The sequence below is a fragment of the Crassostrea angulata genome, chromosome 4, assembly GCF_025612915.1.
Source record: "Crassostrea angulata isolate pt1a10 chromosome 4, ASM2561291v2, whole genome shotgun sequence".
In the NCBI taxonomy this organism is placed as follows: domain Eukaryota; kingdom Metazoa; phylum Mollusca; class Bivalvia; order Ostreida; family Ostreidae; genus Magallana; species Magallana angulata.
The window spans coordinates 38,908,574-39,052,752 of record NC_069114.1 but is presented as its reverse complement, the minus strand read 5'-3'; the positions used below and the strand labels follow the sequence as shown (position 1 = coordinate 39,052,752).

At 33.9% G+C, this 144,179-nt stretch overlaps 6 protein-coding genes, 1 long non-coding RNA gene and 1 pseudogene across 12 annotated transcripts; 3 read left to right on the top strand and 5 right to left on the bottom strand.

Moving 5' to 3' along the window:
• Window positions 1-19,751: 19,751 nt before the first annotated feature.
• Window positions 19,752-24,520, bottom strand: LOC128181950 (uncharacterized; annotated as a pseudogene).
• A 6,755-nt stretch (window positions 24,521-31,275) lies between these two features.
• Window positions 31,276-32,885, bottom strand: LOC128179575 (uncharacterized). The gene is made up of 3 exons (XR_008243100.1): window positions 32,475-32,885; window positions 32,204-32,360; window positions 31,276-31,750 (listed from the first exon to the last, which is right to left on the bottom strand). It is a non-coding gene; the product is annotated as an uncharacterized LOC128179575 (long non-coding RNA).
• A 27,728-nt stretch (window positions 32,886-60,613) lies between these two features.
• On the top strand, window positions 60,614-62,021 carry LOC128180672 (uncharacterized). Its single transcript, XM_052848807.1, has one exon. The coding sequence runs from the start codon at window positions 61,203-61,205 to the stop codon at window positions 61,728-61,730; it is 528 nt and encodes a 175-aa protein (XP_052704767.1). The 5' UTR covers window positions 60,614-61,202; the 3' UTR covers window positions 61,731-62,021.
• A 16,806-nt stretch (window positions 62,022-78,827) lies between these two features.
• LOC128180401 (angiomotin-like) lies at window positions 78,828-99,176 on the top strand. 5 transcript variants are annotated; one of them, XM_052848497.1, is made up of 10 exons: window positions 78,828-78,996; window positions 94,918-95,055; window positions 95,244-95,871; window positions 96,019-96,308; window positions 97,179-97,274; window positions 97,447-97,592; window positions 97,745-98,196; window positions 98,346-98,548; window positions 98,764-98,846; window positions 99,049-99,161. In XM_052848497.1, exons 2-10 carry the CDS (start codon window positions 94,923-94,925, stop codon window positions 99,103-99,105), a joined length of 2,088 nt encoding a protein of 695 aa, XP_052704457.1. In that variant the 5' UTR covers window positions 78,828-78,996; window positions 94,918-94,922; the 3' UTR covers window positions 99,106-99,161. The 5 variants fall into 5 exon arrangements, with proteins under 5 accessions (XP_052704457.1, XP_052704458.1, XP_052704454.1 ...); XM_052848494.1 differs by lacking the exon at window positions 78,828-78,996 and adding an exon at window positions 91,620-92,803 and having other exon boundaries at window positions 99,049-99,176; XM_052848495.1 differs by lacking the exon at window positions 78,828-78,996 and adding an exon at window positions 93,966-94,492.
• Window positions 99,177-105,394: 6,218 nt separating this feature from the next.
• LOC128180601 (ribonuclease H2 subunit B-like) lies at window positions 105,395-122,659 on the bottom strand. Its single transcript, XM_052848729.1, has 11 exons — window positions 122,498-122,659; window positions 109,434-109,505; window positions 108,945-109,052; window positions 108,618-108,691; window positions 107,915-108,029; window positions 107,588-107,652; window positions 107,014-107,116; window positions 106,660-106,741; window positions 106,515-106,560; window positions 106,121-106,192; window positions 105,395-105,798 (listed from the first exon to the last, which is right to left on the bottom strand). The coding sequence occupies exons 1-11, from the start codon at window positions 122,607-122,609 to the stop codon at window positions 105,700-105,702; spliced, it is 948 nt and encodes a 315-aa protein (XP_052704689.1). The 5' UTR covers window positions 122,610-122,659; the 3' UTR covers window positions 105,395-105,699.
• Window positions 122,660-125,879: 3,220 nt separating this feature from the next.
• Window positions 125,880-127,695, bottom strand: LOC128181544 (alpha-2A adrenergic receptor-like). Its single transcript, XM_052849982.1, has 2 exons — window positions 127,285-127,695; window positions 125,880-126,862 (listed from the first exon to the last, which is right to left on the bottom strand). The coding sequence occupies exons 1-2, from the start codon at window positions 127,677-127,679 to the stop codon at window positions 126,199-126,201; spliced, it is 1,059 nt and encodes a 352-aa protein (XP_052705942.1). The 5' UTR covers window positions 127,680-127,695; the 3' UTR covers window positions 125,880-126,198.
• A 3,130-nt stretch (window positions 127,696-130,825) lies between these two features.
• Window positions 130,826-135,001, top strand: LOC128181757 (uncharacterized). The gene is made up of 9 exons (XM_052850272.1): window positions 130,826-130,949; window positions 131,145-131,244; window positions 131,352-131,507; window positions 132,429-132,582; window positions 132,977-133,025; window positions 133,344-133,570; window positions 134,121-134,308; window positions 134,544-134,620; window positions 134,709-135,001. Exons 1-9 carry the CDS (start codon window positions 130,875-130,877, stop codon window positions 134,832-134,834), a joined length of 1,152 nt encoding a protein of 383 aa, XP_052706232.1. The 5' UTR covers window positions 130,826-130,874; the 3' UTR covers window positions 134,835-135,001.
• A 2,655-nt stretch (window positions 135,002-137,656) lies between these two features.
• Window positions 137,657-143,802, bottom strand: LOC128181712 (programmed cell death protein 10-like). 2 transcript variants are annotated; one of them, XM_052850211.1, is made up of 8 exons: window positions 143,712-143,802; window positions 142,446-142,586; window positions 142,066-142,119; window positions 141,839-141,965; window positions 141,327-141,453; window positions 140,839-140,926; window positions 139,330-139,415; window positions 137,657-138,994 (listed from the first exon to the last, which is right to left on the bottom strand). In XM_052850211.1, exons 2-8 carry the CDS (start codon window positions 142,521-142,523, stop codon window positions 138,910-138,912), a joined length of 645 nt encoding a protein of 214 aa, XP_052706171.1. In that variant the 5' UTR covers window positions 142,524-142,586; window positions 143,712-143,802; the 3' UTR covers window positions 137,657-138,909. The 2 variants fall into 2 exon arrangements, with proteins under 2 accessions (XP_052706171.1, XP_052706172.1); XM_052850212.1 differs by having other exon boundaries at window positions 143,574-143,713.
• Between the last annotated feature and the right edge of the window lie 377 nt (window positions 143,803-144,179).

The window sequence follows — 144,179 nt, the reverse complement described above, 5'->3', positions numbered from 1 at the left end:
ATCCTTTTTGCAATTGTATAACTTCCATACATAGACTCAACCGGTATCGACACAATCTTAGAGACTCGGAAGTAATAACAGTTTGAGTTATGTATGATGACTCTCCGCTCAGGTGGAAACTATCTTATTCTCATATTTTTAACTCTAAAATGGATCGATAGAAATTAGTGTCTTCGATAGGGATACGAATTCCAGGACATTGCAAAACATCTTTTCAGAGCTGGTTATCAAGAAAATAGTCACATCTTTAATATTTAAAATTTGAGGTTTTATTCAACACACACCATATTTCCGTTGAAACATCTGTGCTTATGATTGACTTGATTTGTAAGTGACTTACAAAGGACACCTGAATCTGATCTTATCTAGATGAAAAGTATATGATGAGGATGAGATTGGCCATTGGATAAGAGTCTTATTTGAAAGTATGACTCTATGAAATGCGTCTTATTAGTATTTCTGCTCTTGCGCATTTTTTGCCCGTTATTGCTATGGAATCTGTAAAAAAAAAAAACACATTAAAACTTCTGTATCTGGATTCAGCTTGATAACAACGATTGTTACGAAAGCACTGCGCTTCGAGTGTACACTTTTATTTCATGGAAGTTTCATTCTAGAGTAGGCCTAACTGAAAGTTGTCATCCATAACATCCAAGGTTGGCGGTTGTTTATAGAAGCAACTAAAAAGTATATCATTAAGGCGCTACTTAACTGTTATTACTTCCGAGTCTCTAAGATTGTGTCGATACCGGTTGAGTCTATGTATGGAAGTTATATATACAATTGAAAAAGGATTATGAATGCATTTGAAAGAACATGTCAGCTCGTTGAAACATCTGTGCTTATGATTGACTTGATTTGTAAGTGACTTACAAAGGACACCTGAATCTGATTTTATCTAGATGAAAAGTATATGATGAGGATGAGCTTGGCCATTGGATAAGAGTCTTATTTGAAAGTATGGCTCTATGAAATGCGTCTTATTAGTATTTCTGCTCTTGCGCATTTTTTGCCCGTTATTGCTATGGAATCCGTAAAAAAAAACACATTAAAACTTCTGTATCTGGTTTCAGCTTGATAACAACGATTGTTTCGAAAGCACTGCGCTTCGAGTGTACACTTTTATTTCATGGAAGTTTCATTCTAGAGTAGGCCTAACTGAAAGTTGTCATGCATAGCATCCAAGGCGCTACTGTGTGGGAAATTTGTTTGCCTGTGGCATTTACATAGCGATATGGCCTCAACAAGTAAAACAGCCTGCAAGTCCTGGATTCTTCCTACTTCAGACGCCTGCAAAACAGTGAAAAAACACACTTTACAACATGGTATAAAATATTGTTAAAAACGTGTCGCATTAATTTTATCCTACTGTCAGCTGACATGTTCTTTCAAATGCATTCATAATCCTTTTTGCAATTGTATAACTTCCATACATAGACTCAACCGGTATCGACACAATCTTAGAGACTCGGAAGTAATAACAGTTTGAGTTATGTATGATGACTCTCCGCTCAGGTGGAAACTATCTTATTCTCATATTTTTAACTCTAAAATGGATCGATAGAAATTAGTGTCTTCGATAGGGATACGAATTCCAGGACATTGCAAAACATCTTTTCAGAGCTGGTTATCAAGAAAATAGTCACATCTTTAATATTTAAAATTTGAGGTTTTATTCAACACACACCATATTTCCGTTGAAACATCTGTGCTTATGATTGACTTGATTTGTAAGTGACTTACAAAGGACACCTGAATCTGATCTTATCTAGATGAAAAGTATATGATGAGGATGAGATTGGCCATTGGATAAGAGTCTTATTTGAAAGTATGACTCTATGAAATGCGTCTTATTAGTATTTCTGCTCTTTCGCATTTTTTGCCCGTTATTGCTATGGAATCTGTAAAAAAAAAACACATTAAAACTTCTGTATCTGGATTCAGCTTGATAACAACGATTGTTACGAAAGCACTGCGCTTCGAGTGTACACTTTTATTTCATGGAAGTTTCATTCTAGAGTAGGCCTAACTGAAAGTTGTCATCCATAACATCCAAGGTTGGCGGTTGTTTATAGAAGCAACTAAAAAGTATATCATTAAGGCGCTACTTAACTGTTATTACTTCCGAGTCTCTAAGATTGTGTCGATACCGGTTGAGTCTATGTATGGAAGTTATATATACAATTGCAAAAAGGATTATGAATGCATTTGAAAGAACATGTCAGCTCGTTGAAACATCTGTGCTTATGATTGACTTGATTTGTAAGTGACTTACAAAGGACACCTGAATCTGATTTTATCTAGATGAAAAGTATATGATGAGGATGAGCTTGGCCATTGGATAACAGTCTTATTTGAAAGTATGGCTCTATGAAATGCGTCTTATTAGTATTTCTGCTCTTGCGCATTTTTTGCCCGTTATTGCTATGGAATCTGTAAAAAAAACACATTAAAACTTCTGTATCTGGTTTCAGCTTGATAACAACGATTGTTTCGAAAGCACTGCGCTTCGAGTGTACACTTTTATTTCATGGAAGTTTCATTCTAGAGTAGGCCTAACTGAAAGTTGTCATGCATAGCATCCAAGGCGCTACTGTGTGGGAAATTTGTTTGCCTGTGGCATTTACATAGCGATATGGCCTCAACAAGTAAAACAGCCTGCAAGTCCTGGATTCTTCCTACTTCAGACGCCTGCAAAACAGTGAAAAAACACACTTTACAACATGGTATAAAATATTGTTAAAAACGTGTCGCATTAATTTTATCCTACTGTCAGCTGACATGTTCTTTCAAATGCATTCATAATCCTTTTTGCAATTGTATAACTTCCATACATAGACTCAACCGGTATCGACACAATCTTAGAGACTCGGAAGTAATAACAGTTTGAGTTATGTATGATGACTCTCCGCTCAGGTGGAAACTATCTTATTCTCATATTTTTAACTCTAAAATGGATCGATAGAAATTAGTGTCTTCGATAGGGATACGAATTCCAGGACATTGCAAAACATCTTTTCAGAGCTGGCTATCAAGAAAATAGTCACATCTTTAATATTTAAAATTTGAGGTTTTATTCAACACACACCATATTTCCGTTGAAACATCTGTGCTTATGATTGACTTGATTTGTAAGTGACTTACAAAGGACACCTGAATCTGATCTTATCTAGATGAAAAGTATATGATGAGGATGAGATTGGCCATTGGATAAGAGTCTTATTTGAAAGTATGACTCTATGAAATGCGTCTTATTAGTATTTCTGCTCTTTCGCATTTTTTGCCCGTTATTGCTATGGAATCTGTAAAAAAAAAACCACATTAAAACTTCTGTATCTGGTATTCAGCTTGATAACATTTACGATTGTTACGAAAGCACTGCGCTTCGAGTGTACACTTTTATTTCATGGAAGTTTCATTCTAGAGTAGGCCTAACTGAAAGTTGTCATCCATAACATCCAAGGTTGGCGGTTGTTTATAGAAGCAACTAAAAAGTATATCATTAAGGCGCTACTTAACTGTTATTACTTCCGAGTCTCTAAGATTGTGTCGATACCGGTTGAGTCTATGTATGGAAGTTATATATACAATTGCAAAAAGGATTATGAATGCATTTGAAAGAACATGTCAGCTCGTTGAAACATCTGTGCTTATGATTGACTTGATTTGTAAGTGACTTACAAAGGACACCTGAATCTGATTTTATCTAGATGAAAAGTATATGATGAGGATGAGCTTGGCCATTGGATAAGAGTCTTATTTGAAAGTATGGCTCTATGAAATGCGTCTTATTAGTATTTCTGCTCTTGCGCATTTTTTGCCCGTTATTGCTATGGAATCCGTAAAAAAAAACACATTAAAACTTCTGTATCTGGTTTCAGCTTGATAACAACGATTGTTTCGAAAGCACTGCGCTTCGAGTGTACACTTTTATTTCATGGAAGTTTCATTCTAGAGTAGGCCTAACTGAAAGTTGTCATGCATAGCATCCAAGGCGCTACTGTGTGGGAAATTTGTTTGCCTGTGGCATTTACATAGCGATATGGCCTCAACAAGTAAAACAGCCTGCAAGTCCTGGATTCTTCCTACTTCAGACGCCTGCAAAACAGTGAAAAAACACACTTTACAACATGGTATAAAATATTGTTAAAAACGTGTCGCATTAATTTTATCCTACTGTCAGCTGACATGTTCTTTCAAATGCATTCATAATCCTTTTTGCAATTGTATAACTTCCATACATAGACTCAACCGGTATCGACACAATCTTAGAGACTCGGAAGTAATAACAGTTTGAGTTATGTATGATGACTCTCCGCTCAGGTGGAAACTATCTTATTCTCATATTTTTAACTCTAAAATGGATCGATAGAAATTAGTGTCTTCGATAGGGATACGAATTCCAGGACATTGCAAAACATCTTTTCAGAGCTGGTTATCAAGAAAATAGTCACATCTTTAATATTTAAAATTTGAGGTTTTATTCAACACACACCATATTTCGGTTGAAACATCTGTGCTTATGATTGACTTGTAAGTGACTTACAAAGGACACCTGAATCTGATCTTATCTAGATGAAAAGTATATGATGAGGATGAGATTGGCCATTGGATAAGAGTCTTATTTGAAAGTATGACTCTATGAAATGCGTCTTATTAGTATTTCTGCTCTTGCGCATTTTTTGCCCGTTATTGCTATGGAATCTGTAAAAAAAAAAACACATTAAAACTTCTGTATCTGGATTCAGCTTGATAACATTTACGATTGTTACGAAAGCACTGCGCTTCGAGTGTACACTTTTATTTCATGGAAGTTTCATTCTAGAGTAGGCCTAACTGAAAGTTGTCATCCATAACATCCAAGGTTGGCGGTTGTTTATAGAAGCAACTAAAAAGTATATCATTAAGGCGCTACTTAACTGTTATTACTTCCGAGTCTCTAAGATTGTGTCGATACCGGTTGAGTCTATGTATGGAAGTTATATATACAATTGCAAAAAGGATTATGAATGCATTTGAAAGAACATGTCAGCTCGTTGAAACATCTGTGCTTATGATTGACTTGATTTGTAAGTGACTTACAAAGGACACCTGAATCTGATTTTATCTAGATGAAAAGTATATGATGAGGATGAGCTTGGCCATTGGATAAGAGTCTTATTTGAAAGTATGGCTCTATGAAATGCGTCTTATTAGTATTTCTGCTCTTGCGCATTTTTTGCCCGTTATTGCTATGGAATCCGTAAAAAAAAACACATTAAAACTTCTGTATCTGGTTTCAGCTTGATAACAACGATTGTTTCGAAAGCACTGCGCTTCGAGTGTACACTTTTATTTCATGGAAGTTTCATTCTAGAGTAGGCCTAACTGAAAGTTGTCATGCATAGCATCCAAGGCGCTACTGTGTGGGAAATTTGTTTGCCTGTGGCATTTACATAGCGATATGGCCTCAACAAGTAAAACAGCCTGCAAGTCCTGGATTCTTCCTACTTCAGACGCCTGCAAAACAGTGAAAAAACACACTTTACAACATGGTATAAAATATTGTTAAAAACGTGTCGCATTAATTTTATCCTACTGTCAGCTGACATGTTCTTTCAAATGCATTCATAATCCTTTTTGCAATTGTATAACTTCCATACATAGACTCAACCGGTATCGACACAATCTTAGAGACTCGGAAGTAATAACAGTTTGAGTTATGTATGATGACTCTCCGCTCAGGTGGAAACTATCTTATTCTCATATTTTTAACTCTAAAATGGATCGATAGAAATTAGTGTCTTCGATAGGGATACGAATTCCAGGACATTGCAAAACATCTTTTCAGAGCTGGTTATCAAGAAAATAGTCACATCTTTAATATTTAAAATTTGAGGTTTTATTCAACACACACCATATTTCCGTTGAAACATCTGTGCTTATGATTGACTTGATTTGTAAGTGACTTACAAAGGACACCTGAATCTGATCTTATCTAGATGAAAAGTATATGATGAGGATGAGATTGGCCATTGGATAAGAGTCTTATTTGAAAGTATGACTCTATGAAATGCGTCTTATTAGTATTTTTGCTCTTGCGCATTTTTTGCCCGTTATTGCTATGGAATCTGTAAAAAAAAACACATTAAAACTTCTGTATCTGGATTCAGCTTGATAACAACGATTGTTACGAAAGCACTGCGCTTCGAGTGTACACTTTTATTTCATGGAAGTTTCATTCTAGAGTAGGCCTAACTGAAAGTTGTCATCCATAACATCCAAGGTTGGCGGTTGTTTATAGAAGCAACTAAAAAGTATATCATTAAGGCGCTACTTAACTGTTATTACTTCCGAGTCTCTAAGATTGTGTCGATACCGGTTGAGTCTATGTATGGAAGTTATATATACAATTGCAAAAAGGATTATGAATGCATTTGAAAGAACATGTCAGCTCGTTGAAACATCTGTGCTTATGATTGACTTGATTTGTAAGTGACTTACAAAGGACACCTGAATCTGATTTTATCTAGATGAAAAGTATATGATGAGGATGAGCTTGGCCATTGGATAAGAGTCTTATTTGAAAGTATGGCTCTATGAAATGCGTCTTATTAGTATTTCTGCTCTTGCGCATTTTTTGCCCGTTATTGCTATGGAATCTGTAAAAAAAACACATTAAAACTTCTGTATCTGGTTTCAGCTTGATAACAACGATTGTTACGAAAGCACTGCGCTTCGAGTGTACACTTTTATTTCATGGAAGTTTCATTCTAGAGTAGGCCTAACTGAAAGTTGTCATCCATAACATCCAAGGTTGGCGGTTGTTTATAGAAGCAACTAAAAAGTATATCATTAAGGCGCTACTTAACTGTTATTACTTCCGAGTCTCTAAGATTGTGTCGATACCGGTTGAGTCTATGTATGGAAGTTATATATACAATTGCAAAAAGGATTATGAATGCATTTGAAAGAACATGTCAGCTCGTTGAAACATCTGTGCTTATGATTGACTTGATTTGTAAGTGACTTACAAAGGACACCTGAATCTGATTTTATCTAGATGAAAAGTATATGATGAGGATGAGCTTGGCCATTGGATAAGAGTCTTATTTGAAAGTATGGCTCTATGAAATGCGTCTTATTAGTATTTCTGCTCTTGCGCATTTTTTGCCCGTTATTGCTATGGAATCCGTAAAAAAAAACACATTAAAACTTCTGTATCTGGTTTCAGCTTGATAACAACGATTGTTTCGAAAGCACTGCGCTTCGAGTGTACACTTTTATTTCATGGAAGTTTCATTCTAGAGTAGGCCTAACTGAAAGTTGTCATGCATAGCATCCAAGGCGCTACTGTGTGGGAAATTTGTTTGCCTGTGGCATTTACATAGCGATATGGCCTCAACAAGTAAAACAGCCTGCAAGTCCTGGATTCTTCCTACTTCAGACGCCTGCAAAACAGTGAAAAAACACACTTTACAACATGGTATAAAATATTGTTAAAAACGTGTCGCATTAATTTTATCCTACTGTCAGCTGACATGTTCTTTCAAATGCATTCATAATCCTTTTTGCAATTGTATAACTTCCATACATAGACTCAACCGGTATCGACACAATCTTAGAGACTCGGAAGTAATAACAGTTTGAGTTATGTATGATGACTCTCCGCTCAGGTGGAAACTATCTTATTCTCATATTTTTAACTCTAAAATGGATCGATAGAAATTAGTGTCTTCGATAGGGATACGAATTCCAGGACATTGCAAAACATCTTTTCAGAGCTGGTTATCAAGAAAATAGTCACATCTTTAATATTTAAAATTTGAGGTTTTATTCAACACACACCATATTTCGGTTGAAACATCTGTGCTTATGATTGACTTGATTTGTAAGTGACTTACAAAGGACACCTGAATCTGATCTTATCTAGATGAAAAGTATATGATGAGGATGAGATTGGCCATTGGATAAGAGTCTTATTTGAAAGTATGACTCTATGAAATGCGTCTTATTAGTATTTCTGCTCTTTCGCATTTTTTGCCCGTTATTGCTATGGAATCTGTAAAAAAAAACACATTAAAACTTCTGTATCTGGATTCAGCTTGATAACAACGATTGTTACGAAAGCACTGCGCTTCGAGTGTACACTTTTATTTCATGGAAGTTTCATTCTAGAGTAGGCCTAACTGAAAGTTGTCATCCATAACATCCAAGGTTGGCGGTTGTTTATAGAAGCAACTAAAAAGTATATCATTAAGGCGCTACTTAACTGTTATTACTTCCGAGTCTCTAAGATTGTGTCGATACCGGTTGAGTCTATGTATGGAAGTTATATATACAATTGCAAAAAGGATTATGAATGCATTTGAAAGAACATGTCAGCTCGTTGAAACATCTGTGCTTATGATTGACTTGATTTGTAAGTGACTTACAAAGGACACCTGAATCTGATTTTATCTAGATGAAAAGTATATGATGAGGATGAGCTTGGCCATTGGATAAGAGTCTTATTTGAAAGTATGGCTCTATGAAATGCGTCTTATTAGTATTTCTGCTCTTGCGCATTTTTTGCCCGTTATTGCTATGGAATCTGTAAAAAAAACACATTAAAACTTCTGTATCTGGTTTCAGCTTGATAACAACGATTGTTACGAAAGCACTGCGCTTCGAGTGTACACTTTTATTTCATGGAAGTTTCATTCTAGAGTAGGCCTAACTGAAAGTTGTCATGCATAGCATCCAAGGCGCTACTGTGTGGGAAATTTGTTTGCCTGTGGCATTTACATAGCGATATGGCCTCAACAAGTAAAACAGCCTGCAAGTCCTGGATTCTTCCTACTTCAGACGCCTGCAAAACAGTGAAAAAACACACTTTACAACATGGTATAAAATATTGTTAAAAACGTGTCGCATTAATTTTATCCTACTGTCAGCTGACATGTTCTTTCAAATGCATTCATAATCCTTTTTGCAATTGTATAACTTCCATACATAGACTCAACCGGTATCGACACAATCTTAGAGACTCGGAAGTAATAACAGTTTGAGTTATGTATGATGACTCTCCGCTCAGGTGGAAACTATCTTATTCTCATATTTTTAACTCTAAAATGGATCGATAGAAATTAGTGTCTTCGATAGGGATACGAATTCCAGGACATTGCAAAACATCTTTTCAGAGCTGGCTATCAAGAAAATAGTCACATCTTTAATATTTAAAATTTGAGGTTTTATTCAACACACACCATATTTCCGTTGAAACATCTGTGCTTATGATTGACTTGATTTGTAAGTGACTTACAAAGGACACCTGAATCTGATCTTATCTAGATGAAAAGTATATGATGAGGATGAGATTGGCCATTGGATAAGAGTCTTATTTGAAAGTATGACTCTATGAAATGCGTCTTATTAGTATTTCTGCTCTTTCGCATTTTTTGCCCGTTATTGCTATGGAATCTGTAAAAAAAAAACCACATTAAAACTTCTGTATCTGGTATTCAGCTTGATAACATTTACGATTGTTACGAAAGCACTGCGCTTCGAGTGTACACTTTTATTTCATGGAAGTTTCATTCTAGAGTAGGCCTAACTGAAAGTTGTCATCCATAACATCCAAGGTTGGCGGTTGTTTATAGAAGCAACTAAAAAGTATATCATTAAGGCGCTACTTAACTGTTATTACTTCCGAGTCTCTAAGATTGTGTCGATACCGGTTGAGTCTATGTATGGAAGTTATATATACAATTGCAAAAAGGATTATGAATGCATTTGAAAGAACATGTCAGCTCGTTGAAACATCTGTGCTTATGATTGACTTGATTTGTAAGTGACTTACAAAGGACACCTGAATCTGATTTTATCTAGATGAAAAGTATATGATGAGGATGAGCTTGGCCATTGGATAACAGTCTTATTTGAAAGTATGGCTCTATGAAATGCGTCTTATTAGTATTTCTGCTCTTGCGCATTTTTTGCCCGTTATTGCTATGGAATCTGTAAAAAAAAAAACACATTAAAACTTCTGTATCTGGTTTCAGCTTGATAACAACGATTGTTTCGAAAGCACTGCGCTTCGAGTGTACACTTTTATTTCATGGAAGTTTCATTCTAGAGTAGGCCTAACTGAAAGTTGTCATGCATAGCATCCAAGGCGCTACTGTGTGGGAAATTTGTTTGCCTGTGGCATTTACATAGCGATATGGCCTCAACAAGTAAAACAGTCTGCAAGTCTTGGATTCTTCCTACTTCAGACGCCTGCAAAACAGTGAAAAAACACACTTTACAACATGGTATAAAATATTGTTAAAAACGTGTCGCATTAATTTTATCCTACTGTCAGCTGACATGTTCTTTCAAATGCATTCATAATCCTTTTTGCAATTGTATAACTTCCATACATAGACTCAACCGGTATCGACACAATCTTAGAGACTCGGAAGTAATAACAGTTTGAGTTATGTATGATGACTCTCCGCTCAGGTGGAAACTATCTTATTCTCATATTTTTAACTCTAAAATGGATCGATAGAAATTAGTGTCTTCGATAGGGATACGAATTCCAGGACATTGCAAAACATCTTTTCAGAGCTGGTTATCAAGAAAATAGTCACATCTTTAATATTTAAAATTTGAGGTTTTATTCAACACACACCATATTTCCGTTGAAACATCTGTGCTTATGATTGACTTGATTTGTAAGTGACTTACAAAGGACACCTGAATCTGATCTTATCTAGATGAAAAGTATATGATGAGGATGAGATTGGCCATTGGATAAGAGTCTTATTTGAAAGTATGACTCTATGAAATGCGTCTTATTAGTATTTCTGCTCTTGCGCATTTTTTGCCCGTTATTGCTATGGAATCTGTAAAAAAAAAACCACATTAAAACTTCTGTATCTGGTATTCAGCTTGATAACATTTACGATTGTTACGAAAGCACTGCGCTTCGAGTGTACACTTTTATTTCATGGAAGTTTCATTCTAGAGTAGGCCTAACTGAAAGTTGTCATCCATAACATCCAAGGTTGGCGGTTGTTTATAGAAGCAACTAAAAAGTATATCATTAAGGCGCTACTTAACTGTTATTACTTCCGAGTCTCTAAGATTGTGTCGATACCGGTTGAGTCTATGTATGGAAGTTATATATACAATTGCAAAAAGGATTATGAATGCATTTGAAAGAACATGTCAGCTCGTTGAAACATCTGTGCTTATGATTGACTTGATTTGTAAGTGACTTACAAAGGACACCTGAATCTGATTTTATCTAGATGAAAAGTATATGATGAGGATGAGCTTGGCCATTGGATAACAGTCTTATTTGAAAGTATGGCTCTATGAAATGCGTCTTATTAGTATTTCTGCTCTTGCGCATTTTTTGCCCGTTATTGCTATGGAATCTGTTAAAAAAACACATTAAAACTTATGTATCTGGGTTCAGCTTGATAACAACGATTGTTTCGAAAGCACTGCGCTTCGAGTGTACACTTTTATTTCATGGAAGTTTCATTCTAGAGTAGGCCTAACTGAAAGTTGTCATGCATAACATCCAAGGTTGTCGGTTGTTTATAGAAGCAACTAAAAAGTATATCATTAAGGCGCTAATGTGTGGGAAATTTGTTTGCCTGGGCCACTTTCATAGCAATATGGCCTCAATAAGTAGAACAGCCTGCAAGTCCTGGATTCTTCCTACTTCAGACGCCTGCAAAACAGTGAAAAAACACACTTTACAACATGGTATAAAATATTGTTAAAAACGTGTCGCATTAATTTTACCCTACTGTCAGTTGACATGTTCTTTCAAATACGTTCATAATCCTTGGTGCAATTGTTTAATTTCCAAACACAGACTTAAACAGTATCGACACAATCTTAGAGACTCGGAAGTAATAAGAGTTTGAGTTATGTATGATGACTCTCCGCTCAGGTGGAAACTATCTTATTCTCATATTTTTAACTCTAAAATGGATCGATAGAAATTAGTGTCTTCGATAGTGATACGAAGACCAAGACATTGCAAGACATCTTTGTAGAGCTAGTTACGAAGTAAATAGTCACATCTTTAAATATTTAAAATCTGAGGTTTTATTGAACACACGCCATATTTCGGTTGAAACATCTGTGCTTATGATTGACTTGATTTGTAAGTGACTTACAAAGGGCACCTGAATCTGATTTTTTCTAGATGAAAAATATATGACGGGGATGCGCTTCGCCATTGGATAAGAGTCTTATTTGAAAGTATGGCTCTATGAAATGCGTCTAATTAGTGTTTCTGCTCTTGCGCATTTTTTGCCCGTTAATGCTATGGAATCTGTAAAAAAATAAAACACATTAAAACTTCTGTATCTGGATTCAGCTTGATAACAACGATTGTGACGAAAGCACTGCGCTTCGAGTGTACACTTTTATTTCATGGAAGTTTCATTCTAGAGTAGGCCTAACTGAAAGTTGTCATGCATAGTATCCAAGGTTGGCGGTTGTTTATAGAAGCAACTAAAAAGTATATCATTAAGGCGCTACTGTGTGGGAAATTTGTTTGCCTGTAGCATTTTCAAAGCGATATGGCCTCAACAAGTAAAACAGCCTGCAAGTCCTGGATTCTTCCTACTTCAGACGCCTATGTAACGACGAAAAATGACCCCCGTAGAATATTGACTGGGGGTCATTTTTCCAAGTAGAAAAATGACCCACTCAGTTGTAGAATAATTGGATTACATCGTAGAAATTATGGCCTTTGGGTCAGTTTTCTCCGGGTAAGTTGTAGAAAAATGACCACGTAGAATATTGACTAAATTTTATTACATATTCTATGTTTACTTGTTTTAATTCCATTCTTTTACCTTAAGGTGGATACAGGGATGGTGATGATGGGCGGGGGGGGGGGGGGGGGGGTCGGGAATTGCATTGCCTGCTTGGTTCTTAGATTTTTTTATCGTATAACCTTGTACGAATTACCAGCTTGAGTTTGCTTTTCTAATCACCTGTCATTGCCTATCATCATCATTTCAGTCTGTTTTTAACCCCCCCCCCAAAAAAAAAATGATATATATTTCTTTAATTAAAGTACATTGTCCAACCATGACTGAATAGGAATGATATCAATCTTAATAAAAAAAAAAACTTGTACAAATTGTAAACAGGAACTGATACCAGTAAATTTACAGGGGAAGAGAAAATTATTCATCATGGTCTCTATCACAATGAGATATTTATTAATAACCATGGGTCTGAAATAGGCAGATCTCATCACATGCATGAATTCAGAAAATTTTATCCGCGGGGGGGGGGGGGTCCCGATGGATATTTATGGGAAGGGGGGTTGAGGCCTGTTATAGGTAAATTTAAAAAGTGACCTTAATAAGTTTGAATTCCCATCCCTTAGATCCGCGATCGATTGCATACGTCATCTCATTTATATATTTTTAACAATCAATTCTTTATTGTGCTAGTCACCATAACAACAGATTTAAAAAGAATGTATTTTAAACAAATACAATGCTTGATTTTAAACCATATGAACATCACAAATTCCAAAACTTCGAATTTAAAATTGAACACAAGAAACAGAATACCTTTCAAATGGTTCTGCATGAATTTAAAATCGATATCTGTTGTAATCAAATTGACATTAAAAATGTGTTTGCAAACTTCGGTATATAATAGTGAAAGCAACTTGCAAAGAAACAATGACACTAAAAAGGGCTTTGGCACTGACTTTGACTCCATTTGAATATAACTCAGGTATTTAAAAACGACATTTGAATCTAGTAATTAATGCGAGCATATTTTTACATAACTTTAAACTTTACTTGGATTTCCCATATAAGTGTCTCGGGCAATCATACTCATTTTTAGCAGTTTCTAAAAGTAGAAACAACAGCTGTTTTATATTACCATTCTCGAAAAAGTGATCTCTTAACTAAGTGTTAATAAAGTATACCATCTATTGAGATATATTTGTGGATAAGTAAAAAACAAAGTACTGGTATAATAACTGCTGTAAGGACCAGATTGCATACACAAGATTTATAAATACCAGACTTACAAATTATAAAAGAATATGGACCTGTTATCCCTAATCATATCCTACTGTTTACTAATAATTGTAAAGGTTGCAAACTTATGTAAACTTATTACTAGATAAAAAAACCCATGTAAATCTATATCAAAATGGAGAGAAAAGGGTCATAAAAGAGAAAAAGAGAGTATTGGACACATATTTTTTATGAATGTAATGTAGAAAAAGAATTATGGACTGATGTTGAAGAATGGATTTTGAGACAGTTTGATTTGTTAATAACAATTGATAAGCAATCAGTTCTTTTTGGAAAATATAAAAATAGAGAAATTTATAAATTTTTTAACTTGGTAGTTTCTATTGTGAAGCAATATATTTTTTCTTGTAGGCTAACTATAAAAGTAGGGCGAATCCAAATATACATGAATTAAAAAACGTTATAATAGATAGGCTTTTGACTGAAAAAAATATATGCTAATGAAAAATTGTAGATATAAGGAGTATGAAAGCCATTGGCAAAAAATATGTGATAAGCTGTAGTACTGTTGTAAAGATGGTTAAATTGTTTTTTTATTGTGTTCCTTTTCTATTTTGTTTTGAACTCTGATGTTGTTGTTTTTTTCATTTCTTTATCCTCTTTCAAGTATTCCTGTAGAACAGGGACCTATCACGTGAATATGGTTTATATATTATATACATAAACAATGCACCTACCCCTGTCCCCCCCTCTCTCTCTCTCTCATACAGAGCGTCGAGAAGGGGGGGGGGTCCTTTGCAGTATTGCAGTGTACTTGACGGTTAGTTATAGATCTGTATATAGATAATTTATTTTAGACAAAATGTATCTGTCAAGTAAACAGCATTCGGTCTAATATAATGTCATTTGTGAATGACTGCAACATTGCATCCTCCAACAACTTGATTCAGTGATGCCATTAATCATTACCTTTTGATTAGAGTAGAGTTTCATGCATGTATTGTTTGTATATTTAGGAAACAATTTAGGAACTTCAATATCAGAATTTGAACAACGCAAAACGTTGTGTGACCTTTAATGTTGGTTGGAATAAACAAATTAGTCTCTGCAATTATTTTTTTTCTCGAACAATTTTTTGAACGATCCTGAGAGCAGTTTGAGTTTTACAATGTACTTTATTGAGTATATAATGGCGGCGATGAATTTAAAGTTATCAGACATTGAGTGTAACGTTAGCGCAATCGTGATAAATCCAAAATTCCGAATTTACACACGAGTCGCTGTCTTATGTGTACCTGTAACATACATCTGTTGGTGTGACCGTGTTTTTTTTCGGTTTTCAGACATTGAGTGTAGCTATATAGAACAGATAATAAAAAATCCGCTTTATTTGTTGAAATTTCACATCTGTCTTCTGGGGTTTTTCTAGGTTTGTCTACGAAATCATCTACTATAATAATGGGGCCTATTTAGCAAAGCGAGCATAATGCATAAAGGAAGCGCATGCGAGCACATCATAATGCATATAACTCGGGGGGGGGGGGGGCGGCAACCATAAAAAAGTTTAGCGAAAGGGCTCCACAAGGCAAGCTGACAAGTACTTCAAGATAAACACAGACATCGCTTTGTTCAAACTGATGTTATATATGTAAAAGGGTAAAACGGGAGGCGCATACTTAGTTCTGTCTAATCTGTCATATGCTTTCGGTGTCCCACCCCTCCTCCCCTTCCCGGGACACTCGCCAAACATGAATGCGACACGTGTCGCCTTAAATTTCTATAATGTATATGTAGTTTATAAGCGAGGTCAAAATTCTATGGGGGTCAGTTTTCAACGTTTGAGGGGTCGTAGATCTACAGTTCTGGAATGGTTTTCTACTGTAGAAAAATGACCCTAGTTGTCATAGAATACTGACCCTGGGTCAGTTTTCTCCGTAGAAATTTGACCCCCGGGTCAATATTCTACGGGGGTCACTTTTCGTTGTTACACCTGCAAAACAGTGGGAAAAAAACGCTTTACAACATGGTATAAAATATTGTTAAAATATAAGTTTCATTCTAGAGTAGGCCTTAACTGAAAATTGTGATGCATAACATCCAAGGTCCTACTTCAGACGCATGCAAAACAGTGAAAAAACACACTTTACAGTATGGTATAAAATATTGTTAAAAACGTGTCGCATTAATTTTATCCTACTGTCAGCTGACATGTTCATTCAAATACGTTCATAATTCTTGGTGCAATTGTATAACTTCCATACATAGACTCAACCGGTATCGACTCAGAAGTAATAAGAGTTTGAGTTATGTATGATGACTCTCCGCTCAGGTGGACACTATCTTACTCTCATATTTTTAAATTTAAAATGGATTGATAGATATTAGTGTCTTCGATAGGGATACGAATTCCAAGACATTGCAAAACATCTTATTAGAGCTGGTTATCAAGAAAACAGTCACATCTTTAATATTTAAAATTTGAGGTTTTATTCAACACCAACATATTTCCGTTGAAACATCAGTGCTTATGATTGACTTGATTTGTAAGTGACTTACAAAGGGCACATGAATCTGATTTTATCTAGATGAAAAATATATGATGGGGATGCGCTTGGCCATTGGATAAGAGTCGTATTTGAAAGTATAGCTCTCCATGAAACTTATCTAATTAGTGTCTCTGCTCTTGCGCATTTTTTGCCCGTTATTGCTATGGAATCTGTAAAAAAAACACATTAAAACTTCTGTATCTGGATTCAGCTTGATAACAACGATTGTTACGAAAGCACTGCGCTTCGAGTGTACACTTTTATTTCATGGAAGTTTCATTCTAGAGTAGACCTAACTGAAAGTTGTCATCCATAACATCCAAGATTGGCGGTTGTTTATAGAAGCAACTAAAAAGTATATCATTAAGGCGCTACTGTGTGGAAAATATGTTTGCCTGTGGCATTTTCATAGCGATATGGCCTCAACAAGTAAAACAGCCTGCGAGTCCTGGATTCTTCCTACTTCAGACGCCTGCAAATCAGTGAAAAAACACACTTTAAAACATGCTATTAGATATTGTTAACAGCGTGTCGCATTAATTTTATCCTACTGTCAGCTGATATGTTCTTTCAAATGCATTCATAATCCTTGGTGCAATTGTATTATTTCCAAACCCAGACTCAACCAGTATAGGCACAATCTTAGAAACTCAAAAGTTATAACCACATCTTGAATATTTAAAATTTGAGGTTTTATTAAACACACAACATATTTCAGTTGAAACATCTGTGCTAATGAGAGAATTGATTTGTTAGTGACTTACAAAGGACACCATCCTCACAATGTGAGGGATCCTGAGTCCACTCGTGGCCGTGGGACCCCTGACAAACTTAATTGAAATTTTGCGGGCTGACTGCAGCGACATCGTACGTGGATTATTACACATCTCAATATCCTCCGACCAATCACATTAAGCCTTACAACCAACCTTTTGGCGATACAGACAAAATGGCGGATCTAGATGTTGTGAACCGAGTTTGTAGAAAATTCAATGTAAAATCGTTGACGGAACAGCAAATTTCGGCAATAGATGCTCTTAAGAAAGGAAGAGACACATTTTTAGGAACGAAGACGGGGAGTGGGAAATCTCTAGTGTACGAAAGCTCGCCAATTGTTCTCGGAGAGAATGGTGTTACGACTGTGATTGCTCCACTTAACAGCATTATGTCTGGACAAATAGAGAGACTGAACAAGCTGTGCAGATATCAAATGACACCGATAGGGAGGCTGTAACGAACGGCTATTTTCTGTTTGTATCTGAATATCTCGTCGGTGATGACAAATGGAGAGATGTCTTGAGAAGTCCTATCTTCACATCAAAACACCATTTGATAGTGGTCGATGAGGCCCACACCGTCATCCAATGGTAATTGAATATAAATTAAGCAATCCAATTAATATAAAATAAGTATGCGTTTTGAAATTGCTTTGTTTATAAAAAAAAAAATTCTGTTTAACGACACTTTTTAAAAAAGTATGTATGTGTATTCTTCAAATTTAAAGTAAAAGTTGGTGTATACTTTTAGGGGGCTAGAACATGATCAAGAAGGACCATTTAGAGAGTGGTTTGCGCACATAGGAGAGATGCGATCTTTATGCATCGGAGTACCATTACTGGCACTGACTGCTACCGCTAGCCCCACACACAGGCGCCAAATTATGAAGAATCTGTGTTTTTGTGATCCATCTTGTGTAATATTAGACAGCCCCAATAGGCAAAATATAAAATTAAATGTATTGAAAGTTAAAAATAATGTAGATTTAGAAAATGTGTTCCATTGGTTAACAACTGCTTTAGTTGAGAAAAGAGAATATTTGCAGAGACATTTAATATTTTGTAACTCTATTAAGGACTGTGCTTTGATTTATATGATTTTTTTTTAAATATGTGGATTTACATATACATGTAATTTCAATATGTATCACAGTAAAACAACTGATGCCACTAAAGAAAAAATTCGTAAAGACATGCTTGAAGCTAATGGTAAAATAAGAGTGTTAATCTGTACAAATGCAGCAGGAATGGGTGTTAATTTTCAAAACGTCAATAATATTGTTCAATATGGTCCACCAAGAGATTTGGACAATTTGGTTCAACAGATGGGCCGTGCCGGCAGAGATGGAACACAATCAAATGAACTTATTATCTACAAAGCAAATCAACTTAAAAAAGTGGATGACGATGTAATTAAGCTTCTTAAAAGCACTGTTAGCTGTAGACGAAAAATCATAAATGAAGCTTATATTCAGAAACATGCAAGAGCTAGTGATCATTTCTGTTGTGACATTTGTGAATTAGTGTGTGAATGTGAAAGTGACAGTTGTCCATCAACTCATTCTGCAAAAGATGTAATATTGAATTTTAGAGACGAAGAGAATGAACTAGAAATGCAAAGAGAGGTAGGAGAAGAAGAGAAGGCTATTGTTCAACAAAGACTATACTCATTGAAAGACAGTATATTGGAAGGAACCAAATCGTTTATTCAAAGTGATATTGTTTGTGGGTTTTCTGTTGATGAAATTATTGCAAAAGTAGCCTGTTTATTTACTGTAAATGACGTACTTGATAAAACAAGTGTTGATTCTTTTTCTTTAGCCAGCAGCATTGTCCAAATAATTACAGAAATATTCAATGACAATGAAATGTATGCATTGGGAGAGATTGATTCTGATTGATAAATATCCTGACAAGCGTACACCTCTGAATGTTATTATCGTGATTATAGTAACTGATATTTATGTTCAATTACTTTACTGTGCTTTCATGAATTTTCAAGGGCATATTGATTTTCATGGATTTAATGTTACAGCAAATGACAGTTTTACAGGTTTTGTAATATGATGGCCAATGATTTTTTCAATACAACATGTAGTTAGATATTGCACCTTATAAAGGAATATTTAATTTCCTTGATCAATTTAAGATGAAATCCATGAAAATTAATATTCAATGAATATTTTTGAAACCACAGTAGTCCAATTAAGTAAGAACAATAAAAATGTTTGTTTAAGGGTTTCAAGATGATTGGAAAAACCATTTCTAAATAGAAAAAAAAACTTGTATTAAATTTGGCAGTCAATTATTTTTAAAAAATATCTAAAATCCTATCTGGTTTCTTCTTTTCAAACCGTAAACAAACAGTTTATTATTTTTTTTTGGGGGGGGGTTACCATCCACATAACCTGATCAATAAACAAATGATGAATTTAATATATTTCAATAAGTAATATGATAAATGACACATGACAAAACACATCTAAACAAGTGAAATCTATTGTTGCCGTTCAAAACTAGCTCGTTCTTTTTGGCTTGTTATCCATTTATGGAGATTAACCAAATTAATGCGAGAAAAAGTTTCCTTAAAATCTTTAAATGCATTAAATTTTCTCCCAGGAATATAGCTAAATATGTCATTAGCTCTAAGTTCGTTGATAATAAGTTGAAGATCTTTTTTCTTGTCCACACTTGGTTTGGTTTGACCTGAAGTTTTCATGCCAAGTTGCTGCTGAACACTGATCCGTATTTCTTCCTGCATTTGCGCACATGATGCAATCTTCTTAGCACTTTCATAAGTAAGATTAGCACCTTGTTCCCGCATTTTTTCTTGATCACATGTACACATATTTCAACGAGATTGTCATTAGGGATATTTTTCCCCAATCCTCCATGAATATTTGAGGAACAATTCCACTTGTACTCAAATGCCTCACGTGGTGACAGGAGAGCACATTCATATGCTAAGAGTCTCCACAGCCACAGTTTATATTTGGAATGGTTAGCAACATCAGCACACATCATTTCAAACTTAGCATTTCTGAATATACGTGTGCCATCACCCAACTTGTAAGCATCTTCTGTGTCTCTTAGTAATAACGCAAGTTTCATAAATGAAGAGCGCCATAGTGCTATGCGGTCTTGTTTAGATGATGGTGATTCAGACGATTCCTCAGTTGTTGTATGAAACACCCAGTTGTGTTCATTTTGCAAATGTCTCTTAAAGTGACTTTTTGTCTTGTACTTTCGATTACATGTACATGTGTGCTGCTTCGATTCAACTTCATATATTTCACTGATCAACAGCTCCTGGTTGTCCATCTCGGCAGCTTGTGCTGTGACAGTTGGCAAATTATCTGCAAATAAAATTTCAATTCTTTTTCAGCTCACAAACAAAATATATCACACCTTACCAAACAAAAAGATAATGACACCACAGCACATTTGATTGAACTTGATAGAAGAATTATCCTGTATAAAATTATTGTATCTATACTGAGCCCCCCCCCCCCCCCACCAAATTAATAAAAAAAAAAATTGAAATAAAATTATAAAAAATAGGTCACTTAATATGAATTATCCCCTTTAGGTTTTTTTTTTAAATCAAGGTTTCATCTGATGTAAATGACAGAAATATGAATTATAACACAAATCAGTAACCTGGTACATACCTTCTTCAATGTAGATAAAGGAGTCCAAAATCTGGAAACATAGCTCTTTTATCCAATCATGCTGTTCTTCTTCACTTTGAAGATGTAACAAATCAGGAAGAATGGTTCTTTTAGGTTTTTCATCAAGGCTCTTGATGTCTAATACTTCCATACACGCTGTGAGAAGAAATGCATCTAAACAGTCCCTGATGAATGTCATGAGACCTGTAAAATTGCAATTCATGGTATCATACATCCTCATCACTGATCATACAAAGTCAATTATTTTCAGTAATAATCACTTCATATAGAACATAAGTTAATGTTTAGTTATCTAGCATACTGATAGCTTAGAGATCAATGAAAATTAGAATTGGATTTTCCGCAAGTCTTTTTGAAATGCAGGAAATGCACCTCTGAACAAGCTGTTTGTTACTGATAGATTTACCTGAACTTCTCAGTGACGCCATCTGGGCCACTAACGTCTCGTCTCTGCAGGACATTTCGCAACTGAAACAAAGTCCCTTGATCTGCAGCTGATGAGGGCTTGTAGAATTGCTGATAAATGTTCTGAAATTGGATTAATAAAGATTCATTTACATATATATTTTCTTATTAAGCCTTTTTCATCAACAGAAAATTTCGAATTATCTAAAATAAAATGTATATAAGAAAATTTAAACATTTTTAATCTTATCACATTAAACACTGGCCTAAATTTTACATAATCTTTCTACTTATGGTATTTACTGTGATTTAATATTAATGGTTAATAAATGCAATGGAACAAATAAATAACATAAAAAACTGTGCAGAAAGGGGTGGGGGTTGTTAATCTGACTTTAAATTTATACTTATTAAATTCTCATAGTAAAATGACAAACAATAGGATTTGACATCCCCCACCTGATCTGCTCAAGGATAAAGTTAGTAAAAGCAATAGGTTGTGAATTCAATAAAATTAGTATAAATATAATCATTTGCATAATTAGAATAGTATAAATATAATCAATGGCTTAACTAAGTTAGTATTAACTGCATAAAATTACAAGCAAGTAAAAATATAATCAATATTATATGGAAAACCTGGGAAGGTGGGTTTATCCTCACAATGAATGTAAAAAACATTCAAAACCATTCAAGAAACTTGCTAATATAAGCCATCCAATAAGAATAAAAAAACTGCTAGCATCAACAATAACATCTTGAACAGGAAACATATGTTTTTTAGGATACCAAGAGTAAATTCATGATTCGATGGAGACCCTCGGGTCTAAGCACAACTCCTGCAAGGCGGTTTAATTCAATTTCATTGTTCATCATAGCCAGCTGGCTGGAATATGCACGTTCATTGGTTAGGACATCCCTACCAAATACAATTTTTTCCACAACATCTTCACCTGCATGGGGAACATATTTTTTATGCACATGTTCAAGAATTGAAATCATGTCATCGGATTTATTCTCACTCTTGTTGAGTACGTCAACAACGCTGTATTTTGATTTTTCTGATAGTTCTTTCACATAAGGATGGTCAATGTACTTAGGAATGCATTGTTAATATGGCTGCAGACAGTCAATGTACTTGGTAATGACTTGTGCAATATGATGGATCATATTGATGTGGAAACTTTCACACTCTTCCCTACTAGGCAAGAAGTTGCTGTTAGCTACCTTCATAATCTCTGCTTTGGGCTTATCACAAGGTAAATCATCTCCCAACACTCTCCTTTGTACTGCCACATTTAAAAACCAATGAAGAATTTTTCTCTGTTTATCTTTTGTCATATTTGTTGGTGATATGGTGTGGTCTAAATTGTCTCCAATGATTTCAAACCTTGGAATAGTGGGTGAAATCTGATCAGCATTTCTTGTAATAAAGTCTTTCAAAATTATTCTGCTCTTTTCACTATTGGCAACTACATCTACCGATTCGTTTAACTGAAAATGATTCAGGTGCCTTGACGGTAAACTTGGAAATTCTACTCTGCCAAGGTTGGTGTTTAAAGTCAGTGATTTCAACTCTGTAGTTGGATTATATAATACATGTACTGGTTCTGACTTGGGTACATCAGTACAAAATTCTTTTCTTGTTACATAATCATTGCTTGATACTGTCAGGCAAGAATGGTCAGATGGACATGTAAAAGACTTATTTGCCTGTGGAGTTTTAAATGAATTCACCATATCAAAGAAATGAACATCTATTGTACCTGATTCTGTTTTGTCCGCTGATGGTGGTAAATTCTCCATGACTGCCCTCTCTGCTCTCTTGCTGATCAATATGGAATGGTTCAACACAGTTTGGCGAATCTGCTTCTGGAAATTGTCATTCAGCTTTTCTGCATTTTGTAGGACGAGTTTTCCTCGTTTCTTTGACACTGACTGTGGCCCAATGGATAATCCCATTTCAGAGAGAGTTTGAATAGTCTGAAATCATAGCGATATTTAATTTCAGAAGAAAGTTTTATATTTTTAAGTACAGTAAAGAAGAAGGTAGAGTTTCTTTCAAAATTTGCCCTAAATTTCACAAGTTGTTTACATCTCATGAAAATGCACGTATACTATCTTGAACACATGTGCATATAAAGTACCAAGTTATACACTTTTACTCTGTTTTCAAAAAACGAATAATGAGTTCAACATTTTGTCCTTTTTCTAAGATGTAGACGAAAATGATGAAAAATGGCACATTTTCTCATAGTTTTTTGAAGAGGAAAAACGTGCGCGCAGCCGTCGCCTTCAACGAAATTAATGTATTTAATGTGATATCACATGATAAAGTGATAACGTAAGTTTCATCATGGGCGACAGCTGCGGACATAGTTTTCTATTCAAAAAATCACAGAGGAAATGGTGTCTTCTGCTCAGTTTTAAGAAAATTACCGGAAAATGCACTGTTTATGACGTCATAATTACACTTGTGAAAGTCTTATCTGGTAACTATTTATAGATTCTTAAGTTATGGGTATTCTTGTGTAAATAATTGTTACATTTTAATTTTTTGTGATGTTTTTAAAAATCACTCTAAATCAGGGCAAAATATGACTGAAACCTTTCCTAGTTCTTTCTGAACAGCATTATTGTTAAATTAATTTTTTTTTAAATGATAACAAAAATACCTCAACTGTTGCACCTCCATGGTCTAGAATTTGTCCGATGATTTGATGTACTTGTGACATATGTATGTTTCTGTTCTAAAGCAAAACTGATGCAGCTACAGCAAATCTGGAATTGTTTCTCTTTTTGATAACTGTTTGGAGTACATCGTACAACATTTGTGCTTTCTCTTTCAGCTTACCACAGACACTCTCAAACTTAAAGTGAATTTCATCTTTACCACGCAATACTGAAGGTTTTGATATCTTGCATAAAATTTGGCATTGGCCGTTTAGATCAGACAGCATCAACTTAACCAGTTCTGTTTTTAGCACCTCCATTTTGAAATTTTTTTTGGAGATTGTCTCTGCTTTGCAGCCTCTCACCAGGGATTTCAATACAGCCACCCAGGGACTGTCTTTGATGAAACGTGTCCTTACTTTTGAGTCATTTCTACCTCGAAAATGCACCTACAATAAAAATATCTACAGTTGCATTCGTTTTATTCATCTATTTACCTAATTCTATAACTCTATTGAGTAAAGTTAATATTTATAAACTTAAATATCAATTTAATATGTGTAATTTTCAATTGAATACATCCTCACAACAAAAGGGGTCCTGACTCAGGACCCCTGACGTTGTTAGGATGAATTGAATAATGCAAATAAAAGTGAACAGTTTTAAATTCACAAAATAACTGTATATACATGTATTTATGCTCCTTGATCTATAGAGCCTACATATATTTGATGAAAAATTATATAAACAAACAAAATAGAATACACATACCTTGACTTTGCTTGGTGTCAGCTGATCTTCTGAAAGTCTTTTCCTAACTTTTGGTTGAGCAGTGTGTTGTACTAGGACTTTCTTAGTTTTGCGAGGTGTCGGAGTTCTTATTATGATTCGTTTGTTCGACTTGCGTGGAGTGTATGTAGAACTACACGCACCCCCAACATTTTCTGAAGTGACACTAGCAGATGGCAACACATTTCGTCGAGGTCTGAGTTGATTAATGATCTCATCCTTTTCCCTCTTAAGTGCCGATAACTTTCTCTCTAAGTCATAGTCAATTTTGCTTAACCTGTTAAGTTTGTTAAAACATCGGTAACAAGTGTATTGCAGTGATAATTGCTGTTCCGGAACAAAACCGAGGACTTCGTAGAGCTGCTGATTTACATGAAAAGTATCACTGTAAATATTTCTCCGGTTTTTCTTTGGTAGTCTCTCCAAACACAGTATACATTCATCCATGATCCATGCTTCTACGCCATATATTTGTTTACACCTATGAAAGCCGCAATTTGATTGGTGCTTCTCTATGAGAGAATCAAATTTGGCCCGCAAAATTTCAATTAAGTTTGTCAGGGGTCCCACGGCCACGAGTGGACTCAGGATCCCTGACATTGTGAGGATGAAAGGACACCTGAATCTGATTTTATCTAGATAAAAAAATAAGATGGGGATGCGCCTGGCCATTGGATACCAGTCTAATTTGAAAGTATGGATCTATGAAATGCCTCTAATAAGTGTTTCTGCGCGCGTGCATTTTTTGCCCGTTAATGCTATGGAATCTGTAAAAAAAAAAAAAAAAAACATGAAAACTTCTGTATCTGGTTTCAGCTTGATAACAACGATTGTTACGAAAGCACTGCGCTTCGAGTGTACACTTTCATTTCATGTAAGTTTCATTCTAGAGTAGACCTTAACTGAAAATTGTGATGCATAGCATCCAAGGTTGACGGTTGTTTATAGAAGCAACTAAAAAGTATATCATTAAGGCGCTACTATGTGGAAAATTTGTTTGCCTGTGGCATTTTCATAGCGATATGGCCTCAACAAGTAAAACAGCCTGCAAGTCCTGGATTCTTCCTACTTCAGACGCCTGCAAAACAGTAAAAAAAAACACACTTTACAACATGGTATAAAATATTGTTAAAAACGTGTCGCATTAATTTTATCCTACTGTCAGCTGACATGTTCTTTCAAATACGTTCATAATCCTTGGTGCAACTTTTAGTTAGGCCTACTCTAGAATGAAACTTACAAAAAATAAGAAGTTTTTATGTGTTTTTTTTTTTACAGATTCCATAGCATTAACGGTCGAAAAAAGCGCAAGAGCAGAAACACTACTTAAACACATTTCATAGATCCATACTTTCAAATAAGACTGATATCCAATGGCCAAGCGCATCCCCATCATATATTTTTCATCTAGATAAAATCAGATTCAGGTGTCGTTTGTAAGTCACTTACAAATCAAGTCAACCATAAGCACAGATGTTTCAACGGAAATATGTTGTGTTGAATGAAACCTCAACTTTCAAATACATGTATTAAAGATGTTTCCGTTTTCTTGATAACCAGCTCTAAAAAGCTGTTTTGCAATGTCTTGGAATTCGTATCTCTATCGAAGACACTAATTCCTATCGATCCATTTTAGAGTTAAAAATATGAGAATAAGATAGTTTCCACCTGAGCGGAGAGTCATATACATAACTATTATTACTTCTGAGTCTCTAAGATTGTGTCGATACTGGTTGAGTCTATATATGGACATTATACAATTGCAAAAAGGATTATCAACGTATTTGAAAGAACATGCCCAGCAGGCATTTCAACGTTGTTTCAACGTTGAAACAACGTCACCCTTCAACATTGAAATGACGTTGAAAATTGGTTGAATATCAAAGTTGAATGGACGTTGAAATTCCGACGTTGATTCAACGTTGAATTCTGACGTCGTTGATTCAAGGTCTGACGTTTATCCAATGTCTAAATTTGGTTGAAATATGGTTAAAATTTCGTCATTTTACTCTTCGTATAATGATAGAGCTTCTGAACTATATAACCGAAGTAGTTTAAATAATTATACAACATATCAAATTATTTCATACACAACAAGTCACCAAACGTTAGATAATACTCAATTTTTTTATTTAGGGATTTAATTTCCTCACAATAGCTCCTAATTAGTCCAATAAGTAGCAACAAGTTCACCATAACGCAGATGATACACATTTCAAAAGTTGGTTCAACGTTGAATTCTGACGTCGTTTCAACGTTGATTCAAGGTCTGACGTTTATCCAATGTCTAAATTTGGTTGAAATATGGTTAAAATTTCGTCATTTTACTCTTCGTATAATGATTGTTACGAAAGCACTGCGCTTCGAGTGTACACTTTTATTTCTTGTAAGTTTCATTCTAGAGTAGGCCTAACTGAAAGTTGTTTTGCATAGCATTCAAGGTTGGCGGTTGTTTATAGAAGCAACTAAAAAGTATATCATTAAGGCGCTACTGTGTGTGAAATTTGTTTTCCTGTGAAAAAACACATTTTACAACATGGTATAAAATATTGTTAAATATTGTTCGATGCTGCCATGTGGTCTGCCATCAACGAGATGTTGAAATGAATGAAAATAAGGGAATTAACTGTACACAAGGTGAGAAAAAACATTGTCAATGGAGTGTTTAACTATGAAAAAATCCATTGCTGAAACAGAGGACGAATATGAATGAATGAATCGAGTGTCAACATCCACTGCACCATCTGCATGAGCACGTTCTTGAAAAAGTAAATTAGGCATTAAAAATATATTAGTTGAATGGCAGTTTAAACATATTTGTTATTAGAATATAAAAGGAAAGCCTGTGATCTACTTTTATAATGGGTTTAACAGTTTAAGACTGTCCATATGACAATGCCGGGTATTAGATCAATCAAAACGCCCGTTATTATTATCAGATTTGCCGCAAACAGTTTGCCAGAAGCTAATTTACATACGAATTCTGAACTTGCCGGAACTTTGCCGCAAACAGTTTGCCAGAAGCTAATTTGCATACGAATTCTGAACTTGCCGCAACTTTGCGGCAAAGTTCTGTTTGCTACAAATTTGCAGCAAACGTTCCACAAATTTGCGGCAACTGTTTGCCAGAGGTCTTATATTTTGGTAAGGGTAAGTTTCATTCTAGAGTAGGCTTTAACTGAAAATTGTGATGCATAGCATCCAAGGTTGGCGGTCGTTTATAGAAGCAACTAAAAAGTATATCATTAAGGCGCTACTGTGTGGGAAATTTGTTTGCCTGTGGCATTTTCATAGCGATATGGCCTCAACAAGTAAAACAGTCTGCAAGTCCTGTATACTTCCTACTTCAGACGCCTGCAAAACAGTGAAAAAACACACTTTACAACATGGTATAAAATATTGTTAAAAACGTGTCGCATTAATTTTATCCTACTGTCAGCTGACATGTTCTTTCAAATACGTCCATAATGCTTGGTGCAATTGTATAATTTCCATACATAGACTCAACCAGTATCGACACAATCTTAGAAACTCAGAAGCAATAACAGTTTGAGTTATGTATGATGACTCTCCGCTCAGTTGGAAACTATCTTATTCTCATATATTTAACTCTAAAATGGATCGGTACAATTTAGTGTCTTCGATAGGGATACGATGTCTAAATTCAATGCAAAACATCTATTCAGAGCTGGTTATCAAGTCAACAGTAACATGTTTAAAATTTGAAATTGGAGGTTTTATTCAACATACAACATTTTTCCGATGAAACATTTGTGCTAATGAGAGACTTGATTTGTAAGTGACTAACAAAGGACACTTGAATCTGATTATATCTAGATGAAAAAATAACATGGGGATGCGCTTGGACATTGCATAACAGTTTTATTTGAAATATGGATCTATGAAATGCGTCTAATTAGTGTTTCTGCTCTTGCGCATTTTTTTGCCCGTTAATGCTATGGAATCTATAAAAAAACCATTTAAACTTCAGTAACTGGTTTTATCTTGATAACAACGATTGTTACGAAAGCAGAGTGCATCGAGTGTACACTTTTATTTCTTGTAAGTTTCATTCTAGAGTAGGCCTAACTGAAAGTTGTTATGCACAGCATCTAAGGTTGGCGGTTGTTTATAGAAGCAACTAAAAAGTATATCAATAAGGCGCTACTGTGTGGGAAATTTGTTTGCCTGTGGCATTTTCATAGCGATATGGCCTCAACAAGTAAAACAGCCTGCAAGTCCTGGATTCTTCCTACTTCAGACGCCTGCAAAACAGTGAAAAAACACACTTTACAACATGGTATAAAATATTGTTAAAAACGTGTCGCATTAATTTTATCCTACTGTCAGCTGACGTTCTTTCAAATACGTTCATAATGCTTGGTGCAATTGTATAACTTCCATACATAGACTCAACCAGTATCGACACAATCTTAGAGACTCAGAAGTAATAACAGTTTGTGTTATGTATGATGACTCTCCGCTCAGGTGGAAACTATCTTATTCTCATATTTTTAACTCTAAAATGGATCGATAGAAATTTGTGTATTCGATAGGGATACGAATTCTAAGACATCGCAAAACATATATTTTTAGAGCTGGTTATCAAGAAATCAGTCACATCTTTAATATTTAAAATTTGAGGTTTTATTTTGCGCTTGGCCATTGGATAACAGTCTTGTTTCAAAGTATGGCTCTATGAAATGCGTCTTATTAGTGTTTCTGCTCTTGCGCATATTTTGCCCGTTATTGCTATGGAATCTGTAAAAAAAAACACATTAAAATTTCTGTATCTGGTTTCAGCTTAATAACAACGATCGTTACAAAAGCACTGTGCTTCGAGTGTACACTTTTATTTCATGTAAGTTTCATTGTAGAGTAGGCCTTAACTTAAATTTGTGATGCATGGCATATAAGGTTGGCTGTTGTTTATAGAAGCAACTAAAAAGTATATCATTAAGGCTCTACTGTGTGGGTAATTTGTTTGCCTGTGGCATTGTCATAACAATATGGCCTCAACAAGTAAAAGAGCCTGCGGATCCTGTATTCTTCCTACTTCGGACGCCTGCAAAACAGTGAAAAAACACACTTTACAACATGGTATAAAATATTGTTAAAAACGTGTCGCATTAATTTTATCCTACTCTCAGCTGACATGTTCTTTCAATTACGTTCATAATCCTGGGTGCAATTGTATAACTTCCATATAAAGACTCAACCAGTATCGACACAATCATAGAGACTCAGAAGTAATAAGAGTTTGAGTTATGTATGATGACTCTCCGCTCAGGTGGAAACTATCTTATTCTCATAATATTAACTCTAAAATGGATCGAAAGAAATTTGTTTCTCTGATAGGGATACGAAGTCCAAAAAATTGCAAAACATCTTATTAGAGCTGGTTATCAAGAAAACAGTCACATCTTTAAAATTTAAAATTTGAGGTTTTATTCAACACACAACATATTTCCGTTGAAACATATGTGCTTTTGATTGACTTGATTTGTAAGTGACTTACAAAGGACACCTGAATCTAATTATATCTAGATGGAAAAATAACATAGGGATGAGCCTGGCAATTGGATAATATTATGGATCTATGAAATGCGTCTAATTAGTGTTTCTGCTCTCGCGCATTTTTTGCCCATTAATGCTATGGAATCTGGGAAAAAAACAAAACACATTAAAACTTCTGTATCTGGTTTCATCTTGATAACAACGATTGTTACGAAAGCACTGAGCTTCGAGTGTACACCTTTATTTCATGTAAGTTTCATTCTAGCGTGGGCCTTAACTGAAAATTGTGATGCATAGCATCCAAGGTTGGCTGTTGTTTTTAGAAGCAACTAAAAAATATATCAATAAGGCGCTACTGTGTGGGAAATTTGTTTGCCTGTGGCATTTTCATAGCGATATAGCCTCAACTAGTAAAACAGCCTGCAAGTCCTCTATACTTCCAATTTCATACGCCTGCAAAACAGTGAAAAAGCACACTTTACAACATGGTATAAAATATTGTTAAAAACGTGTCGCATTAATTTTATCCTACTGTCAGCTGACATGTTCTTTCAAATACGTCCATAATGCTTGGTGCAATTGTATAACTTCCATATATAGACTCAACCAGTGTCGACACAATCTTAGAAGTTCAGAAACAATAAGAGTTTGAGTTATGTATGATGACTCTCCGCTCAGGTGGAAACTATCTTATTCTCATATTTTTAACTCTAAAATGGATCGATAGAAATTAGTGTCTTTAATAGGGATACGAAGACCGTGTCATTGTAAGACATCTTTCTAGGGCTGGTTATCAAGACAATAGTCACATCTTTAAATATAAAAATTTGAGGTTTTATTCAACAGACAATATATTTCCGTTGAAACATCTGTGCTAATGATTGATTTTATTTGTTAATGACTTACAAAGGACACCTGAATCTGATTTTATCTAGATGGAAAAATAACATGGGGATGCGCCTGGCAATTGAATAACAGTCTTATTTGAAAGTGTGGATCTATGAAATGCGACTAATTAGTGTGTCTGCTCTTGCGCATTTTGTGGCCGTAAATACTATGGAATCTGTAAAAAAAAACCACTTTAATACTTCTGTATGTGGTTTCAGCTTGAGAACAACGATTGTTACGAAAGCACTGCGCTTCGAGTTTACACTTTTATTTCATGTAAGTTTCATTCTAGAATAGGCCTAACTGAAAATTGTGATGCATAGCATCCAAGGTTGGCTGTTGTTTATAGAAGAACCTAAAAAGTATATCATTAAGGCTCTACTGTATGGGAAATTTGTTTGCATGTTGCATTTTCATAGCGATATGGCCTCAACAAGTAAAACAGCCTGCTAATCCTGGATTCTTCCTACTTCAGAGGCCTGCAAAACAGTAAAAAAACACACATTACAACATGGTATAAAATATTGTTAAAAACGTGTCGCATTAATTTTACCCTACTGTCAGCTGACATGTTCTTTCAATTACGTTCATAATCCAGGGTGCAATTGTATAACTTCCATATAAAGACTCAACCAGTATCGACACAATCATAGAGACTCAGAAGTAATAAGACTTTGAGTTATGTATGATGACTCTCCGCTCAGGTGGAAACTATCTTATTCTCATAATTTTAACTCTAAAATGGATCGAAAGAAATTTGTTTTTCTGATAGGGATACGAAGTCCAAAAAATTGGAAAACATCTTTTTAGAGCTGGTTATCAAGAAAACAGTCAAATCTTTAATATTTAAAATTTGAGGTTTTATTCAACAGACAATATATTTCCGTTGAAACATCTATGCTAATGATTGACTTGATTAGTTAATGACTTACAAAGGACACCTGAATCTGATTATATCTAGATGGAAAAATAACATGGGGATGCGCCTGGCCATTGGATAAGGGTCTTATTTGAAAGTATGGCTCTATGAAATGCGTCTTATTAGTGTTTCTGCTCTTGCGCATTTTTTGCCCGTTAATGCTATGGAATCTGTAAAAAAAACCGCATTAAAACATATGTTGATAACAACGATTGTTACAAAAGCACTGCGCTTCGAGTGTACACTTTTATTTCATGTAAGTTTCATTCTAGCGTAGACCTTACTGAAAATTGTGATACATATCATCCAAGGTTGGCTGTTGTTTATAGAAGAACCTAAAAAGTATATCATTAAGGCTCTACTGTGTGGGAAATTTGTTTGCCTGTGGCATTTTCATAGCGATATGGCCTCAACAAGTAAAACAGCCTGCAAGTCCTGGATTCTTCCTATTTCAGACGCCTGCAAAACAGTGAAAAAACACACTTTACAACATGGTATAAAATATTGTTAAAAACGTGTTAGATTAATTTTACCCTACTGTCAGCTGAGATGTTCTTTCAAATACGTCCATAATGCTTGGTGCAATTGTATAACTTCCATATAAAGACTCAACCAGTATCGACACAATCATAGAGACTCAGAAGTAATAAGACTTTGAGTTATGTATGATGACTCTCCGCTCAGGTGGAAACTATCTTATTCTCATAATTTTAACTCTAAAATGGATCGAAAGAAATTTGTTTCTCTGATATTGATACGAAGTCCAAAAAATTGGAAAACATCTTTTTAGAGCTGGTTATCAAGAAAACAGTCAGATCTTTAAAATTTGAGGTTTTATTCAACACACAACATATTTCCGCTGAAACATCTGTGCTCATATTTGATTTGATTAAAGACTCAACCAGTATCGACACAATCATAGAGACTCAGAAGTAATAAGAGTTTGAGTTATGTATGATGACTCTCCGCTCAGGTGGAAACTATCTCATTCTCATATTTTTAACTCTAAAATGGATCGATAGAAATTAGTGTCTGTGATAGGGGTACGAAGACCGTGTCATTGCAAGACATCTTTCTAGAGCTGGTTATCAAGACAATAGTCACATCTTTAAATATAAAAATTTGAGGTTTTATTCAACAGACAATATATTTCCGTTGAAACATCTGTGCTAATGATTGACTTGATTTGTTAATGACTTACAAAGGACACCTGAATCTGATTTTATCTAGATGGAAAAATAACATGGGGATGCGCCTGGTCATTGGATAACAGTCTTATTTGAAAGTATGGCTCTAAGAAATGCGTCTAATTAGTGTTTCTGCTCTCGCGCATTTTGTGCCCGTTAATGCTATGGAATCTCTAAAAAAACACATTAAAACTTCTGTATCTGTTTAAGCTTAGTAACAACGATTGTTACGAAAGCACTGCACTTCGAGTGTACACTTTTATTTCATGTAAGTTTCATTCTAGTGTAGGTCTAACTGAAAATTGTGATGTATAGATCCAAGGTTGGCGGTTGTTTATAGAAGAACCTAAGAAGTATATCATTAAGGCTCTACTGTGTGGGTAATTTGTTTGCCTGTGGCATTTTTATAGCGATATGGCCTCAACAAGCAAAACAGCCTGCAAGTTCTGTATTTTTCATACTTTAGAAGCCTGCAAAACAGTGAAAAAACACACTTTACAACATGGTATACAATATTGTTAAAAACGTATCGCATTAATTTTACCCTACTGCCAGCTGACATGTTCTTTCAAATACGTTCATAATCCTTAGTGCAATTGTATAACTTTCATACATAGACTCAACCAGTATCGACACAATCAAAGAGACTCAGAAGTAATAAGAGTTTGAGTTATGTATGATGACTCTCCGCTCAGGTGGAAACTATCTTATTCTCATAATTTTAACTCTAAAATGGATCGAAAGAAATTTGTTTCTCTGATATTGATACGAAGTCCAAAAAATTGCAAAACATCTTTTTAGAGCTGATTATCATGAAAACAGTCAGATATTCAACACACAATATATTTCCGTTAAAACATCTGTGCTAATGATTGACTTGATTTGTTAATGACTTACAAAGGACACCTGAATCTGATTTTATCTAGATGGAAAAATAACATGGGGATGCGCCTGGCAATTGAATAACCGTCTTATTTGAAAGCATGGATCTATGAAATGCGTCTAATTAGTGTTTCAGCTCTCGCGCATTTTGTGCCCGTTAATGCTATGGAATCTGAAAAAAGAAACACATTAAAACTTCTGTATCTGGTTTCAGCTTGATAACAACGATTGTTACGAAAGCACTGCGCTTGGAGTGTACACTTTTATTTCATATAAGTTTCATTCTAGAGTAGATCTTACCTGAAAATTGTGATGCTAAGCATACAAGGTCCTACTTCAGACGCCTGCAAAACAGTGGAAAAACACACTTTACAACATGGTATAAAATAAACTCAGAAGTAATAAGAGTTTGAGTTATGTATGATGACTGTACGCTCAGGTGGAAACTATCTTATTCTCATATTTTAACTCTAAAATGGATCGATAGAGATTAGTGTTTTCGATAGGGATACGAATTCCAAGACATTGCAAAACATCTTTTTAGAGCTGGTTATAAAGAAAACAGCCACATCTTTAATATTTAAAATTTGAGGTTTTATTCAACACACAGCATATTTCCGTCGAAACATCTGTGCTAATGATTGATTTGAATTGTTTGGCGATTACAAAGGGCAGCTGAATCTGACTTTACCTAGATGAAAAATAACATGGAGATGCGCTTGGCGATGGGATAATTGTCTTATTTGAAAGTATGGCTCTCTATGTATTGCGTCTAATTATTGTTTCTGATCGTCATGCTCTCGCACATTTTTTACCCGTAAATGCTAAGGAGTCTGTAGAAAAAACACATTAAAACTTCTGTATCTGGTTTCAGCTAGATAACATTATGATGGCGCTGCGCTTCGACTGTACACCCTTTTTCCAAGCTAGCTTTATTCTAGATTAGGCCTAAACTGAAAATTGTCAAGTAAAGCATCCAAAGTGTTCCAGTTGTTCATAGAAGCAACAAAAAATATATCATTAAGTCACTACTGTGTGGGAAATTTGTTTGTCTGTGGCATTTTCATAGCAATTTGGCCTCAACAAGTAAAACAGCCTGCAAGTCCTGGATTCTTCCTACTTCAGACGCCTGCAAGACAGTGGAAAAAACCAACTTTACAAAATGGTATACAATATTGTTAAAAACGTGTCGCATTAATTTTACCCTACTCTCAGCTTACATGTTCTTTCAATTTCGTTCATAAGCCTTGGTGCAATGATAAAATGTCCATATATAGACTCAACCAGTATCGATACAATTTTAGAGACTCGGAAGCAATAACAGTTTGAGTTATGATGACTCTCTGCTCAGGTTCAAACTATCTTATTCTCATATTTTTACTCTAAAATGGATCGATAGAAATTAATGTTTTTGATAGGGATACGAAGTCCAAGACATTGCAAAACATCTTTTTATAGCCGGTTATCAAGTCAACAGTCACATCTTTAAATATTTAAAATCTGAGGTTTTATTCAACACACAACATATTTCCATTGAAAGATGTGTGCTTATAATTGACTTGATTTGTGAGTGACTTACAAAGGGCACCTGAATCTGACTTTACCTAGATAGAAATATATCATGGGGATGCGCTTGTCCATTGGATAACAGTCTTATTTCATAGTAAAGGTCTCTCTGAAATGCGTCTAATTAGTGTTTCTGCTCTCGCACATTTTTTGCCCGTCTGTAAAGGTACACATTAAAACTTCTGTATCTGGTTTCAGCTATATAACAACGATTGTTACGAAAGCGACGCGCTTCGAATGTACACCCTTATTTCAAGTTAGCTTTATTCTAGAGTAAGCCTAAACTAGAAATTGTCTTGTAAAGTATCCAAGGTGTGCGGTTGTTCATAGAAGCAACAAAAATATATATCATTAAGGCGCTACTGTGTGGGAAATGTGTTTTCCTAAGGCATTTTCATAACGATATGGCGTAAACATATTTCCGTTCATATATCTCTGCTTCTGATTGACTTGATTTGTGAGTGACTTACAAAGGGCACCTGAATGTGATTTTACCTAGATGAAAAAATATCATGGATATGCGCTTGGCCATTGGATAACTGTCTTATTTGAAAGTAAAGGTTTCTCTGAATTGCGTCTTATTAGTGTTTTTGCTTTTGCACATTTTTTGCCGGTTAATGCTATGGAATCTGTTAAGAGAACACATTAAACTTCTGTATCTGGTTTCAGCTAGATAACAAGAATTGTTACGAAAGCGCCGCGCTTCAAGTGTACAACCTCATTTCAAATAAGGTGCATTCTACAGTAGGCTTAAACTGAGGATTTTCATTTATAGCATTCAAGGTGGTCGGTTGTTCTTAGAACCAACAAAAAAGTATATCATTAAGGCGCTAATCTGTGTGAAATTTGTTTGCCTGTGGCATTTTCATAGTGATATGGCCTCAACAAGTAAAACAGCCTGCAAGTCCGGAATTTTTCGTACTTAGACGCCTGCAAGACAGTGAAAAAACTGCACTTTACAACATGCTATAAAACGTTGTTAAAAAAATGTTGTATTAGTTTTATTCTTCTGGCAGCTGAAATTTTCTTTCTATTATTTCATAATCTTTGGTGCAATGATATAATTTCCATATGTACACTTAACAAGTATCGACACAATCTTAGAGACTCAGAAGCAAAATTTTGAGTTATGATAAGTCTCCGCTCAGGTTCAAACTATCTTAATCTCATATTTGAAACTCTAAAATTGATCGATAGAAATAAGCGTCTTTTATAGGGATGCCAAGTCCGAGACTTTGAAAAAAAAATTTTAGAGCTGGTTATCAAGTCAACAGTCACATCTTTGAATATTTAAAATTTGAGGTTTTATTCAACATACAACAATCTTCTGTTGAAACATCTGTGCTTATGATTGACTTGATTTGTGAGTGAATTACAAAGGGCCCCTGAATCTGACTTTATCTAAGTGGTATAATAGCATATGGATGCTTTTGGTCCTTTGAAAACCATCTGAACGTATGGCTCTCTATGAAATGCGTCTAACTAGAGTTCCGGTTCTCGCGCATTTTTGCCTCTTAATGTAATAGAATCTTTAAAGGTACACATTAAAACTTCTGTATCTGGTTTCAGCTAGATAACAACGATTGTTACGAAACCGATGTTCTTTGAGTATACACCCTTATTTGAAATAAGTTTCATTCTAGAGTAACTGTCATGTATATCATTCAAGCAGGACGGTTCGAAGAAGTGACCAGAAAAGTGTATTATTATAGATCTACTGTGTAACATTTGTTTGCCTGTTGCCTTTTTATAGCGAGATAGCCACAACAAATAAAACAAAACGAAACGAAAGTGCCGCACTTCAAGTGTACATCCTTATTTCAAATAAGTTTCATTCTAGAGTAGGCTAAACTGGAATTTTTGATATAGGAACATTACAATTATATCATAAATGCGCTACTGTGTGGAAAAAATTTATTTGCCTGTGGCCTTTTCATAGCGAGATAGCCTCAACAAATAAAACAGTCTGCAAGGCTGGAATTTTTCCTATTTCAGAAGCCTGCAAGACAGTGAAAAAAACACACTTCACAACGTGGTATAGAATTTTGTTAAAAACATGTCGCATCAACTTTATCCTACTGTCAGCTAACATGTTCTTTCAATTATTTTCATAATCCTTGATACAATGATGAAATTTCCATATACAGACTCAACCAGTATCGACAAAATCTTAGAGACACAGACGTAATAACAGTTTGAGTTATGATGACTCTCCACTCAGGCTCAAACTATCTTATTTCTAAAATTTTTGATAGAAATCAGTGTCTGCTAGAGGGGTCCAAGACATTGCATAACATCTCTCTAGAACCGGTTCAAAAGTCAAAAGTAGCATGTGTAAATACTTAATTTTATAGGAATGCGCTTGGTCCTTGGTTAACAGTCTTTTTTTAAGTTTGAATCTTAAAAATGCGTCTTATTTGTGTTCCGACTCTCGCGTTTTTGACAGGAGTGTTGTTTATACAAGTTGCCGGAAAATTATATAATTTATGGGAACCATGAGTATCAATTGCGGCCCATCGTTGACAGACCTATTTTTGTGTTCATTTGAAGCAGAATTTATTCAAACACTTCTATGTGAAAAAAAATACCGGTCAGCAGAGGATACTCACGCCTCCATGGTACCTAATCCTACCTCTGATTTTGTTTGCTCTGCTCCTGTTTTGTAATTTTCCTTTGGACTTTTGATTTTGAACAGAGTTCGTTATAACCACGTCATTTTTATGCCTCTATTTTGTATGATATTGTGTGCCTATGGCTTGATTATAGCGAAATAGCTTCAACAAATAAAACAATCAGTAAGTCAGGGAATTTTATTACCTCGGATGCCTGCAGAACAGTGAAAAAATCACACGTTACAACTTGGTATAAAACATTGTTAAAAAGGTGTCGCATCAACTTTATCCTTCTGTCAGCTAGCATTTTATTTTCTCCCAATAACCATGTAATTTTCTCAAATGACTGTATCAATTGCGTGAAAAACAATGTTTAACTGTTGTGGTCCTCTCAGTGGACACTATCATTTGTTAAATATACTTATGTTTAACTGTTGTGATCTCCTCAGTAATCTTCAAACATTGCTTCTGGCACCATTGTATACATTGTTATGGGTTGTGTTCTTGCCAATGGACTCTCTCATTATTGTTGGCTAATCTGTAAATTTTGAGGATCATAGTAGACTCAGTAGACTATTTAAATGGACCAGAGTACTAATGTGTCACTGTTGTGATTACTTAAGAAGAATCTATACTCTAATAATATGCAATTCTGTGATCCTTTTAAGAGACCGTATCAGTAGCATACGATACAATTGTTTAACTGTTACAATTCTCTCAATGAAAAGTATATTTGATTTAAGGTACTATTGTTGTTGTTATCTTCTCAGTGGGTTGGATGAATAGCTGGGTACCAATGTATAACTGTTGTAATCCTCTAAGTAGACTATCAAAAGGTCGATGATTCCAATGTTTAAGTGGTGTAATCCTCTATGTTGATTGTAATAATAGCCTGTGGTAGTGTTGTGATCCTTCCCAGTAGACTGTTTTATATCCTAAATTGCTAATAAGTGACTCTCTGAATGTCCTTAGTGGACTGTATCTATAACCTAGTGTACTTACTTGTAACTGTAGTTTTATTTTTAGTGTAGTGTATCAGTAGCTTCGTGTACTAAATTGTAAGTGTTTGATACTCGTAGTAAACTGTGTCAAAAGCCCCGGGTACTAATTTGTTACTGTTGTTATCTTCTCAGTAGACTGTAGTAATAATTATTGCATCAATGCGTGTTTTGATCCTCTCACTGCACTCTATCATTAGATTATGATATGTATGTGTAACAGTTGTGATCTTCTTAGCAATCTGTATTAATAGCATATATGGAACCAATATGTATATTTTGTGATCCTGTCAACGGACTTTATTATTACACTAGGGCACTTACCTCTAACTGTTGTTATCCTCTCAGTACACTGTATTAATAGTATATGATACTATTTAAAACTCTTTAATGATCATCTCAGTGGACTCTAATAATAGCATAACGTCGTAATGTATAATTGTTTTAATCCTCTTAGTGGACTGTTACAATGACCCGGAGTACCACTATGTAAATGCTATCATCCTTTTAGTAGACTCCATCAATAGTCAAAAGTAACAATGTTTACATGTAGCTGTTGTGATCTTCTCAGTAGACTATATCAATAACCTACGTTACTGATGTATAACGGTTGTGATATTCTTAGTAGATTGTTTCAATGGCCTATAGTACTAATATGTAAGGTTTGTGATTCTTTCAGTTAAATCAATGAATAGCCTAAGGAACAAATGTGTAAATATGTTTATCTTCTAAGTATACTGTATTAGTAGCTCACGGTACTAATATAAAACTTAGTGAAAAGTATCAATAGCGTTGGTTTTCCTCTCATTTGATTGGATCAATAGCTAGGATAACAATATGTTATAATTGTGATTCTCTCAATACACACTAACAATATCTAGGGTCTTAATGTGAAAGTGCTGTAATCCTTTCAGTTCACTTTATCAATATATCAATAGCATATAGTACTTACCTAACTGTGATCCTCTCAGTGGACTATATCAGTTGCCTTGGGTCCTGAATTATAAGTGTTTGAACCTCCTTGTGAATTGTATCAAAAGCTTAAGGAAATAGTGTATAACTGTTGTGATCCTCTTCGTGGAAGCTTAAAGTTCAATTTCTAAAGCGTAACTGTTGTTATCTTCTCAGTAGATTTTATCAATAGCTTAGGGTACAATTTTGTTTTGTGAAGCTCTCAGCGAAGAGTATCATAAGTTTCAGATACTAATGTGTTACTGTAGTTATCTTTTCAGTTATATGTATCAAAAGTATAAGGCATTGTGTATGTGTTGTGATCCTGCCAATAGACTGTATCATTATTATTATTCTAAAGTACGAATGTACTAATACAGAAATGACGTGATCTCTCAGTGGGTTGACAGTGTCAATAACACTAATTAAAAACTGATGTGATCCTTTGACTTGGCTGTGCATATATCAATAAATTACAGTACATGAATATCCTCTTAGATGACTCTATTATTAGACTTAGATACTAATGTATTACAACTGTTGTAATCCTCTCAGTAATCTGTTTCAATAGCTTAGGGCACCAATGTATTTATGTTGTAATCCCGTCAATAGACCTTATTATTATTCTGGGGTAGTCATGTGTAACTTATGTGATCCTCTCTTTGGAATGTACTAAATACATAGGGTATTAATTAAAAATGTTGTGATTCTCCCAGTAGACTCGATCAATATCTAAGAGTACTTACTTGATGTGATCCTCTCACTGGACGTGATCATTATCATAAAAAATGGTGTGATATACTAAGTGGATTGTACAAATAGCAAAAGGTATTATGTAAAAACTCTTATGATCCTCTATCAAAAGTTTAGGATACTAATATATTACTGTTGTGATCATCTTTGTAGACTGTTTCAATAAACCAGTGTACAAATGTGCAACTGTTGTGATAATTTTAGTGGACTCTATTTTTAGTTTAGGTAGCAATCTATAGCTGATGTGACCCCTTAGTGGATTGTATCAACAGCTTATTATTAGGGAGCTAGTATTATATGTTATGGTCCTGTCTGTAGACTGCAAAGGGTACTAATATGTAAATGTTGTGATTCTTTCAGAAGACTACATAAATAGCCTATGGTACTAAGTTGAAGCTGTTGTGATTATCTCAATGGAACGGTTCAATAGCCAAGTGAACTTAATGAAAAACTGTTTTGATCTCTAAGTGAATTCAGTCAATAACATAGGTACTTGTCTGCAACTGTTGTGATTCTTTAAATGCATTTTCTATCAATAATATAGAGAACTAATATGTAAGCGTTGTGTTCCTTAAAGTGAAATTTATCAAAAACTTTTGGTACTTACATGTAACTGTTATGATCTTCTTAATGGACTTTATCAGTAGTCTATGACACTTAGGTTATCTGGCCCTTACTGTACAATGTCAGGTTGTGATCCCCTAAGTAGACTGTATAAAAAACCTAGGATACTAAAGTTTAACACTGGTGGTTCTCTCGCAGGACTTAATCAATAGCATAAATTATATGTATATCTTTTTAGGGAAGTAATGAATAACTGTTGTGATCCTCTCAGTTAACTGTATCATAAGACTAAGAAACCAAATGTTTAAATGTTGTGATCTCTGTAGTCTGTATCAATAGCTTAGGTCTTCAATGTGTATATGTTGTGATTTTGTCAATGTAATGTTGTTATTGATTTCCAGAAGGCAGCTAATCATCAATTTGTAACCCTGAAATATGTTCAATGATTGAAATATGATGATTCAAACTGGCGAGTAGGTATCAAAACCTCCAAATAGCGACGTTTTTCAAAACTTTAATGCCTTTTTTTAATAGAGTGGGTCTGTGCTCCATATTTTTCTGATATATGTAGTGTCAATAGGGTCAAATAAACAACAAACCAATTTCAATTAACAAAAATGGGGAGAAATGACCCACTATACAATAAATATATCTGTTTGTATCCCAACAATTGTCAAAAGTCAAAAATAAAAGTTCCTAAATTCGTGGGCAAAGTTAGACATAGCATTTAAATAACTTACTTTGTTGTGGCTGAATGGCTAAGTGGTTAGAACAGGAGACATAAAGTAACATTACATATCTAGGCTTTCTATCTCATGGGTTCGATAACGCCAACATTTACGGCAATATTGTTTTCTTATCGTTTAATAAAATATTAACAACTGCATATAATTAGAAATTTTGCTTTTGCAAACTTGTATGATAATATTATTAAATATATTGAATTGAGAAAAAAAAATAAAATTGTATTTTACGACAATACTAAATGGGCATTTGCGCAATCTTTTCCCCAATTTAATTACTTTGACAATATTAAATTAAAGAGTATGTTTATGGGCTATCTGGGTATTTCCAGACAATTATTGGGTCACAGCTATGATAGATTATTTTTTTTAAATATTTTTTAAAAGGAAAAACTGACCAGGTGTATCATTCTTTCTGTACATATGTCAAATTACGTATGTTATCCATCTAAAGTAAATTTTACAGATTGCATTTCTCCAGATATTTTTTCTTTACCGAAAAAAGCAAATAAATCTTCAACAGAGTGGGTATTTCTTTAAAAAAAGAAGCGAATGATTCCGTACAGTTTCAAAGATGTATACATGCACATGTATATGGTTTACGAAATAGGACGAAATATATCTGGTGAAGTTTTAAAATAAATTATAAAATATAAAAAACATATTAAAAACCATGAATTAGATCAGAGCATTTTTAATTTAAAAATGTTATCTAAAAAAGTTACTACATGGCATTGTATGCACGTGTAAAACAATGCTTTTTAAATTGAAATGACTGAAAACTCCATTTTGTTTTGCTAAAAAAACGTAATTAAAATAAAAACTTTCATGCATTTCTAATTTGAATTCACAATATTTTCACTGAATATTGTAATCCAGGTAAACACGGGTAAATTCTACATGTGTCCCTTAAGAGGATCCCGTAATTGCCTAGTATAATAAGTGTTTGTTTTGGCGAGAATCCGTTCGGGGAATAAAACTAATAAGCGGCTGAGGGTTTACATTTAACATAAAAAATTGTTCAAAAAGTGAAAATATTTTAAATGCATCAATTAACTGCATACGTAACAAACAATCAAAAGCCAAAAATAATTTGTACTTTTTTTTAATCAGCTGCAAGAGTTTAGACTTCTTCTTTTTTTCCACTCCTCTAGACTTTCAGCCAGTTTTACTTTATGATTTTATTTTCTAAGAAACAAATGCATATTAAGAATAATTAAGAAAAAAAAAATGAACACAGTATACGCAACTTAATGTGTACAAAATGTTTTAGGTGTCAGATATTTACAAACCCGTATATTCGGGTATATAAAACAATTTATCGCGAGCGAAAAAAAATTATTCACTTTGAAAAATAAAAGACCCTAAAATTATAAAAAAAAAAAATCTAAATACATTCATTTAAAAACAGATTATTTATTTTTCAGCATTATATCAGCTGCTTTGAAAACTGCAAAATATTGTAAGAATGTTAAACATTTTTGTACTTCTAAACCATTTGTATCTTTTTAAATTGATTTAACAAACAAATAAAATATAATTTATTTTCTAATTTTAAAAATATTGAAGAAATAAAAAAAGACAAGAAATATTTTGCAAAAATGGTAGAAAAAATGATAACTCAATGTTACAATTCTTAAAACAATTATTCGTCAACATTTTTAAATTTTAAATTTTCAATCAATTAATTATCAATCAAAAAATCATTAATTAATGAATTAATTTATTAACCAATTATAGAAGTTGATCACATTACCAAACTAAACTGTTTAAAAAGAATGCCACTTAATAAATGTGCTTAGATATCTTCTATGCATTAAAGCACACTTGATCCGCTCCCGACGCAGCCCTTTAGATCTGACCCACATTCAAGTCGGAAATGACGTGTTTTGTTTTGAAGTAAATTTAGCAAACGATGATGATCACAAATAGATCTATCGATGAGGTCTTGGAGTCGAATAAAAAGATGCATTTTTATAGAAAATAAATGAGAATAATGAGAATACACGACCTGTTAACATAATTATATTTTTCTGTATGTTCACAATAATAAGATTTGTCGATGCTGTTCATCGCAAGACACAATTAAATCGATCACAATTGCAATATTTATGCTTTAGTTCAACGTTCGGCATAGGAATAAAATTAAACACATAGTTAAATAAGGCACACGGTGGTCATTCAACACAGTTTAAATAGGGCCACAATGATTATAATTTGATCAATACAAAGATTTTAGTAAGTATTGACATCTATTGCTGGTAATAGTAATTATTCAATGAATGAATGAATATTTATCGTTTAGAAACTATTTTAATTTATTTTTAACAAGTGAAAATTCCTACTTAAAATAGAATTATCCTATCCCCCCCCCACCTTGTAAATAAAAAAAATATAAATGGTCAGTCAAGAATAAGGCCGGAGTGGTTTTCTCCCTTCGTTTGCCATTATGTGACACTTAAACTTACGGGCAAAAATTCCGTAATAACTTCTTATCACATAGTGGCAAAACAAATTGTATAAGTTAAATCATTTTTTTATTAATTTTCTTTCTTTCCAAAAATTAAATGCTCTTTTCTTAAAATCTTCTTTACTTCCGATGTCATTATGAATTATTTCTTAAAAAATGATTTTCCCCTATAAAAACAACCCTTTGCCTGTATGTGATATTTCAGACGGTTTGCCACTATGTGACGAGATTCGGTTATATATATATATATATATATATGTATATATAAGGTAACCCAAATTAAAAACTATTTAAGAATGGAATTCTTCAACGGGTTCTTCAGAACCCAGCACAACAAGCATACTCAATCAATATGCCGAGTAATTAATATGTTATGAATGCAATGCTAAATAAACATTATTAAAGTACATTCGTTCGACTTGATTTTGAATAGTCCAACCTTATTTGATTTTTGATGATATAATACGCACGCACAATCAGCAAAACTCCGATATAGATAAAAAGAATCTTCCTTAGCGATGAACGACATGGCGATCTGTTATCAAAGTGCTGACTGGAACTACGGCTTAGCGGTTTTTATCTTTAAAAGTCTTATCCATATATAACCAAATTAGAAGATCTGATTCCTCCAGCACTGTCAGAATAATGAGAACAAGTTGATGGCATCCATCAAACGAATTTACCACGTGATCTCCATCAACCAATTAGCAGACATCGTGGACGATCCTGAAAGATTCCGGCTTTTATTTGTGTCTTTAATGTTCCCGTCATTCTCTCCCACGTGTCAATTGCAGGAAGTCTACGCACAGTCGTTATGGAATTAAAACCTACTTTTGATGCTTGATTTTATAATTAGCTAGTTTTATTTTTTCCGCTTCTTCGTTCTATAAAGTTAAAATTTACAAAAGGAAATATTTCATTTTTTGGGGAAAATATTATATAAGAAGGAGGTTGCACCTTTATTCCATATTTAAAATAAACCAAAAAAATATATTGAGTAGGATGAAAACGTTATACAGTTAATCACAGATATTGATTGAGGAGTTCTACTTTGAGCTTATTCCGCCTAAGTGGCAATGAATCTGCACCTGCGTTCCAAGTAAAATATCCTTCTCTTGAGGGAAAAAACAAATTGTATAAAAACGCCAAACGAGATGTTCTAATTTCATCAATTGTTGCTAGTTTATCAATGTGAGATATTTTCCTCACAAATTGAATTCTATCGACTGTGTGTTAAAGGAGTCGATATATTCTGCCGTTACAAAGAAAGCGAGTTTTCGATACTCTATGCAGATGTACAGAAGCGCATGGGGATACTGCGTGCAGTCTATTTTTTAAATCTAAAATTGGTTAATTCTTCGATGACTTGGTTTATTTTATGCCATTGTTTACATTAAGTATCCGTCGATAGTGACATGAAAACACCTTTATAACCCAAATAGTTTACCATTTAAAAAAAACATCACAAAGAAATACATGAGAAGTAATGGCTGAATGCATCATAGATTACTTCTATAAAACATGCAATTTGTAGTATTTGATTTTTCTGTCTGTCTAAGAAAGTGTCTACAATTTCTACTTGAAATATCTGATAACTATCTTATATACTTCCTACATGTAGTCAACTACTGAGCATGTATTATTTAAGTTTTGAATGTACTCAGTTTTTCTATTAGTATTAATTACTGTATACAGGGAAATATTGGCCCCCGTTTTATTTTCGCCCCTTTCGCCCTCGTTGTCAACAGGCGAATTCCAAGGTCTTAAATTACATCTTTTTAAACAAACCTATGTCTGGACAAATTCAAGATGGGCCAAACCGTTTGCAAGTAAAGAAGGGCGAAAAAAAACCGGAACGAAAATAACTCTGTATTCAGTAGTTTCTATTAAGCGCCTTCTCGTTTACGGTTTTGTCTTGACGACTAATTGATTTGCCTGATATGTCTGCATATATCTAAAGACCATACCGGTATTAATTTAATTTGATACCAAAGCTTAATAAATAGTGGCTCTACCTAGTCGTCAATAGGGAAGATTAGATTTTTCTAAAATGCACAACTATTCCTTGATCGATATAAGTACATGTATTTGTTCGCCATACTTATTTGATATACGTAAGTGTTTATCTGCAATGATTCCTTTGCTAACTCAATGATTCTTTAATTTAAGTATTTGTCTACTGTACAGCGATCCTGTAGTGTATCATTTGTCGACAGTAATTATTTATTCGATCATTTTTAGTGACATCTCTTTTGACTTACAATGGCTACAAATTAACAAAATATATTAGTCAACTAATGTTTTATTTACCTGAACACTGATACGTTTGTTCGTTTAATTTACCAGATATATTGTGTCTGTGTTACGTAACCAAGACTATATGGTCCAGAGAGATACATTTTTAATCTTATGTTACTCAATGATTTCAAACAATTTGATAGGGACTACCAATCCATGCTGTGGACAATTTGCCATCCATACAAATTTCATAAAAAATCACTTTAAGGATTTATGGAGCCAGCTTCTAAATGTTACTTTGAATTAGACCTTTCTTTTAAATATTTAAATATTTTGTTATAATGTGTAAAAGAAAATTGTTTAGTATTACACGAGTTTTCATTTACATAAAGAAAAGTGACTGGTCCTTTATCATTTATTTTAAAGTATGCTTCTTGAGGATATTACTTTTCTGAACATAAATTTGAAATCCATTTAAACGCTGCATCATTGGTTCAGAAAAATATGTAAGGTGGCAGGGGACATTTTTTTCTAATTCACTGTAGTCATGATGAATATCTTCGGAACTCTGTAACTAGAATTTTCTTCCATCCCCATTCAGCACAAATTCCTTTCATTCACTCCTTATATAGCAAATCACCAATTTCTGAGGTAAATTTCTCTACATAGTGGTTTTTCTGGGATTTCGACCCTTTGATTTTTCAAATTTTTAGACCCCTCCATCCCCCACCCCCCACTACAGCTGTAAAGGATTGACCTTCCGTACCGTGTACATGTTGCAACATCACATGTCAGAAACTTAATTAAAGGTGTATACTAGTAGTTACAATGTCCCATCCACCTACTTTTTGTGCTATTTTACCTACCGTCTGTAACTTGCAATTTCACTGTTGAAAGTCACACAACAGTCATAGCCGCAAGTTTTGCATTTAACTTCGATTCTGATTCTCATGTACTAAGAAATAGGGGCCTACATGTGACATATCAATTTCAACAAGAGGCAACCCTGTAACTAATGATGATCATTAAAAATCATTTCATGAATAGCAACACTCATACTCATGAGAATTAATGTACAGCAACTCTCAATTTTACAAAAATATAATTATCCCTTGCTACCGAAGGCGTCACGGGACACAGTTATTTTTGGATGCATTTCATTGAAGCCATGGGATGTGTACGGAACTCTATAACTAGAATTTCCTCAGTTCACATTCAGCACAAATACCTTTAATTCACTCTTTATAAGGCCAATCACCAATTTCTGAAGAAAATTACGAGTCAACCTCTGATTTTGACCCTTTCAAATTTTGCTAATTTTTCATGATTTTTCAGCTTTTTAGACCTCCCCCAGCCAATTCCCTGCAAAGGGTTGACCTTCCGTACCGTGTGCATGTTGCACTATCACATGTCAGAAACTTACCGGTGTATAGTTTACAATGTCCCATCCACCTACTTTTTGTGTTATGTACCCTCTCGTCTGTAACTTGCAATTTCGCTGTGTAAAGTCAACACAACAGTCATAGCCGCAGGTTTCGCATTTTACTTCCGATTCTCATGTACCTAACATATGGGGCCTACATATTGCATATTATTTTCAACCAAAGACATTCCTCTAACTAATAATAATCATTAAAAATCATTTAATGAATTTTAGCAACACTCATAAGCCTTTAAGTACAGCAATTCTCAATTTTACAAAAATATGATAATCCGAAATAATAATTTAATAATAATAATGATAATACTTTATCCGAAACTGTCCTTTGCTACATGTACCTTAAATGCATGGTAAAATTATCCCGTACCAGGTCTGATTCGCTTAAATTGCTAAAGATATTTGGAAATATCAGTTGTTTAGTTGGCAGAGGATGGTTTGTTGGGTTTTTTGTCGATGAAATGTTAAGCAGATAGTGCTCATACATGTAGTCAAATTTTAGTGGATTTCTAAATTATCTAAAATTGGTTTGTATCCAGGGGACACATGGTCCTGGCTGCTGAGAATTTTTTAACATTTCAGAATAAAACAAGTACAACTTACATATAGCACTAAATGGAATAGCCATGCAGGGACGATCTCGAGATTTTCTGAAAAGGACTATATATGATAAGGGCCTAAAATGGTCCCCTAAAATGAACATCATCATTTTACTATCATTCTTTGTTTTCTTAGTACAGATATGTATGTGATATGTTAACATAATATTCATTTTGGTTCAAGTGCCTACAATTTAGAAATATGACATTGTAAAGACAACCTTTTCCCGCCATTTTTGCATTTTTTGCGTAAAACAGCTTATTTTCAAGCAGTTTTTCCTTCCGAAAACATAGAGCGCATTCTTGAACAAATAAAATATTTTAATCAGAGATGTATCTAGCCAAGACTAATAAGTGACAAAAAAATTTTCCTTGTTCAAGCACGCGCTCTATATTTCCCATTCGTAAATAGATAAGAAATATGTCAATTTTTTGCTGATTTTGATTGAATTATAGAAATGGCGTCACTTCTGACGTCATATACTGCCAGTGAGTGCAAATAAATCAAATAAATAGATGAAAAATATATTTTATATCAACTCTTCTAAAAAATTAGTTAACATTTTATTGTACCCGAAACACTTAAAAAATGGCGAATTATTGGGGCCAAATTTAAACTCTTATCATATATAGTTCTTTGCATCTCGCCACAGAACCAAGCAACTGTCATACTAGGATTTTTAGGATAATGTCTACCCATGCAAATAATCACCAATTAATGGCCAATCACATTCTTTCGAGTGACATTACGTGTTGTAAACCCACCCTCTTTTTCAAACACAAAACCGAAAGTGAAAATTTTGGCCAAAGCTTCGCATTTCATTTCATATCTAATGGAAAGTTACACCGGTACTGAAGTGTCATATATCAATGAAATGGACATGAGCTCCTCTTCTCACAAAATAGATGCGATAAATATCATAGCAATATATACCCCGTGCAAAACTACTAGTATCCCCTGTCACCTTAAGGTAGCAAGGGACAGTTTCGAATAAAGTACCCGTCAATATTTTTGTAAAATTGAGAGTTGCTGTACTTGAAGGCTTATAAGTGTTGCTAAAATTCATGAAATGATTTTTAATGATTATCATTAGTTAGAGGGGTGTCTCTTGTTGACATTGATATGCAATATGTAGGCCCCTTATGTTAGGTACATGAGAATCAGAAGTAAAATGCGAAACCTGCGGCTATGACTGTTGTGCTGACTTTACACAGTGAAATTGCAAGTTACAGACGGGAGGTAAAATAACACGAAAAGTAGGTGGATGGGACATTGAAAACTATACACCGGTAAGTTTGTGACATGTGATAGTGCAACATGCAAGCGGTACGGAAGGTCAACCCTCTGCAGGGAATTAGCTGGGGGAGGTCTAAAAAGCTGAAAAATCATGAAAAATTAGCAAAATATGAAAAGGTCAAAATCTCATAAAAACCAGTATGTAGAGAATTTTACAGGTTTTGATTAGTGATTTTCTTTAGAAATTGGTGATTAGCCTTATAAAGAGTGAATTAAAGGTATTTGTGCTGAATGGGAACTGAGGAAATTCTAGTTACAAAGTTCCGAAGACATGCATCCCTTGGCTACAATGAATTGTATAAAAAAAACTGTCCCCTGCCACCTAAAGGCGGGCATTTGTATTATTCGTACCTGAAATTATTCGGACTTGTTAAGCCGTACAAAGAATTCGGGTTTTTTTCTCCCTTTTGATGGATTGCCTGTTCAACCATTATATTGATTTCAGAATCCCGGTTTGTTTTTTGGTTTTTTGTCTTCTCTTTTTATGTATGTAGATTGAAACTTTTACTTTCAAGGGGGCATGGTCACGATTTTGGTCCAAAATTATTTTTCGATTTTTATGTTTACAATGCTTCAGTTAGGCATTTTTAATGGACAACCAAAATTTGAGTGTCATTTGTTGAGTTATAAGCGAGTTACAGAGCTTACAATTATTCGCTATGTAAACAAAGCTTTTGTTTACATTTTGAATGTTGAATTGAAAATTCCACTTTTAGATCTCAAATGAATTGGTTGATCGTTAGGAACTGTTTATTTATGCTTAAAATGAATGAGAAGATAGACAAATCAGCTTGAAAAAGATTTTTTATTGGTATATTGAATCTATGTAAACAAAAACAGGGCACGAGCCTTGTTTACATGAAGAAGAATTGTAAGCACTGTATCTTGCTTAAAACTCATCGACTGGCACCCAAGTTTTATTTGATCATTAGAAATGCATTCTCTAAGCATTGTAAATAATGAAAACAGAAAAATAAAATTTGACCAAAATCGTGACCATGCCCCTTTAACGCTAACGGAAGACCTAATCGTTACTTTGTAACGAGCTTTGCTCTAGTTCTTTTTATGTTGTTAAAGAGAAAAGGGTACACGAACCAGAGAACCATACGGTTTCACAAAGTCAGTTAAAGTTATTTTTGACCATGCAGTGGTTTCCTGCAATTTATTTAAATCTGCACATTAAAAAGATGACTTATTTTGTAGGATATAGGCGACAAGACACAATGGCGCTTGTTTGCTTCTTTTCTGACTGTAGGGATTTTTACGTTGGCAGTGAATTCATCAATTTTTGTTAACTCTATTCCATTAACTCTTCCCTGAGGTGACATAATTTCTATTAAACACGCAAATTTTTAAAGATTATGTTTGATAGAGAAATTATTCAATGTCGCCCACATATACCAGATGATTTGTTAAATAAATGCCAGTGATCGAGAATTATCATCTCAAATGATGACAGAATTTTGCATTTACGGCTCAAAAAATGAATACTAGTAATACAAGGAATTGCGAAAAAAATCATTATTTCCCGTTGAACTGGCGAGGGGCTGTTTTAAAATATATTTTGAGTAATGATGTACATTGTAATAGTTTATCTCTATTAATCAAATCTTACAATATACAAAGTGGTTGAAAGCGAAAGTCAACTTCTTAATGATAGATCAAACAGAATAACCAATCTCCCTTTAATCATTATACTCAAAGATTGAATTATAGAATTTTAATTGTTAATTTTAAAACTAATTTGATACATTATAAAAATCAAAGTACTAAAGAACTGACGGGAGTTGATTTTGTCGATGTTTATTTCTTTTAAAATCAATGATATGTTATTTTGTATGACAAGTACATGTATTTTCTAATTTGAATTACGCACATTTTTATAATATGAATTTTTGGACTTTTTCGACAAGAATGTCGAGAAACCCCCATATAAAGCTGTGTTTTATTTATTTCTTTGGTCCACAATATTCACGACAGCGATACCTGGTTTTATGACATTAAAGCTTTCATATAAATCGGCGACTTTTTCACTCCCGGTACAGGCCCTTACAAATTGAAAACACTATGAATAAAACATCCCGTGCTTTCCCTAGGTTATAACATAATTCGTATTTAATAACATCGTTAATTATGTTCCAATAGAGAGGTTGAGATTTAAAATGTGTACGGGTACGCGTACGTGTGTTAAAACTACACGTACGCGTACACGTTTCTGTAATTTATCAGTTGAGATTTCTTAACTTGTAGGATATAAACGTGAACGTAAATCGACGCAGTTTTGTGACATGAATTTATTTAGTTAATTTCAAATACTAGTAAATGATAAATTTCTTATCAATTTTCATGCAAATTAAGTTTAAAAATCTATATAATGTATCACAAGAATACATTCACCCATCAATAAGATTTTATTTGTTGTAAAAAAGCTACACGTTTGTACTTACGTGTAGACGACACTCTACAAGTTTAGAGAACGTGTAGAAACCATGTCGTCACAAAAACTGATGACGTAATACGCGAAGAATTTAGGTAATTCCCCTAGTACACGTACACGTACCCCTACACGTTTGAAATCTCAACCTCTCTAATATTCGGTAGTCAACATGTATTAAAGTTGCTCGCTAGATGGCGCCACCACATCACCGAGTTTTCGTAATGGAATCCGCGAAGGGTTTATGGGGAGCAAAGTGGACCGAAAACCCTTGGCTAGCGAAGATGATTGAAAGTGGGCGTCGGTGAATACCAAGACATGAAATACTCGCAATCTGTACAAAATAGGATATGATGTCCTTCACATTCTTAACTGTAATTTTATATAACAGGAACGAATTCTATGTTGATTAGAGAAAAATACAAAAACATATAAATGCTTAAATTTAGTGTTATATTCATAATGTTTAATACGAAACATTTTTTTAATGAAAGTATGCCCTTTTATTAGGAATACAAATAAAATGTGCTACCCGGTCTAAAATTATTTAACTTATATGAGCTGGTCTTATTTTCACGAACTAGTATTCATAGTTAATATTAAATAATTTTAGCTCTATGGTAAAAATTGTGTTGAGATTCAAATAAACGAATGAATGAAAAACAACATTTTAAGGATATCTGATGGATGTATAAATACTATAGTACCCTTTTGTAAACTTTAATCTTGATAAAAATAAAAATATAGTAGATTTATGGAGGCTTTGTGCATATACCACCACGGCGTACTAAAAATCTGACCTTAAAAATGCAACGTCTGTCTACTAAACTATTCTATAAAATGTCTGTCGTCTGTACTACTGGTATTAAAACTGTATTTTAAACAACATCAAAGAAAGACAACGGGGAGTTTGCAGTGTAATTAGTGGGCCTTTATTGGAATCCTCTGGTGCTTTGTTTTAACACAAGCTGATACTTTCCCGTTCGACGTGGTGAGTCCAAGTCCTTTGAATTCCAAACACGGTCGTTGCAATCAGGTGTTTTTGTTTCATATATAGATGATGTCGAAAAGTTCATTAGGTTTAATCAAGACTTGCAGACATTCGAGCTTTTATCAATCAATATTTGTATCCGTTCTCTGTTCTCTTATTCCCCCGATCGAGTGTATCCCCCCCCCCCCTTTCTATCTCTCCAAACATCCATCTCGGCCATCATTTATTTCAACATACATCTTTATAAACACAGTGTACGTAAATAACGCCATTTTGTTACGTTTTAAAGATTAAAAATATCAATTTCCCCAGACGATTTCAAACTTTAGATTGACTGAACAAATTCGAGTAACTTTGATGTAGTATACACCAAGGAATATTCAATGGTACCAATCTCCATTAGACATAATAAATGAAAAGAACAAAATTGGAGAATTGCTCCCACAGTAACACGTTTTCTTCTCGCGGCATTTCATCAACTGCGGTCTAAAAGGTTTCACTTTTCCCACTCCGTTTGCACTACTGTTTCTTTTTTATCTGTGTGAACTAGAGCTGTAATTTATCTGCAAGCTTTCAGAATAATAGCAAGCTGGTAATGATATATAGATATGCAAACTGTTAGATATTTCAAAAATCCCTCATGTTGATTTTCTGTATGAAGTTTTGTCTGAAAATTTTTAAACTGAAACACCGATGCAATGTATTGCACGAAACTACCTGAAGGGATGAAATGATAATTTTGCATATCTAAATAGAGATTATACCTGATGTTAAAAACGTCCGCTGTTTGGAATTATGTTGACAAAAAACCCATGAATTTCAGGCTAATAAACTAGTACATGTAACTTAATAACAATACAATGGTCTCTTTGATGTGTCTTGTGGGTATGAAGGAAGCGAGTGTTACAGAAACATTCGGTCTCGATAAACCTGACCTAAAGAATGCAACGTCTGTCTACTAAACTATTCAAATGTCTCTTGTCTGTACTATTAAAACTGTATTTTAAACAACATCAGTACGAAGGAAGCGTGTGCTATAGAAACATTCGGTCTCCATAACCCGACGCCTTTCCACTTATCTTGATGTTGCATAAAAACACACAGATTCATTCATCCCAAACAAATCAGTAACAATTTTAAAGTGATCATTGATGAGGATACATCGCCCAATTTGTGTGTGTGTGTGTGGGGGGGGGGGGGGGGGGGTTGTTCCAAGTTTCAAGGGAATTACTGTTTGGGGGTGGTCGAAGTCTATATTTTAGGTAATATTACTATGTGAATTTAAGATGTTCAATATATGTTCGACTGGGACAGGGTCCGTTCTTGTCCCCCATACCCTCTAGATCCGTGCATGATTAATAAACAAATTGATATTGATGAACTAGATACAAGGAGGTCATCATTGAAAGGCGTCAATAAATGAAGCTGAACTTCTACGTAGGAGTTATCTCTCTTAGTCAGAGGTCAGTGAACCTACGTTCGTAAATACTTGAGTGTTTTAAAAAAGTACTAGAACTCCTGAGAGTCTCTTTATCATCATTATTATTTATAATGTTTGATTTTTGTCTTTTTACGTTAACTCTGTCTATACATTTTTAAATACAAGAATCAATTAAAAAAACAATAAGGATAAAATTGAATAATATATTGTTTATCATTGTTGGGATTTTAGAGGTTTGATTATTAAAAGGTCCTTTCGATGAATCCTATGCCAATAAAAAAAATAACTATTTGGGCATATTATAAGTATAAAAAAGTAGATAAGATATGTTTTCTATTCATAAAATCATAAATAATCTGGGGAAAATCGAAAGCGAGAATTTATTACGTCTTCACAATACAATGCGGATTGTCATGTATTTAGATAAAGTGTTATCTACTATCACTGAAAATTCAAAGTTCTGAGGTGTTTTTAAACAGTAGGGCCATAGCTAGAAACTGAAAGTGACGCCATCAAAATTTTTAAAAAATATATCATTTCTACGAAAGACGAATAGGGCCACTTAAAAAATATTTTATCTCGTTATTACGAGAAAAGATCTCGTTATTACGAGTTAATTATCTCGGTATTACGAGAAAAGATCTCGTTATTACGAGAAAAGATATCGTTATTTCGAGTTAATTATTACGAGAAAAAATCTCGTATTTACGAGAAAAGATCTCGTTATTACGAGGTAATTATCTCGTTATTACGAGAAAAGATCTATTTAAAATGGCGCATTTCATTATTCTATTATCTTTATGTAAAGTGTATTAACTACTGCAATGTCAATTTTTATACACATCGTTGAAAAGAGTACACATAATCTGATATAAAATCGGACCAAGCAGTTTTAAAGAAATTTTTGAAGAAGTAGCAAAGAAGATTGATTAATAAATTCATTAAACTATTTATTAATAATTAAGAAGGATACGTGTAATTTGTTTTCAGACTTCAAAATGTTAATATACAAAATCAATTATTTTCAATATACATGTACATGTAGGTTGTGTATGAACATAAAAAAACCAAAATTCTAGTAAATCCTGTAGGCCTCCATCCACGACTGAAACTATATAGTCATTAAAGTTATCTGTAACTAATAAAATCGTGTTTTTACGACTATTAGGGCTACCTGGTATTTACTTCGGAGTATGATTATGATATAAATAAGTTGAAAAGAAAAATAACATGAAGTTCTTTCCACTTATTCATATAAGATTAAATTTCAAATCCGATCATTTTAACATGTAGAAATTAATGAAAAATGACCGTAGTTAATCAATTATTAATCAAAATTGAATCAACGTTTCTGGAATGAAAAAGATAAACTAAAAAGGGTGATTCAGTTGACTTGGAATTCTTTTCAGAAACGCACCATTTTATATATAGATTCTTTTCTCGTGATAACAAGATAATTAACTCGTAATAACGAGATAATCAGCTCGTAATAACGAGATATTTTCTTGTCATAACGAGAAAATTATCTCGTTATAACGAGATCTTTTCTCGTTATTATGAGATCTTTTCTCATAAATACGAGATCTTTTCTCGTAATAACGAGATAATTATCTCGTAATTACAAGATCTTTTCTCGTAATAACGAGATAATTAACTCGTAATTACGAGATCTTTGCTCGTAATTACGAGATAAAAATATTTTTTATGTGGCCCTATTCGTCTTTCGTACATTTTTAGTACACACCCGGTATACTTTTTCTGAATATTAGATAGAATAAAATAATTTCATTTAAATAGCTTCAAAAATTTAAAGGGAAATAAAAATATCTTGGGGCTATTTGGTCCCTTAATATAAATTTATACAAAAGAATTAATTGAATCAAGTTTTATTTATTCAAGAGGTATAAATGTATTCTTTTCATACAATTAAAAGAAAAATAAATCAGAAATAGATAATGGAGTCACATGATGATGAGCTATTGAGACATCATGATCTCATCATCCAAAGCTAATTACTCTGATATTCTAGAAGGGTTTAGGACAATAGCCTGCATAAACGTTTAATAAGTCATTTTAACTTTATCTGGAAACCTATATTGACATCATATTGTGTCTTGCTTCCACAATGTTGAGGAAGATTTTTGAAATAGATTTAGAGCCCCTTCTTGAAGGGTTCTTCCTTTTTAAAGGGGAGCAGATACTTTTTTTTCAAATGGTATTTCAAATGCTATTTTAGTACATGTACAACACATGTTTCCTTTTCATTCAAATCTCTAACATAAATGTTCTCACCCACACTGCTCTATCGTACTGGCGTACATCTCTCTTTTGTAGAACAAATTTTTGTCATACGGATGTATAAAGTACTGCTTATCCTACACGTAGCTGCAAGTTTAATGCTTATACTGTCAAAATATCCGTACAACAAGACTGAGCTATTTAAAAAGTGTTATCCAAAACTGTTTTTTTTTTATTGTTTGTTTGTTTTATTTTTGTTTTTGTCTTGCTGACATCCGCCCAAAATGATTGAGAAAGTTTATTGTACGTGTATTATATTTTCAAAACTTACTAGAAGAACTTTTTTTTTTTTTTTTTTACATATTCTACATTTTTAGAGGCCTGTTAATTCTTTACTGAAAAAGAGACCCATTTTTTACATGAATTTAATTGCCTAGCTCGTGATGTAACCCCCCCCCCTATAATTTACAAACAAGAACAATGAACAAAAAAAAACCCAACGTTCTATTAAAAAATAGGACTGGGTGAAAAATAAGATAACAATGAAAATAAAAAAACAACTGATGAGGGTGAGATAAGGAAACGGTGTAGATCAATATAAGAACAGTGATCTAACTAACAATAGAATTTATCACATGGGTAATATCTACCAGTTAGCTTGGCAAACATTGACTCCGGCGTGATGACGCACATCCGTTATAAGGAGGCGAATGAAAATCTCCCTTAAATATGGTTTAACGACAATATTTCTTAATAATGTGTGTACACTACAAAGTTTTATCAGCAGTATCTGGGTAACAAATGCTCGTAATTCACTGCACATGTGGGAACTTTCAGATTTAGATCAATGCCCGAGTCAACGTCCATCATTAATTATCAAAAACACCATATTTTCTTTTGAAAAAAAAAATATATTTTCCCCGTCTGTTTTCATGTTTTTTAAACCTTTTCATTCAAAGGAAAAATTGCAATTACAAGGAAGACGTACTTTTAAACACCCCCCCCCCACCACCACCAAAATATAGGTAAAAATAGATGTCTACGTACCTTTCTTTAAGGTATCTCACTCCTCATGTTATGATTTCATTGCGCAGATGATCATTATATTTAAAATGAATATGATTTTATTTATTTAATCATCACAGATAGATTATTATTTCATAATTACACAACATTCATAAAGAAAATCCATTTGAATTCCAAGAAACAAACACGTTTTTTGGGGAACTATTTTTTCGTGCGGAAGGCTTTTTAGACGAAAATGACAGAAACAAGCAATTTTATGAATTTTCAATATACTTTTCTTTTTATTATACTTTATTCATTATTCACATTTTTAACATTTGATAGGTTTGTAACATATTTTATAGGTTCTGTGTGACATGTACAAAATCAAATCTTGAGAATATGATAGCCGTTTAGCATAAAATCATGTTTTAAGCCAAATTTTGCGAGAATTTTACCTTTGAAGCCCTATATTTAAAATTTGACATCACTGACCCCCATATTATTTTATGTCAAAATGATACTGAATACATATTTAGGCAAACTGGATTAATCTTATAAAATTCTTGATATTCAAATAGTTTTTAATTCAAATCAAATTGTAACTATTATAGAAATTGTCTATTTTAAGTGCAAAAAGGTCACACAAAAATTTATGCAGCTTTGTACAATTTTTTTTCGTAATCCCTCTATTCAGTGTGACCATTGTGCATAATTAAAAACAATATTTGAAGAAATAAATTTGCTTAATCAAAAATACTGACAACAAATCCTAGTCAGGATGAAATTGCATTTTAGGTGCAAAAAGGTCAAATTAAATGGGCCATAACTCAGAGGGATGAATACTGATCCCCCATTATCTTTGTATTTTTTAAGTTTGTTTTGTCTACAGATTTCAATGATAAACTTCTCAAGAAAATCTTGATACAACAGCATTGAGGGGTGGGATACCTTAAAAAGAATAACCCTTGATAAGTTAACCCCAAAAAAGGCTTCATAAAAGACCTTTCATCAATATTATAGAATGTTTTTTAATCATAAACTGCATGGCTTTTGAAATATGTAGCTAACAACTTGATAGCATGGTATTTTGCGTGTATGTTATGATAAAGCTGAAAAGAATGCATACCCTGACTTCCGCCAATGCTGCTTGATTTTAGGCTCTGTGTGCCTATCATTCTCCGTATTGATACACGTTAATTTTGTCTCTGGACCCAAAACATAGTAGCTCGCCATGTGAAGTGCGTTAATCTCATCAGCGGGCATAAAATACACTAGGGTAATTTGCGATATAGTCTCAAAAGGTTTTGTTTATCTTCTTGTTTCTCTATCTGGATCTCGAGGGGTTGGCGACCTTAAACAGTCGCTGTAAGGTGAGGAGCAGAAAAGCTTTTAAAATGATTGAATATAGTGATTTCAAGTGTTAAGTAAACAAAAACAAAACGAGAACAACAACCCTAAAAAAAGGAACAATAACCGAACAAGAATACGTTAAGGAAATGGAATTACTCTATCTTTATCATTTTCCTGATCATAAGAGTCATATGATATGTGCTAATATCATAAATTAGCGGTATGTATCAAGCATGCAAATAGGAAGACCACCATACATTCACATGCCTTATTTTAATATAACAATGTGTTATTCTATTGCTATTATCTGATGTTATAAAGCCACATAAGGAAGTTATTACAAGTGAATTTATTGTCATTGTAAACGTTTCTCATAAAAAGGCTATTAATGTAAACTAAATGAAAATCGGCGCCATCTCTAAATGCATGGCTGAGATATCTAACGCTTGTCGTTAACGAAGAGAAAATTTTAAGAAACAACCAATGCAAAAAGTCATTTAAATCAAATGAATGCTAAAAGCTGTTAAAAAAATAATATTTGAATACTAGCATACGTGAAAATTGCCTTTAAAAACGTGACGCTTTTAAACATTTCGAGACATCATTGTGAAATTCTTCCGCACAGGAAATAAACCCGGGAAGTTCCTGGACTGTTTTTATTTTACAGCAATACTCATCATACTTCCTTTAACATGTATCAGAACAAAAATATGCTTTTAGGAGGCAGAAGACAGTGACAGAAAGGAGACAAGAGATAAGGGAAGAAAAAACAATACTACTCGCGCAGTTATAAAACAGATGGTTTGAGAGAATTTTTTTATTGTTTTGATTTAGCGGGAAATAAGCTCGCACCTCTTCGTGTATCAAAGATCGATCGCGCGCTGTAATCCCGCGGCTAAACATGAACTAATAGCAGTACGTGGACCCAGTGCGCCGTATAATGCCTGGCTTTGGAGAGCTATTCAAATCACTTAAACAGTATAGACGCTAGAGCCAAAGACCGTCGTCGTCCCGTGTATTTATTTAACTACTTAAGAACCGTGAATCTTGCGACCGTTTTGGTTCTAGTGTATTAAGTTTTCGGAAGAAAATTGGATCTAAATGTATCGGCTGCAAATGGCTGATGGATTTCTCACATAAAAGGATTCTTCCAGTTGATGTTCACTCTGGATGTTAGCTGTGCGTCGTCGGTTGAGATATAGAGGATTCATTTAGTGAAGTTGGCGACAAAGGAAATTCAGAACAACTGAACATGGAGGAGAAACAAAGCATGCCGGTGGTGAAAAATGAGTTACTTCCCTTGTCGGACCTTTCTAGAAGAAGGTCCCTTTCCGATGCTTCTCAGTATAAACAGGCGAGACGAAACTCAAAACCAGTCATTCCAGACATCAAAATAACAAACGATGATTCGTCCGAAATGAGTTTAGACGAAATTGAGGATGAATTTGATTTTGACTTGACCCTACCCATGAGACCAAGGGCGAACACCTGCCCCAACGACCTATTCCAACGACCAAAATCAAACAGGCCCCCCACCCCACCCCCCATCGAGGGCAAGAAACTGACATGGAGAGAACTGTCTCATAGCCCAAGGCATGATAAAGTGACCTTTGCAAAACACAAACTTACAAAAGTATCTGAAGACACAGAGGATAAACCTAAACCGGAAATCGTTTTAACTATAACTGAAATGAGCTCTTGTGCATCAGAAGGTGCAAAATCTAACGGCTCCATTACCCCCCCTGTGTCGAGGACCATTGGATTATCAGAGTTTGGATAAGGAAGTTTTTCTCGGAATTCTATATGATCAAAATCATACGGAACAATTGGACGATATTTCGCAATTTATGGATGGAGCTTTATCGCTCCGATTAATAATTTCCGCCTTAATAGGATATTAAAACTTCACTCTTGATGGATTTATGTATATGTTAAAACCCAGTGACATTCAGACATTATGATGGTGCAGCGAGGTATGAATATTGAATATTACCAAGTATTTTTGTTGAATTCCTTGAGCGTTTATCAAATATCTCTCTATTTTCAAAGAGTAATAAAATGAATAACGATTTTTTGTGTTTGCCACTCGAATTACTTGAATCAGGAAATTTCTTTCAAGGCTGTTTCTTCGAGTTTGAATGACAGGAAGGAAATAAACATATAAGGGTTCAATGTCTCCCTTGACAAGGGAAATAACTCTCACTTGCAATAAGTATCAATTTCTTACATTTGGGAGGTTGGTAAAAAAGCTCTTAAAAATTATATTTGACAACAAATTATAAAATAACCCACCTGTTGTATAGCGAATTATAGTGATGAATCTTATTCCTGAATGATAGCATCGTTATCAAAAGAAACATTTAATCAACATCCTAGTAAAAACAGATCATATCCCGTTTGGTTTTGTAATCTCACTGTTCACTTCCTAGTTCAACATAAAGACCCACAAGGATGTAATCGCTATTGGGTAATGTTTATCAACACAGTAAGTGTTTATTACGAGGGTCTTTAAACTTGAACCAGGTAATTAAGATAAAGAAGAAATCTGCCCTGAAACAGATATAGATCTGGGTTATATTTTGCCCCTTGGTGAGTTTATTGAGGCTGAGGGGTAGGGGAGGATACAGAGATACGGAACACGAATAGACGTGGTTAATCGGGAGGGTTTATACGTGCTTACGATAAATCTTAGAAGTATCGCACAGATTACAGCGGTCTCTATCAGCTATGGCGAAGTATTGCTTTAAGGTAAAAAAAAAAAAAACCTCGAAGATGCAAACAGAAGATAGTTATCTTTTTTATGTGCTGAGAAAATTATGATTATTCCTGGAAGGGTTTGTTTCACATTTTCTACCCAATGTCCTAAAAAAAAATAATCGTAAAAATATTTGACATTCATATAAAACCATCAGCCGAAAACATGAGCCTTATCGCTTCAGGAATTCGTTCAGATTTCTCTCACCCTAAAAGATTTTTATAATGAACTCTACATAAAAAGTTGATTACCCACGCAGACCTTACATGTGTAATACTTTAATCTTGATTAACGTTTAATTAAGTATTATGTCGACTCATTTTGTAAACATGTTGTTTTCAAGCATTTCTGTGACCTTGGTAAAGTTTCTTTTTAATCTTTAGGGACCCTTAACACATACAAGCATAAGCTTCTTCGCTTTAACAATAAACAACTTCTTTCGCTCAGGGGATTTTTTTTTCTTTTCAAACGCTCAGGTCGTTAATTAATACGCAAAAGACATCGGATATTTTTGTTATTCTATATTTGCTTATCGTAATCGTTTGAGGAAAAAACCCACCATCGATTGACTCCTTGTTAAAGTTTTTTCAAAGTTCAGATACTCTCAGCAGAGAGAAAAAAATAGATACGGGAAAAAATATGCGTTTGTTGGAATTAATGGCTTCTGAATTTTTGACAACATTTGGCAAACTGATAGAAAACACCCAAGATAACGATTCATTGCTCCGATCGAAACAGATTTCTGATTTCCAGTCCCAAACAAGATAGCATGTTATCTTTCAAAATAGAGGGTAAAAAATGCTTTGAGGGATACAAAAACACAAACAAAAAACAAGCAAAAACAAAACACCCCCCCCCCCAAAAAAAAAAACAAAAAGGAAAACCGGCAAAACAAAATAATATCCGGTCAGTTAAAAACAGGAGCGAAGGCACTGGTGAGAGGATAATATCTTTTCTCGTAGCTAAACTCTTATGTAATTTTCTACTTAACAAAATATATTCTTGGTTCGTATTAGTTTAGATTGGGGCTTAAAAGCAAATAACTTCAGAACCTGCTGCGAGCTGATTCCGTCTGATTCTAGATTTTCTGGGCAACTTAACGTCGCCCCCCCCCCCCACCCCCCACTTTCCTCTTTCACCACACAACAGCAAAAGACAGTTTATCTGGTGTGATCAATAAAAGTACTGACTTCATATAGGAATAGGTACTAGTGTAAAAGCCTACCGGTTTGATTTGAGAATATGCCCTATTTTTTTTTTAAGTATAAGGTTTTCTAATGCCTAATGTGAGAAAATCGTGCCACCTGTTCGAAAAAAACCCAATGTAATTATGTAATAATAAATTTGTTGTACACGTATGTCCTTGAATTTCACTTGAAAAGGAAAAAGAACATGTACATACATACTAACGGTAACCACCATTATACAGCAGATGTACAATACCCCCACACCCCCTCCCCTCATCTCAACTTGATCCAAAACCCCACATCATTTACTTCTAGCAAACATTCAGACAGTCACAATCAATTATAAACCTGTTGTCGTTATCGTAAGCAAATCATCTTTAAACACAACAAATGCTCTTTAATTGTATTTTTATCGCACGAGTATGTTTGCCCTCGTCGACATCTCGAGAAATCGAAGCAAACGGCAATGTCAGCCATGACAGAAGATGGTACGATGTGGTATGTAATCGGCGGAAATCTCAGATCGAGTCGACATGAACGAAGATTGTTTGCCAAGGCTAACCACTCCAATCAATTTGATTGCAATATAGTTTATCAATGTTTGTAAATTGACGTGTGATGCATTACATTAGCCCATATTTTTTACCCTAATTTTGATCGCAGACGATTTATTTACACTGATTATAGTACGAACTCAAAAACAGGTTATTTTGTTAGATTTTTTGGACGATCCCAGCCAACTATTGAGTATGCCATTCTAAGAACGAAATCGGTATGAACCATCTGAAATTCCTATATTTTCGACCCGTCTGTCTATAATTCTTTCCATGTACATCATTTTGTGGATCCGCGCACCGAACATTTATTGCTTGACTGTTCTCCATTAAGTGACTACTTTTACCACTAGACAACAAAATTGCATTATCTGAACACCGACTAATCTTGCAGCTTACCAGTAAATAAGGTCAGTATAAAACCTGGCGCCAAAAATCAATTTCATTTGATACATCAAGCCATACATCAAGTCATACAACATTTACTTGTTTCTAAGTGCAAATAAATTGATTATAATCGTGGGACAGTCGATCTAGTGTAATAAATCTTGTGGTTCAATTTGTTCAAATCTACAAGCCTCCATCGTAGACAAAAATGGGGATTGGGAGAGAGATGTGTACCTAGAGGCTTGGGATATATTAAATATGTCTCTGAAATAAATCAAACAGGGCATTAATCTAAAATATTTTTTATTTATAAATGTATACTAAAAAACCTATAACTAATATAAAGTGCGTGGGAAAAGGGGTGGGGCAAAGAGGTAATGCTACGGCTGGTGGGTCCAGAATAGGAGAAGGGTGTGTTGGTTGGAAACAACCTTCTCAAGGACATTTTAGTATCTTTTTAAATGTGAAAATGCTAATTTATTTATTGGTAGATATTCTCTCTCAATGAAATATACATTTCAAGTATCTTATGTCACTCGTAAATATGTATTTTATTTAAGAATTTTATTAATAGTAATTTCTTTCGAAATGTTAACGCACTCTAACAAATACATATTAATGCTTCACTTAAAAAAAACACCCAAAAGATTTCAATATTTATTTTTACGAATACAAATGCTTCGTATAAAAAACGAATTAGAAATTAAAGGACTTTTATTCAACACCACCCACCCATCTCCAATGCACTCAGCTAAATTAATTTGATTGATTTGGCTAATCCCGCTCATGTGCATTGATTATTCAGTAATAAAGGTTAATACACCTTTCATACAAGGTGATTGGAATATTGGCATTGAGGAAGGATTACCTTAGTGTGTGTTGGTGCTTTACAGTGGAGGACTAATCTTCAGGACATGAAGGACTGGGTTCACACTGGTCATCTCGTCTCTTCTAGACAAGGGCTCTCACAAAAATTGTTTAAACTTTAATGATTATTTTTCACACAACTATAAATGTAATTCGTCAACCAACAGATGTTTCATGTTGATTGTAAAATGTATCTAAATTACATTTTACTGTTTACTTAGAATTGTTATAAAATTGGCCAGATGGTAAACTGTGTTACCGTAACTTTAACCTATATAAAGGGATATGCTGTAACCGTGAAACACTGTAAACTGTGTAAAGTGAAAGCATACCCTGTAACAAACACTGTAAACTGTGTAAAGTGAAAGCATACCCTGTAACAAACGCTGTAAACTGTGCAAAGTAAAAGCACACCCTGTAACAAACGCTGTAAACTGTGCAAAGTAAAAGCACACCCTGTAACAAACGCTGTAAACTGTGCAAAGTGAAAGCATACCCTGTAACAAACGCTGTAAACTGTGCAAAGTGAAAGCATACCCTGTAACAAACGCTGTAAACTGTGCAAAGTGAAAGCATACCCTGTAACAAACGCTGTAAACTGTGCAAAGTGAAAGCATACCCTGTAACAAACGCTGTAATCTGTATAAAGGGATAGCATAAGCTGTAACAAAAACTGTTGACTGTAAACTTAAATCAATGCAATTGCTATTTGTGTTTTGAACTATACGTGTAAATTATAACCCATGACCATGCAACAATGTCGACACTTTCAAAATCTGCTGTAATAATCGTTTGTAATTTGTGTATATACATGTATTAAGGAGGCTTAATGGTCATCAAATTACCCATCCTGTCTTGAATTTTTGAATATGATATTTTTAGCCATTATCCTTCGCTGGATGTTTATCAGTTATACTGAACAGAGGACAGAGGACCGACAAAGTTCCGTAACCGTTCATTTAATAATGCGTAGTCTCAATTAATCAATCGCAGTCAATTCAGGATTTTTTAAATTATTCAGTTGAAATTGTCACCTGAGAGGTCTCTTCTTTATATGAATTTTGTTTCCAGGACACCGTGCTTTGGTAGGATTGGCAAGGGACGAGTATCTCGTTACATTATCCTGGTTTTCCTATAATTTTCTCCCAGAGATATAAAAATCTGCTTCATTGTCACGGAATCGATTGACAGTGCCCGCATTAGCTCTATTTTGTGTCACCCCTGTGTCACTATTTATTCTGCTTATTAAAGATATTATTATTATTATTGGCTATCTATCTATCTATCTATCTATCTATCTATCTATCTATCTATCTATCTATCTATCTATCTATCCATCTATCCATCTATCTATCTATCTATCCATCCATCCATCCATCCATTTTTTCTACTCAATCCACCTAACCATCAATCTGTTCTTTCTTTCTTTTTTCACACTGCAAATCTTTTCTTTTTCTCTTTTTTTTTTTACTGTAAACCGACATTTTTTTTGCGTGCAGGAAAGTTTTGCGTGGTTTGTTTTATTTCCTCGTGAACGCAAACAAGTCCTCTCGTATTACTTGTACTAATTAAAAAAGCTCAGTCGTGAAAATTTGTCACCGAACTTGTTAACCGCTTACATAGTCCATGTGTATGCGACATAAAAGCAGCACCCGTCTTTTTTAAAATCAAGTGTTTATTATATTTCATATTATCTAGTGTACAATTTGATAAATACAAATTATTTTTTTAATGAAGCATCAATTCAATGTGTTCATCCTCCATTCAAAGGATGTCCAATTATTGACAACTATTTTTCTTTTGGGTCGTAAACAAACACTGACATTTATATAGTCATTTGTTATCATTTCGCTTTCACTGAATGTTTCTGATCTTGATTAATGATGATGGAATTCTGCGATCCCAGAGGTTAAAAAACACTTCAATAAGAAAAAGAGAGAGAAAAGCAATTACTCTTTTTTCTGAGAATCACTTTGAAACATCTCGAAGAAAAAGATATGATGGAATGAAAACCGATGAATTCGGTAGAAAACAACTAAAACGCATGTTTTCGGAAATCGCAACGTATAATCACATTTTCAAGCAAAGTTTCCTCCATTTAAGAATTCGTGTCAAATTTACCCAATTTAATAATATTGTTTATTCCCTCGGTGGGGTAAATTGTATTTTTTATCTTCCCAACTGCTCTTATTTTCCGAACATCGGACATAGAATACAAGGTCGATAAGACGTTATCCTGGAGAACATAATTCCTCTCGTTTTCATGCATCTTGTAAAGGACCTATTATCGCAATAAAAGGAACAATTTACTTTTTTTTCAGACAACAAACGATACCATAACACGAATTGAATATAGAACTGCTAAACAACGAATATGTTGATTTATTATTTAGAGCCAACGTTATTTTTAAAGCTAAATGTAGCATAATCACCCGAATTAAACAATTGCAGCAGGCTTGAACAGTATTTTTGTCATTGTTCGCTTGCACCCGACAATACAAAGTATCTATCAAGTTTCATTAGTGAGTGGAAATCATCGTTTCCCATTGCCAGATGTCATTGTCAATTAGTTGGTATTGATCGGGTGTCCAGTGATTGTAAATGTGTCCAATATGACAATCCTCTGGTATCAAAATTGACCAGATATATTAACACCAAGCTGGGAGATTACGGCTTACGTCTGTTCCAGTTGGCTAGAAAATGAATTACCAGTAACCAAATGTCGAGAGTTTTGATCCCTTCCACACGTGATTACATAGAATTAAACAGTTGCAGGGTCAGCTGATGTCGCTTTAATAGAATAGTGTTTAATAAGGAGGCTGTTTGGTCGAGATATTTTATAGTGTTTTCTATATCTCTAAACACAGAAGAGTTTACTAATATTTCTAAAGTTTTAGTATATGGCAAAATTGCGGGCTATATGTTTTGTTTCGAATCGTAATAAGTGACGTAGAAATCTTTCATATCTGTCGCTATTTTTGAAGATTTGTGAAAAGTATTATGTATCCAGTTTCAACCAATATCAAATGCATGCAGCAGGGAGATAATCATGTCTCTGACTGAGTACAAAGTCCTTGATTTGAACGAAACAATTTGTCAAAAACCACTTACTAGCACACTCAAAGTAAGAGAAAAATTAAATATTCATGGAAAATTCCACAAGTGGTAAAATTACTTTTAAGTCAACAACAATCCAATGCAAATCCGATTGCGATTTCCAATTTGAAAAAAATAAACACGAAAGAATGATGAAAAACTATCATGGAATGGAGTGATCACAACAACTTGCTTATCAAATGATGTATATGTAAATCAAAAGGATGGTCTCAAAATGCAGTCTCTTTGTTCCTTGCAGGCAATCCCAATATATCCATGGCAGGAACTGGGTTTTTATTTTAAACTAAGGGATACACTCAGTAATGCCCAGAAATGCTTTGTTATCTCCTTGCATTGGGCTTTATTAGGACGGTGCAATTTGTGTTATCTAATAGCTGTAAACCTTTGTTTATCCCGAAAATTTTACTTTGTATTGTGACAGCTTCCGTCGTCAGTCATGTAAAATTAAAAAACAGTTTCCGTGTTTTTTATTATCTTTTGATAACACAAAATGACACAGGCACCTGACGTTATATACTTTTTTTATAATAAAAATATATATCTTAATATGAGAAAAATATATAAGGTCAGGTGCATGTGCGTATAGACCCCGTTTGGGATGATAATGCTTTGATATTTATCAACTGACAACTTGGTCAGTCTTTACATAATTCAAATAGATTAATGAAGATTAGCGACTTCACTTTATATGAAAACATGCACGTAAAATAAAGTGTACGACCATCAGGTGTTTTTTTTTTCAAACAGTGTCATTATGACACAGATAACTGCTTGTAGTACTAATGTATGGAACGCCATAGCTGCCTTATGTGGCTATTTTATATGTAGATGGTGCTTTATTATATTATGCTGTGGTTATTTCATGTGAAGATGGTGCTTTATTATATGAAGATGGTACTTTATTATATGAAGATGGTGCTTTATTATATGAAGATGGTGCCTTATTATATGAAGGTGGTGCTTTATTATATGAAGATGGTGCTTTTTTATGTGAAGATGGTGCTTTATTATATGAAGATGGTGCTTTATTATATGAAGGTGGTGCCTTATAATATGAAGATGGTGCTTTTTTATGTGATGATGGTGCTTTGTTATATGAAGATGGTGCTTTATTATATGAAGATGGTGCTTTTTTATGTCATGGTGCTTTTTTATGTGAAGATGGTCACTCGGAACTTTATTTTTGAAGACTGAGTTAAACATTTATTATCTCGAAATTTTGAAACTAGAACAAAATTGATACAGTTAAAATCCATTTAATACACAATTGCTAGTTTCTCTTTTTTAGCATAATAAGTATTTATGTTACGAGATGAACTGTACGACTTAATCTCAACTGAATTGACAAATATGAATAATTGAATAATACAATATTTTGTCAGTATTTCTTGACATTTTACTTTTGCCTTTACCACTTATAAAAGGGCCTTCTTTGAGCTATATTATAGTATAGTAGACCTTTCCCTGGGACTTTCCCTTACTTTATCTTCAAGTCAAATCCTATCACCTAGGGCATCAGTCTGTTTAAAATCAGATCCTCAATCCGTTCCTTTATTTGTTTTTTTTAATAATATTTTGTTTGAAACACTCAGAATGTGAGCTCTTCCTCCAACTCACCACTTAGGTTAAAGAGGAATGGTCATCAATGACGAAGACCGACTATGCGATGACAATAACAAAATCAAAGTACTGAAGAACTGACGAGAGTTGATTTTGTCGATGTTTATTTATTTTAAAATCAATGATATGTTATTTTACATGACAAGTACATGTAGTTTCTAATTTGTATTTGAATTACGCACATTTTTATAATATGAATTTTTGGACTTTTTCGACAAGAATGTCGAGAAACCCCCCATATGAATCATCTTAAATAAATTAATTCAATCAAACTATGTATCAGTAATAGAAATATTTCTCGAAAATTGTATGGATCCAAGCAATATTGAACTCTATAATCTCGTTCAACCAAACGCTCGGCTGACACCGTAAATCTCCGACAAGCAAGGGAGACTCTCTGCTTGTCGGAGATTTACGGAGACAGCCGAGCGTCGAGTTGAACGAGACTATATTGAACTCTGGCGTAGGAATACATACGACTACAAAAAATATCTAAATTGTTCGTACCATTTAAAATCTGACTATTTTCAAGCTATTTATAAATAAGTTTCCTTGAAAAACAATGCTTTAGCATACATTACATCGAATTTATCAATTATGTTCAAGAACTAAGTTTTGTCAGCAGCGATGATTTGTGATGAAGTCCAAACACTGTTTCACTTTCGGTTTGTCTGAGTAACTGCATAGGAGAGTTGATTAAAATCAACTCCCAATTAAGAGCGGATCAAAGATCTTATTTTAATCAGATTGCTAGGGCATAACCTTCGCTTAAACACAAATAATTATTAAATTCAATTTTCTGCTTTTCAGGATAACGTTACTAGGCTTTAATTCTTGTAATATTCCGTCATTTTATAGTACGTTGTCACTTAATAGATGTAAGTTCGGTTGGGGTAAAGTCGTACACAGCTAGATCTTCTCGATAGCTTATATACTAATTGTGCTAGAAAAAAGAGGAACTAGCGATAGTGTATCCAATGGATTTTGATCGCATCAATTTTTTGTTTTACTTTCAATATTTCGAGATAATACATAAATGGTTAACCCAGTATTCAAAAATAAGAGGAGTTCCGAGTGACCACCTTCACATTAAAAAGCACCATCATATAAAAAAGCACCATCATATAATAAAGCACCATCTTCACATAAAAAAGCACCTTCACATAAAAAAGCATCATCACATAAAAAAGCACCATCTTCATATAATAAAGCACCATCTTCATATAAAAAAGCACCATCTTCATATAATAAAGCACCATCTTCATATAATAAAGCACCACCTTCATATAATAAAGCACCATCTTCACATGAAATAACCACAGCATAATATAATAAAGCACCATCTTCACATGAAAAAGGCACATAAGGCAGCTATGGCGTTCCATACTAATGCAACGTAATGCACACATACAGAGCATACGAAGTTACTGACTAAATATGATGAACAGAAAAACAGACGGACGAACAAATGGATGCGCTGAAATATAGATCATCGCGAAAAGTAATAAAAATATGGTATAAATGTTCATTTATTGTTTATTGACATGCCAATATGTTGGGATGTAGGTTGAAGAAGGAAAGGAATGGAATGGGATGTATTAATCTCATCTGTTGATTTATGTGTTTTATGGTGTCTTGGCACGCTAACATGAGAGAGAGAGAGAGAGAGAGAGAGAGAGAGAGAGAGAGAGAGAGAGAGAAGATGCGGATGATAATAAACGATGTTTATGAATATGAATATTATCCTCTTTTATAATACGTGGCTATTATTGAGAACGGGATATTTGACCTACACACGGAAAAGAGAAGTTACGGTTTTTTTCTTTGTTGGTGTGGATTGTCCAAAGATGGTTGGGGCGGAATTTGATTTATCAGTTGTGTTGGCGGGGAGTCGATAGAAGCTCCAAGGGATCAACACAAGCCTCGGACGCTGGTGTCGATAATGAATGTCATTTATCAACGTTTATGAATTATTGGAATCAATTTCCTCAATTATCTCGTCTGCCATTGACAGACCCGCCATATTGAAAAAAAACAGGGAAACCTAATAAAGAATATGGACTGAAACATCTATTGCCGGTGAAGGCGCTACAGAAGGCCGTTTGATATCTGAGATCGCGACGTCTTTTGAGCTGAAAAAGAAACGCAGTAAACACGAAGTTCCAAGATATTTCTATCATCATAATTATTTTGTTATTTGATAGAGAAGGTTTACAAGTCTGACTCTCACCCACTCCATTTGTCAGTCTGTTATATACACCGTTGTTCTTTTTGCAATCATGCGGCTTATCCCCTCCCCCCGCCAATTTGATTAACATTCACTTCCATATACATTGATAATTAATCGGTTGATTGATTGATTTATTATATTGCATTGACTCTTTATATTTGATAAAGAAAGTCTTACGTTAATTACTCAGTTAATAAGGTGCATTAAAATATAATGTATTATAAACACTACATTGTTTGACTTTTTTGTTGAGCAAAACACCTAATACACATCGTGTCTGTCGTCCCATCTGAAAATGGATATACCATGCAGCTTATATTACTGTAAACCAACCATTATTCGCGACGCTCCTATTTCGAGATTTACAAGTTATGAATTGGTTCATGGCGACTATTTTTCGTGACAATTTCGCTCTCGCAATCCTCGCGAAAATTGCTCACAAGCGAATAAAAAAGTTGGTTATAACAGTATGCCGAGCGATAATTTGGTGAACTGATCCATTTAGGACCACAGTCTAAACCTGCATGCCGTCATAATGGGTTTTATGGCTTTTAAAGGATAAATGCATCTAACTTATTAATCCCCTACCGGTTTTCACCGGAGGGGATTATAGCTTTACTCTGCGTCCGTCAGTCCGTCTGTCTGTCCGTCTGTCCGTCTGTCTGTCCGTCTGTCCGTCCGTCCGTCCGTCTGTCCCACTTCAGTTTTCCACACTTTTTTTCTTTATGCGTTTGAGGAATAATATGAAATTTGCTGAACAGCTTCAAAATGTCAAACTACAGATCAAGTTTACACTTTAGTAGCGTCTGGTTGACATATTTTCGAGAAAATTAATTTTTTCTATGTTTTGGTTCGATACTAAGCATAACAGTGCATTGTTTTCACAATTTCCACAAACCGGTAGGGGACGTGTATTGCTTATGCAATACTCTCAGAATGCTTGTTAATCATGTAAGCAATATCTAGGTACTGAATGAATATCTCTTGGTGATCTTGAAGTCTGCATGTTTTTTTCAGATTTGCAAGAACTTTTGGCACAAGTTAAAGTGTGTTATTTTCTCATACCACCCGAAATCTCTAAACATTGCGTAACTAAAGGGGGTTCCGTTTCTCGTGTAGCATCGTTAACATGCATCGTTTGTAAATAATCATATCCGGGGATTGATACTCAACATGCTGCTTAATTCTCTCTCGAAAGTTCTATAGTTAGCTGTTTTTGAATGGGAGAATTACGTACTTAGTTTTGAGATGAGTGGAATGAAGAATAGTAAGTATATTCTGCACAAATTAAATCCGTGGGAGAAACTTGTGGTAATCTTCCAGGAAGTCTAAAATTAGATTGAATCCAATTTACATGTATCTACAAATAATTACTTATTTTTGCATTATATAAGAGTTATATTAGATAATTAAAGAGATTGCAATGTCTAAAGTGATATGTGGAACACAATTATTAATTTTATTATTGATTTGAATCTATTTTTATTTTATGATTTAGTTTTTTAATAATTTGAATTAAATATTTTTAATCTTACCAAATAGCACAATGCTGAATTTTTTTCTGAGTAGTAAGTTGTGTTTGTAAGCATACGATTATATTCTTCGTTTCTCTTCAAATTCGTTTTAAATTCAAATTAGATCAGTAAATAAAACAAAGTTACGGAAATGTTTATCACATTCTAAAAATAATGTGTATGGGGTATAAGGTTAGGGTTGGAAATCGCCCCCTAAAAAGGTTCTAGATTTTGTCTGCTTTTGAACTGATATCATTTACAAAGAGAGATAACTCGTGTCGGAAACATTCTATAAGTTTTCTACTAATCAGCACAGATATAAGTGCATGCATAACATTGCATATGGTACATGTAATTTAAGATAGACAACCGGGTAGGCAGACGCACATGTACATGTGTACATCCTATATGTGTACCTCTGACACATACACAATTTGTAAATAAAACAATATTTTTTCTTCTCATTTTTAACCAACATTTGAACGTTCAAAGTCATGTTAAAAGTGAGATACAGAGGTTATAATTCATTGTTATATAAACTTGTGTGTATTCTGGATTTTTTAAAATGTTTTTTTCCTTCTTTTTTTTTGGGGGGGGGGGGGGGGGGGGGACGGAGTTCATTTATTTTGATGAGCATAAAAACCCCATTGCAACCATTTGATTTTATTGAAGTATAAACAAGGATTTTCTATCAGTTTGATTTATTTAACCTGATAAATCAGCGTAAAACGTTAAATCCTGGATATGTGCCTGACGCACCTCATTTCATCATTTCTCTTGCATTTTATTTCCGGAACTGTTTAAAATACGATACGGTTTTATATTTATATTATACATGTTACTTCCAGTTGTGTTTATTACATTTTGCAAAATTTTGTCTGATTTTTGAATATCAATTGTAATTTTTCTGTTTTGGTGAGTATTTAAATTTTAATGGGATATCTTCAATGATGAAATTACACGAAGTTCATTGCTATATCGGCTATACTGCAGTAGCGACACAAAGCCGACGTTAAAAATGTTAAACGTTTGTTTATGGTTATATTTTCAGTTTCTCTTTAAAAAGTCGTGAAACCCATCGGAATCCATGTCATGTCAATTAGAACAGTTATTTATAAATAATGCAGTCTTTATTTATTAGTTATTTTTGGCTTTACAGTCTGTATACATCAGCTGATCAGTTGCAGTACGATCAAAGGCTAACGATAGGAAAGATAACTCGTTCATTCCTAATAAAAGTAATCCATTTTCATGCTATACAGCCCCTTACCATTAATGCTTTTTGGCACTAAACCTAAGTCTTTAAATCAACTGAAAATATGTTTGACCTCAGTATTTTTTGGCATATGAGTGACATTTTTTATTTGATACACATTTTATACTCAAAAAGAGCTCAAAGAGGAAATGATTCTGTTACCTGTACATTTGTAATCATTTTATATTCATCATCATAAAATTCAGTGCAAAAGTTTCAATGTTTCCAAAAGTAAAATATGAAAAATCTGCTGAGCTATTCGGAGAGCATACAAATCAATGGAGAGAGAGAGAGAGAGAGAGAGAGAGAGAGAGAGAGAGGAGAGAGAGAGAGAGAGAAAGAGAGAGAGAGAGAGAAAATATTATATTCCAAAATATTTATTCATAAAGTGTCACCTAGTCTGTTTACTGTCTACATATTATAAAGGGTGTGCAATAACAAGAAAGCAAGCTTCAGAGTCTGATTGTCATCTATACTGTTTTGACCAATGAAGTCTTTTGTTTGCCATTGTTCAAGTTTTGTAGCCTCTCCCTCTTATTTTATGTCTGAGTCGGCACCTTGTATAACATGTGAAAAGAATGTTTTTGTGTAGCAATTATTTCACAAAAGGTGGCGCCAATGAACTAACCAAACTTGCATGGTGATGTTTTTATTTTGGCTTAAGCCTAACTTCCGATCAGAGTATTCACACTATAATCCAGAAAGAAAATATGACCGGTGCTTTAATGAATTTGATACAAATAGAAGATGTCAATAGCCACATTTTCAAAAAAGATTGTTAGTGCAAGCTAAATTGTTTTGTCAATAAAAAAAAGAGGACGCAACAGATGTACTTTTAAATAAGTACTTGGCGTTGAGAGTTGTAGTTACAGACCAAAAAAACAATTTTAAGGAATAAATGTATATTCCGTAGCTGAATATTTCTCGTAAATGTTATTACATTTGAATTGATCAGAAAATTCAAAATCTATACCCATCCCAACCAAATGAACACCCCTTTGTTGAATTTCAGATTTTCAAATGACCTGTTTGTACATGAAGTGATGCTGGAGTAGGGTATCACTATATTTGATGATAGAACAAATATGTATTGGAGGGATTTTTTTAAAATGTTCATTTGTACAACATATGCATAAACTGCTGTGTCATCTACAGGTGTTTCATGTTGTCTTTTCATTCTTTGCATGTGTATATCGTAGCCTAATTTGGTTGACTATTTGACTTTTTAAAAGAAGCAAGTACACTGTATTTGTACAAAAGTTTTGTATTTCTCTCTATCAAAGTACAAATACTACTTGGTCATTCATTTTCAATGTGTTTTAAAAATAGAACTCAATAAACAGGAATGAAAATGATTTTGTCATAAACAAAGGCTGTTACATTGACCATGGTTGGTTACACTGTTACATTACATGGTTGGTTTTTATACTTGAATGTTATTGGTCCACTTTAGGGGTACTTGGTCCAGTATCAAGTTATTCTTTCTATTATGGTACATAAACGCATTGAATGGCCTCAAAGTATGATAATTACTGTATCCCAATGGCTCATTTGAACCATACAAATTCAGTACTGTGATATGCTTTAGCCCAGTAAAATTATCTGCCATGAATGTTTTGGCCCATTATACTGCATGTTTATTATAATGTAAATTCAATTAATCCAAAAGCCTTAGCTGTTTGACATGTTATTATTAATTGGGTAATTAAAATACACATACTGTATTAAAAAAAAGTTACTTTATGGAAATGCCTTCAATTTACAAGAAGGTTTAGTCTATTGCGCAGGAAACCATAAATTGGTAATAAAAATACTTTGAGAAATATAATATTTTATATAACACTTAAAAAAATTTATGACTTATTTAAAGGGCAATTGCATTCCTATCTTTCAAGGATACTAAATTCACTCTCTACCACTCAAGTAGTCAAGCAATAATAATGAATACACTGGAGGTTACATATTTTACACCTAGGAAATTATTTAAGTGTATGAAGTAGAAAGAATAATCATTTATAGTTCTCCTTCAAAAGCAAGTGAAAAATTCCTTGAATTTTTTAACTAAACAAAAGTGATATTTTTGTTTGGAAAAAAAAAATAAGTTAATTAAATTATTCTCATTATTCTTTCATATTTTCCACAAAAAATTTAATCTGCACTTTTTAAGCCAGTTGATGCCTGTTAGATTTAGTCTAGACCTTTTGTAAAAGTAAATTTGGAAATTACATAAAGTCTCATAAATGTTGCGGTATATATATATTTTGGTTAATCGAAATAAACACTCAATCTACTTTATGAATTTTACCCTCAGGCTTTTCAATGTAATTGCTTTAACTGAGCATAATTGTAAATCATGTTAGCTAACGAATCAGGGAAGCTTGTGTAAGATCATTAGATCATTATGCATGTTAATTAACGAAGGAATTTGCTTTTACTTTTTAGAATTGTAAAACTTGATGTTTAACTTACTTGAAAGGTAGAAATAAACCTTGTAATTGAACTGGAATTATGAATAACCATGCAGTTTCAGTTTTTCATTTTTCTATTTACTTTATTATCTGGGGGTGGGGGGGGGGGGGGGGGTAATCCCTGACCTGTACGTGAAATGCATATAGATACTTATAGATATATCCCACAATGTCTGAAGATTTTATGTCGCAAGTTTATGTTTCCAAACAAAAATGAGACGTTTATCCCACTAGTTGTTAGTTTAATATAGTTAACTCTGTGATATCTTACAATGCTGACCAGTACATGTAGTTTATATAAAAAAAAAAAATCAGTAATTTGTGAGGGGTGAAATAATGTCTTAAGATTTTACCTTCCAGTATACCAGTTAAAGATATCATATACTCACAAATAGGAAGATGATGAATCTCCTATTTGACAAGCCAATAGCTACTGCATTCAACCTTACTGAAAACTAATTTATATTCCATCTCAAGGGGAATATGTCCTCATGACATGTACTTCTTAGACTTATATATCATGATCGATCTCATAACCTAAAAATTATTCAATGCCATACAAATTGTATATGCAGTACATATTATGAACTTACATGTATTTTCTCAATGATACATATCATTTCGTCAACTTTTTAAAATTTTATTTGGCATTCCTGCATATCACCTATGAACTTTGACTTACATGTATATAGCATAACAAGTCAAGGTCAGTGGGAATTTAATCATACCTGTGAGTTGACCATTCCTGTAATTGCAGGTAAATGATTTTCAAATAACAATTAACCTTCATACCTCCTGCTGGCCCTAACATTATCTCAGTGGGGTTTCCATTCCCCCTTTTCTGTACAACAAAAAGAGGTTTCACTCCCCAAATCACTCAAAATATAGAAGTAATTAGAGGTGCTTCTAATTTCAGGAAATAGCAGTAATTGCACCCAGCGGGGAGTCAGGTCTCTTGGTGATTTATGGTACATTAGTCCCCATCACGCTGGAAGGGTATGTGTAACATCATACTGTCAATTTTTTAAGAAGTCATTTCCTGTTGACAACGATACAGGGACCAAAGGAGGCTTGAAAGAAGGGTGCAATTGTGTAAGTATTATAAGATGAGTGTATATGTAACAGAAAACCGAGACTGATATTCATTTGTATTTTAGATCCTGTTCAAAAAATATTGCTTGGTTACATATGTATCTACTTGGAGATCCTCACAGTCAATTCAAATTTGAATCTTAAAATGAAAAAATTACAATTTTTTGCATGGACATTCATGTAAATTCATTTGCAGATATACACATGTATATACATGCATGTACCGGTACATTGTAATTCTGAGATAACTTTAGAACTGGAGAGTATACTGTATGCAGAAGTGTTACAAGGTTATATTCTGTAATTATATTTGTCAGGAATATGATATACTGGTACTTGTATTATATTCCTTTGACAGAAGTTTATGGATATCTACGTTTGTCTGTTTGTCTGTCTGTCTCTATCTCTCTCATCAAACACTTACGATTGCTGGCCTCAGGTTGCTTACAGTATGCATTGGACACCAAGTGTACAGAAACTATGGGCATTGTGGCTTAATTCATTTCTTTCAAGGAAACATAAAATTGAAATTTTGGATTTGATCCCAGTGGTAATGTGTAATGTCAGCTGAATTTCATTACATTTTTCATCCCCAAAGCCCCTTTTAAAAATCCAAACAATTCAGCAGGTGCTTGTGTTTGCTGACGTGCATGAAATAATTATTTAGCATTTCTTATATCAATAAACATAAAACTAATGAAATCCATGTTATTGAGATTAAAAAATAAAAAAGGACTCGTGAGGATTGTTAAAGAATTCATTCATTAATTCTGCAGTGTCGTCCAATAAAAAAGCGGCATTTCAGCTCGAGGCGTTCTGTCGACCTCAATTTTCTCATTTCCATAGGTATGTCATTTGCGGTAGTTAGTTTTTGTCAAAAATCATATACGAGCGCGTGCAGAATACCATGACAGAAATTTACATCTCATTAACATATATGTCATATCAAAATTTCCCGCGGTATTCTGCCTAACCTGGTTGTTAAATTATTTCCACAAGGTTTCACCTGGAGTTGATAATGTTTGCTGACAATGTAAATGTCCTCAAGCTTTCAAAGTTGGGTTATTTTTGGAGCACCTGCATGTGTTTACAAGGAATTCCTGAATACTTGATAGGCACAAAAACTCTCAGTTTATTGCTTAAAAATTTTTTCAAGTATTTTATTTACGATATATGCTTGAAATTAATTGACTTTCATGGTTTATGAATACTTATCAGAGGAATTTGTTAGATAAAATTGTAGGAAAATGTTCATTTTTATTGGTACATGATTTTATGTGTGCTTGTTTAAAATTGGGAACAGAAGTATTAGATATATGTGCAATGAAACTTTTTTGATAAAATTTAAAAAAAAGAAGACTAAATGATTTTAGCTATTGTAACACCGTTTTGTGACTGTGTCTTATTTTAGTCATGTGTTCTGGAATACCAAAGCTATGAACATCTGAAGAAAGATGTTTACCATCCTATAATATTTGTCAGGCCTGTCAATGGTCTCTCTCCTTATACAGACAAAACTTCTCTTACTAAGGGTCAACACCATAGTTGAGGTCAGATCAGCTGATCTGTACTTTTAGAGAAACTTTAGACGATGATTAACCATCACAGGGCAGTGAGGTCATGTCACAATATATATAAGTTGGGTTTTTTATTCACAAAATTTAGGGGAAGGGGGGGGGGGGGGTCATCGTATTTTTTTTTTAAACAGATGTAGACAATGTAAAAAATATACTTTTCCTCTCTGGTATATATGATAAAAGAAAGCCGCATGTTTATTTAGGGTAACTTTGTTTGTCGTGGGGAGATCAGTTGACGTTTAGCCATTTACAAAAAGAACGAAGCCAACTTTCATCAGATGGCCAGCTTGAATGTACTTTTGATGGAAGTTTTCAAAATATCCGGGTTCCCACTTGTAAATATTTGTTTGATAATTAGTCAAGAATTTTACCTTTTACGTGATAACACAGCAAATACCATCTACCTTAGGCAATCCCATTAAAATTTTAATCACCGATGGTACACAAATCGGAAATGTTTTTAAAGATGTCCCGAGCCTAAGAGTCTTGCTAACATTCAATTTGCGGCAGAATTTGACATTTTTTGGGCATGTCCATTGTCTTAGCTGAAATTAAATACTGAATTATGTCAGTGACACATTAACCTAGTTGTTTGATTTTTTAAAATGCTCGAGTTTTGAAAAATGAATTTGAATCTATTCTCCTCAGATTCCTATGCTTTTTGTTTTACCAGAAAGGTTTTTATTTCTTCAGTTTCATTGCATTTTATTTAAATTTTTAAAATACTTTCCTTTTAGAATATTTTACCTAGCTGTACATGATTCAGTACAACAAAAATTTCAAGATAATAAGATGACTAGATTTATATATATATTTATTCAGAAAACTTAGAAACTTGTGAATTATAGAAATTCTACAAATTGAGAAGAATGGTTTTTTTCCTCCTGTGAATAACAGAGAGAGAGAGAGAGAGAGAGAGAGAGAGAGAGAGAGAGAGAGAGAGAGAGAGAGAGAGAGAGAAAGAGAGAGAGAGAGAGAGAGAGAGAGGATAAATATCAAGTTAACACTTGAGTGCTTTGACAGTATTTAGCACCTTGTTGAGGATCACAGAGCCCTCAGTCTTTTTATGGAACTCAAAATAGCAATAGGAGAATGATTTACGTCCAGGTATTTTACATACATCACCTTTGGTACAGTGCAACAAAAGCTTTATGCTACAACACCTTCTCTAAGGATCAGTAAGCAGTGCTGTACCTTAGCCGCTAAATATTTTGTCATTGAGATGGTGACAACACCCAAAATGTGTTTCTTTTGATTTGCACACCTTTCATCTATGCTTTTGTGTGAAACTGTTCTCTGAGTGTGAAATATAAGTTCAAGACCACCCCAAAGGATACAAATGATCAATAATAAAGTTATTGTGGTGGGGATATTTAAGTTATTTAACTAGAGTATTTCAGTTGTACTTTTGAAGATGTGGGTGAACTGAGTTAAAATATTCCAGATATTATAGCATTAGCTTTTATACGCTCAAATTTAGGGCGTTTATATTTAGGTCCCGTTTGTCTCTGAAAAATGTCATTTTAAATTATTTAGCATTTAAACTCTTATTATTTGGCACACATATTCAAAATTTATTGTCATTTCAGAATACTGATCGAGATCAAATACCCTGTGTTTGCCTTTTGTCTGTGATAAATACTGATATGATATTTAAAATACTAATATTTAATATTAAGTATATCAGAATCGTATTGTAAAATGGTATTGCCAAGTATACTCTTTGAATATAAGGGAATTATTGCTAACAAAGCTTTGCCTATTACAAGATGTCTGTTGCTGAAATTTGATTTGAACTAATGGCCTCTACTAGTGGTATCCTGGTACCAGTAAAATCATGTAATTGCAAATACCTTTGATGATGTAATCAAATGTCTCCCAATTTGTGTTTCATATGGAAGCAATTTTTGTAACCTTAATAGATAAAATTTATCATCACAAAATTTGTTTGCTCAATTTGAACTTATCTTTATCCAACCTCACTTATACAACACCCCCCCCCCTCCCCTCAAATTAAACCCATCTTTTTTTAAATGAAAATTTTTAAAGATGTGTAAAAATCACAAACAAGGTTATATTGTTGGTACATACTTAGCTACAGAGAGAGACAGTCTGTCTCCAGGAACATGTTTGTGTCTCCTGAGATCAAACTTTCAGGGTTCAGAAGTTATGGCATTGCTGTGAACTGGCAATAATTGGTTTAGGCGGAAGAAAAGACCAAGAGTACTCAAATGTATAGAAATATCTTGTGGAAAAAACACATTGTGCAGTCCAGTAAACGGGAGGAATTTTTTATTTTTTTGGTAATGCACTCCCAGATACAGGGAAAAATTTTTGTTACAGACTAGACAATGCTGTTTTAAGAATGCATAGTCACGTGTTTTAGCTGGTATGTATTTTTTTTTAGAAGTCTTTAGGCTGACTTTTTAATAGCAAAACATGCTGGGTCATAATTCCAATGCATTGATGCCTTGGAGTTTTAAAAAAAATGATTTATGAAACTTTCAAAGGTTTTTAACTTCTGTTATTTATGATTCTTTTAGATGTTTGATTTTAGAAGTGCAATGGATTATTTTTTTTAATTTTATTTTTAATTTTTTTCGGATTTATTTATCTGTGTTTTTGGATAATGATGCATTAATTTTGGACTTTTCACAAGTGTTTTGTTCATGCAATCTTGTTAAACATTTGGAGTGTACTTTTCTGAAGTTTTAAAAAATGTGGTACAGATTTTGCGTATTCAGGTCTATAGAATATCATTTAACATACCAGTACATTTCAATGGCAGGTGGAAGTCTCCGCAGAATGTTGATAATTCTATTTTCCAGGTGGTGGTTCTCATTTTTCATTTAAAGAGTGCATCAAATGGGATACCGTCCTATTGACTCCATGATGCCTTATCTATAAAGATCTGTAGGCAGACAGGAAAAGGTATAAAAAAGAAATGATTTTATCATGAAATTTCCTCTCCTTATTTATATTTGGTTCCCACTTTCATGATTTTTTTGCATCTCATTGCATTTTTATTAAATTATATCTCTCTCTCTCTCTCTCTCTCTCTCTCTCTCTCTCTCTCTCTCTCTCTCTCTCTCTCAAGGTAAAGTCATTTATGGTCGTCCTAAGATATCAGTGTAATCAGATATGTTCAAGGGTTATTAAATCAGAAAATATACAATTGAATTATGACTGGTATGCAGTTAAATTCAGTATGGGATGAAAATTGCATGGAATCGATCTTCTTTATCATGATAATACTTTAAAGTTATTACACAATTTGAATGCTTCATAAACTTACAAACTTTTAGAAGCATTAAACCACAGAGCCCATAACTGCTAGAAAGAATTTGTATTCAGACAATTTTGAACTGATTATATGGTTAACCAAAAAATATTCAAAGAATTTAAATTGGTCAGGAGGCTTTTTACTGGTATTTTTTTTGGGGGGGTAAGAAGCAATAATGTGAGATGAGAAACATAATAGATGTTGAAAAATTTTAAAAAATAATGGAAAAGAAATGTGTTATAAATGAAAATTAAGCTATATCAGATGAAATATATAGCTGGTCTTTGTGGTAATTTGATTATTATTTTCTTTATTATCCAGGTACAGCTAGAGTACCGGTATATGTGATAAAAATTTTTGATTGAACGGTACAAGATAAAAGCTATTTGTTTTAGAAGGTTGTGCAAAGCTATTTTAGTAATAAAGGTCAAGGAAATTTAAGATAGGTCAAAGTTTTCACAGTTTTGATTGGCTAAAACTGTTTGTGACCATGAACTTTTAAAATATGTTTCACAAATGCATAATTTCATTATCTCTAATTTTTTCCTTCTTTCTTTGTCTTTTTGTTTGATTTAAATAATTATAAACTGGAGCCACAGAAAGAAAAACTAGTAGAATATATATATGAATTCAGCAAATTTCAAGGTATTAAAAACTCTTCATTTATATATACATGTATTGGTATTTTTTTGTCGCAAAAGGCATCATGAGCATAACCTAGTTGTCAGGGAAGGGGAAAAAATCCTACAGTTTCTTTATTAATGAATGAATTTTTGAGATGAGTAAACAGCAAGACTTTTTATTTTTTAATTAAGAAATGTTCGTTACTGCCGCTTTCATCTGCTGACTCACCAGAATCTGAGTGCTGGCGGACCCTATTTTCAGCCACGCTGTTTCCCATTATATATTTTACATCATGTTTCTTCTTTAAGTCCATTATACAGACTATCATTTTCTTAATTGTCTTCCCACACTTCTCTACATCATTATCGCTTAGTACATCAGGGAAGGGGAAATTTCATTCATAGTTCGATTTACTTATCTCTTGTGCTAGACATTGTGTTCGGTTTATTAATAATTATACAAACACGTTGGGGAAGAATTTTACACTCGTGTCTCTTGGGTTCAGAAGTTTAGCGCTGATATGTCTTACAATAAAAGTTGAACCAGCACTTCAGTACGATTGCAACTGCTCGGCTTTAAATCGTAGTACAGGAATTTAATAAGTTTAAACGCATTACAAGAAGCGACACGTGAGGCTTAGTCTTAGCTTTAGAGGTTATTTAGTACTAAGGGTGCAATTTTTGTTTGGTTCCTTTTTTTTTGGCCTGAAGGGGTAAGGATATACAACTTACTTGAAGAATGAAACCTTTGGGTATTATTACATGAGTATGCATGTTTTGAGCTGTTTAAAAAAGATTGTAACGAATATTACCTTTGATTATGTAAGACGCAGTGACCTTTGAACTCTAATATTATGTAATTCAGTGCTTCAGACTTTTTTCAGTCCTTCAGTTGAAGTGATAAAAGGGGCTTTGACTTGAAGATTATAAAGACTCGTGATACTTCCACAAGATTTAAATTTATATCAGTTAATGAAATGGGGTAATATATGCACCATAAAGTCAGGAGCAACAACCAACTGAACACTACCAGTATTCTCAATTTCATGTGAAATGGAACCCCAGCAAGAGCTCAATTATCAAGACTATTTCTTATAAGCCAGCTTTGTTGAAGGAGGAAAAGAATTTGGTCAATTGATTTTTAATGAGAAAGGAAAATTTTAAAAAGGCCGATAAGAGAAATGCTTTAATTTCGGTTAATGATTTATTTTGAAGTTCATTTGTACAGTACTCAGCATGTGTTGAAAAATAAATTCAGTCATCATTTTTTTTTACTAGTTATTATTTGCATGTAGCTGATGAAAGAAGACTAAATATTATGGCTGAACTAGCATTTTGTATGATCACACACCCAAAACTGCTCTGGGTCATTACTTGCAGAAACTCACAGCTAATGGAGAGAACATTTTTGAAATGAATTCTTTTGAAAAGTTTTATTTTATTTTTATTAAATTCTTTCATCAAATTTAATATATATTTAATGAAAAACTGATGGCGAAAAATACAATAGTGTTGTGGTTGATTTCTTTTATAAACTGTATGCCCTCTTTTTCACTTGAAGCTACAGAGGAATTTTAATTGTCTGAGGATAATATTTTCGAACTTTTTTGGGGAGGGGCGGTATGGTTTAAATAGTGTCAATTTGTACACGTTTGTTTATTAAATTTTCAGGTAGGGTGATCACAGGCTTTGAGTGATGTAGCAGAATTTTCACCTCAATTACCTGGCCAGGTAAATCTAAAATAAAAAGCAAGCATTTATGGCATTGTTAGAATTTTTGTTTCAAAAAAGATAAATGAAATGGTGACTTAAAAGGATTTTTAAAAAGTTAAAACAATGCAGTTAAAAAAACACCACAGAAATAGTTTTATTTCTTCTCAAAAGTTCAAAGTTTGCAACCACAACCATCTTAAAACTCCTGATTAAATCTTCTTTGAAGAAAGTTATGAAATAGCAGGATTTTTTTTTGGCTGACACTGTAGGGTTTAGAAAATTACAAAATATGCTTTATAGAGGAGATGGGAATTTATAATCCTATGAAAAAGAGTTTTTATAAAGGCTTTAAAAGAATTTAGTCTAGATACATGTAGAGATGTTTACAATTGAGAGTGTCACGGGGGGCATGCGATGTTCTATTGACGCACTGATATTAGTGTCTTAGAAAAGGTGAATGGTAAATCAGTATAATGGTAATGGTGTGCGCAGATTTATAAGTGCAGTGATGTACCGTGTACATACGTCATATACTGGGTGAATTAACATTTTTAATAGAAATGAAGTAAATGACAAGTGCAAACTTTGAGAATGGTTATTTGTGATAACGACCTTGGAATATGTCAACTTTTTACAATATTTTAATTCTTTTCTTGAAAAAGACTGCAGAAGCTCATTTGTTTTGTAAATTTAATGCACACAGATCTGCATAATTACAATCTAAGAACATGTTAGACACCAGTGTCAATGTGCTCTCACATGGGGGGGGGGGGGGTTACCATTACTATTAACATTCAATATTCAGTTTATTACTGATATTTTAAAAAGCATTGCAAGTTTGATTATCATTTACATGTACATGTATAATTCATCATATTACTTGTCAAAGTAGGGTACTTTTAGGATTTCGAAATTGTGATCCACATATGTAGGTGACAATTGCCAGTTTACTTTGAGTGAAGTGTATTGCTTAGTTATGCTCTCAGCAGAAGTTGTAGAAAATATATCGGTACACATAAAACTTCTCCAGTGTTCAATGAACGGCCTTGGCTGCAAAAGCAAATATCTAGCATGGCAAATGTTCAATGAAGAACACTCTGGTGATTAATTGCACAAGACTTATAATGCAGGCAATCAAAACTAAAATAGACCTCCATTTTTCTTTTGGCAGTCGAGAGGACTTCTTTTTGTATTGTGTTTACTTTTGCGACATGCCACAGAGGAGAATGCCCGTTTACATTAAACAGGGTCGGAATTTGACAATTTACGGTTATTTATTGACAATCTGAGCTCCGTGGTTCCTAAGCCATGTAAGGACAGGCAGATTCCCTGCGTAATTCTGTTTACATGTGCTTTAGTCTGTGTACACAGCCCCCTCTAGAGGTGACATATTATTCCCGCTGGTATGCGTTTTAGGAAATTTTTTTCTTTTTGGTTACCATCATAGGACATTCACCAACATCCCAAAGGCAAATGCAAACTTAACATGTACATCGGGATATGGACCAAGAATCGCTTAACCTTATCACCTTTATACCTTTTTTTGTTCATTGAAATTTTTGTCTTGTCAGTTTTTGATTAAAGTACATGAGGTTTTTGCATGCCTGTGTAGATTCCGATCTTAAAAGGGGGGCATTTAAAATTATATGGCATTAAATGTCTTTGTTACTTTTTTGTATAAAATGTAAATTTGATACAGGTTGTGCCAGCTGCGTTATGGAACGCATAGCTAGATACAACAGATTTATAAAATTAACCATACAAAACAAATAGATTTTAGCCCAGATTAGGAGCTGTCATCACATTTAGTTTTAGCTCACCAGAGAACTGGGTTTGTTGCTAAGGTTATAACGATTTTCTGTCCTTCTTACCTTTTAAGGAGAACTACCTTTTAAGGAGAACTATCCCATAATCATTTGAATTTTTGTTTGTAATCTTTTGAATAAAATTTTAGAAAAAAGAAAAGATTGAAAGAGTATTCAGAATAATATTTATGATTAAAATTGTAAGCATTATAATTGTGGATTATGACTGCATGCACATGCATCTCTCTCTCTCTCTCTCTCTCTCTCTCTCTCTCTCTCTCTCTCTCTCTCTCTCTCTCTCACACACACACACACCAGGTTAGCCCTGTACTAATAGTACACAGGCCATAGTCGATCTCAATCAGTGGAATTTATAACTGATATGCTATCAGTTTAAAAAATCTTGACTGAATTGAGACAGAATTCAATTTGCTCAGTCACCTCATTTGGACCCCTGTCAACCATGATGTTGCATTATGTTCGCTTGAGTTGTATCATCTAATTAAAACTACAACAATAGATCAAAACTTGGTTCATTTTTTATGGCGCGCCTCTCTTAATGAAATATAAAGTGATGTTTGATGTCCATCCCCTTCTGTCTTTAGAAGCTAATTGACAGGTTTTTAAGGAAATATATCAGATATTTGAAAAATAAAAATCTTTTTTAAATATAATGAAGTTCTTTGAATATGAAAATATTTTCCTCAGAATTGAAAAATATAGAAATAAGGACCTGATGAATTATAAACATCAGAATATTCTCTTTTTGTCCCAAAGACGAAAATTTTATGGACACTAATTTGTTGGAAGGAAAAGTTGGAATCCTTTATTCTTTTAACTGGTCTAAATTGATCACGATTTTATGAATGGTGGCTTAACATTGCGCCAACAAAAAACAGCCAGTGTCAAATTCTACCCTCGGAATGTAAATTTACGCAATTAAACCGTCATAGCTATTGACAGGGAAATCGACACAATGTTGCGCAGAATGGTTAAAAAAAAAGAATTAAATAGAACTGGTTTTGGATTTCACAAGGTCTGACTGTGTATTAAAGTCTTGTAATTGGCAGTGTTCCATTAATTGTTTGAAATACCTTAAATGGTCCTCAAGTTTGTCTGTCAAGTGCCAAGTTTGAAAGCGTATAGAATTTGAAGATAGATGAATGGAATGTTGAGTTTATATTGGGCAACGATCGGCAAGATTCAAAGGTCCACCCGCTCTCTTAACAAACCACAACAGGAATCTAGATCACGATAGACGATCTGTCAACTTGTTTAATTATAATTTTTCGAAATAACCAAGCATTCCTTTGATTGTCTAATGCTCAGCTTATTAAAGTTTTTTGGGGCTGGAAGTACCCAGGGTTTATATGTGTAAATCGTATATTGAATTTTTTAAAATTCTCTTTGAACTTTTATTTGATATGCATACATGTAATCATTTCATTTGTCTTACTCTATTTTATATACTCTGATAGTATATCTGTTTTGATAACAATATATTGATTTCATGATAGATACAGACTTCTTTTTCTTTTTTTTCAAGTTGTACATGTACTATCAATTCCCCCCAATAGTGTTAAAACATTCAGTTTTGACCAGGTCAAGGAATTTGCCTTTTAATTGATCTCAGCAGATATTGGAGAGAAACAAGACAAGAGATTATTGCCTATTATCAACATTGTGACCAGTCATTAGTGAACACAATGCACATTTTGCAGCCTGTGATCTATCTAATTAACCAGTACCCCCGGGGCCCCACTGTCTAACAGTATTCAGGAAAGTAATGGGGGACATACAAGGTTTTATGGGGTAAATATTTGTGAGGATTAATGATGATATATGACCCACTTGGGCATGTACATCAGACAGAAGCCGGCACAGTGGTCACATTCTGAACATTCCTCTCTGGCAGAACTCGGGCTTCTGTGTGATGTGACCTGACAGCGGAATCACAGCTCGCATGCTGAGAGAGAAAATGAGGGGGCTCCAGAATTGCTTTTGAATGAGAAAGAGAGACGGGGAGGGAGATGGAGGGGGAAAGGGTGCTGTGGAAAGACAGTGAAATATAGAAAAGACATGTTGGGATCCTTCCTTGAGAGAGAGAGAGAGAGAGAATGAATATCAAGTTAAAGTCTTGAAAAAACCAGTATCCAATGATGTCCTTAAAATGTTTAAAATATGATTTATACCAAGTTTGGTTTGAATTGTAACACTTTAAAAAAAAAAAAAACTCTTTTCTATTTGTTTCATTTACAGTTGGTTGTACAAAAATTTCCTGTTACTTTGTAGTTATTAGGTTTTGTGATAAACACTAGATAATTGAGTAAAAAAAAAACTGCCGAGATACCATGTGGAGATGAACAGTACAGCTGTGATAGACCTTTGGACTTTCGTGGCATTCAAGTCTTTGTCCAGGTCTCTATCTCTCTGTAAAACCTGTGATCAAAATGATGGCACAGGATCATGCATAGTGCTTGTGGAATGTTGGGGGCAGCTGCTCACCATATCTCACCCCTCAGAATAGTTACATAAATCCTAGGGATGCCTCTGGATGACGACCGAGGTGTTAGAACCCTGCTGGCTGACTTAACAAAACCACTTGTGGCTAATTACTCTCTGTCAAAAGCCCTACCCAACCTGTTACTTATTATGTAGGAAATGGTAAGCAGCCTGCCTGACCTCAAGATGTGACCTATGAACCTTGTGTACCATACATGATTTTTCATTTCCTTTTATTCCATAACAAGATGTTTTTTTGAAATCTGGTATGTGAATATTAAGGAGACTGGGAGGTAAATAAATCCATCTGATCTTCCTTAATTTCAAAGATTTGATTTTTTAAGCTTTGAATTATTGCTTAGTTAAGAAATATTCAATATATTTTAAGTTTAAAATTAAAAATATTTCCCTATATCTTTATTGTCAAAAAATGACCATGACTATCCAGCCTAATCATAGATTCTTTCAAACCCCACTCCCACCCCCACCCCCTCTTTTTTTACCTTTATATACAAAGCTTTGGAAATTTTGACACTTGACACTTTTCTTTCTGAAGGTTTTAGAGAAATGAAAAATGTATGAAAAAATCAAATCTTTTTATTTTGTAATAAAAATGAATTCATATGTTAATATATTAATATATGTGCAATAAAAATGCAAGAAATTTGAGTGGAAGTAAATTAAAAAGTGCAGATTTATTGATATGAAAATGAAGTTCAGGAAGGATAAAAGAAATTTGATTTTTAATTTCCCTTTTTTGCCCTCAGAATTCCACATAAATCAATCTTGAATTCACTTCATGTGTGAAAAGACTCTTGTATAATGCTTGTTTTGTAATGTTAAGTAATTTAGAGGCAAAGTCTCTTTGACTGTCTTTATGTGTGAGCTAACTTTTAGTCCCTTTTGTACATAATTTATAGATAAAAGGGGTCTAGACATTATTAAGCTAGGGTGCCAGATTTCAAACATTCCAATCCATTTAAATAAACCAAAGGAAAAAATGCATAGAGGTGATATGTTTACATTCATCAAATACATGTGTCCATTGAACCATGCCCATACAAAAATTGCCACGCTTTGCTGAATCCAATTTAGCCCCAGATATTTCATAAACCATGCTCTCTATTCATATTATATACAAACGTGACATTAATTCTACAAGAGGGTTGTTTTTTGTATCCTCAAAAAACTTCTGCAAATATTAGATTTGTGAAAGGGAAAAAAGAACTTATTTGTTAATTCCTGCCTTATTTTTGTAAGGAGATTTCCAATCTCGGACATTTCTCAGGGGATTTGTGTGCCTTTAAGAAATAAAGGAATTTGTAGATTAGCAGTGCTTGGTGGAAAGTTGAAAACAGGATGGAGGGGTGAACTATGTAAAGTATGCCACTGATGTAGCGCGATATCTTAGTGGAATCAATTTGTCGGTTGGGTATTATCATTCAGGAATGTAGGTTGTCTGTTTCTTCAGATCTTCCGATCAAATTCCACCTCCAAAAAATATCACTGACCGGAGAGCTATTGCACTCTTTAATTCCGGCCAGGGGCGTTAAACCAACAAAAGAGCTTCCAATAATTTGTACAGCAAGAGAAGAGAGTGACTTCGTTTTTAAAAAGGTTTTTTTTTTTGGAAAGACGTCACTAACTCTTGTCATTTTCACTTGCCCTTCAAGGATAAGTGTCACGGATGTGGAAATTCGTATTAAGGAAAAATTATTAAGAGGCGCGAACCACAGGATTCATTTATTCAGGATACGCGATTTTTCTTCCTGTCTCGGTGAATGACTGGGAAGCTGAATTAAGTGTAAAACATTGCCTTAACTATCCATCATCCAGAATAATTTAACACAAAAGAGGACAAGCATTCCGCTGGAACAATTTTTAGAATTCCTCACCACGTGTTCTATTAATTGTGGGATAAAAAAATTATGCGTTAACAAAATCAGTGGAGTCAGGGAATTGGGTCGCTAATTCGGTGTCAACATCCCAACGAGTGTCTGTCTCTTTTTCTCTGTGGGGAAGTCAACGTTTATAACTGCTTAGGAATAAATTTGATAATTATAGTGATTATGTGAATTCTTGCTGGAGTATAGATATACTGGTGTATATGTATATAAGAGTTAACATCCCAAAGATTATAGGAGATATCAAGTGATTATAAACCTGGAATGTTGGTTTTACAGCAGGGAGGAATTTGATTTTTTTTTTCCTGTTTTCCCTCACTCTGAGTTTGAGCCATGCATACAGAAGGTCGTGTTGGATTGAGTGATTCTCCTACCTATGCTAATCTCAATATGATTCAAGGTATTGTTTTCAATTCCTAATTTTTATCCTGGTAATTTGTATCTAATTTTGACTTTTGTCATTTTCTGGAGTTAGACAATTCTTAGAATAATGAAGAACCACTGTTTGTTAACAGTCGATGCAATTCAGTGTGGATTTTTATGTTCATATGGGAAATAATTAAAAACGTAATTTACCAATAAAATTTATTTTCTTATTTTAAAATTTTAATGTCTATAATTATGCAGTTGTGCACACTTTAACTCGCTGTCTGAATTCTTGATATTTTTAGGTTTTTTTATCTCATTAAGAAAATCATCACCCAAATTATTAAATGTCGCTCTTTTAAAAGTAATTTGTGGTGAAACTGTTGCAATTTTAATTAATGTTTTTATTTATGAAACAATAAATCAGAAGTAATTAGAAATGTAATTAAGCTTTATATATCTAGAATGACACTCTTGGTGAATAAATTTAATAAAGTGTTTCAAATACACAAAAACAAGAATTTCTTGAGAGGGAAAAAATCTACAAGATATTCTTTTGTTTTGAATTATAGTGACCTCAACAATGCATATTTTAAGCCACAAATTGGCTAGTGTCATTTTCGGCAAAATATAAAATTTTTGCTTATATGAATTTAAACATAGATGATATTGTTTAGATATTCAGCTATCATACTTTTTAAGACACTTGAAGGGCCTTTAATCAAATTGTGGTTGAAAAGTTCCAGTTGATTTTTTTAATGCATATATTATAGATATAGGTATATATGTAAAGTAAAATCAGCTGGATCATGTTGTATTAAGATTGATCGTACACAACCACAAATATTCTTCTGGTATTGTGGAGCTAATTAGCGTTGTAATTAATTAGATTGCATATTAATGAAGGGAGTTCTCAGTATTTTGAGAAAGATTTATGCATGTGGCAAAAACGTTTATTTGTGATTATGCCAAATTTATTATACACGCCCTCAACTATTTATAAAAATATAGACATTTTTAGGAAAAACATGTTTTCGTAGTCATTTATTTTCATTCACAAGAGATTTTTTTTTCTTTTTTGCTCTGCATATTGAATTGATGAAACAAGAAAGATATGTTTCGAATCTTGTGTAATGAAAAAAAAACTGTTATCAAGATTAATCAAAGTTGACAATTTAAAATCAATAAAATAATGTGTGAATGCATGAATATAATCTTTCATAATTTGATGTAAAACTACACACCTATTCTACTAGTGGTACAGATACGGCATAGAAAATTTGTGTAATACATTAAAAGGAATGTGTTTAATTTCTATTGATTTGCCGATAAAAACCAGAAGATGGCCTAGGGCTGTAAATATTGTGATTTTGTTACAGTTTTATGTTGATCCATAACAAATATGCAGTCACTGAGAGCCAGGGGGGTTTTCTGGTCGTTGAATACAAGAGAGCCACGCTCAGTCAAGCTTGTTGTCAGGAAATGTACTGCATTCCAGTGTGGAATAATTTTCTCGCTACACTGGTTTTGCTCAATGCCTGAACGCCTGGTATTTTTGGCAATCCCACAATGCACTTGTGGCTGGCTGAGAGAGGCCATATTATCAATTATTATTCAGTGTGTTTCTGGTATGAGAGCAGGAAAGAAGTCATCAGAGTTATCAATAAAGTAAAGAATCAGTGTCTACAGTGATAAGTGAGGATACAGATTATAGCCATGCTAAGTAAGGATAGAGGATTTTGTCATTGCATGTTGAATTATTAAGGGGGAGCTGAATTATTTAGTCAATAGTGAACATGCTATTGAGTGGGGTGATTAAGGCCACATTATCTGTGAATAAATTTACCTGTGTATTTACTCAGTGAAGCCGGCTCTGTTTATGTACACTGAAAGGACAACACAAACCTGCCTGGAATGTCGGCTATTTCCCCTACAGAGAAAGACTTAGTCATAACCTTCCCTCAGTTATTGCAATTTCTTTGTGATTACGAGAAACAGTGGAAGTTTTAGCTGGAAACTGATCTCTGTCTTTGTTTTTTAAGTTCTTTTGTGTATGTGGTGCTTAATGGAATTTTGAAGTATAGAATCCAAATCAAATGCGTTGTTGTGGTGACAAACCTCAGTTTCATTTTTCTTTGTTTTTGACAGATCTGATGAATGGCGGACAGTTTTCTAGTGACGAGTACCTGGTGGTAACTGATCCAGACGGAGTAAATATGTCACAGCAGCAGTACCGGGAACCCCCTCCCTACCCCGGCCATTCCAGACAGCTACAAAATACACCAGGTAATGCGGCTCATTGTCTGCTCAAATACATGCATTCTATCTGTAAAATGTATTGATTGTGATAAAACTAAACCCCCCCCCCCCCCCACTTTCCATTCTTTAAATATCTGATTGTAATCTGTGATGTTGATATTGTTTGTATTGTTTGATAATTAAAGTAATTTTGTTGTTTTATTTTTGTTGCGTAGGTCTGAGACAGAGTTTCTCTGGAAGTGAGGCTAGCACGGATGTTTCTGTGTCTTCAACGGAAAATCTGTCTACTTCTGTGAGACAGGAGCCCCAGGGAGAGGAGAACCAGTCGACCACTGGTTACCCCCCTCACTTAGACTATGGGAGCAGTGATAACGGGTACAGTATTCTAGCCCGACTTGGAATGCCCACAACTGCTCTAGAAATGAAAACCTCAACGATTTCACAGCCATATTACCAAATGGCCGGACATTGTGTTCCCCATCCAACAGACAATTACGGATATTTAAACAATCCTTGCTGTGGATCTTCTTTTTCGTGGCATCCGCATCAAGTGTCAAACTCGTGTGTTGCCGTATCAAAAACAACCGAAAATGTGACTTCTACCAGCGGACAACAGTGGACCATGGACCAGTTACAGTCTCCTTACTTCACACAGCTTCCCCCACCCCCAGAGTATCCCGGGTTTCATGTTGAGAAAACTGAACAGCTGCGACGATCATATGAAACAATGGAGCGTTGTGATCCCGCTGAAATGTCCGCCTGTAAATCTCAACCTGATCTGACCCATTACTGGGAGGCCCACAGCAAAATGGTGGAACAGAGCCTTCAGAGAGAGGATCAAAGGTTTGTATGCAAATTGTACTGTATAAAACTTTTTTGGAGGGAAGGGGGTGGCAACCTTTGCCATTCTTTGGTTTCGTACAGAATCTAGGAATAGGAAATTGCACTTTTGATATTGTTTTAATGATTTTTTTGTTGTTCTTTTTTCAGTACTCCAACCTCCTCCATTCGTTATGAAGATGTAGATCCACTTACTGCACGTGCCAACAAAATGATTGACATGCTTACAGAGGAAAATAGGAAACTTCGTGATGAACTAACAGTGTTTAATAGAAAAGTTTCAAGACTTCAAAAATTTGAATATGAAATTCAAAAAGTGCATGAGGCTTATGAATCTCTTGTGAAATCCTCCCAGAAAAGAGAGAAATTGGAAGCCATTATGAAGAAGAAACTAAAGGAGGAATTAACGAAACTGCAGGCCACTAACAAACAGTTACAAGGTAAGACTGTCGACCTACGCAGTTATGTCAGATATGGCGACCCATTGAACTGCCGTGGCAGGTTTCCAACAAGTAGCTCATGCATTGGCCTCATGCATGTCATATACCTGCTTTTTTAGCCTTCATAAATATAGAATCAAATAAAGAATTGCGGTCTCTGGGTCTCTTTGTGAGACAATTATACTTCATTCTCTGTTTACTCATGTCGTAAGAATTGATCATCATGATAATTTGTGGGATAAACCCAATGTAGGCAGGAATCATTTTTTTTTTTAAATTATGAAACGACAATGGCCTCCGAACAAAAGATATGAAATGGTTAGGTATTTACACAGTAGATGTGGCTTGTTGTCAAGTCTGGGTATAATAATTGCACACAATGTGTGCTGTTGGGATTAGGGCTTTAAGCATGGATTATCAAGGCAGAAATCTCTCAGTTATTCTTCTGTGCTGTTTGGCCAGCGCCCAAATCTCTTTATTGGTGTGAAATGTTATCTGCTTGAACATAATGGAGGGAGAATTCCTTAAGTTTGTTTACTGTGTAAAGTACAAAGAGACCCAAATATGAATCATATAAATTTCAATTTTTTAAACATTTGTGTTTTGATGGTTTTTTAAATATGTGGTGTAATTGGTATGTAAATGAAGTGAAGAATTTTCTGTGAGGTGTGCATATAAATAAATATAGCATTTTATGATGTCATCTTATGGTCAGAGAAATATACCATACTTATTTAAATTACTAAATCAGACACACAATTAGGAAAGCTGAATCAGTTTCAAATTTGAGATAAAATATTAAATATTAATTTTGTGATCATTGATGAGAATAGATTTGAATGTAATCGATACTTGTTTTATTTTTAACAGAACAAGTGGATAAATCTACAGCAGAGTGCGTAGAAGACGGAGAGCATGTGTCAGACTCAGAGAGAAGTCGCAAGTTTGCTGCTGTGGTCGCACACAGTGAGTAGTCTCCCTTGACTTCACACAATAAATTTTGTTTATTTCGATTTCTTTACATTGTTTTTCCAAATTTATTTTTTACAAGACAACAGATATTACAGATGCTTTATGATCTTTATAATATAAATGAGTATAGGGAAAGTTATTTACAATGAATCGTTAATGTTTCCAGACAAGGAGCTGTTGTCTTCCAAAGAGAGGCTGGAGCTGGAGGTGACCTCATTAAGGACCTCCCTCCAGGAACAGCAATCTAAGATGGACATACTGGACAACGCACTGACTAATGCCCAGGGCAACGTGGTCAGACTTGAGGAAGAGGTAAGAACCAGCAACAGTTGATGTAGCTATTTATTCTGGTGATTTTCTCATTGCATATCAAAGGAATTTTTTATGAAATTATTTTCAGTGCTGTTGATGATAAATTTAGAGTTATTCCCCCTTTTCTTAAAATATTTAAATTTTTTTTTCAGTGTTGTAAGAAACAGGTGAAGATGGAACGGCTAGAAAAACTCCAGAAATCCTTTTCGTGTTTAAAAGCAGCATGTGAAAAACGGGAACAGTTTGAGAAACAAATACGGACTCAGTTAGAGAAAGAGGTGTCTAATCTAAAAGCTCAACAGAAGGAGAGCGGAGCTCCATCACAGTTGGACACCGCCGCCTCGCAAGCGGAGGCCACCAATCTCCACTCACTACAGACTCTGATGAACGAGAAAGAATCCAAAATTCTGAAACTGGAGACGGAGGTGATAAAGTGGCAGCAGAAGTACTTGGAGGAGAGTGCCCTGCGACAGTTCTCTATCCAGAACGGATTGTCAGCGGATCTGTTGGATTCTGAAGGTTTAACCGACGAGAAGATGGAGAAGTTGACACAGTTGGAGGAAGTTGTGAAAGCAAGACAGCAAGTGGAGGAGCTCGAAGCAAAGTAAGGAGAAATATCTGTTCTATTTTATCATAATTCAATCAGAGGTCATAAAAGTAATATGCTTCAAAGGATTACAAAATAAGAGGAATAAAAATCTTGATTTGAAGAATGAAATTCAAAAAGTAATTATACTAATTTTTATTTTTTAGAGTAAAGAGCCTGCAGACAGAGCTGGCTGAGAAAGATGCCATGATTCGGGTATTTCAGCGCTCTGGGCCGATGACAAGGAGTAGCAGTGTACACACCCTGTCTGGGGCCTCTTCCTCCCTTCTGTCCCCCCGTCCTTACCACCACACAACTTGTTCACTGACCAGACAAGGAACCCTCCCAACCATCCGCCATGTCAAAACAGGTCAGTAGTTTATCACCATGACAACATTAAGACAGAGACCTTAGACACTTCAATAAAATTAGGGAGTTGGGGAGAGAGGTTACATGAAAATGAATATAAGTGAGATGCAAGAATGGGTTTTTAAATAATGAACATGATAGATACTTTAAAACATGAGTCTTTATAAATGTCAATTTTTGGTGGAGACTAATTCATTGTTTCCTTATTTTGATTAGGTAGTACAAGCACTTTGGAGACTGGTCGAGCTTTTTCATTAGACGAAGATTTAGTGTCTTCCATTCAGCATCTTTCAACAGAGGTAGGAATTGATTTCCGTCTGCTGGCGGCTTTAAAATTTTTTTCTCTCCCGTAATTGACAGCAGTACTTGTCTCTCCACATCAGACATCAGACAGAGCATTAAAAAAAAAAGACTGCTAGAAAATTTAATGGATTGCCTGATCAGAGCGATGTTATGTAATTGCCATGTTTAATTTTTATGTTTCTTTTTTCTTCCCTGCAGAGCAAGGATTCCAATAGCTCATCTGAGGATGACTCAGAGAAAGTCTGGCAAGTGTAATTGCCTCCCTCTGCAGAAATACCGAAGCTTGTAATTACCTCCCTTTATAAAGCTGTTGGATGCTTGGATAACTCTGCAATGACAAAATCCTATGGATTTTTTTCAAGTCTTGCAATATGGTACACAAGATAGTGAATTTATCTGGAAGGATAAATATTTACCAGAGCTATATGTACCTTGCTTCAAGGCAACTTTCTTTGTTTCAAATTGAAAACTGGGTATGCTCCCATTTCTTGCTCCATTTTGTTTTCGGTGAGCAAGATAGGGTGCATTTTACAGCAAATTTGTTGAGTTTTTTAAAGAGTTTTTGCAATGTCAGTTTCATGATTTCAAAATTGCAAGATCTGATATGAAATCTTTTAATACAGTGTATTAGTTCAGATGCCAAAATATTTTGAATTTTGGAGCAAAAGAGTACCTCCTTTGTTTTATATCGCCTGGTTATCATATCAAATTGGTTGTGTTCATTTGAATGTGTTTTGAACATGTGTTTGAAGAAAGAAAAAAAACTTTGGCATTTGAGATTAGATATTTCCTGTGTGGAGGATGCAAAAAAAAAAAATATAATAGTGCAATATTTCCATTCATCAATGACAGGTGCTGTTTCATAGTTGTGAATATTGTTTTTCATGCGCCATGAAGTATTACATGTTTATCCCATGTATTAATATTATATATTGTCTATAAATGATTTCATCTATGTAAAAAAAAACCCAGACATTTCATTGTATATATCTTAAGATTTCATCACAAAACAAATTTGTACTGAGGCATAGAGCCACTGCCAACAACATATGTTTGTTTTTTTATCATCTGAATTATTTTCTCGCTTTAAGAGGAATGAGTTCATGAACTATTGTCTCCAAGACTTGTTGGAGAGTGAAATATATTGTGTGTGAGCAGTTTTATTTGACCTCCATGACAATAATTTGAATTGAAATCTCCATTCTGTGGAATTCAATGGTCTGATTGCCTTGTTATTTAGTGTGAATGGATTTTTTTTACCATTAATTTATTGGGAATGTGAGCTTTTCTGTTTAATATTATACATATTCTGTACATTAAAGTATTGTTTCCATCCATGTGCCAAGTTTTGATAAAATCAGCTGGTCTGTGATTTTAAAGTACTATGTAAAACTTGTAGATTATTTGATTATGATTATGATGATGACATAATAAAATGAGAAAAACAACATGAAACTAAGAGTTTATTATGTTTTGATAAAGATAATTTTAATAAACATATTTTGGATAATTGTAATTATTGAATATTTTAGAATACATGTATTATAAATAATAATGATTTTCATAATATTAATTTCATTATGATTTAAATGATTGAGGGTGAATTTTTGTAGTGCTTTTGCTGACTCCTTAACTTATCAGCTACACGTTATGGAGACATTGCAACAGTTACTATTCACTGAGGCCCTGCCGTGGATGCAAAATGCCTAACAAGTGCATCTTTCTTAGAGGAAATTCAAATTCACATGTTGTAGTTTACAAAATCATTCATCATAACCTTCACAGTCCTTGCACACAAAGTTTGAGAAGGGGGTCTATACTATAGGAATCAAACATGATTTGTAGACCAGTGCAGAGTTATGTATGGATTTTTCTGAAATTTTCACACTATCCTTTCATTATAAATGATATATACATTTCTTAATAAGAGCATTTTTATAATATTCATTCATGAATCGTGATATTAATTTCATAATGATTGGACAATTTTCCCTTTTTTCCAACATTAATTTATGCACTTAAAAAAAAAAATTAATGACGTGTTGTCTCACAGAAACCTACAAATAAGTTGAGGAGGGAGTATTATAACAAATCATGTCCATCTGTCTGTCTTTCTGTCTTTCAGTTCGTCCGGTCATTTCTCAGTCTGAATTTTGTCTGGTCAAGAAAGAAATAGAGTTTGCCTTTGACATGAATGTCCTTGACAGTGACAAAGGTCAAGGTCACTTTATTACTAATATGGTATTAACCAAAAGACGCCACGCTGGAGAAAAATTCTACTCGGACAATTCTAGTTCGATTTCGAAGAACAAATTATTTATCTACTAGATGCGCATTTTTTATCTGTTAAAAATCTGTTGAAATGAGTTATACAATTCGCACATGTACATGACAAGTGATATGTTTCATATAAATAAGTTTTGGTAATTCATCTATATAGTGTCCTAAACCTCATATATTTACATTTCCTAGCGTCTTTGTCTATGATAACGCTACAGATCGATGTATTTCACCAATGGCTATTTTGATATTCAGTCGTACAATAGCTGAAAATAATATGAATAAAAGTAATAAAGAATCGTCCTTTGAATATTAACTGTCGGGGCATGATCAAATCTATCATAAAGCCCTTCGGACTAAATAGGCTTTGACCCCCCCCCCCCCCCCCCCCAACCTTCGACCGTATTTGATCACCTCACGATATTCAAAGAATAATCCCTCATTCCATTCACGATCAGGGCAATGAACGAGGCAGTCAGACAAGGGTGCATGTAGTAAGAGAGATAACTCAAGAATCATTTGACCCGCATTGAAAATGTCTCAATATCTATTCAATCACGGAGGAATAAAAAATTTTAAAACGACCATTGTTGTTTTACTTCAAACCTGAACTCGTTTCGACATCATACCCATACAAGTAATCATGACACAATTTTTCGTGTAGTGTGTTAATGAATACATGTATGTATGATACTTGGTCAATCAAATCCTAGTGTCATGTAATCGGTGAATTTTATCATACAATACATTTACGAACTTTCTAAAAAGGTGTGTCAAAGAATCTTCTCTCATTCACTGCTTAGAAAATGTTGTTCATCTTAACATCTGGAGAAAATACAGCTGTTGTCTGATCGTACAGAACTTGGCTTGTACGTGTGTTGTTTGTTTGGGTCTGTTTGTTTCCGTCTATCGTCTGTTAGCTGTTGTTGCTTATGCTTTGATCTTTTTATTGGGTGAAATGCTCTGTTTGATTGTTCTGTGTAGGATTGGGTATATTCCTGTCTTGTAGTACTATTGGTGTGTTTATCTGGGAAAAATGAAACCGATTCACTTTCAAAACAAGCCAAGCTGGCAGCGTTTGTCGGTATTGAAACAATACTCGGCTCATTATTTTTTAAGCATTGGAGGGGTTTAGGTATAGGACGTGAGGATTAAATAGAATAGTTTTTGTAAAGGAAAAACAAACATTAACAAGAGGCCCATGGGCCACATCGCTCACCTGAGGAACGATAGGTATGATAAAGTCAGTTTAATGGTGTCATAATACAAACAATCTGGACAATGTACAATAATACATGTAGATCCTGTATAAATAAAATCCATTTTTCCCCCTTGGAACTCGGATAGCCCTGATTGCTGCCAATATTTACAAGAGCAGACTTTAATCATCGCTCCCGCACATATATAGGGACTCAACGTTACGCAGGCAGGGATGATCGCACACCTTCGCAACTCAACATGTACCAACGTTAACGCAAGCAGGGATAATGCAAGCAGGGTTGACCGCACACTTGCGCCAACAGCTCAACCTCACGTAGGCAGGGAGTGCGCACACTGCGCTAGACAGGCCAGAACACCAGCAGGGATGACCATACACTAGTGCTCCGCCGCAACTACCACAAGCAGGTATGACAGCACACTTGTATTAATGCGATACAAGGCAGGAATGACCGCATACTCTGTATCATAGAATAGAAAACACGAAGATTAGATATAGCAGGGGTGTCCACACGCTCAATCTGTCGTATTTGTTCAAGTTTAACCCTAAACAGTAACTCATCCTAATACAATAGACACTGTCCTATATATGTGCCGGCCTACAATAATTCATAGTATCTAAAAATTGGAAATCAAAAATAAACAAACTAATCCGGCCTAACCCAAACCTACTTATGCAGAACAACTTATATACATTGAATATTTATTATTGTATAAAAATAATCATCACAATAATTGGTTAACAGTGGATGCATTAATTAAAATAATCAAGAATCAATAAATCAAGGGCAATAACTCAATACAGTAATACAAAAAGATTGTAATGAAAAAATAGCTGCCTGCTTCAATTTTATAGTCATATCACATGCTGAGTATTGCAGTTCTCAAAAAGATCCTTTACAATTGTTTATATATGGGATATTTAGCTGCATCAAACTCTGAACCTTCTTGTGCGGCCAAAGAATTGTCCTGGAGCCAAAGTCTAAACAATTATAAAGAATCATCTTGCTGATTAGTTTCTGAGAAGAAGATTTTTAAAGATTTACTCTATATATTCCTATGTAAAACTTTAACACCCCCCCCCCCCAATGTGGCCTCACCCTACCCCCAGGGATCATGATTTTCACAACTTTGAATCTACACTACCTGAGGATACTTCCACACAAGTTTCAGCTTTCCTGGCTAATTAGTTTCTGAGAAGAAGATTTTTAAATATTTACTCTATATATTCCTATGTAAAACTTACACCCCCCATTGTGGCCCCACCCTACCCCCGGGGGTCATGAATTTCACAACTTTGAATCTACACTACCTGAGGATGCTTCCACACAAGTTTCAGCTTTCCTGGCTGTTTAGTTTCTGAGAAGAAGATTTTTAAAGATTTACTCTATATATTCCTATGTAAAACTTACATCCCCCCCCCCATTGTGGCCCCACCCTACCCCCGGGGGTCATGAATTTCACAACTTTGAATCTACACTACCTGAGGATGCTTCCACACAAGTTTCAGCTTTCCTGGCTGATTAGTTTCTGAGAAGAAGATTTTTAAAGATTAACTCTATATATTCCTATGTAAAATTTCGACCCCCCATTGTGGCCCCATCCTACATCCGGGGGTCATGAATTTCACAACTTTGAATCTACACTACCTGAGGATGCTTCCACACAAGTTTCAGCTTTCCTGGCTTTCTTGTTCTTGAGAAGAAGATTTTTGAAAATTTCTCAAAAATTTTCATTAATTTCTAATTATTTCCCCTTGAAAATGGGTGTGGCCCTTAATTTTCACAACTTTGAATCCCCTTCGCCTAAGGATGATTTGTGCCAAGTTTGGTTGAAATTTGCCTTGTAGTTCTTGAGAAGATGTTGAAAATGTGAAAAGTTTACGGACAGACGGAAAGACGGACGACAGACAAAATGTTATCAGAATAGCTCACTTGAGCTTTCAGCTCAGGTGAGCTAAAAACTATTTCGTAGAGAATTCAACAGGTTTTTTTAAATAATTCAGTTGTATCTTCAAAAAGACCAACACTCTTGGTTCAAAAAGGAGGCAGTCTTACAAATACATGTACGCTCATTTTAACTTCCTGGTTACCCCCAAAGTTAATGCAATTCCGTGTAGCAAATTTTAAAAGAAGAGTTCCGCTGACAAACAAATCAATATCAGATAAAATAAACGACCCAATTTAGAAGTTCAGATTTAAGAAAATTCCTTGAAAAATAATACAATTGGAATTTTTTCGAAATGCGTGCATCAACACATTGTGCCCCTATTACCTTCAAAGATTTTGAAATTCGGTGCAGAGGTTAACATGTTACAGATTTGTGCCCACATCTTGCCGTGTAATAATGTGATAGAATACTTAGCCCCTGTGCATTTCTCTTCCGACTACTTTATCATACAAGTACATACATGTACATATGTACTACGACCAATCTCATATAGTCCAAGTCAGTAAGCGCTTGTGCTACATCATGGCCATGGGTTTTCGACGATGGAATATAACACATGACTTAGTATACAATATGAGACTGCATAAAGACAAAGTAGTGAAAAGATGCAGGTTATAAATTTCTGTAAAATTCCATTTCTACGTTTTGGCAGAAGTATTAAGTTTCCGCTAAAAAGTACACACTAGCCATTATTGTACCAACCATTACGTTTCTGGGCGGAACGAGGTGCAAAATGGGGTGCACCAAACATACAATGTTCTGGCACCAACTGCGAGAGCAATTTGTTAAAATATGTTTTGTAGTGCTAGTTGTCACCTTACCAATTGAATATCCAACATTTCAAATGCAAGTTGCGCTCCGTTTTGTTTTTTTTGAAATAAAAATGATATTTTTTATATTTTTATACATTGCTACCTTTAATCAACGTTAGATATTTATCGATTCGTAATACAATGATTTCTGGTATTGTAGAATATCACTTGCAAAATCGTAATTTGATAAAATCAAATAGCGGAATTATGTTAAGTTCTATTATACAATGTATATTAATTAATTTCATAAAAATAAATTAAAAGAAAAACAACACAACAAATAATTGCACAAAAATTGAACACTTCCGTGGCCTTTATTCTCAACATAGCCATGTTAACAACCCAAAAACTAACATAGACCGCATATAAAAACGAGTCATCTAGCACCAAAATCCTGTTCTTAAGTAGTTTTGTTTAACATAATTAATATAATTGCTTTTTACCTGAAAAAATCAAAACAATGCCCAGAATCCTCACTTTCATTAAAGCCTAGGTAAAACAACTAATGTCAAAGCGCAAATGCATTGCTGGTTTGTGTTTATATCAAATATATAACACGTATATAAATAGCACTGTGTATATTATGGCATCAAGACTTGGCCTTGGGGGAGAAGAAGCTGGCCAGTGACTTCATTCCCGATTTGTCCACCTTACTGAGCTTCTTCTGGCCGGCTGTCAGCTTACCGGTCTACAAAAGAAGGTAACCCATTGTTAAACCAATCAGTAACCCATTGTGAAACAAAAACAAAAGAAGAAGAAGAAAATCAGATAACGCCTCACAAATCTCTCTCTTGTAACCCCCAAAATGTGAATGTAACTTGAGACATAAATGACTTTTTATTTATGTCTCTGATGTAACCTAACACTTGAGGTCTTCATCTTATATCAATGAGAATTGAATTTTTCTCTTGCTTTATTCATAAATATAGTTTGTATGATTTCTTACAGAACAAATTACCCTTTCCCACGAAAACTGCCGTGTAACTTAAATATCTTATAAAGCCCTGTACCTTTGCCGATTTTGTATCTGATTTCTCCTGGCTGTAGTCTTCAGTAGGAGTTATATCACCTAACTTGGCTTTCTGAAATAACATTGTCAAGTAGAACTAAAATATTTTTTTTTCATTTCTCTTCCTTTATAAATTCCTGGAAATAATTTAGCCAGTAAAATGTTGTTTAAGAACACCTAGCCAACAAATTCAGCAACTATAGATTAGAAAACGTAATAACAGTTTTCCAAAGTAGCCAGTTTACACTTAAAACCTACATTCAAGTATTGAAGATATCTTCCGTTCCTATTTTATACATTTGTAATAATGACAGATTTTAAAAATTGCTAAAAAAGAATGAGAAGTCATAAACAGTTATAATCCACCATTAATGCCAGACCGGAAGTGGATTTACCTTGTTTGGCGGTTCATTTTCTTTTTTCTCCACAACTTCTGGAATTCTGTAATGTAAGTATGCAGACACCATTGAAACATACTGACTAATTAGGATACTAATAAATTTATTTTCTCAGTTTTCACTTCAATAAGTGTTTTATTACTTCATGTGCTCTCTGAGTTGGCTGGCGACATCAGAAGGGATGTAATCACACACCATTCCATAGGCGTATCTTATGTAGTCATCTGGAGAAAAGATAAACACTTGATCACGTAAAGGAGTAAAAAAGCAGTCAGGATTACTCCAACAAACGCTTTAGTTAAGCCATAACTTTCGGTTATCCCCCTTTCTATACAACTCGCTTAGTTAATTAAGTCTTAAATGTTAGAAATCTCTAAAAACGGAAGTTTAAGTCATCCCAAAGAAGTTATTTTTATATCATAAGTTATTATTATTATTACATTTTATTAAATATTTGTATTATAAAACAAATGATCGCTGATTGAGAGATTTGTACCATGTGATGCCGTCATGGCGCGCTTGGTCCGGACGTACGTAGAACTCTGTGCCCCGGACACACATATCCCCCTCTCCGAGAGCTTGTCCGCCATACGTTCTGTCTATAGAGAGAATACATAAAACATCACAATCACAGTGTACTGATCAAGAAGATAAACCAGAAAAAGAAACGCTAAATTTGATTTCTTAATCCGCTTCTAAATCCACTTTTACTGAATTTCGTATGTGTTTACAGTCTTGGCCTACATGTACATCTCGACTCAAAGCTTTTAGTAAAGCTTTATCTTAACATCAGAAACAGACACAACTCATAAGAAAAGAAACAAACAGTGTGGAAAATGTGATAATTAATGGAAAAATAAATGTTCAATAATTATTATAAATGAAGAAATATTTTTTCTACAAGGATTAGAGAAGGAGTTGTAAAACACGTAAGAAAATATATCGATGTAATACAATATATATGAAAACATTGTAAAGGGACGTGGTGTCATGGGATCATCTTCTTGTGAGCCAATGGTTGGTTGACAGGAAAGAATGTAAAATGTGTATCATGAGGTCTTTACACCTACTTTTGTTTGTAACCATGACAACACTTTCTCTTCATTGTATCTGTACACTTGTAAATCATCGCTTCCTGAAACAGAAAAATATAACCATGCTACAAACTATTTGTTATACACAATTTTTATGACCAGTATAAAGCAAAAAAAAAAATTTTTTTTTTTAAAGTTTCAACAAACAGATTTTCTAAATATAAATAACCTCATTCGACGTGTCTGTAGTTTATTACATGATATATATTTTTTCAAGGTTTTGTAGAAGTATAAACATGTACTTTTAGCATTTCATTCAATTGATAATGTTATGACAATCTCCTGTGTTTGATTGACAGTTACCTTTGACATCGGCTATCTGATTTAGTTCCGATGTCCCGGATGTAGCAACGAGTCTACTGGATTCTGGGTAATCGGAGTCACAGACAATCTGGTCCAGGGTCATAAACATCCCACCCTAACAATGGAAGAATTTTTGATTTATATCACTGTAAATATTAATTCATTATCTTAATCGAAAAATGAGATTTTATCAACTATATGTATAGGATATATTATTACTAGAGCCACGTGCCAAAAGTTGATTTGTCCAGCAGCACTCCCCCCACCCAAAAAAATAAATTACACACACACATGCCAGAAAGACGCAATAAAGTTCTCTAATAAATATGTATTAAATTCACCATGTGCCTTTTTCAGTCTGTCTATAATCTGTTGTCATTTATACACTCAGTATTTAATCTTTTGCACGATAGATGTCACAGTCTATATCCTTTTCTAGTAAACACACTGCAACATACTTGTACAAAAGATGACAAAAAAGTTCCCAAATAAATATCTATTAAATTCATCATGTGCTTTTTTCAGTCTATTTACAATCTGTTGTCATTTATATATTCAGTGTCTAATTTTTTGCACAATAGATGTCACAGTCTATATCCTTTGCTATAGTAAACACACTACTACATTATAAAAAAGATCTTTGCCAATTTATGTTATGCGTTTTATATCTATTTCAAAACAGAAAATCAAAACATAAAAGTACCTCTTTGGCCTTTTTCAGGTAGGGAAGGAGAAGGAACAATGAATCGATAGGAGTTGTGACATGGAGACGCCCATCTAGGGAAAAGAAAAAAAACATTTATAACTAAAAAAAAATAAAGTAATAACCAAATGGCAATCGACTGAAAAAATACTCGGGGCTTTGTCAAACAACTTTAATACATGTGTACTTTAATTCAGCATATGCATACAAGTATGTCCCTCCCTTGCACTGTTTTCGGTCACTTGCATAGAAACTAATTCTACTGTTCTTTATCCTCATACTTATTCTTACTGAGCACACATCTTAAAAAATTCATAGTTTCTTTACCTTGCTGAACTGTATTGTCGATCAACCAAGATCGACAACTCTCGGCAAAAACCGCCACTTCGAACACGTCCTTATCTCCATTAGCGAACAGAAAAATAGCACCTCTGTCTGTAATAGGGAAAATGAAAGCTATTGCATATTTATAACCTCTGCCTATAACAGCTACAAAATAAATTTTCCATTGACATTTTTTCTCGTTTTTTTTTTTTTTTTGGGGGGGGGGGGGGGGGTTAGCGTTCATGTTATCTTACTAAATAACACCGAGAACGAAGTTACTTTTTTTAAATTTGCAGTTTTACATGTACATCAATCATCAATTAGATTATAAATTCACCCATTAATCGACACTAAACTGCCAAGCCCCCTCTAGTAACTCCAGCAAGAGCTAAAGAATCTAGAGTACAGTGATGTCCAAAATATTGGTTGTTATTTTTCATTTTAAATATAATTAGTATAGATAAATAATGAATAAAATAACGCTAGATATACCTGTTTTCGGATGTCTGAGTTTACAGAAAACCGTTTTGGTGTCATCGTTGGGGTCAATCTCTAAGGCTGTATCTGAAATATACACGCTCCATATGTAAACTGTAAATAGTGTTTGAAATGAAAACTGTATTTCCAGTGATGTATCTGTGAAACATAAACACACATCACAGGTAAACTAAACCTGTAGGACATTACATTTTTCGACTTAGAAATATTACAGTCCCATAAGAAGTTTTCAGCAATAAGAAATTGAACATTTACAGCGACTCAGCCTTACCAATCTTACATTATTAATCAAGCAATTCATTTTTCAACTGGTTTCTGGGGGGTTTTTGCATTAACTTTCCTGAATACTGGTTACTATTTCCATTAAGATTACAGAATTTAACAACCTTGAGACAATGACCAACGTCGTAGTCATTTCACCAAGCCAATTCTATGGTTGACCCCGAACTAGGCCATCTGACCATTGGCTTCGACTTAATCATGACCTATATGGTCATTGTCGTATAAAGTTTCAAAACTGCTTTTTCTTCTTCAAAATTTAGAAAAAGCAACGTTGTTGGAACATACAACATAAAAGTGTCTACGGATTTTTTTAGCCATTACAGTGTTAAGACAAAAGAAAACCATCTTGATTATTGGACATAAATAACAAATACCTGGCTTTGTACTAATAGGCGAAAATATTCATACACAATACTTAAGCCTAACCTTGATGTTGCATGGTATAATTCCATAAATGTAGTGCATCTTAATAGCAAATCCAAATTCATACACCTATGAAACTAGTAATATATGTAAATCCGAATGTGTACATGGATGTCAGTAAAGAAATGAAAATCATGATTATCGTGTCGGTCGATAGTGAATATATTGTACATTTGTTTCTATGTCAAATGTGTGTAAGAGATCTATCTTTATGGTCGAATTCCATACTACCAAAATACGAGTATACATGAATCAACATATAAACCAGCATCAGGACGATTAACAGTTCTGGAAAAATCTCCACCATGAGCCTCGTTATAATGTAGCATCAGGACAATTAATACAGCTCTGGAAATGTAGCATCAGGACGATTAATACAGCTCTGGAAAAATCTCCTCCACGACCCTCGTTATAATGTAGCATCAGGACGATTAATACAGCTCTGGAAAAATCTCCTCCACGACCCTCGTTATAATGTAGCATCAGGACGATTATTACAGCTCTGGAAAAATCTCCTCCACGACCCTCGTTATAATGTAGCATCAGGACAATTAATACAGCTCTGGAAAAATCTCCTCAACGACCCTCGTTATAATGTAGCATCAGGACAATTAATACAGCTCTGGAAAAATCTCCTCCACGACCCTCGTTATAATGTAGCAATGTCCTTTTAGAAAAGATGCATCTTTAAACATTCATATATACATACACATGTACCTTTAATGTAAGTTTACTTAAATAATTTTTCCGTCGCTGCATGTGGTCTCGGTTTAATTGGAGATGCACGAGTACAACAAGATATAACAGTCTTCGGCAGGGGAGGTGTTAATGAGAAGGGGAGGTGTTTTTACAACCCTAGAGAACAAAAAGTAAACAATATTTTCACTCTACAAACATTCTCGAAAAGTACTTCTCAATGTTAGACCAACTGTCTACATATTCATTAAAATGTGTTAAAAATTAAACATCGTATTCAAACAAATACGGGGTTTTCTTTCACCCATGACCGAGTGAATGCAGGTGAAAGGGAACAATGTCCCTTTAGTTGTTCTGGCCCCGCCATCACCGACTTTCCTCAAGTCAATACTCAGCCTCAAATCTGAGGTTTGACCTCAAATTTATGCATGTTTCTGTTGAGGATTTGCGTTGAGGAATGAGTTGAGGGATTTGAAAATTTTGGTGACGGTGGAGCCTGGTCCTTGGAATGCGTTAAATATTATATCTAAAAAAGGGCTTTGAAAAAAGCAAACTCAAAACTCTGCTTTTGTTGGCAATAAGTGTCTATCTTCTTCAAAATAGCGCAGGACTGGTAAACAGTTATTGAATTTCAAAAGATAGTTCCATAATCTCAATTCACGAAGTTCATTCAAACGGAAGACACAAAATGATCATTTTAAAACCCAAGTCTGTAAGTAGAAGAAATAAATGCCATCAAATGCATCAATTCAAAAGGCATTTAAAGACCTGATTTTTTCCTTAATGCTCGGTGTTGCATTTCATAATAAACCCATTGCCCAATATTTTGTCATTGACGTTGGAATCCCATATCGTCTTACACCAAAAATCTACAGCCGTGCCAGAATCCTGACAATGAGACGTTTGTACTATAATGTATTTTTCCGAAACCTCGATCTGTTAATAGCAGTGTTTTAAAATATTCCTTCTTTTGACAAGAACGGCTAATTTTATCTGATGTCCTTCACTAAAGTCTGGGTCGTGTTGATAGAAACGGGGTGAACCTCAATTCCCAGGCCTTGTTTTGATTCAACATATCCCGGCACTCAAAGAGCTACTAACACAATAGAGTGAAGAGCGATCATGAAGATCTTCCCGACTACTCATAACTTCAAACATCTTTGAAGTTTATTCTTATTTAATATATATACCTAAAGCCCTTACTGATATTGTCAAATTTTGCACTGGCCTTTGCTTCAGCGCCATCTACACACAATTAGAAAAGTGACAGCAGAACCAATTCTTTTGTATCCAGTCAATTTTCATTGCACACTTTTTGTTTCTGTTATTTTCTTTCATTTCTGGCTTCTTATGACAGCCATTTATTTAGAACAAATCGCCTCACTAAATAAACGTTACCAACGTGTAAGTATCTTTTTATCTGTAACCATACTCGAAAACCTGGAGATTAGCGGTAACATATAGAATTGTTACAGAATCCACATTTCATTAATCAGGATGTGTAGAAGATGACCTAATCTAAGTCAAAATTAATGTTCGAGTTTAAAACACGAACACTGCTGAAAAGGTGAGATGATTAAGCGACGGCTTACCTGTATTATATTGATGTTTAAGTTATCTTTCGATACTTTACTTCAGAAAATCAAGTTTTTGAAAACATTTCTACCGGCAATTTTTAAATATATATTTATTTTATTTCAATATAACTATTAATTATGCATACCAGAATTATAACAAATATTCTTACAAATATTAACGCTGCCTGAAATATACACGTAAGTATCTAAATCAAAATGAATCACTGTTGAAAAATATAGTTAGTTCATAAACGATGTCGAAAATTCAATTTTCTGCTTACAAAATGTTACGCACAAAAAGGTCAAAATTACATGTAGCAAAACTCATGTATTCATGTTTGTAACAAATCGCCATCATTTAAAATAGAAATTGTTACGTTCCCTTAGAAGACTAAGTGTTAGATGAACTAGCATATGATACATGTGCTAAGTGCTAACTAAATAAATTTGGAGAAGTTTGTGCGAGATAGCTAAAGTTACTAAAACACAACAATTAGGAGATTTTGTTATTTCATTTATTTCAAAATCAGCATGACTCCAAGTAAATAGGAGTTAAGGTTTACATTTTCTTGACCGACATTTGAAATCAAATACACATTTCAAAATCACAGGTTTAACTTTTCGAAAATTCATGAAATCTTTCTTTGGTGAAGCTTTAGTTGTTTAACTTTCACAGCGGCCAAACAAACACACATTTCCAATACAAGAGATTACATGCAATACTGGGTTACTCTAATGCGCACGCATACACACGTATCTACCTTGAGGAAAAATCCTCACTACAAATGTAGCTTGCATTGATAACTAAATACATATAATGAGCAAAGAAAATATTGTTTTAACCTGTTAGTCCCATATACCTCATCATTATAATATCATATATAAAAACATAGTTAATGCAATATAATGATACATGTACATGGTGAATAAAACATAAATAAATACGTCTTCTAGTGGTAAAAAATAATTGTAAAAATCTTTAAACCACTAAAAAGGGCACCTTGTTGAAGAACATAGAAAGTCAAAGGGGTTGCAAGAATTTGCATATATCCTCTCAAACACAAGATGTAAAGCAGTCTGAAATAGCCATGTTGTAAAATGGTCAATAATTACTTGGTGTCTACGTGAACAACGACGACACACGTGGGTTTATGTTTTAAAATCGGTTTAACATGAACTTCTTCCTGATTTTTAGTCACGTGATTTGTATCCGAACTTTTCACTGGTTCAATCACAGTTTCTAACTCATGACTAGAATTTCCGGCGTCATCTTCATCTGACCAATGAACATGAAGCTCTGGATGTTCGGGAAGCTGAGGAATCGTTAGACAATGTCCCGAGTATTTTGATTGGCTGTTCGCTGCTGCGCCGTTGATGGTCTTGTTTTTCTCTCGTTCCAACATCATTTTCATTTTACACGATTCGCAAGGTCCTGTACAAAACATGGAGGTTTTGCTGTGTTCACAGGCGCTCGACACAGCAACATCCATACTCCTTGTCATGACCAGCAACGGATCTAAACAGACATTCTGGAGGAATGAACCGTCCATGGGTAAAACTATGAAATAACAAGTCCTCGCTCTTTCACTTCACTTCTCCCTCTCTTGGTTTTGAATCGATCGATCAAATTTCCACGTTTCTATTCAAATAATTGTCTTTTAAAAAGCATTCACTTGAAACCACTCATCAGCTTCTGCTCACAGCGAAAAAAATTGAAAATTAACCGACGCGTCTGCCTAAGTCAGTCACTGTTTTCTTTCTGACGAGAATTTTGTTTACAATAATGTCAAACCCGCCGGGCTGGAAACGGTCCAAGGGCACGACAACTCCTCCATTCTGGCGTTTCCCCCTTATCAAGTGACCGACCGCTACTGCATGGCGGTCCCTTTTCTCCTTCAGTCAACAAGCCCCTATCACCAGCACTCCTATCTAGAACCGCTCGCCAACACAAAAGAGTCAACACGGCCATTTACGTACTCGGTGGCAAAGGGCGTGTGTTCTTTTAAATCCAAACAAAAGTTGAATTGTTTGTTATGCAATATTAATTGCATAGGATATCGCTTCATCTAAGCGAACAACGTTTCATACCAAAGAACGAAGGAAAACTATGCCGTTCAGAAGAATATAATGTATAAATGTGCATTGAGATGAAGACAATCCAAGAATGTCGAGCTAAAAAATACTATAAGCAACATATTTTGGCATGAAAAGTTGTAAAGGGAACTTTAAAATGATCTATATCATATTCATATAGATTATATAATAAATTCAATGCAATAATAATCTCAAAGAAATAATTAAAACTAAATCACATAAATAGTATTTCTCTTGCTACTTTTGTGCCACAAAACATTACAAAAGTCTACAATATAGAAAAGTTGAAAAAATATTTGCAAGCAAGTGACCAGGACCTATTAGATCCAAAAGAATGTTGTCCTTGCAATATTCATCACCTCTGTAAACTATTCAAAACTTTTTTTCTGATTATTTTCATTATTATTAGTCTTAACCCCTATGGCAACATACATGTACAACCCTTGAAATCAGATTACTGTTCATTTGCTGTTATTTGGACCAATGTATAATCACGTATACATGCAACATAAAGATCATTTAACTATCCATACGATAAATATTTTTTTGATTTTTGTTTTTTATAGCTTGTGATGTTGAAATTTTCTTTTATATGGCTATAAAAAATACTCTATTTGCAAATACCTAATCTTTATTTTCCGTTACCATGACAACTGCTACTCATAAAAACCAATTCCTTGTTTCTCTGTTGGCTTCTTGTATCAATGTGCATAATTCAATATAAAGAAAATCGATTCCTTTGCTGCGATGACATTTAAAGTAGTTTAAATGCTTTAAAATCAAAATTTGTAAATTTTGATTTTAGATTTTTAAAGTATCTTAATTTTAGTAAAAGACATTATGAATGGACCCTTAAATTATGTTTTGGTTTTTCACAGAATTAATATTAACATCAACATGCAAAATTGTACACGTGGTATTATTAGCACTAGTTCATAGCCTCAATAAGTGCAACAATAAACAGCAGAAAAAACCAAAAATACTACATAGGTAGTCTCTTTTAATATCCCAATTTCATTGATTTTGATTTCACGTTGCATTTAGTTTTTAGATTTTATTATTTCATGCCATGACATCACAATTACTTGTTGATACTATCTAGTATCATCGCTTCTTGTCCTTTCTGAAAAATCCGCAATTATTACTTCCAGTGCCGTTGTAATTTAAAATGTTAATTGGTTATATTTAACATATCCAATTGGTTATAAGGCTTTACTTTTTTAAAGTTGTCAACCATATTAATCAAAATGTAACGTCATTGCAATCATTTTTAACTACTAGTACCTTAATAATATTACGTACAAGAGTATACTAACAATACTGTAACTACATTCATGCAAGTCTTAATTTTCTGCTGACGATTAATATTAATTCGGCTTTCGTTAATCCGGGCTTTACTATTTATATAAACTGGGCATGACTCTAATTAAGCAACTCCACTTATATAAATGGTAAAATCAATGATAAAATCAAAGAAAAACATTTCCTTCCAGAAAGTTATCAAACGAAGGTCGGACTGATACAACCAAGCTTTTGTAAGCACAAACGTATCTTGATGCAATACTTGTGTTTATGTTACATTATCAAACATGGTTAATTTTCTTTCCGTACGCTTGTACGTAAAACATGGGTACGGTACCTTAAACTCAAACTTGAAAAGAAAAAAGAAGTATTGATGATTTGGTTAAAAAACAACAAAAGGTATGATATCTCTAAAAGAAAACCGCCTCTATTTATTTAGTCTAATTCAAGAACACAATTGTCTAAAGAACTTGATGGCAGTTTCAGAACGTTCCAAAAGGTGAAATAAGGCTTCCAAAGAAGAGTATTCACGACTCTTGCGACAATATTTTACACACAAATTCGATCAACAACGTTGTAACCTATTACGGGATAACTCTACAGACAAGTTGTAGTATATAGTAAACATAATTGTAGGTGTACAAATATTAGGCTACTACAGGAAAGGGGGGGGGGGGGGCAGGTATACTTTTCAATTCAATATTCACGGTTTATTTCCTTGTTTTCAATTCAATTTTTACATGGTCACAGAAAAGTGGTGGGGGGCGGGGGGGGGGGGCAACTCCATGTTAATTCAATTTTTTGTATGTAAATTTAAGAAAAATCTTTGCTGCGCAAAAAAGTGTGGGGGGCAGCCCCCCCCCCCCCCCGATGCTACGTGCCTGAAGTATTATATGTGCATGTACATGTACGTACTCCATTTCCAAGCATCACAGAACAAATAAAATTAACAGGACCCATCTGATACTGTATCTAAAGAGATAAGTCAATGAAGTTCATGGGGCAATGAACTTGCATTCAACGAAAAAAGTGCATGTAGCGAACGTAAGAATTAGTGTTAAAGCAATCCCAGTTGTTATGATCCACCTTCCAAACAACGTTCAATGAAATTACAGGGTACTATTCCCTGGACCGTTGGAAGACTTCCTATCTCGTCACATTCTAACACCAAAAAAGCGTTTTTCGGGAATCAAATATAGAAAATTAATAATACAAATAAGACACACTATTTAAGTTTATGTATGTTTATTATTGCATTGAAATGGCCATAAATATTAATATAAGTATTACACATCATCATGTCATTGTCACATTAAACCGTAAAAATCATAATGAATTGTATAGCACACACACCTTGACAGGCATACAATCACAACAATATCCCGTCATACAACTCGATCTGTGATCATTAAACTGACCAATAAATAATGTTACATCGTCATGCAATTATTCTCAAACACATGCGTAGCTAGTTCAATTAATACCAAGTTATCTGAACGTTTTCTCTTGTACATACAAGATAATGTAGAGGTGTTGCATGATGAAGTCATGTATATATTGCATTTTATCTTTCCGGGCTCAAGTTCCTTGCGTTTGCTGACAAGTCCCCGAGAGAAAGGGAGGATTGTGGTGTCGATGCGGGGTCATCGGTCCCATTAGGGCACGTCACGTGGAAAGTTCATTCCGACCTGAGGTCAGTGATAAGAACCCTCATTCTCCATACACAATAATTGTGCACGCGTGAGTTTTCCGTGGGGTGGTCTTTTTCAGTATTGGCTTTGGATGGAGAGTCGAGCACAAAATAGGCAAGGGGCTTTCTCTGTCCTCCGCCTCCTCGGAACATTCCGGGATATGAAATTCCAGACTGGGTTCTTTAGCAAAGCGAACGTGAGTTCGGTCCTCGCGTCTTTTCTCGGACTGACGAGATGGAGATTTCGACCGCTGTTTTGGCGGGAAAGTCGTGTTTTTGTCTAGTGAGTTGCAGCGATACATGGTGTCAGTTTCAAAGATGGATTTCTTGCTCTCGTCGCATGGAAGTAGAGAATCCATGGACTCCATCTTGAATAGTTTCTTAGTAAATGGCTGTTTCTCTTCCAGGTCCTCAATTTTGAGTTTGTTGTCACCGTTTATTTTTGTACAGATTTGTTATAATCTTCCTCACTTGGACAAATCAAGAAGTTCAATAATAAATAATAATTCTCCTATCGTACTGTTAATTTTCTTCTACTCAATTGATTTCAATCGCTTGCGAATCTTCCTCTACTTGTAATTTGTTTCCTTTCTTCCGACATCAAATAAATCTTCTATCCTTAAGATAACGAAATCGCCTTGTACGCAAATAGATTGTCTCTCACATTAACAATTGTCCGTCTTCTCTACTCGAAGTCTTGTTTATATTTAAAAATTTCAAACACAACCGTGCCGAATAAATATATTATCTTGCCAATTATTTAATCTCCAGGACGCGTTGCCAATTTGGAACTCCTCCAAGATATTTTTTTACCCTCCAATAGATTTTCATTTATTTGGGGGATTTTAAAAACAAGATATCAATGATATTTTGTTATGTAGGTTATCGAATGCCGATCGACTTCTTTCTCGGGGTCAATCCTAGGGATTGTGTTTACCCGACTGGATTTCGAGCAAGTCTTGGACAGCCATCAACATTTTTAAAATGAAATGTATACGCATTCCCATAACACAGATGATGCAAGATGTCAAGGTATACATACTTAACACATAAAGAGAAGTACCTCTCTACGATGTTGTTTATATTTTATTTACAAATGTACAAAGTTCTTTGCATCATGAATTTGGGTTTAACACAATTGACGAAAGATGTGTCAAAGGGTGACCATGTTCAATATTAAAGCCACTTACGACTTCCGTAGGACCAATACAAAATTGATGCAATATGACATGTTTGGTTTAGACATTACTCGTTCTGACTGGATTTCGAGCAAGTCTTGGACTGCCATTAACATTTTTTAAATGAAATGTATACGCATTCCAATAACACAAATGATGCAAGATACGTCAAGTTATACATTTGATAAGGTTTTTAACACATTAAGAAAAGTGTGTCTTTACAACGTGGATTATGTTTTATTTATATAAAGTACTTTAATTTGCATCACGAATTAGGTTTAACACATGTCGAAGGGTGATACTGTTTGAAAGTTAAAAACACAAACTTTATGCAATACGACATTACTGGTTATAAAATAACTGGTTCCATTTCATAGAACAATAGCGGGAAATTAACCTTCTTCAAATTATGCTTCGTAATCATTCAATAAATATATTTAAAAAATAAACTTCACACCGATCTTTTCTTCAGATGTAAATATTCTGAGCACATAAGGTTTTTTCTATCTTTTCACAAATTTTTTAATGGTTACAAATTTGTACAAATTTGATCATACTGTAATATGTATCAATGTTTTCACTTTATCGATAATAAAGGTTCAATATCAAGCCCAGTAGGCATCAAGCATTTTCATCATTGACTAAAAATTGTTAAAGATTTAGCTTGTTTCAATCCATGACCATGTAAAAATGCCGTTATCTGTATAAAATGTATGGTGGAACCCGAAGAGGTCGGTAATCTAGATGCTTTGAGAGAGGTTGCTTAAAAGGATAAAAGCTCCTAGGGTTTGTCAACATGAAATTGTATATTTTCTTGAGAGAGAGAAAGAGATATAATGTATTCAACAATTCCTCTGTCGATTTTTTAGCAGTGCCATTGCGAGATAACCAAAAAGGGATAAAAATGAACGCTTCATTTGAATCTTTGAAAAGGTATTAACTTATTTTTTAACATTAAAACACAGTGTAATGCGGGGTAACTTAGCTTGGGGAAATGACAACAATACGCAAAGCCTTTGATAGTATGATTAGACATGTAAACAAAGTGAACGTTTTAATAATTTCTTTATTAAAAGAAATGGTTAAGCCCTTACTATCCTTGGTTTGACTGGCATAATTTCAATCAAACTTCAATAACAATCCTGCATTGACACTATACATCTATTTGTAGGCAATCCTATAAGAGGCTTACATGAGGCCCCAGGGCCATACTGCTCACAAAAATATCAGATATGATAATTTCAATCAAAGTTTCACACATCAATACTCAACAAATATTAGAAAAAGCCTTTAAAATCATAAGATGTGATCAAAGTTGGCCAACATTGTAAAATTTGCTGATTGCATAATAGGTAACTTTAGTTTTTTCAAAATTGAACTTGGATGGTCCTAATCCAAGTCAGTGGAGGATTTCCAATATGCACATTTATTAAAAGATCAAACCCACTGCACTTGTTGCAAATATGTGGTTAATCCTTATTTTGGACTTAACTACTTATGAATGTGCAGAATCAATTTTAAATACTTGTAATTGGTTTAAAAATAATTAAAATCCTTTTAATCAGCTTAATAACAGTCACGTTAACAGGTATGTCATTCAATCGTCTGGAGATTTAAAACAATTAAACTCAAAGACACAGGTTGTCATGGCAATAAAAGTTAGTTTATCAATAAATTGTTAACCTTTCCAATGCTCTACCTATTGTCAGTGTACAAACATTACTACATAATTTGTTAACTCAATTTCATTACCATGAATGTGAAAGAACCTTATTAAGCAACTGCCATAAGGCTTATAATAAAAGGTTAACCCCCCCCCCCCCAAAAAAAAAAAAATTAATTAAAAACCCATAATCTGAATGTGATTTAAAATTTGAAACTTACTGATAAACATATGCTGCTTGCTGGTCTAGAACTACTATCATCTACCTTCTTCCATAAATTGGAAATCTTACAGTATGTGTACTAAGAGTTAACCATTTTTCCTTTCTTGATAGGGAGGATTTACTGTTGATTCATTTTAGTTATTTTAAGGATAATTTTATGGGTTTCACATATTCATACAATCAGTACATATGGTTTCTCTATAGAGTTAAGGTTCTTTTTCTTTTTTGGTGTTAAAAGTTGCAAATTTACTTGTTCTGTTTTTGAACCAGTAGTACAGCATGTGGCACAATGAACATCCATTTTAAACACAAAAATAGAACATATGTAACTGTATCAAAAGATGATACACTTAAATTTTAAAATTGACTGGTTGGCCCTTTTAATTTCCTTTGAAAAGGTCTAAAGGTAAAATACCAAACATAAAAGGTAAAATATATGGATTTTTTCTTTACTGAATAATAATCTATAGCTAAATAAATCATATCTTAAAATCTAAGGTAGATCTAATGGTTAATGTGTTGACCACCCAACATCCTTAAATAAATGGAAGTCTTTTTTCAAGATAGTGTACAAGTAAATTCAAGATTCTTTTTCTTTCAAATTCTCAAAACTTTCTATAAATCCAAGATCTATGCATCAAACAGAACCTAACTCTATGATAGTCTAAATGCAGTTTTTAACAATGTTCTTATTTTGCTTTCATGTATTGTACATGCAATGATATGCATACAGGTAAGCTCATTACATGTATGAAGACTATGATTTAATAGAGGATAATTTACATGCTGACATATGTAATGCATGTGGACACCAATTCATCTAAAGTCACCATGAATCAGGTACAGACATGTATGATATGATTTCAAATAAATTAAAGTGTATCTGGTAATTATAGTCACACAAATGACGTCATGGACACAAAAATAAATTGCATCTTCTCAGATTGTAGACTGGGCACTACTTTGCAAGATTCATATTGAGGAAAATGGAATGTCTGAGGGTTTTAAATTGTTAGATATATAATTGATAATGTCTTTCTTATAATACATGTAATGTAATGCCTATCATACATGTAGTATTGTATGTCACAGTTCAGGCATCATGTATATCTTAAGAATCTTAAGGTGGCTCACAACACCGTGAAATATTTTCTCAAATCAGCAGAAAATTACTTGATTATGATAGATATCATAACAGTCATTTACAGATAAGAAGTTTTTAAGTCTAATGGGCAAACAAATGTGAAGTTTTGGATGAAAAATTACATTTTCAAAAATTTAATTGAGTTAACATGAACAAATGCTCCAGGCGGATTTGAACTTATGATCTGCGGTTCAGAAGCCCAATACTCTAACCACTGAGCTAGTCAGAGCTACAACGATATACAACCTAATCAAATGGTATAAACAATTTAACAAAACATATAAATCGTTACCTTGTGACGTAGTGTCTTAAAAAGTATTTATAAGTGTAGGTGTAATGAGGTACCTTAAGAGAGATAACTCTAATTATAGACTAAAGTACAAAAAGCTGTTGTAAATAAATGCCAATGGTATCTTCAAACTAAAGGCCAGTTTTTCAAGAACCCACCAATAATGTGCAATAAAAATTGGAATATCATCAGTTCAATTTGGAGAGATTGCTAAGCCAAGAATCCATGTATCAGTATCACACACAGTTACATAAATTACAATCTTAACCAATGATGTCAGACTATATATTTATGTCATATAAGTATATATCAAACATAATTAATTCAATAAATATAACTTCGACAAAATTGTAACACGCTTCTCGACTGTCTATATTGTTAAACATACAGACTATGAAGCGGTGTCTGTTTACCTGAAAATATTTTAAAGTAAACAGGCACCGCATCATATAGTCACAAAGGTTGTTCAAAAAATATAACTTCTATAATTCTCTCACTGTTTATAAAACAGATCCATTGGTCTGCCTCTTTGTGGGGTTGTTGCAGACTCTGGACATCTTCGTTTGTTGTTTCTTTACTAGTTTGTCTGGAAGATTTTCTCGGAGGCATTTCACGTGGCGGGAAAGTTGGTCTTCTGCACCATAACAAACGACGTTGAAAAGATGCTTAAAATTGTGCAAACATTTTACCTGAATCACGAAGCGCATAGACGATTTAGATTTTGATTAAAGGTAGACATACGTCTCGGCCCTCAGACACCTCGGCTCATGGCGGTCAAACATGCAACACACAATGTTTTTATTGGTTTCATGGTTCGGTCCAAGAGACTGATGATTAAGTGTATCTTTGGCAGTGTTACAACGCACTTTGAAATATTGTGCACTTTGAAAATATTTTTCAAAGTGCGTTAAATTTGGGACCAAGTCCATGCATGTCGATATTACCAGAGACAGAAATATTATATAAACGCACTTTGAAAAAAATTTAGTCGCACTGCATGCACACTTTTACTGTGTCCCGAGTTTTTTTTCCACCACTTTTCGCTTGATATTTATACCTTTGTGCTAAAACTGCGTTCATTCACTAAAATGAAAAATGTCCAGATAATCTGGTTTGTGCTTCAATACACAACCCAAAATAGAAAGTCTACGGAGATTTTGCATTGCACCACCGTGTAATATCCCGGATGATAACGTTGGGAATTGTGCGATCGCCAGGTATTCCGAGTGAGTTCCGAATGGTGAAGTGAAAAGATGTGAAAATTTCCCGTTATAGTCATTAGTCTCCGTAATCTTGAAAGTTTTCGTTCCAGAGTGAAAAATGGTAAATGAAGATATCTTGGATATTTTTCCTTTTATCAATTTCAGTTGTATTTCTTTCACAGGTATGTGTATTTTTAAAAAATATCATCAAAAAGTGATGGATGCTATAATTAACTCATGAATTTTTTTTTTCAAAGTGCGTATTTTTTTCAAAGTGCGTTTGCACACGTCACCGTCACACATAAAAATGATATCTCGACCGAAAGAAAGGCTGGCCCTTCAACTTTTTAAAGAAAAATGTTCTTTATACTCAAATTTTCTTCAAAAAAAGAAATGTACAGGCCAATGCATGCATGTTAGTTTCCTCGCGATTTGTCTGGCCACTCCACTTGAGATATGTACCTTCATGCATGTTCGTATTTTATCAAAACGGACATTCTTAGAGATTACATAATTTATCGTCACTTCAATAATATATATAGTTACCAATATGTACAGCGAACGGATTTGTGAATAATGTGGGTTTTTTGTATTGGCGAATTTTTTTAATATGCGGATTAATTTTGCCGTATAACCGTAACAATCTTCACGTTTCGCACACATATTTATATAATAACGATCTCTCAAATACAGACGCATACTGAATGTGCATGTCCAAGATTTTTTTTATACAGCTCAAAATGTAAAAAAAAAAAAAATTCGTGAGAAAAAATGATATGTTGAAAGTCTGTCACATCACAATCACGAAGACTTTCACAAGAATTAAAGAAAATGAATAGTCAATTTACGAACAAGCTTTAAATAGTAATTACGGTTTTCGCAAAAGTGTAAAATATATTTAAACAACATGTATACATACATGGTGTTGATATTTGTTATCCCTGTTGGTCAGAGCGGCTACAATTTGAATGTTGTTAAAATATGTAAAGATACTAGAGAATTATTTTGAAAAAAATGTTCTATTATTCATGAAATTACTTATTAATTTCGGAAAGATTATTCTCGTTTCTTGACACAATGTGCTTTTTTATGTATATATAAAAGTTCTCCTAACCAATCACTTGGAAATCATTTGAATTAGTGTAGGCTTAATTGTCATTCCTATTTATATGATTATTATTCAAAACACAGATATTTCAAATCATTGTTTCACTATCCCCATTGTTACTGCTGCTGTCGTGTCTGAATTTATAATATAACTTTTGTCTCGATCGCTTGTAGTAAAAGTCCACACGATCAGAGATATGACAATAGAGTAGAAACTAACCATGGAAAGCGAAAAAGAAAATTTAAAACTTTGTCAGATGGCATATTTTATTTAAGAATTTATGCCAGAAAAACACCACGAATTAAATCATGTGTACGATAAAATGCGAAATCAAAAGGAGTATTTTTAAAGGAAGTGAACATGAACAAATTATCAAGGGCTCAAATTTGTCTGTTTGATGTGTATAATGATATATGAAAACCGTTTAGACAGTGCTTTCCTCAGTAAAAAGATATACCACTTAGAATAACTAATTCTTGCAATCCATGAGCTCTGCCATATTGTTAAAATCATTACCTCCCTGCTGGGTTATCTCTAAGCTTCTAAGAGAGGGCAGCACTGATGCTGCCGTCAGTGAGACACATTTTTACACACGTTTAGTAACAGAGATAAAATGCCATCATCAAAATGTGAATGGAAACTTGAAAGGAATGTAAAGAGTTGTCATTTTAAACAGTGCTTATGGAGGAAGTTTTTGGATCTCAGAATAATGCATTCCCACCAGCAGTTAATGTGACATGTAACTAGAATGGAATGTCTGTGGATCAGTGTTATTGTGACCTATTTTTTCTTGCACTCGGGAATTTCTTGTTTATGAGTTTGAACATTATGTGTGCTACATAAATGAGCACACAAGGTGCATTGCACAGCATCCGACTTTTAAAAAGTGTCTTAGTCCTGTTATTCTTCTGACAGCATAAACAGAACCGGCGTACTATCATCAAGATCTTATGTATAAAAAAAAAAAAAACAAATCAGAAAAATTTCCGGGGCATTTAAATAAAAAGTAACGGTAAGAAACCCCACAAAGAAAATGGAATTACAATTTTATATTAATTTAAATTGAAATCTAAAAACAGCATTTTATTTATGAAAACACTGACTGCCACATGCATCTCCGTAGTACAAAACATCTGGAATGTGATGGTCTTATATTTCACAAATTAATTTATCTATATTCAATTTTTGTACAAATCATAAATTATATTATAGTTATCTGAGGTTCATTTTTAGAAATGTAGTAAATCCTTGTCTTCTCATGACAGTACACAAAATTTTTCTTCACATCAAGGCATATTTTTTCTTCGTAACTTTTATCAACTCGGTACATAAACACTGGCCTAGTTCCAACATTGACCCAGTCACCAGCAGCAATGTGGCTACGTCAGAGAACAGATGCATGCTGGGGAATAATGGATTACCTCCATAAACCTTTCACTGAGAGTGTTAAATTGATAAAATCTTTTGATAGAAATAAACAAAAAGGTAACAGATCTCATTTTTAAGTTTCAAAAGGCTTTTAAAATTTATTAAGCAACAATTATTTTTTTCATGTTCACTTCCTTTAAACAATTGTAGTGATTATTCATTTTAAAAAAATAGTTAGATAACAATAAACATTTTTTTTAAACAAAGAAGCTGTCCTGCAAGATCAAATCAACTGCCATAAAAACAACATAATTATCAAAATGACAAATGTATTCAAATCAATTAATGTGAAAACAAGTGAAATTTATGACACATAAAAATCACAATTATAATTCTATATCATAGTTTTTGTTAGTATAACAAAATGATTTTAATACATAAGTAATCTATATTGTATCAACATGTGATTGACAACAACCGGTTTATATGGCACTACACCGTGGAAATGTACTTTCAGGTTTTAGACTCTATTTAAGCGCTTGCAAGAGCATTTCATTACAACTTTAAACGCTTTCCGAAAATCTTTATTAGTGTAAGCATAGAGAACCGGATTTAACGTTGAATTGATATACGTCATCCAAAAGAAAAACGTGTACAACCAATCCGGAACAAGTGACGGAAGCCATGCGTAGATATCCCACGCGACGTAAAACGGAAACCAGCAGATGAGGTAACTAACGATGACGTAAGTGAGAGTCCGGAAGATCCGGTGTTCCTTGCTGCTGGCCCTCGTCTTTTTCGTATTGTTTGAGGCATTGGACGAGGTAGAAGCCGTCACAGAGGGCGACGCAGGCGCCATAGTAGACGTTATGAACGACACGGACGCCCCCACAGAGGACCCTTCTCTAAAACCAGGATCCACCATCAAGTGTGGACCTTTCACGGTGATAGTGGTTGGCTTGCCGCCGCCGTTGTGAGATACGGTTTTGGACCTCTTCTTCATCACGGTGTATACTTTTATGTAAGCCACGACTACCAACAGACACGGGATGTAATGGCCGACGATATCGACGACGATGATGAACTCTCGGTTGTCGGACGGCTCCCAGATACACTTGTCTACCTCCTGGTGCTTCAAGCGATCGCCGATGAATGGCGGCGTCCATATGACGAACACGCAGATCCTAAAATAGTTACAATGTACAATATGAAGGTTGCATTAACAATTCAAATAAGGATTTAACATTACCAGTAAGTGATTTATTCATTGTTTATTTTATTACATAAATCATATGTATAGAGTCATATTAAGAGCTGTAAAAAAAAAGATAATTAAAAAATCAGAATGCTATGATAATTTTTACCTTAATTTAACAGTTACTGTGTTCGGCAAAATTATGTTGTGTTTTTAAAATACGTGTGAAGATTGTCTCTTGCTTTGAGTTCTCAAGATATCCAACGTTACAAAATTGCAATATATATATATATATATATATATATATATATATATATATATATATATGATACGTGTATTTGGAAAGTAATAAAATATTGCACTATTCCGATGAAATTTCTAACTATATATACTATTGTTTAAAGTACTCACCAAATGATGGATAAAATGATCAGATTTTTCTTTTTGCCGTTCGTGTTTTTGTACTGGACTGCCCAAGTCACTGACCAATAGCGGTCTAGAGATATAGCGACGATTGTAAAAACGCTGGCAAACGTCATAGCGTAGTCAATGTAAATCCAAAACCCGCAGACTATAACTCCAAACGGCCAGTACCCGAGAAGTGTGTCTATCGTATAAAAACTCATCGCAAACAGCGCCACCAAAAAATCTGTCACCGCCAAATTAACAATGAAGTAATTAAATGGCTGCCGGAGCCGGGAATCCAAGCCAAACGCAAGGAGCACCAGACAGTTGCCGACGATGGTAACCATAACGATGATGCAAAGCGTCAGCGTGATCAAGATGCTCTTTGGCGTGACCTCCATGATATGGGCTCTGTGGTGTAAGTCCAGGAGACAGACTCTTTTATATTCACAAACGATTGGAAAACAAACCACGTGCTCAATCCATCCTGTTTATTCCAATATTCTTTTGATCACTATCTCTGTTTATGGGGATTTATTTATTGATATATTTTGTTTGAAGTACATATGTTACATGAAGATTATCCGATATATTAGATTTTTCCCAAGAAAATAATGCATTCAATTTAAATACACTCATACCTATAAAGATAATAATCATAATATACAAATATTATACATTTGATTTAAAAACTGACTTTGTGATTGTGTAAAGGCCAAGTGGTTTCTCAGTTCCAGTTGATAAAATAACACGTTACATGTATGTGTTCACCGTCCCAATTATACAGTGTCTAGAGTGAAACTAAGAATATGGCCAACTTTGTTGAATTACCATCCTCTAAAAAAAAGCTCTTTCTTTGGTGGTTTATGTGGGTATTGTCCTTTCTGACATATATTATTTTTCAAATAATATCTGCAATATTAAAGTAGTCATATTGCAGATAATATTTGAAAAATAATACATATCAGAAAGGACAGTATGAAGGAAGTGAACATTGCAGTAAAAAAAAATACGTACCCTGCGTCATGTCATGTTGTGAAGTTGTCATGTTGTAAATTTTGTATTTACTGCCACCCGGTAAATTCAAAATTTACAACATGACAGATTATGTATACTCATACGTGTAAAAATTATTAATTTAAACGGTTAGATCATCATTTGTTTTTTCAGTGGCCATATCATATGTCAAAATAATCAAAGTACTCGGTAGATGTGCATGTAAATAGATCTATTGTTATATACACAATTAACAATGCTAGCATTGAAATACTATGCGATTCGCTATTTCGATTTAGCATACACTGACTACAGGTCTCGGGTCTCAGAGACATGCCATGATTCATCACCCAACTCATTTTGTGCAAGTTAAGCTGCTTCCATATCAAACGACTGGTTCAATCTATGGTTCAGTACCTGGGGATACCTGTCCCTTTGATGACTTTCGTCAACATTTATCACTTTATTCCTTTCTAAGCTTTTGGTCTTTTGTCAGTTCTGAGGAATACCAGACACCACGCCAGTAACATGTAAACGAACAAAACAATATTTCACCTGGCTTGAATGTATGCACTTTTAGGTCAGATGGTATTGTAAATGAGGTACGCTACATCGAAAAACCAAATCGGCATTGATATGCGTGTACAGTCTTGCCTAGATGACCGAGTGGTTAGCGCGGTGGCCGCTCACTGCTAGGAGAGTGGGGGTGGAGGTGGAGCTCCAATATAGCGAATTTTCCAGTGCTTCATGTGTGAATCTATATATATCTCAGGAACGTAGCATCGGAGGGGGGGGGGGACTTTTTTGCGCAGCAAAGATTTTTCTTAAATTTACTTACAAAAAAATTGAATTCAGATGGAGATCCCCCCCCCCCACCCCACTTTTCTGTGACCATGAAAAAATTGAATTAGAAATAAACAAATAAACAGTGAAATTGAAGTTTAAAGCATACCTGCAAACAGTTAAAAGTATACCTACTGCCCCCCTCCCCCTTTTTTTTGCTTGTCAAGATATTTTGGACGAGTCTGCCCCCCCCCCCCACCCCACACTCTCAAAAACGATGCTACGTGCCTGTATCTCGAAAATGTTCCATTTTGACCAGTAGCTATATTGCATGGATTTGTCCCTGTAAATCAGTGCTTATTTCAGAATGGAAAGTACATCCAGATGTTAACATAATATCAATCTCTACACGTATTTTAACTTTAGACGTAGAATACAGATTCTCGCAATGTGGTTTAGTCTGATGTTTAATCTACCTAAAAGTTGTGAATTTATTTTTCACATTTTACAAGCACACGTGAGAATAAGATTATAAAAAAAATTCTATATTTGGACCCTGTAGCAATGGCAATGGTTGGATTTTGTTGGTGTGATTCAGTTTGGTCCGACTAAAGGAAGAAGAATGATAGGAATGAACCACGCACGTAAAAAGCTCATTCCCGCATAAAGTTTACACCCGTAAATTTCTAAATTTTCACAGATTTTCAACAATTACAGGTTTTTCTAAAGAAGTATACCTTTAACTTCAATTTCATTGTTTATTTCCTTATTTTCAATTCAATTATTTACATGGTCCCATAAAATTGGAGGGGGAGGATGGGCATCTCAATGTGAATATTTTTTTTTGTATGTATTGTAAATTTAAGAAAAGTCTTTGCTGCGCAAAAAAGTGGGGGGGGGGGGGGGGGGGTCACCCCCCCCCCTCCTGATACTACGTTCACGTTCACGTTCACGTATCATGTTGTCACCTATTTTAGATAGACTGCAGTACCCCCACCCTTACCCGGTGAAAACATTTTGTTTCGCATGTTTTACCCCCAATTTCACAGATAGTAGATGTATAAGTATTTTATTTTAGCCTTATATTTTAACTTATGACAATAAAACAGAGAATGAAAATAGTGTGATTTTTAATTATTTCGGATTTTTAAAATTTAACCTAAAATGCCCCCGTCTTAGCCTACGATGACTACTTCCTATTGTAAATTTCATGCAGACGACGCAATGGATGACACGAACTCTACTTATTTCGGTAAATGTTTTCATACAGTTTGAATTGAAAAAAAAATTACATGGGTATCAATTCTAAATGGCTTGTGTTATAAACCAGATATTCTTTTTCCAACAGAAATAATATCTAAGTAAGAAATTTTTCCAACTTATTTTCTTAGTTGTTATCTCGTGTTGTTTTGTTAATGTTGTTGTTTATACTAAGATATAATTCTTGATTTTAACTCTGTTGAAGGGTTATATTTTTAACTTGAAGAAAATCTAGTATATTCTTGTTTTAACATTAAGTTTGTTAATATCGTAATTAAAGAATATGAAATTCTCTCTCTCTCTCTCTCTCTAGCGCTCTCTCTCTCTCTCTCTCTCTCTCTCTTTCTCTCTCTCTCTCTCTCTCTCTCTCTCTCTCTCTCTCTCTCTCTCTCTCTCTCTCTCTCTCTCTGACATATGAAAGGTTTAATAATTTCATGGTATTGATGTCTCTAAAAACTCAGCAAACTTTTACTTTTATAACCTTTGTTACCAACATAAACAGTCTTGAGAGAACACTTGCTGAGGGAAGGAAATCTTCTAATGTCGATATCCAGGCGATGTATCACTCGATATCTAAATGTCGGGGTCTCGTACAGCAGCTCAATAGAGCGGAAACCGATCCTTTTTATAAGGTAATTACCAGTAGGCTACATGACGTAACACATTCTATCCTACATAGGACTATTTGAAAGTCCAAATACGATTTAAAGAACCTGGAATCTTTTTAAAGATATTTTTTGTCATTTATTTTTGTTATTAATAGTTCTTTGTTTTTCTTTGTGTTGTTTATTTTCTTATCATCATCATTAGATGTTTTGTTCATTTAGAATTTAATATTGCGATTGGAGGAAACTTTAACAAATCAAACGAATATTCTACAAGCAAAAATTGAACAACTAAACGGCAAAAAGATTCAAATGACCCAAGGTTTGATATAAATATTGAAATATCAGCTATTATTGTCATTTCTTTCAATATTGCATTTAATACATCAAGAGAAAAGACAATTGATTTAATTCTCTAATACATTATAGGTGACCCACAACAAAGAGTAAGGCGTAATGCTATTGAAGACACGATTATTACAAAAGGAGGAATCAAGTTTCAGGATATTGCAGGATTAAATGATGCGAAAGAAGCTCTACGAGAAGCCATCATAATTCCTTTATTGTTCCCTCACCTGTTTACAGGTTATACATCTCGAACATAATACCGTGACTTTGATTCGACTAGTGGAACTTTTAGTCAGTATCTGTGATAAACGAGAGGATTGTGCGGAAAATAATAGCAATAAATCAAATCCTTGTTACGAGGCGGAGGGAAAATCGTAGTAGCAACCGGTGATCACTTTAGGGAGGCTGGGTGTGAACGAATTACAAATCTTTTAAATATATTTTTTTTGAGTCATTAACTTTTTACCGGTATTTAAAAAAGAAAAGATTTTGCTAGCTTTGTTGTCAAAGTTTTTTTTCATTAATTAGTTTTGTGTATTTTTTTTTTCGCGGAGGATCATTTACTTTATAAATGGCCTTGACTTTCCATATTTAACCATGTGATTTTGGTGCTAAAAACCTACTTGATGCTCAAATTTTGATAATGTTGATAGTTTATATTTTAGCATATATACCGGTACGTATATATACATTTATGAAATACCATGGTAATGAATTCATGTATAGATAGTTAGGTAATACCCTGTGTGTAAGATATGACACTTTCTTAAAATAGGGTATACATTTTTTGATAGATTTATTATTATTATTATTTTAAGTATCACATCATAAAAATGATGTGCAGAAATTTTATCTTTAACAGAACAGCAATAAATTACAGAAAGGGGATGCAGATTTACATGTATTCACGCGCAATTATTTTCATCAATGATAATCGTTTCAGTGAATAAGCATTTTGTCAAATGATTTCTCTTTTTAATATCACAAAATTTTGCAAACACATGTAGACTGCAGAATTTGCTAAAATGCAATTTTTACATTTTTTAAAAGTGTGGATTCTTCAAAGAGAAAATCTCTCTCTCTCTCTCTCTCTCTCTCTCTCTCTCTCTCTCTCTCTCTCTCTCTCTCATGTTCCCTGACTCTGTGAGTCTGTTACAGGGAGTATAAAGCCCTGGAAGAGGATCCTGCTGTACGGACCCCCCGGTACGGGAAAGTCCCGCCTGGCCCAGGCCGTCTCCTCGGAGATCAAGTCCACCTTCTACTGCGTCTCTAGCTCCGATCTTGTGTCCAGCTGGGTCGGAGAGAGTGAGAAGTAAGGCACTTCTATGCATTTATAAAGTATCCAATCACAGTTAAAATGATTTTGAAGAACCGCATTTTTTACGTGTAATTTTATGATACTCTGTCTCAAAAGCACAAGGAATACACAGTTGTGATTTGCTGACTTCACTTAAACTATCATTTTTATAGAATATTTTTTGGTACATGTATAAACTTAAAAGTCATTAATTACATATTCTTATAGAGGATGGTTTAAAAGTAAGGGGAAAATCTAACGAAATACTAGTATTTTGTCCCGTATTCTATTTTTCCTGGGGTATTATTCTAGTCTTTTTATTGATTTGCTTTTGCTGTGACATTGTAAATTTATCGTTTGTTCAGCATTGACGCAATGATCATCTTTCAATAATTTATGATTTTCGTAGGTTGATTAAGGAATTGTTTCATCATGCAACGAAACAAACGGGCCGGTCTGTGAGTGCTCATTTTTTTTTTGATACAACTATTGTATAACTTTCATGCTAGTAATTCCCTGACTTGAATTAGTTATGTAAAATTTCTATTAAGGGGAGTTTATCAAAGTTGAATACTAGTACATATACTAGAAAACTATTCAAAAACATTCAATTATGTTTTGATCAGACAGGAATTCAGATAATTTTAATTTAGTGTATTATGCTACGATTCTCATATTGTAAATTTTGATTTTACTGGGTGGGTAATTTTTTTATTAACACTAACCAAGTAAATTTAAAAAATTTACAATAGACACCCTTTACCTGTTGTTGACAGGTGATCTTTATCGATGAGATAGACAGTATCTGTAGACAGCGGAGTTCCCGAGAGGAGGAGTATAGCCGGCGGATCAAGACGGAACTGCTGAAACAGATGGAGGGGGCGGACACGGCGCACCTGTCCGACAAGATCTTCCTCCTGTGTGCCACCAACTGTCCCTGGGAACTCGACTCTGCCTTCCTAAGGAGATTCCAGAAACGAATTTTTATTCCGCTCCCGGATAAGTAAATATTGCACCAATTATTTTGTTGATCTAGAAATGCATTATATGAGTATCTAATTATATATTTAATCATATATAAATAATAAATATATATATATATATATATATATATATATATATATAAATATATATATATATATATATATATATATATATATATATATATATATATATATATATATATATATATATATATATATATATATATATATATATATATATATATATATATATATATATAAGAAAAACAAATTTAGTGTATAAAAACCATATTAACTATAATATGTTTTTTATAAAGAAGGATGAGTTTTAGACTGTTGTCTTAGTTGATATTTAAAATTAAGCTCGTATTTTCATATTTTTTGTTACTAATGTATATTTTTCGATGTATTATCTTTCCGATCAAATTTCGTATTAATCAAAAACATTCCTATCATTTTAATCAAACTGTCAGCCTCTCAATGTGCGTTTCAGTGATAAATGGCAAATGTTCATACTTTACAGTAACAATAATTTATGTTACATTAATTACAATACATTATTCATCATAGGAAAGCTCGCATCGAGTTGATGAAAATCCACACCAAGGACAACAAGATTGTGATGTCTGAAGAAGACTGGACGGTGCTGGGGGAGCAGACAGAGGGCTATTCCGGAAGTGACCTCGCCAATCTGACCTTGGAGTCGCTGTTCTGTCCAATCAGAGAGCTTCAGACATCCAAAAAATGGAAACAGAAAGGTAGAACAGAATGCGAGAATGCTAAAAAAAAATCCGTATGCAATTCTATTTCGTAATTATCATAATAAAAGTTTATGTAAAACGTCATTGTCAGAGTATTTTATGATAAAAAGATTTTATGATGGGACTAATATTTCATTTCGTTCCTTCATAATCAACATAATGAATCTGGAGAAATTTTATAACGTTTTGATGTACAGTGTATTGATAACAAAACCGACCATTCTCTCTGCAGATGATCAGTTTGTTCCGTGTAAGGAGGATGAAGACGCAGATCTGAAGGCTTCCATCGTGGAGATACCCGCGGACAAGGTCAGAACCAAGAGCTAGACAGTTTTTGTTGCAATAGGACGATTGACGACAATGTTTATGTATTTTATTGGTATTCATTTTATCCTAGGTTCGTCCGCGTGAGGTTACACTCAACGACTTTCTGTCCGCTTTGAAAACGCATAGAAAAACAGTTACCCAGGAGGAGATACAAAAGTTTGAAAATTTCACGAAGTCAATGGGCGAACAAGGATAAGCCAGTCATCGTGCTTTGAGTTAAAGAATAAAGGAGTTCACAAATTATAGATCTGCTTTGATAAAAAACACAATGAAATCATTGTCATTAATAATTAGTCTTTTTGGAAATGAAGTCGAGTGCAGTATATGTCATAAAAGGAAAGACTCAGACAAAAATGATGTTAAGTTTTTGTTATTGACCAAAAGAAAAAAAAAGATTTTTAATTTCACGTATCGTTTTACCTTTAATACGCTATCAATCTATCACAATACACAGTAGGTACTTGTAATGACCTGCAGTGACACAGATTCTCTTGAATGGCATTTGTGATTGAAATTTAAGTTGCACCTGCCCGAGAAAACAAATTATCACATGGAACTTTGGAAATTAGAATTGCTATTTAATTTTCCATCGCAATATTTACATACTGAAGTTAATGCAATTTTAGCGGCGAAATCGACCCCCCCCCCCAAATCATTGCTTATTAAATGTAATTATCAAATATTAGATGTTGGTCTAACATTTAATTTGTTAACCAACCTTTAAGTTCATTTATAATCCTTACAATAGAGAGGTTGAGATTTTAAACGTGTACGGGTACGCGTACGTGTGTTAAAACTACACGTACACGTACACGTTTTTGTAATTTATCAGTTGAGATTTCTTAACTTGTAGGATATAAATGTGTACGTAAATCGATGCAGTTTTGTGACATGAATTTATTTAGTTAATTCCAAATAAATGGTAAATTTCTTATCAATTTTTATGCAAATGAAGTTTAAAAAACTATATAGTGTATCACAAGAATACATTCACTCATCAATAAGATTTTATTTGTTGTAAAAAGCTACAAGTTTGTACTTACGTGTAGACGACACTCTACAAGTTTAGAGAACGTGTAGAAACCATGTCGTCACAAAAACTGATGACGTAATACGCGAAGAATTTAGGTGATTCCCCTAGTTCACGTACACGTACACGTTTGAAATCTCAACCTCTCTATTGTCGTACATATGCTACTTACTGAATGAAAAGTGGAGGATAGATGTAGGGTGGACATGCGGAAGTGCCCTGGGATCATCTACAATAACCATAATCATTTATATTAATAATAAATCAGTGATCAATATATATTGAAATCTCTATCGGATAACTGGACTAAAATCGCGGGGTTTTTTCGGATCAGTTTGCTTATAAGCTCTATTCACTGATGAATTGACGCGCTTGATTTTTAGCTAACATGTGTATATTAAATCACTACATACTCAGGTAAGCGTTAAGACCCATGGGTCTCTTGTTTACAATGCACAACCAACTTCATAATTGATGTTCTCAGTTTTAGAATGTGGGTTATCATTATCTTTATTAATCAGGGCAATGCCAATGTTTTAAGACGATACAAGATTGAATTCTTTCATGTGATGTGTCCAGTATTTCAGAGGATAAGACCCACTCTATTATGATTATAAAAAGACATCATTTCCTGATGATAATGTATCTATCAAAACAGAAGACAGCCAACATGTTTGTCCTACACCCAAATCAATAAACACAATGTTATGATAGCTAAAGAATTTGGGACAGTTACATGTACTAAGAATACAAGGACAGAACAACAGATATTTATAGCAAAGTCACTCTACTTAGCTATTTTTTAACACGAAAGTACGTGTTTTGTAAGCTAAATCCTGCAAAAGTTATTCTCGTATCGAATTCATTCAAGGATCAAAGAACGTGTCGGACATTTGCATTAATTTCGAAAGATTCCTACGAGTGAAAAATATTGTTTATATTTACCTTTTTCCAGCATCTTTATATTCTTACTATCTTGCTATTTTGTTGAATCGTATCAACGTTCATTCATGTGGCAAGTCGTTAAACAACTTACTCGAATATACGTAAACGATTTTCATAAACACAAAAAGAATTGTCATTTCAAAAAATAATAGCAAATGGATAGCGGTCTAGTTTATTTAGAAGTTCTAAGTTAAAGAAAAAATGATAATATAACAAAAACCGTCAAGTTAACGAGATTAATAGACATGTTACTGTTTATGAATTTTAATATGTTAGTAGTTTTGTGCTATATCTGAAAAAGTAACACTGTACCCCGTGTTCTAAATGAAATATCGGGGGTATCTCTTGAATAAAGAGGCATATGGGCCACATTGCTCACATAAGGTACGTTTTAATGGCAGGTCAATTTTTCATGGTATAAAATTCTACAGCTTCAATACACCAGTTTATGTTTTATATCATTTAAAAAATTATCGCCCTTGTTTATTTTCACTGAGGAATTTTCACTATATGTTGGGAACCAGGTCGTGATGTCAGTGTGATAAGCTGTAAAAAGAAAACCTTCTGATTAATGCGACGAATTACTTATTTATATGTACTATTCAATATAAGGAGAAACGGTGTTTGTCAACAATTTGCATTTGTGGTGGATCTTAGCATGTGCGTAGTATTAATGGATTAAGTGTCCAAGGATGAATAGAAAACAACCAGTTACTGTGTCTGTCAACCTCTCCGAAAGAACAAATGGAACACGGATATATTGTAAATAAACCAATACGTTTGGGGTCAATTGCGCAGTTACTGTAAAACAGGACAAGTGTTGTAACAACCAATAGATATAACTGAGGTTTTCTTTGTTACTTTAAATTCTTTTCTCTATAGGGCACAGAGAACAGCAAAGTTGATGACTACCAACTTAATAAGATGATTTAGATCCACAAGGACAGAATCTGTCAACATGTCATTTATACATTTATCATATAAATGCCTTTTCAAAATACTAAGTCTTGTCCTCAACATGAAGAAAAAAAGAGAGAAAAAGCCCTGATTGGAATATTTATTTCTTTATCATTTTCATTTCATCTTGCAACAATCTGTAGAAATTATAATGATTTTTTTTTTTTGCAAAAAGAAAATAACTTTCAGATAAATGTATACACATGATAAAATATTTGGAATATAACATGAGGATGAATATGACAAACGATGGCGAAAATTATTTTTCTGTCTCTAGAAAGCATACATCTAGTAAATATAACATTGAATATTACCTTTGAATACACAATTCTGAATATACTTCCAATTTTTCATATCATTGAATACTCATCATATTAGTAGGAATTAGAATACATCTATGCTCATTTCTGACAAAGTTAAACAACCTAGCCGTTCACAAATTCTCACCACAACCAGATTTTGTCAAATCTCTAAAAAACTCCATTTTTCTGTCCACTTTATAACAGTGAGATATACAGGAGCAGTGCTATGGTAACATCAGTGGAATGTGTTATGCATTGGAAGTAAATGATATGTACAGAAGGGCGATCTATTTGAAAAAGAGGCATCTCAAGATAACTGATTGGTAGCACCAGAGACATTACCAACAACAAATTACTGTCAATAGTCAGGAATAATATGTGCAAATTCAAGGAATAAAGATATTACAAGTACTTACAAATGAAGCTTTAGTCTACTTAACACAATCACCATAATGGAAAAATGCAAGTCTACATAGCAGTAACAAAGCTTAATTTATAAATACAGTAACAGCTTTTTTTACATGTATATCATATGAAATGTTTGTTAATACATAAATCAATACAATATGGTATCTTTGTCTTCTCTAAAATATGATAAAACTTGAACTTATACATGTACACCATGATTCAAAATTTCTCTTGACCTAAGGGACGCCAATAAACTTTATAATTAGCTGTTACCACACTAATCAAATGTAATTTTATATGCTCAAAAAGTATGAAAATGTGCTAACATGACTTAATCAGTTGTTATTATATCAATCCAATATGTTCGATTCTCAAACAGTATGAACATGTGCTATGCGTATGATCTTCAACCCCATCATTGTAAATATTTGTGCAAATTTATATTATAAAACATATATGAAGTTTTTCTGATAAAAAACATATAATAATATGTATCAATCTAAAGAAACAAAATGTGGAAACTCTCATGGGCTTCATTGCGTGCATTAGACATCAGTAAGATTTTGTGGACAGTGTTCCTGGCGGTAACCTTGAGAATCGGCCATATTTTGTTCTTCAGACAACTACAACTAACAACATTCTTGTTTTACAGTTCTCAAAATTAAATTGGTTTGGTAGATCAGGTAGTTTGCGCTGATAAATACACTCTGGTTCCTGAAAGTGAAAAAGAAAAGCGATTCAAAAATAAGGGACAAAAGAGCAATGGGACCTTTTTCTTAAGTGCCTAACTTTCAATAATTATGTAACAGTGGATATATCTGAAGGAGGAAAAAATCAGTGAAAGAAACAAAATTTGAAGAGAGAAAAATGATATCATGGATGACCCTGTATATCTTTCATTGGTTTTTTGCTATATCACTTATTTAAACAGTTAATGAAAATTACATATCTATAAATATATAGACATATATTTTTATCTCAAAAATATTTTTGTGCACTGAATAATTTAGAACAATCTGAAGACGTTTTAGGTCATTACTAGAACTTACTGGTTTGTGTCTCGGAAAAACTCTTTTAACATGTTGCTGAATTTTTTGGAATAGCGGACAAACTCTTTTTTCCTGTCTTCAAGGATCTGAAAGAAAAAATCTTCTGTAAACAATTTGACCAAAATAAGTATGTTCTATAGTTGCCACAATTCACTTTTGGCATATTGATTAAAGAGTCAGTTAAATTCCAATTGAACTACAAAGTAATTGTCTTCCTTTAATGATTGTGATATGGCCTTTGCCAGTTAAGCTTTGGGTGTCCTTTTCATGGAATGAAAAGTGTCAATAAAAATATTTGATAGAGGTGACGATTTTACACATTGATTAAATTCTTAGATAAGAACAAAACTTTCAGACTCATGATTGCTGAATGGAAAAGAATGAACCATGAGTGAGTGTAAACATGAATAATTTGTTCAAATTGAAATGCAGCCAGGGATTCATTTTTCTTATGATCCTGGGACCATGTCTATTCAGTACTGGTATATGTACATACTTGCCATATTCCCAAACTCAGATACACAAGATTCGGCAAAATTCTGCTAATGGTAAAAAAATACCTTTCTGGCACTAAAATTGTATTATGGATGTTTGAGAGAAAAGTTATCAGCATTTGGAAAGTGATATTAAAAGTACTATACATTTTAACACATGCAGAATATGAAGCAAATATCTATCATCAGATAAATTAATAAAAAGATTTAAAAGTAAATTCAATGACTCTGAGTTTCTAAAAGAAATTGGTTTTGTAGAATATATTTCACTATTGCTGTGCTGGACCTATACCATCCTACCCAAACAGGTGGCCTCAAGACCCTTAACTTCAGTACATTTGCCATTTCCTCCTTGTTTTAACAATCTCCTTTCATGCACATTTGTAATATGCTTCCCAAACCCAGTCAATAATTGTGTTAATTATGTGAAGATTTTTTTTTTCAAACAATTCTGTCTTTCAATGGATCATAACTAAATTCAAAAGAATTCTGAAGTTCTATTGACTTAATTCAAATTATTTGCGTAAAAAAAATTACAAAACATTTCGATTTATTAAAAAAAGCAATATCTTTTGATAAGACAGAGACCTCCCCTAACAAAACAATACAAATATCAGCAGACGATGGTATATATATATATGAAGAGTGCATAGTTCAACAGAGGGAGGTGCAGCATAAGATGGAAGAGCCACTTACCAGAAGTTTCTGTTGTGTGTATACAACAATGAAGTCAGTATAGATTTAATTACCAACTGAACTTATATTGATATTGAAGTTAAAAAAAAAAAAATTATATTAATTATTGGAATTAAGAGGTTGGATAAGTTAAAATATTTTTAAGTATTAATGACTGAAAAAGTTAAGTAACAAAAAAATAAATTGGTTAAAATATTGTTAAGTATTAATGAATGAAAAAGTAAAGTAACAAAAAAATAAATCGGTTGTTAATGGCATCAGTTGAAGCAGAGAGCTGTGGTCACTGACAATAAATTGATCTAGTCACATGACTTCTTACCTGCTTGCTACCGTTGTCTGCCGCAGGTACTTCAGCAATCACTCTGTTCACAGCATCAAGTAAGCGTTTTATAGCACTGGCAATCTCTCTACAAATTAAATATAAAATGAGTACAAGAGGAATCTAAAACTTTTATATGACTTATAAAATATGTATATAGGTTTAAAAATCTATTGAAGAGAGGAAACATTTTTTAAATTGCACTATGCCAAATGCAACTACTGCTTTAAAACTATAATGTAACAGTATCAAAATAAAATTACTCAAAATGTAAGCACAGTCAAACTTTGTAATCTCAAACTAGATTGGACTGTTTAAAAACTTCAAGATATCTTAGCATCAAAGGGTAAAATAGCTAAAAAACAAGAGGTTGGTACTTGTAAATCACCTCAACATACCCATGTATTCGAGATATCAGTGTTCAAGATATCAATTAAGGTTCAACTGTATAAGAGGAATAGTATCGTATAACTGATATTTGACTTTACTTGATTGTTTCTAGGAATTGTTTTCTGTCATAAATCTGTTCTGGAATTCGACTAAGAATCTTCTTCAAAGCTGTGGCACATTTATTCAGTTCTTGGAATGTGGGCTCCTGTCTGGAGATGCGAAGCTCTGGAAAGAGGCAATAAAATAAAAATCTATACAATTCATGACTTAACTCCTTAATCTTGTTTTAGATGAAGAACCAGTCTATGCTAAAATAGAATCATTTAATTAGCATTAAACGCATGCATTGTAAGCATAACATATTTTTCATAATGATCTAATTTTTGCTTTTCTCAAGATTATTTCAAAAGGGTAAAAAAAAAACCCAAATAAATCATGCAGAAATTATATCAGTTAATTTGTACCATAACAATCTTTTAAAATTGCAAGAAATGACATTATTTACGCAAATTAAAGAGTTCAGACAATTGATTCATTTTTGGAAAATTTTCAACATGCCAAAAAACAAACATATAAACAATAGTATTGACGTATAAATTACAAGCTTTACCTTCACAATCTTGTGATCCACCTAATCGTAACAATGTCTCACAAAGATCAAATTTGTCATGTATTTCAGCCTTCTTTAAGACTCCCTTCACATAATCATACGCAAAACCAGGCAACGTGTTGTCAACCTGAAAAAGAAATGAAATTGGGGATGATTCAGAAATATTTCTCATTTGTCTTTGGTTCGTAAGAAATGCGACAGAATTAATACATTGTTCAAGAACCAACCTTTGTAAAGGCTGCTCTCAGTGTCTGGGCTGCCGAAACATCTTTCTTCTCCAACTATGGAACACAAAAACAAGTGTTATAAAGACCACAATTGTATTTCCAAAAAATTTCACTTTTGCATTATCATCATACATGCATGAATGAATGACTGTCATATTAACCATAATTTATTTACGGTATATTTTGTTATTTAAAGAACAAATTATCAAATACAATTTCCTGTACCAGCATTAAACACTTCACTATACAGAGTTTAGATGTATGGCTTAAATGGATTGACTGGTAGTTGATGTAATGATCTGTTTATTGGTCAACCCATAAAATGTGACAATTCTTTGACGACAATTATGTCATTGAAAATAATTTTGTGAAAGCTGTACCCTTTCTAACACTGGCCCTAGTACAACATCAACAATCATTTTGGCATATAGATTTTTATTGCTGTCTCCCATGGTCATCGTTTGATGAAACTCAGCCGATGAAAATAGAATGTCTTAGTGCCACATCAGGAGAAACTTGGCCTGGAAAAAAAAACAATGAACAAAAGTGCGATTAGTTGATTACATTATAATATATGGTTGGTCAGTACGAAAAGTCAATGAAGTGCACAGTTTAATATGTTTTAAGTATTTTTTTTAAAATAAATGATTTACAGGTACCAATTTCTGAAATAAAAATATTTGTGTAAATGAAAAAATAAATGAAAGCAATAAGACTCATCACAATTTCTTTAAATCTATAAAAAGACTCCAAATCGAAAAAGATATGCTTACAAATAATTATTTTAATACTTTGTATAATTCATCAAACACTGTTTATAAAATATAGAGGCATGTTATGTATTAACCAGGTTGGCATCAATCTCCCAAATGGGATATAATAGTCTGTTTAGGATAGCCCAAAATGGGAAATAATTTGAAGTGCAAAAAATTAAACTTTTTGATCTTGTTTTTTTTAAATAAATCCGCATAAACTTATATCAAATGCAACAACTTTTGGTTAGCAAGTTTTTCTAAATTCCCTTACTTTGTCAGATTGATTTCCAAGAAGTTTTGGATATACTGACAGATCAATCTCAGCAACAATGAGGGTTACCAAAAAAATGTTAACCAAAAGTTCACTGTTGTTACATTTAATCTAATCTAATGCAGATTTGACTGATTTTTTGGCAAAATAAAAAATTTCTAATTTTTGCACTTCAAAATTTAAATATTTAAATTTAATAAAATTTTAATAAAAATTTGTTATATCCTAAACAGTCTATTATGTCCCATTTGGGAGAGTGGTCCAACAACCTGTTATCAAAACTTGGCATTCAGTCTCACTCTCTTATTGTGGATCACAAAAAACAATAAAAACTACCAGTCAGTGAATGCTTATTACAGACATGTTTCGATCTGCCAATAAATCAAGACCTAAATGTTAAAATCTAATGACCACACCTACCAAGGTAAATTTCTTTGATCGTCCATTGATCATGATCAAAGAACACGGTCGTATATACATACCGAATAAAAGTCCAGCTAGATTGAACAACATGCAGACACGTGTTTCAATTTACTTTTTCTATTCTAACAACGAATAAACCATTAAACGTAACGACAAGTAAACAAGGAAATTGAAAATAGAATTATAAGTTGGAATACCTGTCAACAAAACTAGATCCTCGTTGGTATTTTACCTCCGATAGCAGGAGAGTTCCACTATTTTTTTTATCAGAGGCGCACTCGATTGGGACCCATCTTGAAGCAGAAGGGTTGGACATTATTTGTCTCAATCAAGTGTAATATACCGCAAATTACCACAGTTGCGGCTTTTTCAAAATTTAAAAACTAATTTAAAAAATAAGAGTGGAGTATACCTAAGTGTATAATAATATACCGACTTGAATAAACATGGAAGAAGAGGTATTAATTAAAGGCGGGTGTGTACAGAATATGTTTCTGTGATAAAAATCATTTTTAAAACTACATGTATTTTGTATACTTTCATACCATAGAAACAAGTGCCCGTGGGTAGGAAAGCCTTTACGAATGAAATTCAAAGTGTCAACATTACAATAGAGAGGGTCTGCGCATCACATTTCTGTCCGACAGAGTCAGTTCATGCGCGGA

Coding starts and splice junctions, on each gene's coding strand:
- LOC128180401 (XM_052848494.1), top strand. CDS start 92,737: ATGCATACAGAAGGTCGTGTTGGATTGAGTGATTCTCCTACCTATGCT. Junction 95,056..95,243: donor ACAGCTACAAAATACACCAG/GTAATGCGGCTC, acceptor TTTGTTGCGTAG/GTCTGAGACAGAGTTTCTCT. Junction 98,549..98,763: donor CATCCGCCATGTCAAAACAG/GTCAGTAGTTTA, acceptor TATTTTGATTAG/GTAGTACAAGCACTTTGGAG.
- LOC128181712 (XM_052850211.1), bottom strand. CDS start 142,523: ATGACCATGGGAGACAGCAATAAAAATCTATATGCCAAAATGATTGTT. Junction 141,966..142,065: donor TGAGAGCAGCCTTTACAAAG/GTTGGTTCTTGA, acceptor TTTCTTTTTCAG/GTTGACAACACGTTGCCTGG. Junction 141,454..141,838: donor TGGATCACAAGATTGTGAAG/GTAAAGCTTGTA, acceptor GCCTCTTTCCAG/AGCTTCGCATCTCCAGACAG.
- LOC128181757 (XM_052850272.1), top strand. CDS start 130,875: ATGTATCACTCGATATCTAAATGTCGGGGTCTCGTACAGCAGCTCAAT. Junction 130,950..131,144: donor AAACCGATCCTTTTTATAAG/GTAATTACCAGT, acceptor TTGTTCATTTAG/AATTTAATATTGCGATTGGA. Junction 134,309..134,543: donor CAAAAAATGGAAACAGAAAG/GTAGAACAGAAT, acceptor TTCTCTCTGCAG/ATGATCAGTTTGTTCCGTGT.
- LOC128180672 (XM_052848807.1), top strand. CDS start 61,203: ATGGAGGAGAAACAAAGCATGCCGGTGGTGAAAAATGAGTTACTTCCC.
- LOC128180601 (XM_052848729.1), bottom strand. CDS start 122,609: ATGCCTCCGAGAAAATCTTCCAGACAAACTAGTAAAGAAACAACAAAC. Junction 107,653..107,914: donor TCAGATAGCCGATGTCAAAG/GTAACTGTCAAT, acceptor TTTCTGTTTCAG/GAAGCGATGATTTACAAGTG. Junction 106,561..106,659: donor CAACTCAGAGAGCACATGAA/GTAATAAAACAC, acceptor CTTACATTACAG/AATTCCAGAAGTTGTGGAGA.
- LOC128181544 (XM_052849982.1), bottom strand. CDS start 127,679: ATGGAGGTCACGCCAAAGAGCATCTTGATCACGCTGACGCTTTGCATC. Junction 126,863..127,284: donor ATCATTTTATCCATCATTTG/GTGAGTACTTTA, acceptor TAACTATTTTAG/GATCTGCGTGTTCGTCATAT.